This window comes from Gobius niger, assembly GCF_951799975.1.
Source record: "Gobius niger genome assembly, chromosome: 19".
Taxonomy (NCBI): domain Eukaryota; kingdom Metazoa; phylum Chordata; class Actinopteri; order Gobiiformes; family Gobiidae; genus Gobius; species Gobius niger.
In genome coordinates, this window is record NC_136870.1 from 17,327,972 (window position 1) to 17,468,723 (window position 140,752).

Below are 140,752 nucleotides of genomic sequence, written 5' to 3' on the forward strand. Positions count from 1 at the left end.
AAAAAAAATGTAATGACCTTTTTGTTCTTCTGTCCACTATGCACACAGGTGGAGTCACAATATTTGCTTTTGCTGCAATAAACCTCCACTCCGCGCAGCTATTACAACAGGATATTTCCCTATGACAATATGTGGTCAACCATTAGCCAAGAGATGGGAGGAGACGGGCTGGAGGACGAGTGCTGGAAGAAACTATAGGCTGGAAGAAAGCAAAACCCTGCACATTGAAACATAAACATGACTCTGTAGAAAAGTGAGGCTTGACAAGTTGATTAGGACTGGTTACCTTGAGAGAAGATAATGTATGCATCGTCAATATATAACCCAAGATTTCTCTTATATACTATAGCCCAAGGTTTCTGAAAAGTGTTAAAAATGCAGATTTTACTAATGTAATCACACAGCACATTTCTGAACATTTATGTATAGATTCTTCCAATCTTTAAAGGAACAGGCCACCATTTTTTCATACTGAGATATGTTCTTGCCTGAGCTTAGACGAGTTGATGCGTACCAGTCTGGTCTTTGTGCATGCCCTCAGTCACGCAAAACAACCAAAGATGTTGTTAGCATTTGGCCTCTCCCAATGTATTCCAATAGCTCCAAACGGGGGTGAAGTTTGAAGCGACCACGCTCTTCCACGGGCACAAAGACCAGACAGGTACGCATCAACTCGTCTAAGCTCAGGTAAGAACACATCTCAGTATGGAAAAACGGTCCTTTAAAGGTTAGTAACCCATTTATGTACGACATAGAGCAGTGGATCTCGAACGTCTCACACAAAATGACACCTCATTTGGTGTTTGACCTCCCAAGTGCCACTAGACCTAGATAAATATCAAATCAGGACTACACCGGATCCAAAATAGACCTAAAACTGGACTAAAATATCAAATTATAAAACTGTTTTTGAATGCATAACTAACTCGTACATTAAATGAGCCTCTTATTGAAATAAAGTTTAAAATTGCAGGTGATCCTGGGAGTATCTGCCTGTAACACAATGATGTCACCAGTCCAGTCCGGGCAAATGTATGAACAGGATGATTATTGCTGCATTGGGAGTTTTATTTCCTTTATGCCAAAATCTCCCCCAGTATCCATTATGAGTACATGTGGATTAGGTAGCCTTTAACAAATGACTGTCACTGCAGCATTACATTGATTTATAAGTCATGGTTAGCTTGCAAAGTTAGCAAACAGCTACAGGTAGATCAGTCACTTCTGATAACTGTCACGAGCGCATGCAAAAGGTTATGTGCAAACTCAGCTGTCCCTCCACTCCAATGCACAGCCGTACAGTGGGAGAAAAAGCGTGACAGTATTAACCATTCATGTATGGACAAAAATCTAATAAAAGTACAGCAATTTAAGAGACAAACCATGTACAGTTATCAAGCGTGACAAAAATACTTCGTTACTTTCTAGCGCCGAGTTGCCTAAACAGGAATTTAGTCTCTCAAAACTATGCGCCATGCCCGTGGGCTCAATTGTAATGACTTCTCGTACGACACGCCATTGCTATACGTCTCAAGATACCGCAGCCGTGTCGTTTACCGAAAGATAACAGAGCTTAAAGTCCGCTTACCTGCTCTTCGTGGTCACCTGTGGCGGAAGAAGCCATGTTGGTGGAGTGTGCAGCTGCTCCCGTTCACAGGTACAGAGTTGTGGAGCGAGGGACCAAACTTTACGCACGGAGGAGAGCCGACGTTCAAAGTCACGCGCCGCTGGCATTGGTTTGTTAGTCCCAAAGCGGATTGATTGTAAGATTTTTGGCTGAGAGAAAAAAAAAGCAGCAGAAAAAAGGGACTCACGGTGCGCCGAGCCGCAGGGAAACTCCAGGTGAAAGTAAAGTGAAGTATCCCGCTGCTGCTCCGGGACAGAGCGGGTGAAACCAAAGATCCCGGCGCAAGAGGGCAGTGTTCCCACGGGAAAAAACATACCCCCAGTTCAAAGCCAAGAGCCTCGATTATTAAAACACGGATGCATAGAGGAGACTTAAATGTAGTGCATACTCCAAATCTGAGAGAAGATTGTAAAGGATTTTGTTTTATGATCCTAGTATAGAGCCAAGCATGTCGCCATAATGAATGAAAAGTTGAGGAAACCACTGGCCGATTTAACAATGTAATTACAAATATGAGTTACCTTCATTGAAAAAAGTCAAGGTGTTATGTTCTGCAATCAATAGGAACTTTCACCTTTTCACATAAAGAAACCTACATGCCTGATAATGAGTAATAATGACAACGGGTAATACACAATTCATGTTTTATTATGAAACATATTATAACAGGAGTGGAGTTATTGCATGCTGGAGTACAGCTGATCGATCTGAGGCTGGAACAGTGCTTTGAGCTCGGCCCGTTTGGCCTTCAGCGTCGGGGTCAGGAGTCCGTTCTCAATCGTGAACATCTCCGGGTGAAGGTGCAAGTCTTTCACCTGCAGATAACAGATACACAAGAGATAAGCGCGACCGGGGAGATTCACAGCAAGGTTAAGTCACGGTAATGTTGATGTATTTAACATTTTACAGATGTACTTTTGAATGTAAAGCACATTCATTGGTTGAGAAAGGTTATTGCAATGCTGGAGGCGAAACAATTACAATGTCTTGATTAATGCAATAATATTAGTACAATACTAAACTAAACCGTATCAACTCAACTAAAAAGTAAGTAAAAATGAGTAAATTGCACATTGAAAGAAGGCTGTGCCTGCAAATAAATAGTTGTCACTAAATGGATACTGCGTCACCTAAAATTACAATAATAATTTCAAGAAACTCTAGGCTAGCATTGTGCTGCCCTAATTTATAGTTGCTATTTTTTTCCCCGTTTACACTGTTATGTTCTCATTGTCATTGTTCATGTGGGGTATGAATATGATCCCATTAATTTAGGATGTAAATTTCCCCCCCAAAAAAGACACACACAAAAAAAAAAACATTTAAATAATACATTTAAATACATTTAAATAAAAAATAATAAAATAAAAAATAAATAAATAAATTAAAATAAATTAAAAATAAAATAAAATAAAACAATAATAATAAAAAAACAAAAACAAATAATGAATAAAAAAAAAAAGTACAATTAAAAAAATAATAATAAAACATGAACTGACCTGCTCAAATGACTTGAGTCCAGCTTCTTTTCCTAGTTTTGTCATATCTGAAATAATGGCCTTCTTGATTTCCTGCAAAGGAAAAAAACAAAATCAATAATCATAGTACTGTGAGCCGTTGAGCTGTGAGTGTTTTGGCATTACCTTGTTTTTACACAGATTCTCTAAACTGCCTTCAATTCCCAGATCTTTGGCAAAACCAGGCAAAACCTCTGCATCTGGGACCACGATGGCGACCAGGCAGGACTAAGGCAGAATCATAGTTGCGTTTTAGTAAAAACTTTCGTCGTGTGTCACTTTCATATTGGCGTAATGCGGCGCTACCTGAAGACTGTCTCCGTGCACAAACACCTGAGCGACTGGTCCACTGCGCACGTACACGTTTTCAATCTTCTCCGGTGCAATGTACTCTCCTTGAGCGAGCTTGAATATGTTCTTTTTGCGGTCGATGATTTTCAAAACTCCGCTCTAGATTAAGAAAATGAGGTTATTATGCGAAACTGAGACATGATGACAAAAAAGCAGATCTGATTCTTTCATTCCCACCGGTAGCCACTTCCCAACGTCTCCAGTGTGCAGCCAACCGTCTTCATCCAGCGCCTCTGCCGTCTTCTCCGGGTCCTTCAAGTATCCCGTAAACACATTTCTGCCCTTGATGCAAACCTGGTGCACAAACAAACATCTTTTTAATGTGTCCCAAGAGCTACAAAGTGATTAAATTGGTTTAATGAGTAAGTGTACAAAATGATTTAAAGTATGACAGTAAATACTACAATTACTACAGCTACTGGTTCACCATCACTCCCGTCTCAGCCACAATACCTACAAAGTACACATTTGAGATTTGAGAATATTGAAGTATCAAGACATAAATCACTTACTTCTCCTTCACCATTGGAGGCAAAATAATTCATCTCCTCAACATCCACCAGCTTAATAAAGTTACAGGGCAGAGGCATCCCCACATGTCCTGGATAGAGTTATTAGCTTAATTATATTGCATCACATGCTCTTTGTTTTACTGGTAGTTTAATGTGAGGGCTACACACCTGCAGTGACGTCCCCTGGCACGGTGAAGGTGCAGGCCGCGGCGCACTCCGTTTGACCGTAACCCTCAAAGATCTGCGGGTAAAAATCAGTGTAACTTTACTATCAAAACATGGTGCAACATAACTTAGGCAATAATGCAAGGAGGCGGATCATTTGAAAGAAACCTGCAGGGGAAAGTATCAATCTTTTTAACTCCCCATGTAAAACATACAAGACTGGGCAATGTCAATTACACTTGCATGTGGTGAAAAAGCATGTAACTGTTGGAGTATAACATTAAATCGCTATTTACCATACCGGGTCAAGCTGTAAAGTCGTACAATCTCTGTCATAGCCTTGACTGTGGTGCTCAAGCGCCTACTCGCCTGCGTATCAGTATGACACTCGAGAGGGAATTTATCCTTCTGTGGGAGCATAGACAGACTTGAATGGTAGGACTAGCGCAATGTCTCGAGTTCATGTCTCCAGGTCCCGCACTGATGGTAAATAAACTTCCAGACTGCTGCCTATTCTTCATCTATCGTCTCAAACACCATTGTTAATTCTCTAACAGTAACTTGTTCAGCCTCACATCTCAACCACAATCTTGTCTTATACTAGAGAACCATATTTTCCGGACTATAAGTTGCTCTGGAGTCACACAAGCCAAAATGCATAAAGACGAAGAAAAAAAGTTGCTCCGGAGTACAAGTCGCACCAGCCACCCTGGTGCACCGTTGACCAGCCTCACTGCAGCAGGTTGTTCACCCTCTAGCTGTAGCCATCGAGCTTTTTTTGTTTTCTTCATTGCAGTAAGAGTAACCTCCACTTATCCCCAGTTTCTCACTCACTCCACACTTTCTTTCTGCTGCTCGATTACTGTTTTCAGCTGCATATTTCACTACTGGAGTATGATTTTGTTTTCTTTGATTTGTGTTCAGACTGAATAGCAGATACTGGTTCACTGGTTCACGTCTATCTGGCTGTCAGTGTGAAAATAACGTGTGAAATTATATATTATATATATATAAATCGCACATGAGTATAAGTTGCACCACCCAGCCAAAGTATGAAAAAAGTGCGACTTAAAATCCGGAAAATACGGTAAGTGTTACCTGGCAGCCCAGTGCAGCCCTGAGGAAGTTGAGGACCGTGGGAGAGATCGGAGCTGCTCCTGTGATCATCATCCGCACTCGACCACCAAAAGACTCCTAAACATTGAAGCATACGTCAAAACAATTTTGCGTTCGTCACCCCTTTTGTAATTTGTACTTAGTATAGATTAATCTTTACCTGAACTTTATTGAAAATGAGCTTGTCCCAAATGCTGTTTTTCCTGACGATGCCATCCTTCACTTCAGCGTACTTCATCTCCACAGCAAAGTTCAGCAGCCATTTCTTAAAAGGACTCTTTGCGCCACTTTGAACCTGTTCAAAGAAAATCATTGAGATTATAGCAGTATTTGTGTGTGTTTTAAGAGAGGTCGTCAAATAATCACAATCTCAAGTTTACAGATGTGTTCAGGCATCACTCACTTTGTCATAGACCCTGTTGAGGAGCCGTGGAACCACTGGGAAAACTGTGGGCTGTAGTGTCTTCATGTCATCGGGTAAAAGTCTGATGTCGCCCTGGAAGAACCCCACCCTCGCTCCAATTCCATATGTTACCACCTGGGAACAAATTACAAAATGCTCTCTCCAATTCTGGGCCAAACTAAATTCTTTTGCAACATTTTGAGCCATGTGAAGTTAAAATGGTTTAACTGCAATGACAACTTTTGAGAAAGTGGTTTTATGAAGGGGCTAAGGTTATTTACTAAGTATTTATTTTCTTTAAATGCAATACAAAAAGCAAGCGGCTCAAAAAAGACTAATCAGAAGGCGGCTCTGCTGAAACGTTATCTCAAACATAGCTATGCAATACTGCTATTTGTGTTCATGAAGAGGCTAAGCACAGACTACATACCATTGAACACACAGTATAATCAAAACTACTCAGCAATTTCAAAGTAATGAAGTTTATTATGAATTACAGTACATGGTATTGGTAAATATAAGTAGTGTAAAGGTTATGCTGTATAAAAAGGTCACATACCTGCACAACTCTTTCAAACATATGTGCCAGAGGCAGGAAGGAGATGGTGACATCTTTAGGGGTCAGAACCACTGTTGACTGGAAATAAAATAATCATCTTATACCACAAGCAATACCACAAGAGGAAGCAAAGAACATTGTTAATACCTCAAATGTCTTAAAGGCTCCAGCTGCATCCGACACCACGTTTTCATGGGTCAGCATCGCTCCCTTTGGATTTCCTACGACGTTTCAAAAAGCAAATGAAAACCGATCATTTGGACGCTGTTTTCACCTTTTTGATATTTCACTCTACCTGTTGTGCCACTGGTGAAACACACAATACTGAGATCCTCTGGCTTTGGCGGCTGTTGAAGAAGAGCAGCGTTTATGTGACTCAACAAAAAAAAAAAAAATTTAGATATCAATAGTATTATTTTCTAACTTCAGAGCATCCTGCATATTAATGAATAGGAAAAAACTCACTATGGGCTTTTGAAGATTGTCTTTACCCAGAGTCTAAAAGAAAAAAGAAAAATAATCAAAGTTTGACATTATATTAAGATCTCAGGCTTTCACTAAATCGCTACATTACCTCGACGTCCTGCATAGAAACGACCTCCACTCCGCACTTGCTCCCGCGCTCCACCAGCTCCGCGTCGAAACTGTCCATGACCACAACGGTTTTAAGGACTGGGGTCTGGCCTTTCTCCATGTTCTGCAGCAACGTTTGAGCTTTGCTTTGGCTGTCACACAGGACCGTGGAAATCTCAGCTGAAACATTAGGAAAAATGCATTACGGTAATATACAGGGGAGGGGGTAAAACCAACTCAGGACTGACAACTCAACTAATCTTTTCTATAAGTGCATTATGACGAAGAGAAACCACATGCAAATTGTATTCATTCTGACAAAATAAGAAAAAAGGACCATACACATCAAACACTTGGGGCTGGTGCATGTGAAAAGCATAATAAAGCATAATAAAATTAAGCCAACTAATAATCGGTGTCTATTTTATTACAATAAAAAAGAAAAGCGTGTGCTCAAACCTCGGTCGATGATAAAAACAAGCGCTTCAGGTCCCAGTGTGTCGTAGAGCGGGACAACCACCATAGAGTAAGCATAGCAGGCCATTTCACCAATGATCCACTGCAGACGAGAGAGAGGGGTTAATTTTGAACCACTACCTTTCATACAATACATTTATAATGCAGCCTCATCTCAGACTGTTCTTACCTCTGGTCGGTTTTGAGCAAAGATCCCGATGAAAGTGTTTGTTCCGGGCTTTAGGCCTTTGTGAAGGAGCCCAGACCCCAGATGTTCTGCCCTGTCAGACACCTAAACACAAACATATAAATTACTACAAACTAATGGGTATTAATTTGAATATTATGTTACATTTGGGAGCTATACCTGCTGATACTTCAACCACTGATAGGGCCGTCCAGGTTTTCTGTAGCCCAAACAAGGTCCATTGCCTACAACAACAACAACAATATGTCACAGGGGATCATCAGCAAAGTATTTCCATTTTAATGAGCTAAGAGGCAAATGAACCAAAGAAGTGTGAAGTGTATGTAAAGGATAGCAAATAGACACCGTTTCTCACTGCAAAATTATGATTATTCAATTCAGAAACTTTCAACTATAGACCAGCCATCACGGGCAAAACCACTACTCACCAGAGACTCTCAAACCCCTTTGAAAAACCTCATATATGGTCTTTGCGTCGTCGTAGAAAAAGGACAGCAGGTTGTTGTTATCATCCACCATTGTGCTCTTACGGGCTCCATCCTAAAAGACATCAACACAGTGGCAATTTGAGGATAGAAAACAAGGGTACATTACTGTGTGTAATGTGGAGAGGTGCGCAGTACAGCAGAAAATGAATGACAGATACCACACATACATCTAGAATAAAAACAGTTTAGTGACAATTGTGTGACACGTCAGAATGTATTAACTTTTCTTTGAGCTGAAGATATAGTTATCGGAGATTATTTTATCGCAGGTTATTGCTTGTGATTGTCGTAAGAGAGACAGGACAACAGTAAAATACAAATACAGATACTATCAGACTATTGCACTGCAACAAGTAATTTACTAGATTAGTTTAGATGTCTCAATTTGAGCATAATAATCAAAATTTGTGTTGTTTTGACTTAAGATGTAGTTGGTCATTTGACCTAGATTATTTCACTTGTTCTGAGATGTTTGACTTGTTTCAATACATTTCACCTTTATTTCAAGCAAGTGTCTCTGCCAATCGGGTAAGAAAAATTGTCTTGTCCCATTAGCAGTTTTACTTTCTTATTTCAAGCGAGATTTACCATCGCACCAGTCTGAAATGTCCTCAAACTAGCAAAATAATCTTGGTCAGATCAGGAAAAAGCTCTAAATGAGTGAAAACCCCTCAAAACAAGATATATTTCCTCAGTTCAAGTCATTTAAGCCAATGCTTGATATTTGCTTTTTGTAGAGTGGGCTTCTGAAAACAATTTAGTCCCATGAGTCACAGAAAGAACAAAAGGCTTGTTTAGAGTCATTTAAATTAATATGTTAAACAATTATTTACTTTAAAATGATTTTTTTCACAGAGAATTCAATAAACCAATCCTCCTCCTCCAAATCCACAAATCTCTTCTAGGGTTCTCCTCTAGGCCTCCATGGAAGCTCTAATCTCAACATTTTAATATCTCTCACAATCTCTCCTCTGTTCAAGTCCAAACCATCTTCACTGGACAACTTCATCTCATTCTATTCATCGTCGACATCCTCAAAGCTAGACTCAGCCTTTGTCAGGTAATTTCCCTCCTGCCCCTTTGCGCACGGCTTCTTCCCGTTACCAAGGATCACAATCTCATCTGCAAACATTAAACACGGTCTCTTTGCGGCGTATACTTTTCTGGGTTACCTTGATGCCGACGGTCTGACACTGGAGGTCCACTGGGGGGCGCAGAGGGCTGGGTCTGGAGTTGAGGTAATACAGAGTAGCAGCTGCCACAGCGAACAGCGAGATGATGGCTGAAGTCGGCAGAGGCGAGAACAGGAACTGGAACAGGCACTCCATGGTGCTGCCAAGGACAGAATGTCAAAATCACATTTAAAGCCCCATTTAAATGCAAGGTCAGAGGGATAATGTTCAGCAACTTGAGGAAAACAGTCTGTTTAGAGGAGGAAGCTTCAAAATCTAAAACACATTCATCTCAGAGCTTGTGTGTGCCATATTCTTTTGGACCACTAGGAGGCAGTCAGCACATGATCTGCCTTTTAATTTGCAAGGACATTTCTAGACCAAGCCAAATTATAAACCCACGGCCAGATTTACATTGATATTATGTTTTAATGTGTTTTTTTTAATTATTCCATTCAAAAGTTAAATAAATATTACATCACATCAGGATTTCAGACTTAATTTAGTGCATACAGTATAGTATGGACATGTTTTTGAACAGTAGAAATAAAATATTTGCATCTTATATTGCTTTGACAGAAAAAGTTGATTTTCAATTTAGAGAAACCAAACTGTACCACGTTCATATAAGAATGTAAGTGAAGACCCTGGACTAAGAGCCAACATAGTGTGCATTAGAGGACGTGGGAATTAAACAATAGATCACATCAGCAGCAACCAAAAAATGTAATCTATGTTGTTGTTAATTTATAATCTTTAAAAGTCTGAATTAGTCCTTGTAATATATTTTACTAAATGACTTACAGCATTAAATATTCCGTTTACATGAAACACTTGTACAGTGTGGCATTAGGAAGAGTCCCCTCTTACCTGTTGTTGACCCACGACCGTCTAGGCCGGTCCTGCTGGTGCACTGCTGCAGTGACACTGAAGGAGAGATCCTCCTCAGCTCTGAACAAGAAACCCATAAAAACATCTGAGACAAACCTTTGCACCTTGGCCTCAGTCTACTCCACAACAACAGATAAAACAAGTGCAGATTTCACTGCTGTCACAATGTCTTCCATTAACATATTTGTTATATATATTTCAAACGGTATAGATTTGTTGATTACACATGCAAAGTTAATAAACAAAGGACATTTTATTCCACATAATTATTTGCATGTGTCAAGATGCAACCATACAGGTGTCACACCAGTTGAAAGGTTAAAAGGTCACAATTTATCTCGTCAAGATCAGGCTCAAAGTGCAACTAAAAGTCGCCCAAGCCTGTACTTAAGCAGTGTATTGTGCAAACAAGTGAAAATAAGATAGATAGTGAAAAACCTCTTGTACAAATTCTTCTATCTTAAATAAACACATTTCCAGACTTTCACTTGCACAACACAGCTTTAGAACTCAATAAACACAACTTATAGAAGAAAGTTGTAGGAATTAGGAATGATCAGTGAAATAAACCATTTTAGAGCGAAACATAATACACACAGTATCTCATCATTGACACAAACTTGATTCATCAGTGGATTAGCCGGATAGTCTGTAATCTAATCCTTGGTGGGGTTTAAAGAAACCGTGTCAGAGAAAATTTAATTTTGCACAGGTTGCAGTGTAGTTTAGGAAGTCATGATCACCCGGCCTTCACCTTCTGATGGATAGTAGATAGTAGACCATGGCCCATATGTTATGATTGCACAGTGGCAATTATGTAAGGAAGGAAGTGATGTTAGCAGGAAACCGATAAGGAAATTAAAAAATAAACACAGAAAATGTGAGCAAAATTAAAACATAATAATACAATTGGTGATATATCTAACCCATCACACAATGAATTTAGTGAATTTTCTGAATCCCCATTGTCTTCCTTTATTATCCACTGTGGAGGCCTTTTATTTTTTATTTTTTTAATCAACCTGTAATGATGAGATGTTCATTTTGCCTGTTGGTCTCGTGTTTACCTGATGGAGGAAGTAACAGGGGCGCAGGAGGAGTAAACCCCAGCGGAGCAAACCCAGCTGAAACGTGCCACGGACCTGAAGTGCCATCCACGTGCGGTCACTCATTAGCACAACCGCGCGCAGGTGTGAGCGTGACACGGCCCGACCTGCCCCTGCCGCCCTCTGCCGCTCTCTGCCGCCTCTGCACGGCTTTTTCACGGCCCTGATCAAGCACAATCCGCATCCTGGAGGAATACGAGACACTTTTCACCTTCACCGTAAACCACACGTTTATAATAGTCCGCAGTTTACATCACTGACCTGATGCTAATTGTATTGTTTGCATTACGCATAAGAGGTGAAGAGGTGGGGCCGATGAAAGTAGCGAGTGGCCTATTGAACTTTTGACACGTTTTATGGTTAGGAAAGATAAGGTTGATTTCCGTTATGTAATTTGGTGGAGATAGCCATATGTATTTTTTTTATCTTTATTTTTATCTAAAACAATAAAAACTTTCTGAATTGACCTGTAGCACACTTAAGACACTTTGCTTTGTTGATAAAAAAAAAAAAAAAAAGTTTTACCAGCAAGGGCGCCATCTAGTGAAACAATTCTTAGTAGTTACATGTAAAAGACAAAGTGTCGCATTTATTGCAGTATTCAGACGTTTTACATTTTTGATTTCTATTTAAGCCATAGTGTAGGCAATTCATTCATTCATTCATTCATTCATTCATTCATTCATTCATTCATTAAGGAGACACAGGAAACACTTTCTACATGTGTATGGGTCTTGGGCAGTGCTGGGCGAGTTACTTAGAAACTGCTATATATTCTGTGTAAGTAGTTACAGCTTTAAAAATGTAACATATTTGTATTACACATTACTGTTTCAAAAATGTAGCTGAGTTACAGTACTTTGAGTCACTTTTGGCAAAATATAAACTGAAAATAATCTTTTCTTTCTCATTCCCCCATTCTTTCTGTTTTGTTTTGACGTTAATTATACATATACTTATGCATCAGTGTCCATTATTTGGGGGGAGTTTGGCTTTTTTTCCTTCATACATTTAAATGCACTTATAACTCGAGTTACTTGAATTGTAATGACTAATATATTCCGGTATTTTGTTTAAGTAATATGTTATACTCCTTAGTTAATGAAAAAAGTAATACATTTTTGTAATCGTAACTCGTTACTTTTGTAATACGTTACCCCCAACACTGGTCTTTGGTGAATTACTTTTTTTTAATCATTATTACACATTACAGGTACATGAACCATTGCATTAACACCTACACTACCCACACACCTGTACTCCTCCCTCTCCATTCTCTCCCCTCTTTTCCCATGGGGGGTTTGCCTGTGGGTATTTAAACCTGGTTTCCTGGGTGAACATTTAAGCCCCTCATTTGCACACCTGAAGGATTAGCATTACCTGTGACCGCGATGACCCTCGCCCAGCTCGTCTTCATCACGTTTGTCGCAACCACCGCTGCCTCCGCCGGCCTTAACGGCACAAACGACTCCAATAACAAAATCCTTATTGGTTTTCAGGCCCCTTGGAACATGTCTTACCCGTTCAGCGCACTAAGGCTCGGGGCGGCCATCCAGATCGCAGTGGAGAAGGTCAACAAGAATCCGTCCATGTTGGGGAACTACACGCTGGATTTCGTCTTCACGGATACAGACTGCAACCCTAAGGCGTCCCTGGGAGGGTTCATTCATCAGGTGTGGAGGGAGAACGTGTCTGCGCTGTTCGGACCAGCCTGTCCTGAAGAGGCAGAGGTTTGTCTCTTTAAAATGTTTGATGAATAGCAGAGACATGGATTTGTTCAACTTTAAAAAAAAATTTCAAAAGGTCAATTTAGTGTGTCTAACATAGTTGGAAAAGCGCTATATAAGTTGAGACCATTTACCAAAAAAATTAAAGCCACCATGTGACATTTCAATAAAAAAAAAAATAGAATGAAACACAGACATCTTTTTTTATTGCAGTTATTTGTTACAAAATGAACAAACTATGAGCGGCTCACATCTCCTAGATCTGACTTGTAACTTTACTGGGGGCGGGACGTCTCCAGCTCGTCACCATGGAGATGTTAACCAAAGGGAGCCAAATGAGATTTTAATAGGTGAAGTCCTCATCCAAAACCATTCTTTGATTACCCACTGCAAAAATATTTTTTCTGCATCTCGCTGGTCATTAGGAGCATGTTTTGTATTGCTTGGCAACAGTGTAGCCCAATCTTAAATGTTGCGCAGTGTGCCTTTAAGTTATATTTACTTTCACTTGTAAATATAACTTAATGTTATTCTGGCACAATAAATAACATAAAAAGGCTATCCCTTTACTCAAATTCTTTCAGAAAAGTTGAGACCTATTTGTTTGAATCTCTGGAAGCCACTGTGTCACAGACAATATATAGACAATACAGTGTTTTCCTTTATAAAGCATCATCATTTTAACCCCTTAAACATGCTGTATATGTTCATATCAAAGACCTTGTGTTTTTTCTTCACAGGTGACTGGTCTCATTGCGTCAACATGGAACATCCCCATGTTCGGCTTCGTGGGCCAGTCCTCCAAAATGGACAACAGTATTATCTACGACTCTTATGTGAAAATCGTGCCTCCCCTGAAGAGGAGCGCAGAGGTGCTGGTGAAGACGCTGGAGTTTTTCGGGTGGAGGCACGTGGCGATGATCGGAGGAGGCCTGGACTCAAACACGTGGGACAAAGTGGACGCGCTGTGGAAGACCGTGGAGGAGCCGCTCAGACAGAAGTTCAAACTGACCGGAACTGCCAAGTTCGACACCAGCAACCCTCAGCTCCTCTACAATAATGTCAAGTTTATAGCAACAGTGGCACGAGGTGAATCCTATCTGTGAAATGCACTATTTAATGTACTATTTTTTTAATAGTTTTTGATAGGCAGACCAGTAATCAATGCTTTATCTACAGATTCCGTGTGCAGAATTACTGTATTAATTGACATATATATATCATAACATGATCCAGCTGCAAAACGTCTTTTTTATTATAAGTAGGAGTTAATTATTTTTTTTGGGTTAACTCTTTCATGATCATGTTGTTGATGGTGGATCCCAAAGCAACGGTCGAGAATCATTATAACTGTATCATTTATATGTGATACAGTTATAATGATATATATAACTCTATATATCATTATAACTGTATCAGTTATAATGATAACTGATACAGTTAGAATATTCTATAATATTCAAACCAAAATTAGAATATAATTTTTCTAAGGATTATATACTATTATATACACAATCCGATACGCATTAAGATACTCAGGGGCCGATCCGATATGTATTGCGATAGAAAACGTAATTATGACTTGTAATATGTTTACCTAGCGTTGTCGTGTGTCCAAAGTTTATAAGCCCAATGCCATTTCACATTTACTGAAGTGTTTAGATCAGAAAGTGCATTAACACAAAATGTAACGGTAAAACAAAGGAGCAGCACAAAGTATTGCGATCCAAATCCGATCCGATATTTTGTCCCAGACCTATTGATTCTATTTCTATACTAACTGATGCTCAAATATAAATCACATTACCCGCTAACTCTTTTCTTTTATGTGTCTGCAAAGATGCTTGTACTGTTGCAACTGTACTTTACATAATATCTAAAACATCCAAACAGAAAATAATGTTTTTCTTCCAACAGTATATTATAAAGATATAACATTTTGCTATTTTGAAGTTATTGTGGTGATAACAAACAGTGAGGACTCTATGGCTCTCCTGATGGAGGCTGAGCGCCAGGGCCTAATGAACGGGGACTATGTTTTCTTCTTGGTCCAACATTTTGAGGTCAGTGGCAAAGTGGTGAGTAATTCTCTAAAAAAAAACACAAATATCACTGAAAGCCCTAATCCTCGACTAATGTTTAGATAATGATTACAAATTACAAAGCGTCTCACTTGTGCTGCTGTCCCTGAGCAGGACAACATGTGGAAATATGCGCTGAACAACCGCGTCAACCAGGCGGCCATAAGAGCGTTTGATATGGCTTTTGTGATCGGTCAGAAATCCTACGAGGGGTACGAGTATTACGACTTCTTTGAGCAAGTTTACGAGAAGCTGAAAAGGCCCCCGTTCAAAAGTAACCTCACGTCAGAGAGAGAGGTAAGCACGCAATGAAATATAATGGTGTAGATTGTTGACTATAGAAAGCTACATGAATGCAAGTCAACGTTTTTTTCTCCAGGTTAGTCCCTACGCCGCTTACCTCCATGATGCTGTGCTTCTGTATACGATGGGAATAAAAGAAGTCCTCAAAGATGGCAAAGATCCTCATGACGGACAGGAGCTTCTTTTGAGACTGAAAAACAAGCACAACATTAGATTTTACGGTAAATTATTTTATTATTACAATGCATTAATTTCATGGATTGTAGCTGTGTAATGGGTAATGGAGACTGGCATTAGAAACAATGTATGCCAAAAGTAATTCAGAATAAGCTTGGACTTCCAGTTTCTAGTTTAGGGGTAAAGGACATATGTTACTTGCCTCTAGTGAGTGGCAGAGGTGGTCTGTAACAAAGTAAATTTACTTACGGTACTTGAGGTGTTGTGAATCTGTTCTTTACTTGAGTAGTATTATTGCTGAGAACTTATTACTTTTACTCCATTACATTTGAAACACTGTCTACTCTGCTACAGTTCTAGTAAGGCTTAAAGGTTTTGTCATGGACACTCTATGAAGTGTGGCGCTGTGCATATACACTGTCAAAGTAACAGACTCACAACCAAGAAGAAGGTTTGTCCTCACCATGTTGCCATACAGGAGGGGAATTCGGGCACAATTCAGTTATTTTTCATACCACTTTTTAAACTGTATTTTTATACGGAGTTTAAAAATGTTAAAATGAAGTATTTTCATCCCCCTACATGTTCCAGCCATGTCCTAATGTGTAGAATGAGCTCAGACCTGTTCACCACAACTGCCTCTAAAATCACGAACTGTCACTCAAAAAGATGTTAATTCGGGTCCGAAGTGCCGTCATGCACGAGCTTAATATAGAAGGTGCAGTTACACATATGACCAGAAATGGCAGTAGTGAGTATAAAATGGCAAACTTGCATCTAGCCCCTTTAAGTACTTTCCAAAGAAAACACTTCTATGCATTTATTTGAGTAAAACATTGACTGAGCAACTTGTATTGGGAGTTATATGTGACAAGTACCTACGTTGTACTTTTTTCATAGTTTTTACTGAGGGTGCTACTTATACTCAGGTGCGACTTATATATTGAAAAATATATTTTCACACTGACAGCCACTAGAGGGCACACTAGGCTGTATCAGTATCTGCTTCTCCTGTACAGTTGCATAATGACAAATAAGACACTTACTTACTGCACCACTGAAAAAAACAAAAAAGGCAGGTCGTCGCCAAGGCTGGTGCGACTTATACTCCGGGGCGACTTATAGTCCAGAAGCTACGGTAGTATCTGTACTTTTACTCAAGTAATGAAGTACGTTGACCACCTCTGGCTCGGTCCAGTACTTTGTCACTTGGTAGATACTTTTATACAATTGTAGATTAGATGCTCTTATATTTTTTTGTTTAGGGCATTGCCAAAGAACATCCAGATAACCCTTGCATGTAAACGCACTCATTTATTCAGGCCTATTTTACATGTTTTTAGTGGTAGGGGAAACCTGCATAGGCGTAGGGAGAACATGCAAACTCCACACAGAAAGCCCTGGTCCTTCCTGGTTAGATAAAGGTCAAATAAATAAGTCACTGTGGGTGTCACTTGTAATGACGTACTTTACTGACTCCTTGTGGCTGGAAGTGGAATCACTTCTTGCAGTGTGATGAAGATTATGATTTAAAAAATTAGCATTACCATTTTTAGGTGCTTCTGGTTTGGTCCATTTCGATGAATACGGCGAGAGAAACTTGGACTATTCCATTTACGACCTGCAACACATCGGAGATGCTACAAAGTTTGTGCCCATTCTCAATTTCGAAAGCCAAACCAAAACAGTAAGGTATGAATAAAACTGTCATTTCAATCTTTGCTTGTATTTTTGGTTAAAGATAAGGTCAAATGCACGCTTACTGATTTAACATGGCACTACCGACACAAAGGGTTGTCATATATTTAGGTTTAAAAGGTTTTAGCCATCTGATCTGGCAACCCAAAGCATGCAGGGTTTCTGATTGGACAATAGGCTGTGTGTGTGACTTGAACACTTGACTCACTTTAACCTGATATTTTCTCAGACCCACTGCAATGTTCCCTTCACTGATTTGGCCAAAGGGGAAACCGCCCTCGGACAACCCAGAATGTGGCTTCAACAATGAGCTGTGTGAATGGTTAACCAATGGCACGCCCTTCTTTCCTATTACAAACAACTATATTTATATATTTTGGAGTCCATTTGAGCGATAACATCTTATTTTTGCTGTGTTTTGGTCCCAGATATTGCTCTGCTGGCCTTGTTAGTGTCTTTCCCCTGTATTGGAGTGCTGGCCGTCCTGTGCGTCGGGGTCCTTGTTGTGCAAAAGCTCCGTCTCCAAAACAAACTGGACGACTCCTGTTGGTGGCTTATAAACTACAGTGACATCTTAATCGTCAGGGAGCCAAATGTATGAAAAACGCCACACATTAATGATACTTTTGGATATATTCATGAGTTTTTTTATGGCTTACAGACAAACCGAGTGTTATCTTTTAGCACCACAAACAGTCACAGCTACAGTGGCAGCGGAGGGTCCCAGTCCAACTTCTCCAATAACAGCTTCGGCCTGAGGGATAAAATGGGGAAAGAGAACGTCTTCGCCAGCTTAGGCGTTTACCAGGTGGGCCCACTGTATGATAAACCAGTAAAAAGGAAATACTGAGTTTCATTTGCATGTGGGTCGAGAAGTATGGAAGTATGCATAGATATTTAGTTGTAACACTGTTTGCAGGGAAACCAAGTGGCTATCAAATACCTGAAGGACCACATGGGGATAAACATTCAGAGGCCCTCCATTATCGCAGAGTTCAATGTGGTAATTTGTTGTTTTATGTTTAATGATTTCTCTTTCACGGTTTTTATATTTTATGTGAACTGAAATGGTGGCTTCATGCACACCAAAAATCATCTACAGGTTAGCATGGAGTAGCACGGAAACAAGCACATGAAATGTCTGTGTAAGCTCTCAGTCGTACAGGAGTTGTTCCAAGACGGAGATTCTAGAGTCATCATCTGTACTCTGCAGTTGAAGTGTTGGACATTTGCCTCTCATCCAAGAAGCTTTGTCGGTGACACTAAAGATCTCCGGCCAACATGCGCATTTTGATCAGGTGAGAGTACGGTCGTTAAACAACAAAGGGGAGGGACTGAGACCGGTTAAACCCTACCAGTGGTCTTCATGAAGTCCGCCTTTTGGCCGGAGATCTTTTGCATGACTGACGAAGCTTCAATGTAAAAGATAAGTCCGACACTTTAATTGCAGAGTACAGATGACGACTTAAGAGCCTCCTTCTAAAATAATGTGCCTTTCTTTACATGGAACACACTACAATAAAAAAGGCAAACTGAACCAAACTGAAAAGATGTAAAACATGATTTTGGAAATGTTTTTGGCCGATCCACAAAAGCGTTACTTTACAGATCCACTCATGAACTGACACATTATTCCTGGAGTTTAGAATAAGATTTCTGAAGTCACCTTACCTAACTCATTTATATTATTAGTTATCAATCTAAAAAGACTCAAATTTGACTTGTCCTAATTGTATCTCTCATGTTCAATGTGCACCAGTGTGGATTTAGTGAAACCTTTGATGATAAGACTAGCTTATTATTAAAGAAGTCATTGTTTATCTTTGTGCCTGGCCATCTGTCTGAACTCAGATGAAAGAAATGAGACATGAAAACTTGGTGCAGTTTTTCGGGGTGTGCATTGAGCCACCGAACGTCTGCTTAGTGATGCAGTACTGCAAGAAAGGAAGCCTCAAGGTGATTAACCCGATGTCTCTTGACTTTATTCGGACGACAGTTGATCTCTAAGCTGATCTCGCTTTACGTTTAGGATATCCTGGCTTCGGACGCAGAGCTCGACTGCATGTTCAAGATCTCCTTTGCATATGATGTCGTCAATGTAAGTCATCGAAAAGTCGCGCATGCATCAAACGCTCATCAAGTTTTGCCAGACCTCTGTATTAATTGGGTGTTTCTCTTCATGTGTGAGGGAATGGAGTTCATCCACAAAAGTTGCATGAAGTTTCACGGTAACCTGAAGCCAAGCACGTGTCTCGTGGACAGCAGGCTCCAGATTAAACTGTCTGGCTTTGGTCTTTGGGAATTTAAAAATGGCCCGAAGCAAAAGATTGCCTCAATGGAAAACCCCAATTATCAAGGTCAGCGTGTACAAGAGAGGATTACGTTGGCTCTTAATGCAGCGTGAACTAATGATTTATTTACATTAAGATTGCCGTGAGCTACACCAAAGAAATACATCTAATACGCTGTTGGTAATTCAAACCATATTCTCCCCTTAGTTACGGCTTTGTTTGGCTAATTCTGTTGTAGAGATGTACTGGACAGCGCCAGAGCTGCTAAGACAAGTTGGTCACCACTGCTGCGGGACGCCAAAGGGGGACGTCTACAGCTTCGCCATGATCATGTGGGAGCTCATGTACAGCTCCAAATCTGGCCCGTTCTGTGACATCAACTTAGAGCCAAAAGGTCGGTGCCATGACATTTAAGGATTAACTCAGACATTATGTAGAAATAATGTTTTGCTTTCAAACAGTGGGGAAAGCCACGGCATTAGGATAGACTGTACAAAAGGGCAAGAATCTGAATTGAATGAGAAAAACTGACTTGTGACGTCACCAACCAAACAACTCCATCTGATGCCGGGGTTTCCTATTGGTGATGTGGAAGGTTTAATCTATTTTGATGGCTATGGTTGTTTAAAATGACATTTGCTGTTGTAGAGGCACCAATACGTGCATGTGTATAGGGTTTAAAGTGGGAAGAAAAAGTAAGTAAGTAAATCTTTATCAAAATCATAAGAATGAGTAAACAGTGTCTGCTTAAACTAACACTACACACACATTCACATTTGGCAACAAAACACCATGATTCTCCCTGCGCCAGACTTCACAGTGGGGACAGGGTTTTGATGTTGGTTGCTGTTTTTCCTCCACACATGACACACAACGTCACGTGTGGAGGAAATATTGAATAATAAATATTACTATTAAATAGCTGGCTGACCCTTCTTTTGCAGCAGCAACTGCTTTCTAGATTAGACACTCACTCACTCATCAGGATGAATCTTGGACCATTGCGCTTTACAAAACTGCTTCTGTTCAGTGAGATTCAGGCGGTGTACTTACTTATTCCATGCTGTCCTGTGAATACAAATATGATAAAATGTAAATGTGTGGGTGGCCTTAGTTTAAGCACTGTTTACTCATTGTTATGATTTTAATAAAGATCAGACCACATTTAAGATCAGACCACTGTATATAGTCAAATTGAATGCTTTGTAATGTGCAAATACTATATTCTTAGCGTATTTAATTTCTTAACAATTACAAACATTCACTTAATGTGAATTAAGAATAGACACAATGCTCAACTTTTGAGCAAAATTCTGAACACAACCTAAGCCAAAACTGCAATTAAATGTGTTTTGGATCATATTTTTTGTGTTTCTGACTAACTTAAGCAGTAAAAATAGTTTAGCAATGTCATAATGCCAGTTGGAATCCAATTTAATGCTTTTTAATGACATTTAAGACCTTAATTTTGACGCAGTTCATTTAATGACACACACTCCCCTCACGGAAACCCTGGATTGTAATCCTCCACATTACCTTAAAAGCCCTGTGTGCTATTTTTTGCAAGAAAAAGCCGTTTAAGTTGTTTTCCAAGGTCATTAATAACTTTCCTAATGCATTTTTAACATCCAATTAAGCACATTTCACAACTTTCAGGGAACAGTTTGAGCTTAAATCACGCTACTCCATGATCGATAAAAATAGGCTACTCAAATAATTAGCAGCGCACTGGTAAGAGCTTTCAGAAAGTGGTCGTCTGTATTGGGTCATTTTGAATTGGAAAGACTTGGAAAACCTCTTTAAGAGCTTATTATTTCAAAGTATATACTATTTTGTCTGTACTCATGCGAGAATAAACCAACACAATGAAACATGAGCAGTGTTTTGACAGCGCCGAAAGCTTTTGGATAGAAATGACGCTGCAAATCAAGCGCACATGTCATCGTGTCCTGTAATGTTTCTGTCAGAGATTATTATGCAGCTGAGGACCCCGTTCCAAGGGGAGCCGCTTCGTCCAACTCTGTCCGCGGAGCTGTGCGAGGAAAACATCAACTCCCTGCTCCGAGCCTGCTGGAGCGAGAACCCGGACCACAGACCGCCATTCGGGTCCATTCGGAGGCAGCTGAGGGAGACCAGTCCTGACAGGTTTCAATTTGAGACTTACTAAATACGCTAACTCGAAAAGACACAAGGGGCGCGCTCAAGAAAGTGGCCGTTTGCGATGTTTCTTCTCGAATGGGGTGTTGCGAGCCAAAAAGGATTGGAGATGAATTGTTTAGTCAAATCTGTGAGGAAGTGTTTTTTTTTGTATTATTATTATTAGGCCATTATGTTACATAAACTGCAAAAGTTGAAATTCATATTTTCATTTGGTGATGACGTGTGTGTCCTGAAGCTACACTTCGCTGCAAAGTGTAAACAAGAAACCAAACCAAACGTATCACGATTTCAGGTTTTTTGATTCTTTTTCTGTTTGCTTTGGGACATAACTTTCAGCACAAGAAATGATTAATGGTCATAGTTTGATTCACATGATTTTGGAATAACTTTCTTATTATTCAGTAACTTAATCTCCCCAGCTTTCAGCGAATTTGGTCTCAACTCGGGACAGCAACAGACTTCTTCTTCCTCTTCCTCCTCTTCCTGACCCCCTCTTCTTCTTCTTCTTCTTGTTCTTCTTCCTCTTCTCCCTCTTCCTCCTTTTTCTCTTCTCCCTCTTCCTCCTCTTCTTCCTTGCTCTTCCCCCTCTTCCTTCTCTTTCTCTTCTCCCTCTTCCACCTCTTCTTGCTCTTCCCCCTCTTTCTTTACTCCCTCTTCCTCCTCTTTCTCTTCTCCCTCTTTTTCCTCCTCTTCCTCTTCTCCCTCTTCCTCCTTTTTCTCTTCTCCTTCTTTCTCTTCTTCCTTTTCTCCCTCTTCCTCCTCTTTCTCTTTTCCCTCTTCCTCCTTCTTCCTCCTCTTTCTCTTTATCCTCTTCTCCTCTTCTTCTGCCTATTCCTCTTCTTCCTCTTTCTCTTCATCCTCTTCTCCCTCTTCCTCCTCTTCTTCCTCATCCTCCTCTTTCTCTTCTCCCTCTTAATCCTCTTCTACCTCTTCCTCCTCTTTCTCTTCATCCTCTTCTCCTTTTCATCTTCCTATTCCTTTTCTTCCTCTTCCTCCTCTTTCTCTTCCTCCTCTTCTCCCTCTTCCTCTTCTTCCTCCTATTCCTCTTCCTCCTCCTCCTCCTTTGCTTTGTGCTTTGATTGCGCTTTTATTCCCATGATTTTTGTTCACTACAGTCACGCAAACATACTGGACAACATGGTGGACAAATTAGAGAAATACGCGAATCATCTGGAGGAGGTGGTGGAAGACCGGACCAATCAGCTGACGGCAGAGAAGGCCCGGGCAGACAGGCTCCTCTCCAGTATGTTACCAAGGTATTTTCTCTCACGGTATGCTTTTGTAAAGATAACAATAAACACTGGAAAGTTAATGATCTCTCTCCACAGGTATATTGCGGATCAGCTGATGGCAGGGAGGTCAGTGGAGCCGCGCAGTTACGAGGTGGTCACCATTTTCTTCTCGGACATTGTCGGGTTCACCTCCATGTGCTCCGTGAGCTCAGCGATGGAAGTGGTGACATTTCTCAATGACCTCTACAGCCTGTTCGACGACATTATCAAGATGTACGACGTCTATAAGGTACATGTGTTTTCGCCTCAGTGCTTAAGTCAGTAGGGTCGATGTCTGGTTTTGAAGAAAGAATCCAGACAAAGAATGTGACAATGTACAAAAATACATACAGCAAGAGCCATTCTGATCTCGAGCTCAAGAATTCCTTCAAATACTACATTACTGCACATTACTATATCAAACATTTGTACGGTAAATGTATGTTTTTTGCAGGTGGAGACGATAGGTGACGCATACATGGTGGCGAGTGGTCTGCCCATCAGCAACGGCCACAAACACGCTATCGAGATCTGCACTATGGCTCTGCATTTTATGAGCGGGATCAAAGGCTTCAGAATCCGTCACATGCAGAATGAGAGTCTGGCCATTCGCGTCGGGGTGCATTCAGGTAAGACAAAAAACGACTGTCATGTAATTCTTGATAATTTATGGATATTTGTCGTGAAATGGGCAGGTCCGGTGGTTGCAGGAGTGGTAGGAACAACGATGCCTCGCTACTGTCTGTTTGGTGACACGGTCAACATGGCGTCCAGGATGGAAAGTAACAGCTTACGTGAGTGACGACTGCAAGGATTTATTTATGTGTATCAGTCTTTATAATATATTACTTCAACGATAGAAAACATTTCAATTTCAAATCCTATTTTTATCAGCTCTAAAGATCCACATAACACAGTGCACTGCAGACATCCTTCTACAAACTGGATCCTTTGAGATGGAAGAAAGAGGAGAGATAGAAATGAAGGTAAATCTATAACCTAGAACATCTGTATTTTTTTTTACAAAGTTAAAAGGAAGTGGGGCTAGGCTAGGGACAACAATTTCAAACAGAAAAAAGTCCATGATGCCACTAAAAATAGCTAATAGCTGTGTGAAAACTGTAGGTGCTCTTTCAGCCGCACATGAGAAGCCGCTCTTTGAGAAAAATCCTTTCTGGGCCCAGGGGGGTATTCTGCTGCAGGTACCACAGAGCGGCCTCTGAGTGAACAGGAGCATGGTCTGAAGGAGCGGTACCCTATCCTGTTGATATAATACACTCATGATTGAATCTGGCAACTCTGATGTGCCGCCTGAGGGAATAATCAGGTTGAAAATCCAAACAAAAAATATACCTCTTGAACAACTTTTAAATGAAAGGTTTTTGTAATTGAAAAAATGTTTTGTCCTATATATACTGTAAATGCAGCCTGTTATGCACTAGGCATCAAAGTATAAAGCCAATCACAAACCAGCCAGCTAGTTGTTTACAGTAGAGTGACAGTATGCTCCCTGAAATGTGCTTTTAAACTCATCTCTGTGAAGAATATAGAAATGCACTGAGTAGGAATGGTTCAGACCTCAAAGAACAATTTAAAATGTACACGCTCAATCAGGTTTAACATGTTTGATTTTGTGCCGGACAGGGTAAAGGGAGTCATAAAACGTACTGGTTACTGAGCAAACAGGGGTTTAATCCTCCTCCTATTGTGCACAACTCTCCTCCTGCGAGCTGCCTCAAAGCAACTACAGAGGTACCACAAACTTATCATTCATCATTGTTTGTTATTGTCATGCCATCTTTACAATGCATTGACTACATTATAACTTTGCTGTAGAACCCAGGACCGGCTCGAGCTGCAGAAAAAGGGACACAGAAATCTCTGATCAGGCCTCAGATGACCGAGACCCAGATGCCGTCAGTGAATATTTAAAACGACTTGAAGGTATTTTTGGACTTTCTGTGTCACTGCCTTCTAATATTTATATTACGGGGCTTCACGCCAGGTCAAACTCATAGCATGCATAAGACCACTGAAAACGTGATTAGTGATTAGTGGTATAACACTTTAATCCTCGAGATAGAGTTTGACATATGAACATATATCTCTTTACCAATCACTGACAAAACATACTGAATATTTTGTCATAGAAAGGTTTAATAGTAACAAAGATATTCATATTCATTATACACTTTATTATTCATGATTTATAATAGTTTGATTTGAACCGGTTGAGAGTAGTTTTTAGAACAAAGACGGGTAGTACCAATTATACGCCTCCCACTGGTCTTTTTTTAATCTGCCATCAGCCAGACTACGATCATTAGTGTTGCTGACGAAGCTCCTTGGACTAGAGGTGAAAACGTCCAACGCTTAAACTACAGAGGACAGATGATGGCTCAAGAACCTTCGTCTATGATGGAACCCCCTGTACGACGGAGAGCTTCACAAACGTTTATAATTAGATTTAAAGTTTTCTCAAAGCACCATTTAGCAGATCTTTATTATTGGAAATGACATGTCTTATAAATATTGGTATTTTAATGTCTTGCAGATTTGAATGAATATGAATGTATGTGTATTTATTTTGTACAGGTGCTTTAATGGTCACTGAAGTCATGGGAAAATTGTGAGTTTTTGTATCCCTCGGTTGGTTGTGCGCTTAATAAAAACATGCTGTGTTTGTTATTGTCAAATCATGATGCATTTATTAATTCACAAAAGGTGTTCATGAGGACCACCACCAGAGAGAACAGCGAGAGGCCTGTGGGAGAGAAACACCAAATCAGAACAACATGAATAAACAGACTGAGAAGAATATTCACAAGCGTTCATGGGTTTACCTGCTATGTGTCCGTTATTGGCAGATGCTTTACCTATAAAACATCAATGCAACACAAACGTTAAGAATAAGAACAAAGCCCCGTTTAAAAATTAATACCAATAAATGAATACAAAGGCAAACCTCTAATGAGAAACTCTGTTGTGAGAACTCCTCCATTCGGGTCTGCCGTCTGTGTGAGACTCCTGGGTGAACAGGGGCTCTGAGGCGCAGAAAGTAAATAAGGTAAAGCACAGGAAGGACAGAGCTGTTGTGTGCAGTGTTAATTTTGACAACATATTTCAATTTAGTTTTAGTCTTAGTCTTTTGACGAAAATGTAATTCAGTTTTAGTCGAGATTTAGTCAAAAAAATATCTTCAATTTTAGTCTAGTTTTAGTCGACTAAAATTGCAAGTAAGACTAAATTTAAGACAATTTTTGTCGACTTTGCATTTTTAATATTTATTATAATCATATTTAATCTTGTTCCTCTGCTTCATGGAGCTGCTCCCACATGAACAAAGCTCAGAGCTGATCCTTTGGCATTGAATTTACATAATATGAGGCTCTTTCATACTGTCAATAGAAGATTTTAGTCTCTCCTTTTCATTTTTATTTAGTCTTATTTTAGTTGACAAAATTTCTGGACATTTTAGTCATAGTTTTAGTCTCAAGAATTTTTTTTAATTTAGTTTTAGTCCAATTTTAGTCGTCAATAATATCACTTTGACTAAAATTAAGACTAAATATTTTAGTCGACGAAATTAACACTGGTTGTGTGTAAGTCTATAATGTCACAAATCTTCAGCACCAGATCTAGCTGTAATTGACCCCTCCTTTCCATATGAAGTGGGCTTTTGAAGCTGTTACTTGTCCATTCGTCCATTTGAATTCAGCTCAGAGCAAAATGAGTACACTGTTTACATGCAGCCGTACGCCAAACCGAGTTATCGAGTTGTTGGACTTCAGTTTACATTCCTAAAAGTGTAATAATATATACTCATGGTTCCATCCATCCATTTTCTTCCACTTTATCTGGGACCGGGTTGCAGAGGCAGCAGTCTGAACCCAGCCACCCTGCGAGGTAAACTGATAATGACCACTTGTAACCGTGATCTTGTCTTTTATGTCATGACCCAAATCTCATAATAATAATGGCTTACACTTGTATTGCGCTTTACAAGTCGGTGTTACCGAGTTTCTCAAAGCGCTTCACTGTAGTCATTATTCATTCACGCCAAACCTGGTGGTGGTAAGCTACTGTTGTAGCCAAAGCTTCCCTGGGGTAGACCGACGGAAGCGAGTCTGTGCCATCGGCCCCTCCGACCACCACCAACCACTCACTCACTGCATTCATTCTGGCCTATTGTACATTTTTTTAATGATAGAGAAACCTACGTAGACACAGGGAGAACATGCAAACTCCACACAGAAAGGCTCCCTCCAGCTAGGGATCGAACCTGGGACTTTGTAGCTGTGAAGGACAAGTGCTAACTGCTGCAGAGCGACCCTCAATTCAGTTATTCCATGTTAATACGACACACACATCACTTGTTTGTCGACCTAGCAAACTGCATCATCCTTTTGCGTCCAAAGTTACCCATGCTACATCCATTCTATTACCAAGAAGTAAAGGTGTTGAATGACTCACAGGGATACAGTTGAGCCTCTCGCTGTCACAGATGTGGACTTCACAGTGAAGCCACACGGTCGAGACCTTCTCCAGACGCTGGAATCGGAAAGAGTTGAACTTGAACATGGAGCGGCTGTCTTTGGCGTTCTCGAATATGGTCACTGTGTGGTCCGACGCACAGCTTTAGAAAAAGTGGGGGGGGGGGAGTGGACAGACATAAAAGCATATTATAATAGACCGGACCTGATCCTGGCACAGAACCAAGCATATGTGCTGCAATCAAACCATTTTTATTTCATTCTATACCTGTTGATGATAAGACTCCATCTCTTCCTGTCGGTTGAGTACGGAGTTGGAGTAGCCCAGCAGTTGTTAATGACCACTCTGAACCTTTGAAACAAATAACAAAGTTTCGTTTATGTGCCTAATAAACATCTTGAGGACACACTTTACTGAAGCGCACCTCGCACTGAGTCCTTTAGCCTCGATGCCGATAAACACTTCAGACCCGATCTCAGACGTGTCAATGATGTACGGTGAATCCTTAGCATACAGGAATTTAGAATTCTGTGAAATAAAGGTAAAGTAATTGACTTGCATGAGTTTTTATTCACTATTTTGCAATTCTTATAATTTTGTTTGTTTTTTTAAGTGAAATTGTAAGTTGTTCATATAAGGGCTTATTCATTTTTTCACTAGGTGTCCTGTGTAATTAGTAGTTTGTCAAAAAAGTTTTACTTTTGTTGTTGTTTCAGTGGATTGTCAAAATGTGATATGTGTACAGCTGGTGCGCAGTGGTACTCAGGGTCAGCTGCTTAATTAAAGCAGAACTAAGTAACTCATGCCCCTAGAGGTCATAAGCGCCAGTGCAGGTGTCGTAGCATGTTAGGTTATTTTTACTCATTAATTGTCCGTGAGAGTAAATACTACGCTGACAGAAAAGACAAAGGGAGAGAGGGATATTGTGACTTGTGCCACAATTTAATGACACAATGGAGATATTTTTTTTCACTCAAACTTGGCTGTAAACACTGCCAAAGTGGTGCTAGCCCACAGTTAGCTTTACCCTTTAGCCTGTTAGCTTCTTCTTTGTGATTCTACCAGTGTGTATTGGGTTTCCGGGTCAGAGCAGGGAAAGTTGCAAGAGTGGTTTTCTGGCCAGAGACACCAGGGGGAGATGAAAGACCCCCCAATCATCCCATCAACACTTGTATTACTCCCAGAGGGACTACGGAAAGGATTTATTCAAGTAAACAAGTTACTTAGTTCTGCTTTAAAAATAGAAATCATTTTAAAGCAGACAAAATAATTTTCTGCTTTGTTATGAGTTTAATTGTTTTGGTTTAGACAGTGTAGTATATATTTCACATGGTTCACTTTTAATTCTGTTTGCCGCTCATAAGAACGTGCATGACGTTTGCATTGTGCATTGGCCGTCTAAAAACTAAAAATAAAGTGCGGCATTTAAACCGGCTCAGGGCATCCGTCCTCTGGAGAACCTAAATCAACCAACAATTACTCACCGTGAACACGTTCATAGACAACTGCGACCTAAAAGTGCCTATACTGCCGTTGTTGACATAAACTGTAGCCACTCTGGAAAAAGCAGAGGGTTTAGTAAAAACACTAAAAGCCATTGGGTTTAGATGGGACATGTTTCTGACAGAAAAGGTAGCGCCCCCCTGTCCCGGGACGATGCTTACCTCTGGCTGAAGACGGCGTTATTCACCAGGTAGGCCGCGCGGTACATGCAGCTGAAGGTGTAGTTGACGGGCTGGTTTCTCACGGTCAGAGTGGAATCGTTGGACACAATGGAGTTATAAAAGATGTACTTGGGGTCTTTGCCAGGAATGTACTGTAAGAAAAATTAAAAAAAACATTAATGCAACAGCCCCCTATTCTGATGCCTCTTTCTGATTTATATGTGGTACAATTATTTAAAAGAACTACTCTCTGACCTCTGACTGGGTGGCGCAGTACGAGTGGTTCCTTGGCGTCAGGTCTGGGATGATGAAGCGGTAATATCCCGGACTGTGCACCCCGGAGTAACACACTCCGCCCAAAGACAACTGCTCGATCTCCCAGCCGTACGGACACTCGGGCACGTTGGCGATGATGGTGTTGGGGAAACAGGACACCATCACGTAGTCTGCAGAGAGAGAAAACATTGACAAAGTTAGACCTCTGTTTAGGCAGGGCACTATTTATCCACTAATGTGCTTCACAATAAAAGGTCTGATTTGGTACCTGCTTTTTGAGGCGGACATGTCAGTGCAACAGGCAACAGCATCAACGTTACAATGACAAATGCCATTGTGTTGGCCTGCAAAAAATTAAAATCCTCTTGACAACCAAAATCCAAATGACAATGTTTGCATTATCTTAAAATAATGGTACAAATACTCACCTGTTGAAAAGTTTGGACTTGCTTGGTTTGCTGTCAGAGCTTCTTCATGACTGTGCAGTGATAGTCTATAAGTCCAGTGGCTCACACCTAAAAGGACTTGACGGAGCGTTTTTATACCTTCGCAATTGACTTGTCCCCCATTCTCCTTTCAGCACTTCTCTCTTTGGGAGGATTGGTTCGAGCGGTCCATTGTGGAGCCGCTCACAAAAGCTTTCTGTGCCGACCAGACATTGACTTTCAAATTAGCAGCACCACACGGGATTACAGGGCTCAGCAGGTTTGAGTCACCTTTAGAACAATTGTGCGCTTAAAAAATGAGAATACAAGGGCTTGCTGCAACATACGCCTGCTCGTGATGAGAAGAAAATGTTGAATTTGATAACTCTCTTGAATATCGCGATATTGTGAAACATAAACAAGCAGCAACCTCCCTCTAATATGGTACAGCTGTGTTTTATTTCCTTTTTCTGCGAACTGCATTGTGGTTTCTGTGTTCCACATTGTTTTAATGGATGCTTTTGTACGTGTTTGTGAGTTTTTTTGGCAGACATTTCAGCACAGCATGTTCCCTTAAAATATCTCATAAGCAGCTTTTGTCATCAAAATGTCAAAACAGGACTGACAATATCAGGACCAAAACAAGGCAAATGGGAGCCAAATTGTGACAAATTTGTGCAGTTTTAAGTTCATTTTAGGATGTGTTCGCCAAAGATGTGTAAAGCTTGGTGATCTTGCAATATATTGTGGCTTTTGCATCACTCATATTTGTGATCGTTTAGCAAACATACACAATATTTCAGTGTGGCGCAAACTAGCAAAACTTAAACAGGCATGAACTTGTTTCACCTGGTGCTTCGCGTTGTTCCTAAAACTAGAAGAAAGTCACACTTGTGAAGTTCAATTGTCCCATTCACGAACTTGACACCATTAAAGAGGCTAAGTAGCACAAACAGGCATGTATGGCTTCATCGTGCGATGCTTGGCTGATAAGAGTGAGCCCACACTAGCTACTACTGTTCTTCATAGGTCTCTGTGCTCCAAATTCCAGCTATAAAGTTACTCCAAGTCCACTGCACCTATTGTACTTTCTCCTATACCTGCTGAGAAAATACCCAGCAGCACATTTGTTGCTTATGTGGAATTAAAGAAAGAATGCTTTAAACATTTCAATGATAATGAGGATAATAAAGTTGTGGCAAATGTCAAGCGTGTTGGAAATCTTTTTTTTCTTCTTCTTTTTGTGTGTGTTTTGCTGTTTTCCCAGAGTCCAGTCCCGGCTAATGATAAGGGACAGCTGAAAGGCAATACCAGAGGAGTTACTCACTAATGCGCTTGAGCCAGCGTGCTCAGGAGCAGACTGCAGACAATTAGCATGACAACGGAGCAACGAGGGGATTTGTGAAGGGGGAGCCCTCGGAAGATATGGATCTAAGGATGGGTCAGGGGAGAGCTAGAGTTTCTGCCGCTATTATGGCAAGCCCCAATAAGAGCTGGAGTGGGTTATGTAATTTTAACAACCGAGTCCAAAAATGCGGAGAGGGTGCAAGGAACGGATTTGCATATTCATAAAGCGTCACAATAAAGTTCTCTATTGTGTCAACACACAAAAGAAAAAAAAAACATTGCCAATTTCTCTTTGGAGGCGTTTATTTGTTCAAACCAACAGATTGATCCAAAGAACCTGAACTGCATTAAGGGATAGCAAAATATTACACTGCAATAATCTATCAAAAAGTAGTGCTATTGTGAAAAAAAAAAATAGAAAATACATTTGTTTATATACAATAATTACATGCTATTTACACATAAATAATTTCACGGAAAATGTATCAGGGTCTGGGAATTTGGCAGGTCCAAGTTGGCCGTTCCACCTGGTAGACAAACTCCCTCCTAAAAACACAGACAAGATGTTTAATACCAAATGAACGATTCCATTAAGATGTTATTGTTTGTTGTTGTACTCACGCTCTCCAGTGTGGTGCGCTGTTATCGCGGCAGAGCAGACCCTCGTCACAGGGGCAGATCTGGTTGATGCTAAAGGCTAGACCTCCATCGGGGACGTAGCAGCTTTCTCCGCGGATCAGGCGCCTCTTGCACACGAGCTCCCCGTGGTGCCGGGCGCAGCACATGGACGCGCCGCAGTCTCTGTCCACTTTGCACCTGGCACCTAAGAACACAAAACCATAAAGTTAGGAAATGCATTGATACGATTAATAGAGCAGTGGTTAAAAAAGTTGTGGCATGGGCTCTGATTTAGTTAGAAATATTTCAGATCTAGTTCTTGGTAAACCCTATTATATACCCAGTTTTTTTAAGTTTACCTTCAGTCCCAAGTTAGTTCAAGCTCAGTTCTGTATTTAACTAACTTTCTTCTAGTATAGTCCTGTCACACAAATGTTTTATGCAATTTCTCCATCTGTGAGATCAATAAAGTACCATCTTATCTTATCTTCATACTTATTTAAGGTTTTGTCAATTGCCTCATACTTGGTAATATATATTTTGAATGAACCTATCCCAGTTTAATCCTGTTTGAAAATCATCATGATCTGGTACAATAATGGTTCAATGGTTTAAGTCTATTGGTAACCCTTGTGCTTGGTACAAAAAGTCCTAATGGCCCTGTTTTAGTACTTATTTAGTGCTGTCTTATTCTGGTTTTTAGTCCTAGCTTAGGTCTTGTTTACTATTTCAGTGTTGTTAGTCCAGGTTTATCCACAGTTTAGTCTCATGGTATTCAGTAAGTCTGATATTATAATAAGTAAGGATCAAGAATCATCATCTTAGTGACTATACATTGATATGTGATTCTGGGTGTTTGGATGTAAGTTATGCTAAACCAAGATGTATTCTCCTTACCCTCCTGTCCGTTGGGGACACTGCGGTGGCACTTCCCGAACATGCAGCTCAGGCCTCGGACACACTGGGCGTCTCTCCTGCAGTACTGCCCCTCTCCTCTCAACGGGACACACAAACCAAAGTGTCGATCGCATGTGAAGCCACGACCGCAGGCCCTGTCATGCTCACAGATTGCCTTCAACAGAATAAAAAACAAACCAATTCAGTCAGATTTCAATGTAAATGTTGCATTGAAAGTGTCGCATGAATGCATTGCTGCTTACCGTGGTGGGTTTGGGCGCTGGGTCCACAAGTGCTTTAGCGCCTTCCTTTGTCGGGCTGTGCGGCATGTTGAGCATCCAAGCCCAAATATGAGCTTCGGCGTAGGTGACACAAAGCCACAAAAAGATGATATTTCCAAACATTTTGGCAAAGCAACACAATGAAGAGATTTAAAATGAGAGTAAAATAAGTTGCAACAAGCTAATAAATTACGTACATCCAAGAGCTTAAGTTGAAAAGAGGGTGCTGCCTGCTCTATCAGCTGTGTTGAAGTGATGGCCACCTCTCCCACTTTTATAGGTCACCGAAACTTGCTTCCCCCCAACGCTTTGTTTGTCTAAGAAACGTGGTAGGTGGGGACAATTAGGAGTTAATAATAGATTACCTAAATTGCTTAAGTCACCCCCTGCAGCCAGAAAATACTGGCAAGAAATGACCATTCGCGGGACGAGTGGGGAGATGGGGAGGGACCCGACGTGATGGCCCTGACACAATGGAGCCACCTCCGTGTGGTTATCTCCTGCAGACAAACAACACGGCCGAACAATGGGGGACAAATGTATGACACGACTCAGTGCGTTCGGAGTGACAGCTTAGCCACCGTGAGCCCTGACCCCTAAAATGGAAGCAAACAGGTCCCGGGTTAGGCCCTTTCTCCCCTGGCCTATTCCAATACGGACCTCACGCTGGGAGCAATTTGCAGAGCAGCACCCCACAGACGACCCCATGATCTCATTAAATGTAATTAACATCAGTATTCACTTATTTGGAGGCAGGCGGGACTGGAGAGGGAGAGGGACAAAAACAAGATGTGCTGTAGCTTTTTGTAGGGCTGCACAAAATAACAAAACAAAGCGATTTTTGATAATGGTCTGGATTATGGAAAAGGGACGAAACGCAATAAAAAGCCACAAAAGAACAATAAAGAAGTGAAACATGCGCAACAGGAAAGAGACAAAACAAAGCGATGACAAAGAGGCTAAAAAGCAATGAAAAAGAAGCAAAAAAAATGTATGAAAAAGGGGCAAAAAAGTTATAAAAAAGAGGCAAAAAATTATGAAAGAGGCAAAAAAGTGATGAGAAAGAGGCAAAAAAAATTATGAAAAAGAGGCAAAAAAAGTAATGAAAAAGGGCCAAAAATAGTTATGAAAAACAGGCAAAAAAAAGCAATGAAAAAGAGGCAAAAAATAATCATGAAAAAGGGGCAAAAAAGTGATAAAAAAGACGCATAAAAAACAATGAAAAGGGGCAAAAAAAGCTATGAAAAAGAGGCAAAAAAAGGCAATGAAAAACAGGCAAAAAAAAGCTATGAAAATGAGGCAAAATAACGCTGAAAAAACGGCAAAAAAACCTAATAAAAAATAGGCACAAAAAAAGCAATGAAAAAGCAATGAAAAGGAGGTGAAAAAATTGTGAAAAACGGCAAAAAAGTGATAAAAAGGGGGGGAAAACCAATGAAAAATAGGCTAAAAAAAAGCATGAAAAAGGGGCAAAAAAGTGATGAAAAAGGCATAAAAAACAATGAGAAGGGGCAAAAAAAAAGCTATGAAAACAGGGGTGACGACTACATGACAACAACACAAGGGAAAAGATCGAATTAGATCAGTTTTGTAGGCCTTAGCTTTCAAATGAGGCATTACACTGGCCTGTAGGCTGCAAACTCCGGTCAAGAAGCTTTTAGATTTGGGTAAAACTGGAGAAAACGCACTCGGTTAAGGCGGGGGATAAGAGGTTCAACACAAGAGACGTCCACAACTAGACTAACTGGTCTTGCACGGCTGTGATAACAAAAACACTTAAATACTTAAATCCTGCATAAAGCATAATATAGTGGCTTTCAAAATGTCATGGTTCAAGTGGGCTTTGGTGTTCTGGGAATTGACTCTCCACAGCTAACAGCTAAGGCAAACACAATTTTCTAAAGCTGGAAATGAGCAAAAAGGTCCACGGGGAAGGCACTTTTTTTTTTTTTCTTTTTTTTTTAAACAGCCGCACGCAACTGGTTTTGGCAGCGGACTGTGGGTGATGTAAAGCCGTGGATGTACCCAGAGAATGGCAAAGCGAAACTACAACAAGCTGTGTTTTTACAGTTGTGTTGTTTGTAATTGCAAACAGGGATCGCGCTGTTGCTACCAAGAGCTAATACAGAGACAATTCAAGTACATAAGCCTGAAAGGAGCTATCTATGTGTCTGTCATTGATTGTAAATGTCAACAGATCGGCTGCCAATTCAACGGTAGTTACAGCTCATTGTTCGGGGGGGAAGAGTTTGGACTTTGAGGGATAAAAAAAGTCATGGAAAAATGTTTTGTACTAAAATGGTACTGGAGCAGAAAGTATTCATTAGTTGATTAAGCTGAGGTTTATTTTGAAACGTCTAAAGCTCCTGAACCATATTAGTAAAAGCCGCAATTATGTGTGCTGATTATTTAAAACATGAAGCGCATTAGATGGATGAATAAGAAGGACAAAATTATACATTGGTTATTTACTATTTTCCCTTACGCCCAAAGTAGTGGTTGCTCTGCCTCCTTAAAACATAAAACTAAAAATTGGGTGAAGCGCTAATGTCAAATTAAGTGAATACAGACTAAATCAATTGAAAATCTGGAAAGATAGAACAACAGAAGGTAGTCAGCTGGAGTACCAAAGACATTATTTTGAGGTTTCACCCTACAGTGCTCTGTCAATGAAAAATGGGCTTATTTATTTTAATGGCAGGGGTAAAAAAAAAAGGAAAAAAAAGTCAAATGCACTTTGTCGTAGCACTGATTTATAGTTGCCTTACAAAACAGTTATAATGATTGATAGCTGATGAGACTCGATAAACTGAACATGAGAGAGAGAATCAGCGAGTATTGAGTATTTATCAAAACCAGCTGCTTATGAAAATGAACACACATTGACTTGAAGCACATCCTATCTATAAAACCCAGGAGTCCCCTTTGTACTTAACAGTCTCCAATATAAATAATAGTAGCTATGGGAGCTCATATAATTTATTACAAGCTTCTGGTTTGCTGCTAGACCTAGGGCAAGCCTCAAAAATGAGACCGTATGTAAGAGGTTCTGCGGTGTAGCTTGGAAAGTGGTTCGCCTGTTGATTTGGCAGAAGATGGCGCTGTTTCTCAATCGTTTGTGGGTTTTTATTTGTTATTTTGTGTGTCTTTGTACTCGGGTAATCCGTCATATTTGTTTTGGTACAAGGATCCTGTGTTTCTCTCAATAGTACCCATCGAAACTTGGGGATGACGCCGGGTCCTAGATGTCTTTGTAAAGAATATTTCTGTCCAAACCAACAAATCACACATAGATTGATATATTCTCCTCCATCTGAAATTTAAGACATCAAATTTGTGAGTGAAAGTCGTGAACACAACCTATAGTGATTAGATTTGGGATTTATGGTTTCAAATAAAGATTCAGGGTGCATGTGGTAAACACCTCCAAGAGCACTTGAGTTTATGTATTTCAAAACATATTGGACTAGAGGTCTTAACCACATAAATGTGAGGTTTCCCAAATCATAGGACTCAAGAAGTATTTTTATACAATGAGAACCAGATGTTTACATACACTTTATGAAAACACACACACACAACTTTTACTTTTTTAGGATCAATTAGAATTTTCTAAATTTTTTCTATTTGCTAAATGCCAGAAGTTTACATACACTAACATTACTATACCTTTAAACAATTTGGGAAAGCCCAGATGACGATGTCCTTGGAAGCACAAGTCTGGTTCATTGTTGGGTGCAATTTCAAGACACTTGAAGGTGCCACGTTCATTGGTTAAAACAATGATGGAAATGACCAGTCATCATACAGATCAGAAAGAAGGCGGGTTCTGTGTCCCAGAGATGAACGTGCTGAGGTCTGAAATGTGAATATCAACCCAAGAACAACCTGGTGAAGATGCTGAGCCTGGTAAGAGTTTGTCATCATCCAGAGTGTCCTGTACCGACATGGGGTGAGAGGGTGCTCTGCCAGGAAGAAGCCCTTACTCCAAAAGAAACATCAAAAAGACAGTTTGATGTTTGCAAATAAAAAAGGATGAAGACTCATTTTTTGAGACATATTCTGTGGTCTGACAAAAAAAAAAAAAAAAAAAGAATGTTTTGGCCATAATGACCATTGTCACTTTTGGAGGATAAAGGGGGAATCTTGCAAGCCTGAGAACACCATCCCAAATACGGGGGTGGCAGCATCATGCTGTGGGGTTGTTTTGCTGCGGGAGGGACTGGTGCACTTCACAAAATAGACGACATCATGAAGAAAGAAACACTATGTGGAAATATTGGAGCGACATCTCAAGACATCAGCCAGGAAGCTAAAGCTTGGGCGCAGATGGGTCCTCGAAATGGACAATGATCCAAAAAATATAGCCAATACTTAAAGGTAGAACAGGAAAAAATTCTAGCACACTGTCTACTTGCAACACCAGTGTTCCTTTATTTATCCGAGAATTTTTTCCAGTTCTACGTTTGGCCTTTATGCCTTCTCTTACGCACCTGTTTCAAACAAGAGATTTGCGAAGTAAAGACACTTAAAGGTTCCAGGTTCATTGCATCAAACAATGATGGAAATGTCCAGTCATCATACAGATCAAAAAGAAGGCGGGTTCTGTGTCCCAGAGATGAACGTGCTGAGGTCTGAAATGCTAAAGACCTGGTGATTAATGAAAGGTATGTAAACTTTTGGTTTTGTAAAAAGTAATATAAAAACGTGTAGAAAATGCTATCCTTCATTCTTCTGGCATCTAGCAAATAGAAATAATTGTGAAGGTTCTAATTGAACACACACAAAAAAAAGTAATTCTGGTTTCATGTCAGACAATGAGAAAAAAAATGCAAATGTGTCTTTTTAGAAAGTGTGTGTAAACATATGGTTCCCACTGTTTATATTATATTATTTTATATCGTCTATTACCTAAATAAATGCTTTTTTCTAATTGCAGCTATTCAGTACAATTGCACTTATTTTGCAGGAATACCGTATGCAGATGGTAAAAATTGTCTAGCCCTCACTGCAGGCCCTGCTTACCATTCACACAGGGGCAGATGCCGGGCTAATTGAGGGTCATTTGCATACGTATGGGGGGCAGACAGCACGGATCAGATCGGCACATGCAGTATCAGTGGTCTCCATCTACAGCAGATAGAGCCTTATCAAAACACACTAACGCAGACTAATGACGTAATTGGTTGTCAGTTAGCGGCTACAATAGGAGATGCCGGATCAATTAGCAAAACATAAATATCAATGCAGGCTCTTAAGCCACGTTACCAGCAAGAACAATTCAGCCAGTTACAGCACTCTGACCGCTGTAATAGCATATTTAGAAAAAGCATCTGTTTTTTTTTTATCATTGTCTGCCTGACTGGGAACATGATCTTAGATTTAAAAGATATTATAAACATTATATCTTCATTGCAATACACAAAGGCAAAGTTGTGCCGAATTACGAGACTTTCAAACTTTGAACACAGAGGTGAGAAACATAGTGCAAAATTCATACCATTAAAGAAGAAAGAAGAAGTGTGGTGAGGCTCCTTCTATCACTGTCCCATGTGTATCAGCGTTCCTGCCATTATGAATTAACACAAATAGAAACAAAGTTATCATTTGAGCTGGACCTTGACTGAACAAAGTGGACAATAACAGATTTGCTTGATGTTTTGAATTAGCGGAGACAGCACTGTATAATTATTGAAAGACTATACGCTGCTATCGGATAAACAAAAAGCACGCGTCTAATATTTCTCTCTCTGAAGCCTTAGATCCCCATCTGAAAATGTCAGAACACACCGTTCCCGTGATGATACCAAGTCTTAAAAAATGAAGTAAAATCTAAGCAAAAAAAGCTGTATTTAAAAGTAGGTGCTAAATGCCTCAAAGCTGTTTCACTGTGTTCTCAGAGAAGACGTTTATGACCCTGTGGACGAGACACAGCAGAGGAAGGGGCCTCTTTAAATTAGGTGATGGGTGTAACAAGGCAGCTAATTGTTAACAGAAATTTGTAGTAGTAGCAGTAGTAGAGGTAAAGGTAAAGGTAGTAGTAGATAAAGGTAGTCGTAGATGAAGGATTGCCTTCGTCAGGGTTGGTTTGTTCAACTGGTTTGTTCTACATTTCTATGGATTCAGTGCTATTGCTGGACCGCACTGAATCAAAAGTCAGCGGTCTATGGGACTAAACTGTAAAAAATATGGGGAAATTGCACAAATATATGTATGCAAGTTTACCAGAAGCAGTAAAGCCTTTTAAGGAGCAGGCCACCGTACATACTGAGATATGTTCTTACCTGAACTTAGACTAGTTGATGCGTACTTCTGGTCTTTGTGCGTGCCCTCAGTCACGCAAAAAGACCAAAGATGTTGATAGCATTTGGCCTCTCCCAATGTATTCCTTTAGCTCGAAACGGGGGTGAAGTTAGAAGCTACCACGCTCTTTCATTGTCACGCACAAAGACCAGACAGGTACGTATCAACTCGTCTAAGCTCAGGAAAGAACATATCACAGTATGGTAAAAGTGTGTGCCCTCAGTCACGCAAAAAGACCGAAGATGTTGATAGCATTTGGCCTCTCCCTATGTATTCCTATAGCTCCAAATGGGGGTGAAGTTGGAAGTTACCATGCTCTTCCACGGGCCAGACAGGTATGTATCAACTCGTCTAAGATCCGGTATAAGAACATATCTCAGTATGGAAAAACGGTGGCCTGTTCCTTTAAGAACTAATCTAGAGAGAGAAGCAGAGCACCAATGGTTTTACGGCCTGTTTTTACAATCGTGTTGCGCTGTTTCCTCTCATGTAACGACAGCCTCCAAACTCAACTGTCCCCTGTAGAAGGCGGTGAGGTGGAGTGCAAGGAAGGCCAACTTTCCTCAGCCTGCGGATTGGGTGGAGACGCTGCCGAGTCTTCTTTGTGACTGCTGCGGTGTTGGTGGAGGCCGATGGGTCTTCAGTAACGTGTGTGAACTCCAAGGAATTTAGACCCTAGACAGCAGCCCTACCTATCCCACAACACCTATCTCATCCCTGTAAAGCTTAGAACAAGGCCTGCTCCCTCTGTTGACCTCAGCAGTTTGACTTGTGTTTCTGGTAAGGTTTAAAATAATCTTCTCTACAACCTGTTCCCAATTGCACAGAGACAGAAGACTCCCAGGGTAATGAGAAACAGCCCCCTGTCTTCTCTGCGCCAAGTTTTAAAAAGCAACTCCAGGGAAAAAACATTCAAATAGGACGGTGAAGCAAAGAGGTCACTATTAGACTTTTATAAATACGTTCAAATTACCACAAATATTATGCAACAGACAGACATACAATAGCCTTTAACAGGCTGTAAAAGAGGGATTTGTAGTCCTTATCAAATTGGCAACTGAAACCATGTGTGCACAAGTCCCATTCCAGGAAACCATATGGATCACCTCTAATGTGGAACAAGACAACTGGGCTTCCAAACATCTGAACAAGTCCCAATCATCTCAAAGCTTTTCTCTGCCATAAACAGAGGCTTAACAGTTCATTTTAATCGTATGTTTCTGGCTAATTGTATCAGTGGCTGGTCAGAAAAAATCTTCTTCATCATCCATCTGGTCGACTCTGAGCCCTGGTGACCAAATGGACTAAGCATCTCTGTCTCTTGCCATTACAAGAGTCAGAGTCATTCCCAGATTTCCAGCACATTGTCTGTCCATCTTGTTTAAGATCTTCCTCTGCTTCTCTTTCTTGCATGATGACTTTCTAAACTGTTGTCTGCTCTGATCACATGTCCAAAGAAAGACTGTTCCTCTTCATTCATTAAAGATGTTTCTGCTTGTATTTCTTTCAAGATCTTAATTTGTTTTCTTTGCTGTCCATGGAACACGTACAAGCCTCTGTCATGCCCATAATTCAAAAGCATGTATTTTCTTTCTGTCTGCCTTTTTTATAGTCTCGCTCTCACTTCCATAGGTCATTGTTTGGACTGATTCTGACACGTTTTTATTTTGAAATATGTCCGTCCCACTCTTCTATGTAATTCTTCATCACTGTTTTCACTCTGATAGATCAGGATGCCGGAAAATAAAATTCTCAACAATTTCCAGAGTCTCTTGTCATGATCTCTGTTTTCTTTACATTGAGCTTCAAACCCACTTGTATGAGTATTTCTTATCCAATTCAGTAAATCCCCACATGGGGGAGACATGCTCCTCCAGCCTGTGCAGATAAAATCCAAAAATATTTCTTCCTGAAGTGGGAAAGAGAGAAAATAACAAATCTTAAAACAGTGGAGTGAACACTTTTCCTGTGCCCACTCAGCTTGTTCAAAGGCTGAATAATACGTCCACTTCAGTATTTTCTGAAGTCATTTAGAGAACAAGGGAGGAAGAGGGGGGGGGAGAAAGAGAGACAGAAGGGAAGAGAAAAGCAGCAGTGAGTGGGAGAGCTCAGGCACAGACAGCTCTGTGAGGCGGGGGGAGCGGAGGAGTGAGCGCCCCGCAAAGTCCAACAGCAGCAGAAGAAGCCGAACGGGGCGAGAAGAAGACAAAAACACCAATAAAAAGTTGGGAGATCAGGCTGACGGGGAAATGGGGCTCTGTGCGGTCCTCCTCATCTGTCTCTCCCAGGCCGAACTGGGAAGAGTCTGGGCACAGGAGCATGGAGGTAAGCTTCTGTTTTATCCACAGGTATGCACAATCGGTAATATTGACACCTTTTGATATCCTCTTATAATATTTGAGTATCCAGGATTGTAAAGTTGACACTGTGAAATGCGCAAATTATCAGCATCTTAAAGTCTTGGCCGCTCCACTTGCCAGGCTTTTTTATGAAAAAAAGCGTTTTGTCTGTGAAATTCTTCATGCATTTTTGTTTAAAAAGAGGTCCCGAGACATTTCCTTGACCTCAGCCAGGAAAGCACATAAAAGTTTGCATGTGTTTTTGAGAAGAATGCCACAGTAATAACTCCCTCGAGGCTACATATACTCGCTTTTGCAGTCAGATATTTGGCTGTCCTGTTTGAAGAGTTTTAAGAGGCATGGTGCAAATGCAATTTAAAGCATCAGTGCGGAGGGCAGCTCAAAACTGGCAGCTCTGATCAGTAAATCACCTTCACCTGTCACAATATCGCCGTGTTTTTTCCCCCACATCTTTGCTGTATACGTCTTCACCTCTCCGTATGTCGCCGCGTATTTTAGTTCTCCTTGGAGATGCAGTATTTTTAGCCAGCCTCGTTCTTACGCTGCCGCTCCTCCTCCCAACAATCAGAGATGCTCTAGTTTCTCTGGCCTCTCCTGTGGTCCCACTTCCACTGATCGGGGGCCTGGCTCTGCAGAGGACAGCCAGGAACACTGTCACGGGCTCCAGAGAGAGGGGGGACAGGGCAACTGACGGAACAAATGTCTAGCAAAAAAAGTTAAGGTCTGGATGAGAAGAGTTGCTGAAGAGAACAAGGATGGACAGTTCTGAAAAAGTATCTTTTCGGTTCTGGTTTTATATGAGAACCAGAGCAGAGGACATTATACTAACTAAACAATTGCAGCCTTTCCAGCGACCCAACGAGTGGTGATTTTAATATGACTGTAATTCCCTGTTAAGTCCTACCAGAGATTTAAAACTTGTTGGATGAATTTTAGTTTTTACAACAAAGTGGATGCATTACTTTACATTTTAATGAGTAAAACATCCATCAAGTGTAGGGCTGTTACTTCCTCAGTGCCTAAAGCAAGCAAAGCAAATTTGAAATGAGTCATAAATGCTGAGTACAGGGACCGATCATCTAGTTCCTCTTGGATAAGCAATAAAATAGATATTACCCAGTTTAGTGGTGGACATAAAACAGATGCACATTGAAATCCGGTAACGTCTATTAGGAAACAAGTATCTATAAAATTAGCCATTATTAACCACTTAAACGTCAGCTCCCACACTGACTGCCATTAGCCGAAAAGCTGCATATTTTAACCCACTAATTGACTGCAGTTTGCACTACTTTACACAAAAGACACTACTCTGCAATTTCTTTCTTGCATTAAGCTATTAGTACCAGTGCTAAAGGCTGAAAAGCACCACCGGCTCAAAGCCACACAGGTGTTCTTAGTTATTATGGCTCATTAGGACAGAGTTATGCCACAAATTGCGTGAGCTCATCCAAATGCCGAATGAAGAAAAGTTACATCTTCTTAAACGTAGCAGGTGTCGTATTTTAACTAACATGTCTTACAGACTCTTGTAAAAACAGTGTGTAGCCAAGTGTGCGTGGGTCTTCGTTGTAACTGTCCGATTACGGGGTTTGGAACAGTATCGTTTTTTGTCCAAATAGGGAAAGTCAGTCGATCAGTTGTAGCCTTTGAGAAGAGTCGTCTGAAGCAAGACATGTCCAGTTGTATTGTTTGATTAAATGCACTATTTTCTGATGAAATGCCCGTCATATCAAACTTAAAGCTTTTTTAAGTCACTGATGGAAAGGGCAGTGGCTTCCAGATTTTAGTGACTAGATAACTGGTTCCAAATGGTCTTGACTCTTTATACAGTGCATCACTGTTTCTCAAACAGCTGTACATGCCCCAGAGGTTGTACGCTGGGCTGTGCAGGTGCTCAGGCTCCTCTGTGGGTCTAGTCTGACTCATATCTGTATATTCTTGTATTGTCCTCCCTTTGGGTGACCCATGTTTCACCCTTCTACTACCCACTACAAGGGGTGTGTATTGCCTAATCTCTGGCGATACGATTCGTATCCTCTACATAGGTCACGATATGATATGATACAATACGACATATCCTGATATTGAGGTATTAGACGATTATTGCGATTTAATACACCTTAATTCATTCATCTATCTATCTATCTATCTATCTATCTATCTATCTATCTATCTATCTATCTATCTATCTATCTATCTATCTATCTATCTATCTATCTATCTATCTATCTATCTATCTATCTATCTATCTATCTATCTATCTATCTATCTGCAGTATCTATCTATCTGCAGTATCTATCTATCTGCAGTATCTATCTATAATATATGATATAAATGCTTTTCACTTATGTGCATGTGAATGTGGTGTTTCCCCCCAAAGTAGAATCAATATTTTTCAACGCCCCTACTTATTAAGGAAAAAAAAAAAATCAAAATAAACCTCAAGTCTAGCAGACTAAATTCAACATCTTCACAAATCTTTTCCAATATTTTCTTATCGCCACAGTTTATGTGTCATGGTTACTGCATTTCCTGGGACAGTGAAGGGCCAAATGGCTTCCTCCCACGCCACAGCAGCCACGGGGCAGGTTTTAGAGCAATAAAAACCACTGGACTGAACTATAGTAACACACACAACAGCCCCGACCTGGCCTTTGCTGTTGCACTAACGATGCTGCTGCCAGAAGTCTGCAGGTGGCTCGCTTCCTGTTTCTAGGCCTCTTCACGACACCGGGATAGACTTTATATTAGGAAACTTCCACACAGTCCTCATCGGTTATATGAAGTGATATAAAGGATGTAACACTGAGCACAGTTTTTAAAAAGGAGCCACAACATTTTGGATTATGAACGGGTAAAGGGCCTATCTCACCGGAGGAGAGTCGCGGAGTCTCCACAACTCGGATTTATTGCGGCATACAAAGGACCTATCCATAGCCTGGAGACAAGTTGGAGACAAGTTGGAGACTAGTTGGTCACAAATATGTCTCCGAGACGTCTCCTGGAGATAAGGCGAGTCTCCAGGTAGTCTCCGATTTCAGCTGAGGGTCTGCATGATCGCCATGGTCTCAAGCAATATTTGTTGTCCTAAACCTGTGAGACTTTTCTGTGACATCCTTGCAGTGTGTTCGAGACATGTCGGATGGAGGAATTGTATTCTTGAGAAAAGGTCTCCATGCAGACTCCACTGAAATCGAACTACCTGGAGACTCGCCTAATTGCCTGGGGCCGTCTGGGAGACATCTCTCTGACAGGTGGAAACTCGAGTCGCCAACTAGTCTCCAGGCCGGTGAGCTCGGCCCTCATGGATCCATTCAGAATGCATTCAATATTCGTTTTTGTGTTCCCACTTTGAGTGTCCAAAAAAACGCTTTACAAGTTTGATGTAAGTTTTTTGCTTTTCAAAAACTTTTAAAGAGACTGGATGCAAGTTGGTCATTTTTATACTCACTACTGCCACCTCAGGTCTTAAGCGTAACTGCAGGTTCTATATTAAGCTCCTTTTGAGTGACAGTGCAGGATTTTAGAGGCAGTTGTGGTGAACAGGTCTAAGCTCATTCTACACATTAGGACATAGGTGGAACGGGAGGGAGGAAAATACTTAATTTAACATCTTCAAACTCTGTATAATCCCTTTAAGACAGGACTATGGCAATTAAATGAAATTTTCAAAAAGAGGACATACCAAAAAACGATTACATTAGCATAAACCTCTCATGATAATGCTTTACTCCATACCGAAAATAAATTATATAGACATCTTAAAAGTACTGAAATTTAGATGCCAACATTTTTAGATGGAGGTGCTTTTAGTGTCATTGGCCTCTTCACAATTTTACTCACATTATTTCATTACACAAGAGGTCATTTCAGACAAAGGTCCCATTGGTCCAAAAGAACTGAAACTGTAAGGGGATATTTCACAAGAAGGGACTTCTAAATTCCCAGACCTTGAGCTGTATAAACCTGAACAGACTGAATGTCCATCAGGCATAATTCTCAATCCAGGATCGCTGCATTGTCTGGATTTTAAGAGTTTGCATAAAATATCACCTTCTCTACTGTAAAAGAAGTGACGGAAACTCAATATCTGATAGAAGGAGGTGTGTTTTTGCAATGGGAATATTAGGGAATGGGGAAAAACCGTGGAGTGAATGAACTGTACACACGACAGCTTACTATAAATGGATGAATTTACTGTGTCCTAGTTAAGCATCATATTCCCTGTGTTCCCAATTCATTGAGATCTGGTTGGTGCAATGCAGGCAAGTCACATGAGACACATCTAACGCATACAAGTGCCCTGCAAGTGGGATCAATTACATTTTCTGTTTACAAAGTCTGTTTTTGTGGATTCTTCTGGCTTGGTATTGCGTATTTTACAACCTAAATGTACATCATTTCTGAGCACATAAACAGTTACTGGCAGCTAAATCAACACATGCGTAAAAAAAAATCATAAATGGAACAACAAATGGAACTCTAGGCCAGTTTAATATGAAAGAGCAACATTATCCAAACTTCAAAACACACAATAATCATCGTTTAGCACAATTTAAGCCCTTTAAATATCCAGTATCCACGGCTTGTGTTAGGTCAGCTCTCCTGGCAACGCACAACGTAATAGATTACTGCGTAAGGATGAAAGGATGTCAATTGGCACACTATCTGACAGTTTTATACAGGTTTTTATATTTAGAAATCCGCCAAAATCCTTTCCGTGTGTTTGTGTATTCCCCGCAAAAGAGGCTTCGTGCTGAGATTTGAGCGACCTGCGAATTTGTCACACGTGTCACTCTTTGTAATAATAAATTCGGGCCTCGTTTCAAAAATCAACAGGATGTTTGCACATTCCCCCGGCACATGTTTCGAAGCACACGAAAAGAAACTACCGCGGCTCGCAGCAAGTCCAGCTTCAATTATGGCGGCATTGGGGACGTCGTCTCCTCTCAACTGCTGCTAATTTAATCCAATTACTTTTAAGTTCTGTACGGCGCAGGGCCTCTTAACAAAACTAATCCAATTTGGTTTTGGTATTACATAACACTACAATGTATTCCTGTTGAGACGAATCATAATATATATTGAAAGCCACACTGTGGAAATGCAACTAAACTATTGCAAAACCCAGATTTGTGATCTTATAATCTGGACCCCAGGAAGGCTAGCCATTGTCAAGGCAAGTGGGGATCTTAATTAACAAAAAAAACAAACAGATAGGGACTGCATTTAAACATGCTACTCATGATCACAGACAATGGTGTTTTTGCAAAGAGTTATCGAAGAATACTGTATATGAAAGAGCTCTGACCTGATATAGTTAACTTTATGTTTGTAACTGTAGTCTGCATGGAGACAAGCTGGTGAAGTCCCGCTTTTGAGGCATGTTTCACCATCAAAACGCCAGCATTCATCATTTAATAAAATTAATGCTTGCATTTTATTCTATCTATTGGGTGAAACATTATGGCTTTAATTAACAAAACTATCAGAAGGACAGTACAGTTTCTGCAAGTTCCAAGCCTGAATAAATGGACTCTCTTGTCTTAGGGTATCTAACATAAAGCTATGTCTGTGAAGGCTGTCAGTCATATACAGGAGTTTTCCATCTTAAATGCAGATTCTTGAGTCATCTTTTGTACTCTGAAGTTGAACGTTTCACCTCTCATCCAAAAGGCTTCGTCAGCGCACTCAAGTTCCAGCTCCAGCTCAGCTTGGCTCAGTCCTTCCCCTCGATTAACAGCTCCTCGCACCTGTGGGTGAACATCTTTGTAGTAATGAGACTTTGTAGTTCTAAGTCCTAACGACCTAAAGCCTTTTGGATGAGAGGCAAAACGTGCAACACTTCAACTACAGAGTACAGAAGATGACTCAAGAACCTTCACTGAAGATAAAGCAGCTGTGTAAAATTTATGAAAAGCAACTTATAAATAAAGTTTGATCAATTGATTGAATCAACACAAGAATTAGGGCAGTAGAGGCTTCTATTACGTGAACAGAGAGGAAAAGCCAAAAGCAATGTACTTTTATTGTACTAGATGATGTACTTCTAACATATAACCTGGCCATTTTAATAGGTTGGGCTTATGTTGTACAATTTTATATCAAAATTCTAGGTTCCAAAGCATGAAGCTATATTTGAAAAACAGAAAGCACTCAGTTGTTTTAATTAGATCTACCAACTCAACATCTTAGTCTTATGGATGTGAGTTCTTTCAACTCACAACAAATACTCTTGTGACTGAATAATTCTACCATTGATGCTAAATAATCTTGCCTTAGCTGACCAGCGCTGACAGAGAAGACATATCAAATCATATTTCAGATCAAAGCGTCTGTAGAAGTAACTTGAGGCACGGGACAACAAAGATTTTGGGCGCCTTCCAAGCTTGAGGAAAGTGACCAAAGGAGACGCTATTTTGATTCTTGTATGACATAACATTTCATCAGATTCCCGCTAATACAAACCTTGGAGTGAGAATTTCACAATCAAAGTTCTTGACGCTCAATAAACAGATGACATCAATCTGCACCACTGTAATTTACACTGGACATTTTCGCTGAGTGTTTTGGACGGCGGCTGATCTCGCAACTTGTTCAAACAAAAGTGTGGCGGCGCAGTGAGTCACGGGTGACTTTACGCGTACAATGGGCTGTTATCGCAGACGGATCTGTCGGGCAGATGACATAAACCGCAGTCAAACCAAATGGATATGTGGTGATTGTGTTGCGCAGACCAGCGGCGATATATTGTCAACAACAGTGGTTTTCAACTCGTGACAACATTGGAGCTCGCCATGAACTTAGGATGACAACAAGCGACAGACCAAACAAAAATAAATAAAAACCCTACAATTTCCAATAGCAGTGGTTCTCAACTACAGAAAACACTCTTCCAAACTGGGTCAGGGTCGATCAGGGTACTCCGGGTCATCTGCAATTCTAGCCTTTATTCATCTTAATTAGACATTATTTTATTCATGCTTTCGTAGTACATTTACAGTCAGTTAGGCGTTTTCTGGTTTAGACATAATTTAGTGATTTGACCTTGATCTATGCCTTGTTGCCTTATTTGATTCCATCAGGTGGTACTTGGTGTGAAACATATGAAAATCACTGATCTAAACAATTGACATAAATGCCCACAAAAGAGAACACACATTTTTTTTTACAGTTTTTACATATCTCAATATGTAAAAACGGTGGCCTTTTACTTTAAACCAATGCTCTGAATAATATTGAATGAGTTGTTTGGAAGATGTGTAAAAATGCAACATTTATTGCAGTATATGGAAATGAATCAAAATTGTGGAGAATAACACTTTCTGTGTAATCCTTCAACAGAGGCGTAGAGTAACATTTCTGGAAAGTCGCTTCTCTGTCACATTGACTTAAACTAAAACATTAACATGTTTTTGAGCACATTTCTGGTGGCTTGCTTGATTTTTGCTATTGAGAAAGTCCAAAACAATTTAGAAACTCATTTTAGTCAAACTTGCCCACCCCGAGCTGTCGACGTGGCCCCAAATGCACCAGCGCAGGCTAATTACTTGGCTTATCAACAAAGCTCAGGGCTTAATGAAAGGCAGTACAGTGAGATCAATCTTTGGCCAAAAAACTATATATTGCTTCTATCATCACAATGTGTGTTTCCCATAAAACACATTTTTCTTAATCATGTCTATTTATTAGTATCTTGTAGTCCCTCTAATTGAAAGTTGGAAAGGCCCAAATGCGTGTTTGATTTACGGCAAAAATGCCTTGACTCTTAATGATCCAAATTACAGCGAGTAATAAAGTACAGATGTGCGTATAACTTCGCTTGTTTCGAATCAGACTGAGAGCCTTACGCAGCAGTTAATTTAATCGTCTTTCACACATTTGGTAATCCATGTGGATTCGCGGAGCATTTATCAAAACACAAAACGAAGCCAAGTATGAGTCTTCCATTCATGTGTCTCACTGGGGTGAACTATTAACCTCCCCGTGAATTGTGTTGACAGGATTCTCTCATCAAAGCGACGCTTGTTTTGTTACAGACGCCGTGATGAGCCGGACGACGTGGCGGAGAGAGGACGAGGTGAAATGTTTGCGCACGGAGGAGACGAAAACGCTGCACAAGCACAGAGAGCCGCGCAACGTCGTGGACATAGGTTCTCTGCCGGACAACATTACCAAAATACTGGTGAGAACGCGACGATTTCCTTGTATCAAAGCGGGTGCAACGGAAAAGGTGAAAGAGGATACAAGCTGGGGTTCTGTTTGTGCCAGAACCAAGCCTGGATAAATGGAGGGAGGATGTTGTGTCACAATCAGATGACAATGGGCAGAAATTAAATTTGATTAAAAAAAAGATTGCCTACTTCTAACCAAACCAATCATTTCTATCATTAACCGTATTTTCCAAACTATAAGTCACACTTTTTTTTCAGTTTGGGTGGGTGTGCAACTTATACTCACCAATGGGCAAGGAACATGCCTCTCTATGGTCCTCATGGCGGGGAGTTGACATTGCTGTAATACCACCCCCTTGTGGCCGGGGCGACTCCAAGAGACACTTGGGAGCATTGATTGTAATGAAACTTCCAACCTCCCTAGAACGCTGGTTTTTGTTTATCAGCCCGAAATTTGGAAGCATTTTCAGTACATTGACTGGCTCCAGAGGCTGTCAATCAAGCTCTGGAGCTCTGTGGAGGCTCCGCCCGCCCCACGAGTGCAGGGATTCCCGCCTTTTTTCCCTTTTAAGGACAGGCTGCGTAGGAGGAGTCTGAGCGGCCATTAAGGTTCACACAGGACTCTGGACCTTTTCTATGAATGGGGCTGGATAGGCGATCATCTATCTCTAATAATTATATCTATGGGTGCAACTAATACATCAAAATCTATAATTTCACATGTTATTTTCACACTGACAGCCGCTAGAGGGAGCTCTAGGCTTGTGTACCAGTATCTCTTACTCCTGTGCCACTGAAATTTTAAAACAGTAATCAAGCAACAGGGACTGGCTGAAAAGCGGAGGTTGCTCAAAAACAAAAAAGCAAATTGAGGGCTAAAAGCTGGAGCCACAGGTAGAGGAATGAGTTCGCAAATGGGTGCTTGAACAACGTGATGCCGAGAGAGGCTTGTTAATGGTGCATTTACGCCTCCATGCCCAGGTTGTTCCCAAGGCTGGTGAGACTTACTCTCCGGAGTGACTTAAATATATTTTTTTCTTCTTCATTATGCATTTTTTTGGCTGATACAACTTTAAACTCTGGAGTGAATCATAATCCGGAAAATACGGTACTTTCTTTGCAATCTTCAACTTTTGAAAGTTGTCAACATCTTGAGGGGGTTAGTAGTTCTGACACTTCGTGAAATCCTGAGGCCAAACCAATAAAACCAGTCACAGAGCACACAATCAGACAAACAGTTTAACAAACAAAAACGCAATGAGGCCACTGAAGAATGTCATTTTCTCTCATGGGAAAAAAAGGACTGCTGTAGCTCCTTCTACTGCTTTAAAGTTGATGTATCATGACAAGCCGCAGCGTAAATAATTTGATCTTAAGGTACAAACAAATGAGCAGTTTGGCGCTGTATAATATCCAGTTCATACAGTATTTCCTCACAAAATTCTGTCGATTCAAGCATTGTTTATAAAGCGTCAAGACCATTTATCAACAGTGATTTGAGGCAAAGTTCCGCAACACTGAAAATGGTTCCGCCGTAATCCCAACCCATCAGCTGACATTGACAACCACTGCTTTACATCAGCTTTCTTCTTGTTTGCGGTAATTTTCATATCAGTTTGACACACAAAGCCTTATGCATGACTCAGTGCTGTCCATGAACTACAAATAAGTAACTAAACTAAAGTGCTTGTGTGTATTTTTGTCTCATGTAGCTCTTTTACTGGAATCAGTCAAAAGAATTCCACCCAAATAAAGCATGTTGTATGTTTCTTTCCTCTTTTTATTGAAAATTGAAAACAGACTTTCGCTCTGTCCTGCCAACTTACAGTGTTTGTTTTAGCGTGGCTGTGTAGTGCGCGCAGAGCAAGTGTCTACGCCGCGAATGACTCACTTGGACAGGACCACCGGAGGAACTTGCAGCCTGTGTCAATGCCTTTTCTCCTCAAACATGTCCGATCGCAGTTTGTAAAGGCCCCTCCGTTTCTCGCCCAAAAGGGAATCTCTTCAAATAAAACAGTGTGTCATCTGTGAAGGAATACGGTTTGGTTATCACGTCCCCGTCACCTCAAAGTCCCACGCCTCCCTTGGAAAACACAGGCTCTGGAGATAGCAGGGGGAAAAAAATTGGGTCATGCTGTGTATATGGAGCAGCCGAGGAGGCAGAGAGAGCGCTGCATTTAACTGGCCCACTTTCCCAAAGCCCACAACCATTGCTCTCTGTCACCTTGAGCCAAGGCATTCATTAATAACAGCATCAGCATGAAGGATATGTATCAAAGACTGTTTCAAACCCTGTTGTCAACGCTGACTTAAGTGTAAACAGCTCCCCCAGGTGGCAAAGCTTGGCGGAAAAACGAGAAATAAAACTGCCTGGAGCATTTGATGGGACACAGAACTAGGGCTGCTAGACGTTGGAGAAAGTTTGTTTGTGTTTCATCTTTTGAAATCAAGGTTCAATACACAGTGCACATTTGAGAGGAGAGAGGCAACATATGTACTCCTACACTAATTCACTGTTTGTAGCGGTTTAAACTATAGGGATAGCAGGGTTCAAACACTGAAAGATCTAACGGAGGCAGTGCTTATTGTTTTCAAAAGATGCTGTGCTCTGAAACTAGCTAATTAACTATTGTTAAAGGTGCATTATGCAACTTATTATGCAAAAATATAGTTGAAGTTTTTGCAGATATGACCTTGTAGTGACCCAGCGGCTGTATGAGTGATCAGCATGGGGTCTTTACTTTCCATCACTGTGGCTGTTACATTGCTCCAGGATCAATTGTTTTGTAGGTTTTCTGGTCAGCATTGGAGACCTTCCAAACAATTGATCCTGGAGCGTCCTAGAGACCACTGTGATGGAAAGAAAAGGCGCCACGCTGACCACTCATACAGCCACTGAGCCACTACAAGGTCAAATATGCAAAAAAATTAACTTTTTTTTCCCCACATAAAAAGTCGCTTAAAGGGGCTAGGTGCAAGTTAGCCATTTTACACTCACTACTGCCATCTCAGGTCATACGTGTAACTGCACCTTCTATATTAAGGGGGGGTATTATGCAAAATCGACTTTTTCAAGCTTTACATCATGTTATTATGTCATTCCCTCATTAAAAACATGCCTGAAGTGTTGCCTTGGCACATTCACATATTTTTGAGTAATCTGTAAAAACTCTAATGGCGGCCATTTTAGGGATAGGTTTGCCTGAGTCCTCCTAGGAACGCCTCCACCTCCCGGAGACGCCTCCGAGCTTTCGTCACCAGCCGAGTAACCAACCACTGCTCCTCAGCAGAACCCCCTCCCCACTGATGCCACAGACAGCGTGTGGAGGGGGCGTGTCGGAAAGGGTCAGAGGTTCTTAAAGAGACAGGGGCCTATTTCAAGACATTCGCTACAGCCATTTTGATATTTTGTTATTTTAATTTACTGCATTTACAGACCAACAGAAGGTTTCGTCATCATTGTAGTGTGCTATAGACTGGTGCTATGTGATTGAAAAAAGCAAAATACCCCCTCTTTAAGCTCGTGCATGACGGCACTTCGGACCCGAATTAACACCTTTTTGAGTGACAGTGCAGAATTTTAGTTGTGGTGAACAGGTCTGGGCTCATTCTACACCTTAGGACATTATTGAAACATGCAGGGGGAGGAAAATTAAACTCTGTATAGTCCTTTTAATGCACCTTTAAATACAATGCTGTTATCAAATATTATCTCACTTTCTTTGCTATATTTATCTTGTAGCTACATGTCTACAAAGTCATCATCTGAAATGGCGTTTTTAGAAGCGAGGACCTCACATTTCATCCAAAAAACTGGGGTGCCTTTTTGCCTGAGAGGCAAAACATCTCCATTTCTAACATTTCAAAACAACCCAGTCAGTGTTGCTACTTTTTGAAAACTATTGCTATATGGACATGGCTTTACCTGATAATTGTCAAGCATTTGTTTCTTGATCTCACAGCAAAACTAAATTCAATTGTTTTATTTCACTTGCTCTTAGGAGGACACCCAGAAGTACTACAGATGGCAGAGTTATGCGCCGACAGACAACCGAACTGAGGAATTGTGGGTAGATTTGAGCGCCAACCAGGTCAGAATCCATGGCATCCTGTCCAACGCGCATCGGCAAGCAGCGGTAAGACAAACGCAGATGTATGAAAGTCGAACGATCTACGCAAAAGAATAATGATTGTTTACTATTTTCCAGCGAGTAGCTCTGTCCTTTGATTTCCCCTTTTATGGACACAACTTGAGACAGATTATTATAGCCACAGGAGGTAAGTCGACGCTGATATTTGTAGCATGATGACGAGACAAAAACATGTAATCACAGAGGAAATATTAATATAAATACAGGCTTTATCTTCATGGGAGAGATGACGCACCGAATGCTGACGGCCACGCAATACGTCGCTCCTCTAATGGCTAATTTTGACCCCAGCTTTTCGACAAACTCCACAGTGAGATACACCGACAACGGTAAGAATAACCATATGATAGGCAATGATTTTTTTACTATATATTTTAATATGGCTGTGTCCTGTTTAGGGAATCTCTTTGTGGTACAGTGGGACAAAGTCAGACTAAAAGACAGAGAAAGCGAAGGAGCGTTCACTTTTCAGACTGTGCTTCACAAAAATGGGACCATCGTGTTTAACTACAGAGAGGTGCGAGGCAAGTTTTCACTCTTTTTCTTTGGGAAATTAAAAAATGTATATATTTTATAGATCCCCGTTCCAGTAGAGAAGATGAATTCCACTGAGCATCCAGTAAAAGTGGGTCTATCTGACGCTTTCATGGCATTTGTACCCTCCTCGCAAGCCTCAGGTATGGGCGAGGTCAGAGGTTTTCAAACTGTGGTAAGGGGATACTGTGATACTGTGATACTGTTCAGGCTTATTAATGTTTTAGCCAAATTTTGTGTCAGTTTTCTTCAGCTCTACTTCATCATGGTTAAGTCCTATTTCAGACCTGATTTAGCCCTAGTTTATACCGGATTTGGCCCAAACATTGACCTAGTTTAGATCTGGGGGCTTAATATGATCTTGCGTGGTTACTGGCTTCGAACAATAACCACAATCTTTATTGCTCATACTAATTTGTGGATGCTGTTCTTTATTTTAAGGTCCAAAGCAGCGTACAATCTATGAGTATCATCGTGTGGAAATTGACAGCACAAAAATAGTCAATCGATCTGCCTTCGAGTTCATACCTTTGCCAAGTGAGTATTCTGGTCGGGTTCAGCCACAAATGATAATGATATCTCTATCTTCAAAATGTTTATATTCGTTTAGCTTGCTCTCAGCACACGACCTGTGAACTGTGCATGACTTCTAACTTGACGGCTGGGTGCGGATGGTGCAACACAGTTCAAAGGTAATAGAAGGAATATGTTGTCATAAAGGGGACATATCATGCAAACCTGGAGTAGTATTTAAAGCAGAACTAAGTAACTCATGCCCCTAGAGGCCATAAGCGCTACTGCAGGTGTCGCAGCATGTTGGTTTTTTTTTTTTACTCATTTATTGTCCGTGAGAGTAAATACTACGCTGACAGAAAAGACAAAGTGAGAGAGGGATATTGTACATTGTGCCACAACCCAATTACATGATGGAGATAATTTTTTTCACTCAAACTTGGCTGCAAATACTGTTTAAGTGGCGCTAGCCCGCAGTTAGCTTTGCCCTTTAGCCTGATAGCTTCTTCTTTGTGCTTCCACCAGTGTGTATTGCGCCTTCGAACTGGTGCAGGGAAAGTTGCAAGTGTGGTTTTCTGGTCAGAGACACCAGGGGGGGATGAAAGACCCCCCAATCATCCCATCAACTCTTGTATTACCCCATTACTAAGTTCTTCTTTAACTTCATAACTCAGTTCTGTGCTCAAAAAATGTGTTCATCACGGTGCCATTGATTTGTCAGCATGCAGTTAGCTCAAAGTGAAAGCATATATTCACTGTTTGATTATTTTTTCATCCATGGCAACACATAAACAAGCAGCAACCTCCCTGTCTATTGATACAGCAGCGTGTTTTGCCTTTTTCTGCGAGCTGCATTTGTAGTTTCTGTGTTCCACATTCTTTTACTGGATACTTTTGTACATCTTTGTTGTGTTTTTGTGAGATTCAGTGTTTTTTTTTGCTGCAGAGAGTCTGTACTAGCCAGCTTTTTTTTAAAAATAGAGCTAATACAAATTTCTTCTTCTGAAACACTGAAGATGCACCAAGTTCAACCACACACCTAGAGCAAAGTGGAGGCATCACAGGAGGCGCTACAGGAAGGAACAAATGAGGAGAAGATGGTGAAAGACTGTTGTGTCATTCCAACTGCTGCCAGTAGGGGGCCAATTCAAAATCCTCTCCAGTCCAGTCTGTCACTCCTTACTGTCTTTTCCACACATAAAGGTTATTCCTAAGTATAAAATGTCAAGAATTAGCGCTGAGGTATCCAAAATAATGTATTTAGATCCCAGTCATGCATGATATGTCCACTCCGATACATCAGCAACAACATATTGAAGGTTTGGCATCTTCTAACTGTCTTATTTTCACTTCATTCCAGATGCTCAGATGGCATTGACAGGCATAGGCAAGAGTGGCTTGATTTTAACTGTCCAGAGGAGGTAAGCAGCAAATCAAAAGCAGCTGATTGCATGCTTGGCTTGTAGCAGTCAGTCATCGCCTCTGCCCCAAGGACTGTTTTTGATGGATACTGACCACGCACTGCAGCAAGTATCATCCCCCAAGAGCTCTGACCTAGTTGTCTAGCCATCCCAATCTGGTACTTGTCAACCTCGAAATCACGAAAAAAAACACTGCCTGTTTATATATGGAGAGAAGTAATAGTAACAATATTAGGGCCGGAAAATATATCGCCAAATTGTTATCGCAAAAAGCAACAATATATCGCAAAAAGGTCTTTCATCTGACTGATCTACTGAATCATATTGTCGTGCCTGACCAGTGTACGTATATCTCACTCAGTCCAAAGGCAGGTGTGAAGATTATAACCCGGTGTTACCTGATGGCACGACGGACTCCCATCTCCAGTTGTCTCCAGCTCCAACAGCTTCAGCAGCCGAGCTCGAGGACCATCCCTCCACCGCAGGCAAGAATCACAGCTTCCCAACAACCTTTTTTATCCTGGATAGAAATCAATAAAACACTCTCATGAAGGCCAAAAATGGGCAGGTGGATGCTAGTATTGGTGCGGACACTTAATGAGGTTAAAATGTGTTACTTGGGACTTGATTTGAGTTTTTGTCATGGTATTACTAAATGTCTAAGCTAAACAATAACATGCGTCTCAAATCCCTAAAATCACAAAGCAAGCAGCGCAATAAAACGATGCTATTCAAACTGAGACTGAATTGTTTTCATTACAACAAATGACCCTTTTCATTGCAATATAATATGGCAATGTCAGTGTTGGACGAAATATACCCAGCTGGTCAAGTAATTTACAATCACGAAGAGACAGGAAACGTTTAGCACTGCTTGTACCAGGAGTTTGGCAACAAAAAGAAATGGAAAGTGCTTAGACGCCTCTTAAGATCAAGTGACATAGAACAACAGCGCCGTGTTTTCAATACTCTTTTCTCCTTCAGATGAAGACACGGGCTCTCCAAACCACTCGGGAATAACAGAGAACACGGCCATCATCGCAGGGGTCGTCGCCGCATTGGTTGTGCTCGTGGCGCTGACCCTCCTGGCTGTTTACTACATCAACACTCACCCCACAGCGGCCCCGCCTTTCTACCTCATGCAGGTGCAAATAAATAACCTCTACAAGTGGAATCATGCTTTCCATCCAGGTCATGACGAGGACATCCTTGTACTTAGCAACCATAAAGTGTCTAGTTGTGACTTGAGGCCGACAGATGTATCGGCCAGCCAATATATCGGGCCGATATTTGGAGATTTTACCATATCGGCTATCAGCCAATCTAGCGCCGATAGCTGTTAAAATGATGTTTTATCCCCCCTACATGTTCCAGCAATGTCCTAAGGTGTAGAATGAGCCCAGACCTATTCACCACAACTGCACAAGCTTAATATAGAAGGTGCAGGTACACGTATGACCTGAGGTGGCAGTAGTGAGTATAAAATGGCTAACTTGCATCTAGCCCCTTTAAAGAAAAGTTTCACTAAACTCCCGTCAATATGGACATGCTGTATGTCGTTTTGAAGTGCAGAATCTGGAGAATTCAATCGCTGAGTTAGTTTTAACCTCCACTATTTTTTTTTTGATTGCCACGCAAAATGCTGCGGCTAGTAACTATATGCTAATGCTAATGACAACTAATCAAAGATGGGACAGAAACTATGATTGAATCACCTAAAGGCCAGGTATTTCTTTTTACAGGATTATATAGACCAGACATTTGGATAAATCGGCCCAAAATATCGGTTAGAAATATCGGCCAATTAACATCCCAAATATCAGCATCGGCCATAGAAAAACCCATATCGGTCGGCCTCAAGTTGTGGCTAAACATTCTTCATTCATAAACATCCAATGGTTCAATCATAAGCTAATAAAGCCAGCAAATGGCAATCCTACTTGGAAAATTTTAAATTAAAACATAGAAAAATGTTACTTACTATTTCCATTTTTTTTTTTTTTTAAGAAATGACAAAAAGGAACTTTATAATCTGGTCAAAATGTGGTGGAAAAAGTCAAATTTACTCCATACCCCGACCCCTGCAAATATAGAAAAGATGCTTGTCTAAATACGGTTGTGGTTTTTACTTGCAGCGACGCACAAACAACTACTGGCCCGCCATGAAGTTTCGAAACCAGGGCTGCCATTCCAGTTACGCTGAGGTCGAACTTGGTGGTCACGAAAAGGAAGGTTTCATCGAAGCTGAACAGTGTTTTTAATAGCTCAAGAGAAACTGACGCAAAAAGGACACATTTTGAGGAAACTGTGTGGAGGACGACTGTGGGAGACCAGGGCCACCCACTGACAAAGGCTCCCTCCGACCTTTGCTGCTGGACAGTGTTTAAAGAAGCCGTCCTCAGTTTTCTCTGTGTCTTTTGCACTTTGATTACACAGAGGAACATCCACATAATCCAATGGTTGAACGTGGAAAAAAAAGGAGACATTTATATCGTTGAGTTTTGAATGTGTGTGTGTGTGTGTGTAATGTTCATCAGGGAACGGATCAAACAAGCCTTCATACTGCAAAATCCTGTTTATTACATTTTCTTTGTGGTCATTTGTGTGAGAATATGTTGGTTTACATCAAATGTGGGTTTCACAAATATTTACTAAAATGAAATATACTTCTCTTTTGGATTCTGGTTTTGTTTGAATAGAAACAGCTAGTGAGTTTTCTTTGATCAATTCTGATTTGTCTTTTAATAAAAGCAAAGATATGTGTTGAGAGACTTTTTATTCTGAACATATTACTTCAAGCCAGCACAATTTATTAGACTAGTGCCTTAAAGAGATAGTTTGTAAGTTTGCAAAGTGAGGAGAGAGTCAAAATTGAAAGTAAACAATCAAATTCCTCCCCTCTTTAATCAGAAAGCTCTCCAGTTTGCAAAATGAGGAGAGCGGGAACAGAATTTTTCAAAAGTAAAAAATCAAGCTCCTCCCCCTCCCATATTGGACCTGACAGGATGGCTCACAGGAAAAGCTCGTCTTATTGGTCAATGCAGGAGGATCCTGGACTCTGATTAGTTGCTGTGATCCGGGAAGGAGCAACTTTGCAAGAAATAATACATATATTATTATTAACTTTACATCAAAATGAAAGACCAGGTGGTGGATTTTGCACATTTAATAAAATTTGTAATACATTTATACTTCCATAATATCACTTTAACTACTAGACCAAGACCAAATCTGTTTTAAGGTCTAAAATTGGGGTAAGAGCAAGTCAAATATATATTAATGAATTTAGTGTATATTTTTTACAGTTTTTTGTTCATGTACATGATAATAAAAGAACAAAAACCTAAATACTAAAGGACAAAATTCTATATTTGGTTTTGCTGCAGGATAAAGTGAAAACAAAAGCTTGACAAATATCAGGTGAATATTTTTTCCTAGGTGTAATTAACATCTTACCACCCGCCTTAACCGAGCAAATTTGCACCAGTTATTATCCAGGTGTCCAGGCATTACCCAAATCAAAAAGCTTCGCGACAGGAGACTTGAAAGCTAAGACCTACAAAACTGATCTTAAAGGATCTTTTTCGTTGTTGCCATGTTGTCATCACTTCTTTCACTTTCTTTATCAGCTCATTTTTGCCATTATTTAACTGAGTTTTTGACACTTTTTTTGCTACACTTTAATCGCTCTTTTGACCAATTTTTGCCACTTTTTTTGTTGTTCTTTTGTGGCTTTTTATGGTCATTTTTTAATACTTTTTTGTTGCTCTTTTGCGGCCATTTTTTAGTACTTTATTGTTGCTCCTTTGTGGCTTTATATGGTCATTTTGTAATACTTTTTTGTTGCTCTTTTGCGGCCATTTTTTAGTACTTTTTTGTTGCTCCTTTGTGGCTTTATATGGTCATTTTGTAATACTTTTTTGTTGCATTTTCATCCTTGTTTTTGTTGCTATTTTGGTGCTTTTTTCCAAGAAGCTTTTAGATTTGGGTAAAGCCAAACTTTGCTCGGTTCAGGTGGGGGTTAAGAAGTTAACTCTATATAATGTACTTAACATCTAATAATATTGTATGAGCCTATAAAGCATTCAGAAAGTACCCCAGTATAAAGGTGTTCATCGTCAAAGATATAAGACACTATACGCCCATACAAGTTTATTATTATGACATCTCACAATAAGTGACACTCAAGCAAAACGTAGTGAGAAAAGAGGGGGCACCCGGATTTGAACCGGGGACCTCTTGATCTGCAGTCAAATGCTCTACCACTGAGCTATACCCCCTTACGCTTCATTTAGGGGAAAACATTGAGTTTTAAAACCTCGTGTACGGGTCACTCAGCTGTTATGATATGGTATTAAACATCTGACATTTCCTTGCACCCACCTATGGATAAAAAGTACGTCTCGTCAGCTCGTTGCCATGGTTGTTGCTTTAGCTAGCGGTCTTTAGGTTAGCATGACACGTGACAGAAGATTAGCATTAGCAAAGTGCCTTGGGCTACATAAATAAACGAGGAGGTGGGCCGCGTACCTGTGAACCCATCGCCATCGTACACTATAAACAGTGAACCTAGGAGAACATAAGTCGTTTTCCTAATCGTGGTTAAATGGATAATAAAGTTCGCGATATGGAAAAGCTCACCTGCAATAGAGTGTCATCACCGGCAGATGGCGCCAAAGTGTCATACAGAACTTGCTAGGCTCTTTTCCCACTAAATGTTTTTTGTTGTTGTGTTGTCTTTGTTTTTGTCTCACTTCAATTCAGCTTCACCCACCGCCATATGGTGCGAAAACTGTCTTCTGTAGAGCTTTATCCGATCGTGGTTACTTCGAGATATTGTTACGTAAACAAATGAAATGCACGAGCAGAAGTTGTAAGCAGCATCATACGCGTGCCTGGCCCCTCCTCCTCTGAACTTGCATCTATCCTGGAGAAGGTCTTTTCCCAGCTGCTTATCACTTCCCCAGCTCAATCTAATCTATTCCACTTTTTTCCCCCTGTACATAGCCTACTGTCTTCACTGTTCTCTGGGGGCTGTTAAGGTGGTCTGGTGCAGTTTTCACCATGAATCCTCCTTGTGGAAGATGCAAGAAGCCAGTTTATCCAACAGAGAAAATAAACTGCCTTGATAAGGTAAGTTTCTTCAGAAATGCTTCCAGGAGATACATTTTTCGTCCAAAATAGTATGCTTACGTTATTTTCAAGTGTTACATAGTGTAAAGGACAGAATGGACTGGACAACTATTATATTATGTTTGACATAAGTTTTCTAATTTATTTATTTATTTGATAGGGACAATGCACATTATTGAACATCTGCATTGAAACAACAAAAACAGATGTAAACATGCCGGATTATAGCCACAATTTATATCCATAGTTCCTAGGCAGATGACAGAAATACAGAATAGAAATACAGAATAGAAAGTTTCACAATTGATGGAAATATGTTGTGGAATAGTTGCACATCACAAAGTTGGATTTATTTACTTGGCTTAGTTTCCCCAGATCTTTCCCTGAAGTTTTCTGATAGACTATGCTGATAAACTTCACAAAACCTGTGTGAATTTATGTTTTGAAAATAGTATAGAAACGTTTCTTGGCAGTTATTCAAAGACCTACCAAATCTTTACTTTAAAATGTTTTAAAAGTCTTTGGCAATCTGTATTATTACTTATCGCTCTTGTAGCTATGTTCAGAATTTGTTTTTTGTTTTTTTTCTAGTTTTGGCACAAGGGCTGTTTCAGCTGTGAAGTTTGCAAGATGGCCCTGAGCATGGGCAACTACAAGGGCTTTGAAAAGAAGCCCTACTGCACTATGTGAGTGTCCAATTATCATCATGCCACTACTATACACTTCTTTTTTTCCAATAATGACATTCGCCAAATGATGTGTGAGGGTTGTAGTCATTTTTGTTTCCGTTTTTATTGATAATAGGTATTGTTTGAGTATAATTATGCAGTACTAGTAGCTAAAGCATTTGATGAACAGCAGTTACTAATAGAAACCATTACTTTTATCACTAGCTGAGATTACCTCGCAGTTATAGTACTTCAAAGTAAAATCCTAACGTTCCATTTGCTTTTTTAGGCATTACCCCAAATCTTCCTTCACCATCGTGACCGACACACCTGAAAACAAGCGGCTGAAACAACAGACCATGCTCAACAGCCAGGTCAGAAACGCGCTCATACATGGTTTACTGCTCTCTGTCCGCTCTGTTTCCTCTCATTCAGAGACACTGTCCTAATCTCGTCACGTCTTGTGTCTATCGCTGCTATCTGTCTCAACCGTCTCTATGATTGATAGAGCTAATCACGTCAACAATATTGCCAAAGCTGGAGATACAATAATCATTTGTATGGTAATAAGTTGAAGCTTTGAATCTTTTACTATCTACAGCAATAAATCTTCCCTAAGTCTTCTAGACCTATTCTAGTGAAATCCAGATTATATTAACTATTGTTTCTAAACAGTATGAAACAGTATATCTTATATCACGCCATGTATCCGAGACACCAATGCCACAATTATAAGATCAAGTCCCACAAATATCTACATTGAAGGAAAAAAGTCTCATGAAGAAACTGTAGGTCATAAATAAACATAGTCTCATTGTCCTATGCAATATCATGTAGCACTCGGATTATATTCAAGTTCGAGCTGCTTCCCTTTCTCCCCTGGACTGTCGGAGGCTGACTCTGTTCAGTGTTTATAACCATAAAAGTCCTTGCACTTGAGCTTCCTCGCAGACGGCATATTCCTCATAGCAGCTCCGTGACTTAGCTCGGTTAGTGTGTGAGTGTTGTGGGGGGTTTGGGTCACCCAGGACATTCTGTTGAGTAAATAATTAGATAAGACAAGGTACGCACACTCGTACACTTACATATTGGACAACAAATGCAGCTAAAAAGAAAACATTTAATAATAGCAATACGAAGATGCTTTACAGGTTTTACAATAAGAGTTCATTGGCAAAAACAGAGCCATTGAGAAAACTCGAACTTGAAAATCTCCGTAGCATAGTCTTTGGACCAACCTGCAACCAGCCCTAGTTCTTGTACATGATGGCGCTAAATTACTTTTGTAGCCACACAACCCACTCCTTGGGTTAGACTAATGGCTGCTAATCTGGGCATATATCTCCTCTAACCACCACATTCATGCACAGACAAATTAGGTGAAGTGTCTTAAAGGGATATTTCAGGATTTTTGACATAGGGCCTCATGTCCTAGTTATCCAGAGTGTTGCTGATTTCTGGAGATATTTTTTTGTGTGATTCATATAGTTCTTATAATTGAAGAGTCGAGTGGCGCTAGTGCAAGGCTAGCGCATTTCTATGGTATCAGCTAGCCTGCATTAAAAACAGTCGGACCCAGTGCATCTGAGGCAAATCACTTATAACCCCAGACTAACAATATAAATGTCTGTGTCCATAGAATGATTTTGACCATTTTGCATTTAAAATAACTTATATTTGAGCAGCATCTTCTTTGTGGTTCTAAGTTACGCAGTGGCGGAGTGATCTGCTAGAAAATAGTCCCTCAAAATGCGATCATTCATGTGATGCAAGGTCAGTTATATTCCAAAAATTACTCTATGGACACAGACATTTAGTTAGTCTGGCGTTATAAGTGATTTGCCTCAGGTGCTCTGTGGAGTGCGTCAGACTGTTTTTAATGCAGGCTAGCTGATACCATAGGAATGGGCTAGCCTTGCACTAGCCTAGCGCCACTCGACTCTTCAAATATAAGGACTGCATGAATTACATAAAAAAATATCTCCAGAAATTGACACTCTGGATAACTAGGAAATGAGGCCCTATGTCAAAAATCCAGAAACATCCCTTTAAGGACTACGCACTGGTCAGAGGGTTTCTGAATGAAAGCTCTGCCAACGAGCCACTGCCATAACTAGCCCAGTACTCCTGGTCTACACTGTAAGAAAACCCATTTGTAAGATTGTTAACCGACTGAATATTCCCAGGCGATCTATAAAGAGGATTTTGAAAAGAACAAGGGAAAAGGCTTCAGCGTTGTGGCCGACACTCCAGAGATGCAGAGAGTGAAGAAAACGCAAGATCAGATCAGTCACGTAGGTCAACGTTCAAACCTAAAACAACCTTATTTTTGCTCAAATGATTTCATCTGGACATGTGCCATTGTTTACCCATATTGCACAATTCTAACACTGAGCTTTCAGTTGATTGTCTCACGCATTTGTCTTACACATTTACTGCTTTTATAAATGTATTTACATGTTATTATCTGTTCTTGTTTACCCAATCTTCCTTTAGCCACACATTTCAGTGATAACATTTAATGCATTCTAAGTTTTCACAGTATATAGAAAACATGTCAAGGAAGATCTATTTAGTAATAAGTAATGATAATATATAATAATGTGATTTCTTTGGCTTGGAAGTAAACACAGAACCCTCCTGTTTGTGTTACTTTGCTGAAACGTTGCAGGCGCTTTACAAAGAGGAGTTTGAAAAGAACAAGGGCAAAGGCTTCAGCATTGTGACCGACACCCCGGAGATGCAGAGAGTGAAGAAGACGCAAGACCAAATCAGCGACGTAAGAACAGACAATACATTACATTTTGACCTGCAGCTAAACCAAAACAGACATTACGCTTTATTTACCCAGATCCAAATCAAGGTCAAGCCAATTCTTAATGTGTAATTCATGAGAAAACATAGACAAACCCAGTATGTAAAGAGGATGGGTTTATATTAGGCAAATAAGTATCTCTATGCAACACGTTTCTGAGATTAAAGTCTGAAAAGAGCGATTGAACGTCCTCAACTCTCTACCTAGTCCAATTGATGACTTTGCAAACCTTTACTTCCATCTCAATGCAACATCATAGGCTCCGTACCCGGTTTATTACATTTGTTACAACCATGAAAGAGGGAGTGAAGGCTTTAACAAACAGTTGTGGTTCAAACTCATTCCCATCATTCCCATCATTGCTAACGCATTTCTAACAATCTTTCCCAGGGAGTTTAAAAGTATGTTTCACAACGTCAGGGTCACTGTCAGAGTTTTGCTTTATAATAATAGGCTTTGGTACTTTTTAGAATTGTATGGACTGTCTGATGTCATTTCACAACTACAAAACAAAAAAGACATCAGGTACAGGGTCTTGATCACATGGCTCTTGAAGTTTAAAACTCCATCAAAAAAGGCTGCATACCAAGGATATCCATATTTTACTTTTTTTTAGATCAGGAGAGAGATCAGATAAGCCTCTGTTCTGTGAGGGGCCCGTCTGAATGAAAGCCTGAAGACACACACACACATTTCTGGCCTGTCTCCCTGTTCACAGAGCGACGGCCCTATATGGTCAAAGTCTCTCAGCTGTGGGCACTGAGGGAAAGTCCGCTCTATTCCCCTCACTCACACACTTCTTTCTTTTTTTCTTACTTTGGGAGCAGTAGTTGCAAAAAGGAGTTATGGGTAATAATGTCAGAGGTCAAACACAGCTGTCGCTCATGTTGTTAGTTTCTGCTCTGGTTTTTGTTCTGAAGAAACTACTAACTACCAGAGCGTGGGACTGGGTATAGTTCAATGATATTTTGTAATAAATGTTGGAATTTGAGAGTGTTTTAGCTTTAATCGTCCTGTTTCAAATAAACTATAAAGGATTAGAGATACTTGGAGTATTTATGAATGAACTGTCATTCATAAATGGGAACGTGAGACAAAAAAGGTTTGGAATCACTGATGGGTGTCAGGAATTTCACACTAGGAACAAATGGTTTCTTTTTAATGGCTCCTGTAATAGATGATCATCTCATGGCAACATTTGGATGCATTGAGCCGTACCTCAATGGATGCATTAGAGGTAGGGCTGAGTATCGTTAAATTGTTTTCGGTACCGGTACTTTAACAATACTTTAACAATACTTTTTCCGGTACATATATGGAATTATTTGTCATGTAGAACCATGAAGCAGATGAATTTTTTTTTTTTTTTTGCATTTGCATTATTTGTTTGACGTGAAACAACCAAGAAACTTCCTTTAACAACAAAAGGGCAGAAAAAACACTTTCCAAATGTTTCTATATTCCCCCCAATTTGAACAAATGTTTACACGTTTTTTCCCCAAAAAAGTTTTCACCTATTTTTCTACATGTTTTTTCCCATTTTTTCAAATTTTGTCTCAATTATTTCCTCTTTTTTCCCCCAAATTTTTCATTTTTTCCCCTCAAATTTACCCCAATTTTTCCACTTGTTTTTCCCTTTTTTTTCCATTTTCAAAATCATTTTTCAACCTGTGTTTCACTTTTTTTTTTTCTTTTAAATGACCAACAGCATCAAATATGTAAGTTGAAATGGTTTTATATTTGTTTTCGGTACCTGCTTTCAATGCTTTTATTTTTTCAATACCAGTTGTACCTTACCCTTTTTTCGATACCAGACTAGTATCTTCTGTTTGTAGTAAAGGGTGCCCAGTTTCATCATTTCTGAGCCAGAAGCTCTAAAGAAGCTCATCTGATGATAGAGGTGCAACATCCTCAACTCAAACAACCCAGTCCAGTTGATGATTTTGAAACCCTTTACTTTGGTAGAAGCAAGGGGGGGGAACACAAAAATGGCCTGAGCATGTTTGACTAGTGTCTTATTGTGATGGCGGCGCGCTGGGTCAGAGCATCTCCAAACTGTGGCTCTTGTGGGCTGTTCTGAACCGGTCCCATGAGGCTCAGTGAGGTCAGCGAGACACATGGGGCTGCTGTTTGGTCCAATCGTCAAGAATGTCCAAAACAGAACTATTTTGAATTCCTTAAGTTCTTGGCTTAGTGTCAGGGAACAGGAAGTGGCTCGAATGCATTCTTTAAGTCAACAGCAAACCATACATACATAACATACTGTACAAAATGCTTCAAATACATAATCATTATATTACTATTTTACAGATTAAGTACCATGAGGAGTTTGAGAAGAGCAAGATTCGTAGTGACGCCCCTCCCCCAGAGAACAGGAGAGGTAAACAGAAAATCAAATTGATTTCACATATCAAGACAGAAACAGGACAAAACAATGTGTAAAACGTGTTGACTTTTTAAAACGTATTTTTCCTGCGCAGATGAGGAAGAACCAGGAAACCCAAGATTGATCCAACCAGCTGTGCAGCCCCGTCCTGTGGCACCACCTACTGGAGGGGTAAGGCAATTACATAAACAAAGTGGTTTCCCAGAATGTATGTGATTTACTTACAGAGGTGGGCAGAAGAAGAACTTTATTCATAGCCAGAAGTTTCACTTTTAATGTTACCCAAGAATAGGTGAAAAGTAGTCATCCAAATAATCCAGGCGTGTGGTGGAAATACTGCTTGAGTACTACTCAAACAGTAAAAGTCTGATGTATGTTTTATGTGATTTGATCCCACTGACATAAAATGATGTGGAACTTTAGATATTTCTTATCTTTCTCTCAATTTTCACAGGCCACATGACGCATTTGTCACGAATGATCTAGATTTACTCACTGTGGGAAGAGTTGCCTATTGCTACACTCACATAAGAGTGTTTATTCTTCAAAATAATATTGCTCAAGTAGAAAATAAAAAGTAATGTGTCATAAAATAAACAATAAAATGCTAAATATCTTCAAAAGTGAGTAAATTAACTGATTACTACCCACCTCTGTTTACCTTGGTAATGATGTTAGTAATGAGCTTACAATGGTGTTATTTCATTTCATTCTTTCATTTATTTATTCATTTGAGCAGAAAAGTATTTCAAACATTTTTACAGAAGAAAGAAAACAAAACCAGACTATTGTGCTCAAAAGGAGTAGGAAGATGTTTAAAGAACTTATAATAAACCTAACCCTTATCTCTCATTCAAGCAGCATCACATACAAGAAACCGATGAGTCGCTGCTTTTGCATTAATATAAATAGTTTATGATTGTACAAAAATGTCATAAAGGATTCATCATTTACAGTCGATGCTCTGTATAATCATATAGAAACAGAAACTATCTGCCTTTAGTCATACACTTAATATTGACCGTGAAAAATGTCATACATTTGTAAAATATACATTTGTATGTAGTCCGCTGACATGAACCTATGCGTTTTTGTCCTCAGCCTCGTTACCAGGCCTTGTACAGCTACACAGCAGCCGAGGCCGACGAAGTGTCACTGCAGGAGGGCGACTTAATCCTAAATGTGGAGACCATAGACGCGGGATGGGCGTTTGGATTCAACCAGCGCACGGGACAAAGAGGCATGCTCCCTGCTAACTACATCCGGCCCATTTGAAGAAATTCAGTCATTACGTTAACTTTCTCTTTTTCACAAACTTCTTGCTCATGAGTCTCAGTGAAATTTTTAACAGTCGTAATATAGAGAAAATGAGGAAGTGAAAGAGCAAAGATGCAAAGTACAGTTTTAGTAGGTGGCAATCTATGTAAATGCACACGTAGAATAATACTCAATAGTAGCTTGTACTGTTCACTTGCATCCTTCAGCAACACAGTCATGTAGGAATAAAAGACAATAATATGGTTTGTTTGTGCTGTGCTTTTATATTGTATGTAAATAACAAAATCTAAACTATTTGACAAATAAACATCCTATACTGACTTTGTGCAGACACCTCATTTTCTAAATATGACTGGAATTACTGACAACTGATACTTTATGCAAACACCCTATGCTCCCAGTCCCAATTAAAACTAAGCTGCGGTTTGTTAACATTGGAGGTTATTAGTGTCAAAGGTCATCAGACTGAAGGGGCAAAAGTGTGGAGAGAATCCAGCTCCAAAAACCTTTAGAGCTGCAGGGCAAGTCGGCGTCAAACAGATGTTCATAAAACCCTGAGAGTGACAAACATACCAATGATATGTACGCTGAAATGTTTAGTAAGAAAGCAAGAAAATAATATGAGGGCGTGTTTAGAAAGAATAAAAGCTGCCTCATCAGGGGGTTGCATTCAGGCGGACTTTGAGTTAAAGAAATGACATTAGATTTTAGTTAAAGAATAAGACTTCCTATAGCAGTGGTTCTGGTGGTACATGAGTCTGCTGCAACTGTATACGTATTTTACTTCAAGTTTAATTTTTGTCTTAATAAAGCACTTGAGAACTTGATTAACCAGTTAAGAGAAGCTTCTGGTTCATTTTAGTTTTATGATTGTGTTACTGCTTCTCGGCTTGGTCACTCTTGAGTTTTTTTGGCCCGGTTGAATAAAATAATACAAAACACCAGTTCAATCCTTGACTAGTTCTGGTGGTACTTGGGAAGACATATATTTCACGAGGTGGTACAATGTGTGCGGAGTTTGTGAATCACTGCCCTTTAGCAAAAGTATCTCATTCCTTCAGACCTCGCAACCGAATAACCAGAAGACTCCTTTAACCTCAAGTACAGAGCCAGTATTAGTTGGATAAGAGGAAAAAAAAGTATCATCTTGATGAATAAAAAACAGACAGTTTAAATCAATACCTTTATTTAAACATACATCAAATCATCAGTAAAACCTACATAAAACAAGGCAAATACTTTAAACAAATTATCCTTTACAAAGTTTTAAGTTAAAAACACAATACTATAACGACACAAACAATAAACCCACTGAGAAATGGTTAAAGAACTGGCACCAAGGCTTTTTGCGTTTAAAAAAAAAAAATCAGTCCGTCAAATCCGGTTGAAGGGGCTTCATGGCTGAGAAAAAGGCACATCTCTTTTCGAGTCTGTTTTCTATTTTGGAAGGCAGACAGTGCAGATACTTGTTGAACATTGCGTGATTTCGTCCTATAAAGTCCTCACATAACCTGCAGAGAAGAGGAAGACCGGTAAAGCCACTGTTCGAAACCTGTTGCATTATTAGCATGAGACACAATGTATCAAAACAGACTGCTGAAGTTGTGCCATTCTACTGCTTTTCTTTTTCAGTCGCTTAATCTAGTTTAATGGGATAAATCCTGTGATCTGTGTTAGCCAAAAAAAGTTGAGATGATTTTGGTCTTTATCTAGATAGAACTGGGACTTGTCGGATAGAACTGGGACTTGTTCATGGCCTTTATGTACAGTATGGTGTCATAGACAAAGACATTTAAATTAATGACTCTCAAACCCTTGGTGCAAATCGGGGGGAGGGTGTGTGTTAAGTTTGTGAATGTCGGTGGAAGCAGAGGCAGGGAAGGTGAGAGTTCAGCTTCCTGATTTCATCCTGTGCCCGTTTCCAATATGGAAGTGAAACAATTACTCAAAACACTGCCAAACCAGCCCAACTGTTTTTAGCTCAATCTTACCTATAATTAGCAGGCTAACCTTACATCATACAAAACACATCGGTACATCCTTAGACCAATGTGCATGTGTAATAAGTCTAAATAGCAATGGGTGGATTTAGTTCAGAGCTTAATGATGTGTGAATCTACAGTAAACATGCACCAACAGGTCGGGCTCCCCTTGTTCACGATTTACATAATACCGTATAGAGGAGGTATAGGCTTTGGGTCATGTGACCTGAACCAGGGAGTATCAGTGTGTGTGCATTACGTCATACCTGGAGAGAGAGTACGGCTGGGTCTGGAAGATCAACACATCACTGCAGTGCTCTTGCCAGGGAGACCTCAAAATGGCCACCTGAGGATGAAGCATAGATTAATTTGGTAACGGATCCAAGTCCCATAGTTAATCAGTGTCATCAAAGCAGAGAAAACCCCAGCTCTATTCAAACAATTACCAGTCTTGTAGAACTTTCTTATAAGTTTTGCAGAGCCTTAATTTGCCAAGCTTTTACATGTGCAACATAACATTACCACATCAGATCCCAGACCGCGCTGATCCCTTAAACCACTTAAAGGTTTCTTTAGGTACAGATTTACATGTCTCTGGGTTATTATTAGCCGACTGTATACAGTGTAACATAAGGATGTAGACTGGATGTGCTGTAAAGGGGAACTTAAACATACAGAGTCCATTTGGATAGTCAAGTTGCTGCTTCCTCCAAACACAACAATGTCACTGTCGCTTCCGAGGCACGAGGTATGGCCCACCCTGAGGGAAAATACAGTATAGGAGTTATTTACATTATGAATGACTGGTTTCCTTTAGGATTAGAAAGTGAAGAAACCTTGAGCTAGAGCTGACCATTTCTCAACACATTCATATTTGACAGGACACTAAAATGATCCATACAACCCTGAGAACACACAATCGCAGAACACAATCTCAGGTTGAGGGTGTGTTAGATGGAATGAGAGAATACCAGGTTGCTTGGTAGAACGGTGTGATAGAGTTTAGAGAGAGGGCCTGATGGTGCAGCAAACAGGTAGCCTAACACCACCACGTATGGAATGAATTAATAATAACTGTCCCTTGTGAGTGGCTTGTGTTGGTGAAAAGCAACAATCCTCTTACCTCCTTCCCTGCTAAACTGCAACAAGGAAAAACGTGTCTCTCAGAAAGCAGAGGTCTGACGGGTCAACATGACCCCATGGGATATTTCAATATTTCCTGCCAGAACTTTACCTAAAATACCTCTAGCCTTTGAAATGGTCTTATTGTGACCAGTTAAGTTGTGCTTTCAATTCAATTATGATGAATCATTCACTTCACAGCCTGTGATACAATAGATGAATCACATCTAAGAATAGAAGTTCCATCCTTGTTCCTGACTGATTTGAGATTCAAGATTAGCTTTTCGAACACACACATAGGTTTTCAACAAATATTAGTGAAACAATACCTGGGTTTGTCTTTATGTTGATGATTTAATTTGGTCCACCTTTTTTGATGCAAGTTGTACTGCCAGGCGTCATCTGCGACGTTTAAGGTTCAACATTTTAGTGCCACTTGATTATAGTTAAAGTTAAAGTAACATAAAATCAGAAACATACTTAAAGTTGGTCCACAAGTCCCGAAACCTCCATAAACAAATAGTGTCCCATCAGGTGTGGCTGTCATTGCGTGCAACGTGCGACCGATTGGCGCCACAGATCCTGAAGTGTCTCTGAAAATTAAGCCAAGTCATTACTGCACAGTCTATTAATAGATTTGAGCTGTTTCTTTAATGTGTAAAGCAGAAAGACTTACAGACAACTCCACGTCCAACTATCCAGGTCCAAGCAGTAAAGGTCTAATGTAGCTCCTTCCTGAAAGAAAAGTCACATTTTCTCTTTTAAATGCATCAATAATTAAATGCACTTCCTAGGAAAAACAATGTGCCAACTGTGAATGTTTTTTCATGCCTTATCAATGATGGTGTAAAATGTCACAAGAAGTGAACTTCAAATGGCCTTTTATTTCTATGTACTCGTAGAGTTCGGAAGCGAAGTCAAAACTGGGGAATGCAGTGAAAATACCCTTTTTCAGAAACCTGCTAACCCGGTAGCTTAACAAACGTCTGAAAAGCATGTGATAATTTGTTCGGCTCTCTCAGCTCACTCTTCAACATGCACAGGTAAAACGATTGCACAATGGCGTGAGTGTTTTTGATGTAAACAAGTGCGTATATGGATCTGGTTAAGCACAACTCACCACGCCGCCAGAGACGTAGCCTTTGTTTCCTAAAATAGCAGCAGCGTGGCAGCCTCTGGGGACAGGCGCAGCGCCCTGGACAGAGACAGGACAGATGTAAATATTGGGACATAAAACATCCTAGTATCAGACATAATGCACCGGTTTTGTAAAGTTGAGTTTATTCACCCTCGTCTCTGGCTTGCTCCACGTTCGGGTTAGCGTGTCGAAAACATTTACTTCATTGTTCCAGCCCCAGCACCTGAATAACGTGCCTCCAATTGTAGTCTATAAAAAAGGGAAAACATTTTTTGTTATGGCCCTCTATACACTGCAAAAGTAATGAATGCATTTGCACAGTTATTTGCTTTACCCAGGACATCTCCTCAACGATGAAGCTCGACGACGAACCATTTTGGACCTCGCCGACAGTTTTGCACCCATAGCCGCCAAAGTATATCAATCTAAATGAAAATGGCAATTGTAAACTTTTAGGATTTATTTGCAATTGTGTCATAGTGTTGCAGGAACCTGGTTTACACTCACTTCAGCATCATTAAGGATGTGTTTAAGTACATTTTAGTCTTGCTTTAACCACTTAACCGCCTTAACAAAGTGCATTTACCCAAATCTAAAAGCTTACAGCTGATAGGCCAGAATAACCGCTCATTTGAAAGCTACAAAATTGATCAAAACTGATCTTTTTCCTCACATTGTCACATCATTTATTGTCATTTTGACAATTTTGTCACCATTTCATTGCTTTTTTTTTATTGCGTTTTCGTCGCATTTTTAATCGCTGTTTTGACACTTTTTTCATGAAGTGTATTTGAGTGGTATTTGAGGTTAAACCTGAGTGATTTCAGATTCAGCCTAGTGCTGTGGGAGTCATTGGCAACCACTAGCTCAACAGCCACGTGCAGCTCATTTGAGCTTTAATGGAAAAACATTTGATGTTTTTGAGTTGCTTTAAACATTGGGCAGTAACAATATAATATAAACTGTATTTCATTACATTTGTTCTGTTTTTTGTTTTTCATTTATTTATCATCATTTTATCAATAAAGAATGTGCATGCTTTGCCGTTTGTTAAATTATAATAAATAAATAAATAAATAAATACTTGATTGCTTAGTTGGGTCCCTACTAGCTTTTACAAGTGTTCTTTCCAGTTAAAATGGCAATTAAAAAGCGTACATGATCAGTCATACAGAAAAAATGCAAAGACAATACAACAGCAATAAATAACAATTGCCATTGCCAATACTTTACATAGAAACATAGATAGATAGATTACACATATAAACAGCTCTTTATCAGTGCATGTTATTGAACTCTACCTGTCCCTGTGCACCCAGCAGGAGTGTTTGCTTCGAGGAGAGGGCGTCTTTCCATTGGGGTTCATTAGCCTTTTCCATATGTAACACTCGCTCCTAAGGTCCACAGTAAACATCTGCAGAAGACGGAAGGAGCGATTAGATCAGCCTCATTAAGTCCACAAACCAACAGAGCACAGATGGCGTTGACGGCGAGGGCACATGAAAGAAGACTTAGAAAACTTTCCTTAAATGACTAGATTGGCAGATATTCTTTTAATCTATAGACAAATTCAATATGGTTCAAGCCAGAAATCTTCCCGCACGCTAATCAATATTTATGCTGGCAGAGTAAATACAGGCTGTTTAATGTAGATATATAAGGGTCATGCTTTTCTTATAAATAGAAATAATCCAGTCGTGGCCCAGAGTTATAAAATCCAAAGCAGTTTATAAAAAAGTGGCATACAGTAAAAATGCTCTGGTGTCTAGACAACAACGATGTTCGGACAAGTTCCTGCATCGAAAAACAATTCCTCGAGGCAAAAACTTGACTTCACCTTTCACATTCCTGCTTTCGTTTTTATACCATACTCCTTTACACAGACACATACACACACGCACAAAGAAACACACTGTATCTAAAAGCACATGACTCAAGTTACAGCAAGTCCTGCCAGTGACAGTGTGTCATATCAGTGATAGCACGAAAGGACATGCTTTTCAGCGATGGCCCACTTTATAAGAGTACTCGGTGTCAAATAGAGTAAAAACACAACCCAAGCCCATCATTCATGACTAGAAAACACAGATTATTTAGCTATAAAGTGGGGTAAACTCCAGTAGTTTCAACTTCTGGGCAATTATTGTGCCTTCAGACATGTACAATAGGCCAAAACATCCAGTTATATGAATAAGAACCTGGCTTGACTCCCTTGTCTGCATCTTTTGGATAAACTCAAATCCTATCTTATCTAAAAAGTTTGAAATACAAACATGTATCTGGCCTGTCATTGATTTCATTTCATCCTCCATTGCGGATTAAAGAAGGGACTCACATCGTTTGTGTAGCCCTCGCTGTCGCAACCGGCAAAAATGTAAAGCGTCCCATTCAGGTACGAGCCGCAGAAATCCGTCAGATCCGGCGGGACGTCCCCTGTGAGCCCCCTCTGCTCCCTGTCACAGATTACGCAAGAACTCAAGTCAATCAGATGCTGGAATTAAATGTCACAACTAAGTTTTTAATCAAGAAAAGAAGACGGAATTGACGTTTTTTACCATATGCCACTGTACAAATTAAACAGCCACATCTCGTCACTGGGCAACACCACATCTTCTCCATCTGCCACCTGTGAAGAAACAACAAAGCACAAAGTCAAAATATTATTTGACAGACCTGACATTTTAAGTTCATGAAAGACAAACAATTCATCAAGAAACATCTCTGAATCTAACAATAGTGAGACTTAAAGTGAAGCCACGTGACATGTTAAAGCAAAGCCGCATTTTGGGACCAATCTAAAAAAAAATACTCTGGTGTTAGGCCCAGCATCCTCTCTCTATAAAAGATATTAAATCATTTGAGCTTTACTGAGAGGGATACTTCAACAGTGGGTTTGATCTGACTCTGTGCATAACTTCAAATCAAAACAACGCCACCCAAGAAGTGACTTCCTGTTTCGATCCAGCGCGCCAAAATAAAAGCACACAGCTCGTCTCATTGATTAGTTCAGCAGGTACTTGCAACATTACGCGAATGTAATTAAATACACACATTTTAAGTGCTTTGTCTGTTAATAGTTGAAAGTTGAACTAATGAACTGCTGAACTAATGAATAAGATGGTGCTTTTATTTTGGCGTGCTGGATCAAAACAGGAAGTCACTTCTTGGGCGGCGTTGTTATGATCTGAAGTTATGCACAGAGTCAATTACATTTACTTTCTCCCTCCACAAACCCTCTAAAAATAATCTAATAAATATAATCTTTAAATATTTTCCAGTAACTAATCAAACACACTTGTTACAGGGTCTGACTGGTGATAAAGCCTCATATGCCCACTTTTTAGAGCTGTCTGGTAAAAACATTTTTAATAAATGGGAAAAATCCTTTAGCAAACCCATGAATTTATAACATTTCCTCCAATCCTTCATTAATCATTGGTTTAGAGATCATAGACATGGATGCACATGGGTAGAAACTTCCTGCTTTCTCTCCAAGTGTTAGGTGTCCTATAATTAGAGCTTATAGGAATTCCCTTGAAGACGAAAAAAACTCAAGATTTTCCCCCAAAACTCAACTTTACGCACACCAACAGGACAACTTAAGTGAGATCCATTACGCACAATATGGAATTTTAATTAAAGCATTTGTATGACCTTGATCTATTAAATTTACTTTACCTGATAGCCTCCCCAAACATAGAGTACACCGTCATCTATGAAGGCGGTGTGGCTGCTCCTCTCAAGCCGACTCCTGGAGCTCAGCGGTGCGTCGTAGACTCCATCCATCCCCGAGACACGCCAACTTCCAGTGCCTTCCTTCCTTCCTGCCTGTCGTGCTCCCTTCGCCCCTCTTAATGACCGAAAGCAAATAAAATCTTCAGCTAGGGAGTGGTGAAGGCATGAATAGTGGCGCTCCGGGGCAGACTGACTGGATTCTCTGCTCAAACACAATCCTTTCGTGTTTTTTTTTTTTTTTTTTGCTGAACGTGTTATACAGGCTTCACTCCTCCCATTTGCTTATCCCGTGTTGTTATGCATACCTCCAAAGGTAAACAACTCTGCGCCACAACATATTTGGCACGCCTCCTCAATGCTTTAAACCTATAATATAGCGTTAAAACAATTTATAGAAAGCATACTTTATATAGGGGCATGCGTAAAAGAGGTTCTTATCAGGGGAACAGTGGGTTTTTACAAGTGTTTGCGATGCTAACAGCAGGTAGCACCGTCATTTTGGCGCTTGCATCATCATTAATCTGATCAGTGACACCTGTGGATCCCATCCAATCAGGTCAGCACGCGCCCCCAGGAAGCGCTGCTTTCCACTCCACGCTCTTTTCCTCAGCAAATATACTCCTGATTTGTAATTTAGAACTCCTTTTGGCATACAGGGAAGTAGGAGGAGTTATAGTTGCAGTAGCCAATCAGGTAATATTGAAACTAAGAGTAATTAGACAGGATCTCGTGCCAGACGTTTTAATGCGTCTCCGTCAGTCTCTCATCATGGAGTAGAGATGTTTTCTGAGAGAGATCACCATGGTAATATAACACACAATTGTAATAATTGCAGAGAATCACAATCATCAGTGTGGAGTCTTAAAGGAACGGGCCATCGTTTTTCCACACTGAGATATGTTCTTACCTGAGCTTAGACGAGTTGATGCGTACTTGTCTCACGCAAAACGACCAAAGATGTTGTTAGCATTTGGTCTCTCCCAATGTATTCCTGTAGCTCCAAACGGAAAGACCAGACAGGTACGTATCAACTCGTCTAAGCTCAGGTAAGAACATATCTCAGTGTGGAAAAACGATGGCCCGTTCCTTGAAGTCTTTTGCCACATGCCCCTCCCACACAAAACAAATGCACCAACCACGGGAAGAGAATCATAATCCTGCTTAGTATTTATTTTATATTACACATAAAAATACATTAAAAACACCTTGAATCTCAACAGAACTGCTTCGTTAGGACCTTGCCACTAGTCACCAAAAAGTAATCTTCGAGTGGCACGTCACCAAAATCAAAAAAAGTCAAATCAATGCTACATTATGAAGAGATTAGAAACCGCATATGTACAGTAAGTGTGCTAAAATGTGTAACAAATCTATTTTATTGAGATTCATAACCTTTTAACAGTCAGCGCTATGTGCAAATTTGCAAATTATTATTTTTTCCTTAGCATGCTCTGATTTTTATTTTGGGTTAATAATAATTCAAATCAATAAACAGCAATGCAGCATAAAGTGTAGTGGAGACACTGACAACATGTGTCAGTCAAAATCAGTTTCCTCGTATTCTCAATGATTTCACACAGTATTGACCAAAATTAATGCTCACAATCATGATCATGTCAATTTTTCATGATAGCAATAGCTACAGTGAGTTAAGTAAAGCTGAAAACAAAGAAGGCACAGTCGAGAGTCATCCTTTAGTCCAAAGCAGAACCTCTGAATCATATAAACATTCAAATAATGTATTGAAGACGCACCTCTTAAGCATAACATTATAACTGCATGATAAAGGCTGTGTATTTTAGCTACATTATATACAAAACAAGCATTAACTTTGGCAATTGAGCTACAGAAATGTTCATCTTAATTTTCAGATTTATGTTGTGGTATAGTTTTAGTGATTCTCAACTGGTGGGTCGCGAATCTTTTCCAGTGAACTTTTATAAACATTTCCAAGCTTTACGACTGGGTTTTTTTTCATCATAATGCAAGTCTTAAAGGCATATCTACGTGTGTGGATAATCCAATATTTTGTACGATATATGAGAAATTCAATTTTTATTTGGGTCGCGGCTTGGTTTAGTGGTTCTCAACTGGTGGGTCGGAACTCAAGAGTGGGTCGCAGAACCATTTTCACATTTGAGTCAATATGAATTTAGTGCAAAAACAGTACCGGAGTCTGATAAAATGACAGCTGATGAGGACTTTCAGCTTTCTAGGCTTATTATACCACAAAAAGTAATGCTGCAGTTTATTTTCTTGAACCACTTTTGGCATAGCTACTTCCTTACTTGCTTGTTTTGTACATTTTCTGTTCCTCATGTCTACTTTGAGGGCCTTACATGACCTACAAACAGGCACCATAATAACAGATCATTTGTATAATTCGCTTAATAGCCAGCAATCATAGTGTTATGCTTGATTAATGTGTCTCAACCTGAAACAAAAATGCAGCTTCATAATAACAGGTTGAGCTCTTTGCTACAAACTTGTCGTGTATGTGATCCTTCATTTGATGCTGTGGCAAAGTTGAATGTAGAGGTATCAGTAACATTTGGCTGTGTTTTGCTGCCAGCACAGCGTTTTACAAGGCTTTGGATATAACTCTCCGTCAGTGCACATTTCCAACATTACAGGAGTTGTTCTCATAATTGCACTTAAGTTTGCATCATGTGATAACTAATATTTGCTGATAAAGTGTTTTTTTTTGTCTGTCACATCTCCCTCTAGTGGTAAAGGTGCGGTACTGCAGGCAGTGCTTAGTCTCGCATGTCTCTCTCTTGGTATTTCCTGATTCGCAAACAGCGTGGACATGGATCACTGGAAGATTTACAATGAAGATGGAACACGGCCTTGCAGTCCTTACACCTGTTTGGGAGGGATACAAAAATGTGTTTACTATCAACACCGGAAACAACTGAATTACTTCTAGTCAATGCTGCAAACATACCGGGTGGTGCTGTCGAACTGAAAGGGGAAGATGATTTCATTGGAGTGGCACGTTTGGCAAATGAAACCTCGCTGAGTGCAAAGGTCGCATTGGAAAACGTGATTCGATGCGTGTTGCACCAGGGTGATCAAGTACACGTGGTAATTTCCCTCTGCAATCTGGAAAAGATTACATAAAAATTGCGTTACGACAAGTGACAACAACGACGACACAATTTGAATGAGCTGTAATACCTGTTTTAGATCCATTATACTGTACAGCTGACTGGACTCCAAAAGGTAAGGCCTCGATCCCATCCTGAAGAGAAAGCATCATAATTCATGCATCAAATATGGCGGATTTTGTCCGATTTTGAAGTAAAGTGTAAAAACAAATGCCATGTCAGACCTGGCTTGTAGTTTCTTCCATGCGTTGCTGCGGCAGGTGAGCAGGTATTCTCCTAAGAATCGCAGCTTCTGTCGGAGTTTGTGAACTTGCACCATTGACTCGGAGTGATCCACCAGGTCTGGGTTCAACTGCTCCAGGTTCAGCAGAGGCTCGTGCTGCACCTCAGTCAGCAGCCCCAGTGCCTTCTTTGACACCTAAACAAACGAAACACCACATGTGATAATCTCTCAGATGGTGGATAACACTGTGTTCTACGAGAAAATATCCGAAAGAAAACTCCAAAAATGTTCAACCACACAACCAGAACCAATATGTCGAGAAGAGTGAACGTATCTGTGCCCCTCATGAAGCATTTCAGCTCAATTGAATAGAAAGCTGTGTGTGTTGAGCTCACCTCTCGCTCCTCCAGGTCCCAGTTATGCACCATTCGAGAGGGGATGATGGTGGTGTCCCCGACGTGGCAGGAGTCGCAGTAGTACTGTCCCGTGAACTCACACAGCCTGGCTCTGCTGCGGGATGGGCCGATCTGCCGCGGACATCCTGAAGATGGCAGAGACAAATGTTAAACGTGACTGTCAGAGAAATTATTATGGATAAATCTTGTATAAAATTAAAATGTCTGTCTGTTTAATAGTAATAACAGAGGAATATGCACTTCCCACTGTACCTGCACATTTGAAGCTCTGACAGTCCAGTCCTTTCTCTACCGGGACAGTGCAGAGGTGAGTCAAAAGCGTCCCGTCTTCTTTGAGCCTGTGCTGCACCAGTCTGTGTAGATTCCCGTTGATCCCCGGCGATGTAACTATGGGCTCCTCTGTCCCGCCCTCCTCCCCGCTCTCCAGATACGAGTCCAGCGCTCGGCGGATGAGGTCCCGCCAGCAGCTCGCCTCTTTGGGATTCTCCGCTCTGAAGCGCAGCGTCTCCTTCACCGTCAGGACCTTGAAGAACTCTGCTCCGCCCTGAGACACGTCGGGCACCACATCCCTAATGTCCTGGATGGGGTGATTTAGACTCACCACCTTCCTCCTGTCCTGCACCTTGAAGCCTTTCAGCGCCTCCAGGGACAGGGAGAAGATCAGCGGGGACCAGTGTCGCGCCTCAGCGTCAGTGGAATAATACAAAACTGACTCTTTGATGGCGTCGCTCTCCAAATCGCAGCAGCGCGTCCAGTCAAACACTTTCTGGGGAGGTGGTTCCTGCCCCTCGCTGATCCCAGAGTCAGACGAGGACCCGCCCAGGTCTGGACTGGAGGGCACAGAGGCCTCGGTGGGGAACTGCAGCACCTCCCACTGCTCGTCAACAGGGGGCGCCGGTCTGCACTTGTACACCGCCTCCTGGATGCGCTCCAGCCAGTCCTCCGCCTCGTCCCAGTTGGCCGCCCTCAGGTACAGCCTCTTCCCGGAGAACGCCACCTCGAAGCGCCCGTCCGAAGAGGAGTTGCGCCCGTCCGAGGTGGAGTGGCGGGCGTCCTCGCAGCGCATCAGCGAGCAGTTTTCGGTGCACGTCCGCTCCTCCGCGTTCTGGTAAAGCCGGAACTCGAACGGGGAAAGCTCGCAGTAGTTGTCGCGCCACCTTCCCATGGCGATACGGCGCTCCAGGTGCCCGAGCTTCAGCAGTCCGCGGAAAGGATTGGAAAGTCCTGACAGATGAAAGATGAGTCAGCATACTTTCGACTTTCTAAACACTAAGCTACGGATTTGAAATGACATTATTAACAATGGTAAACGAAAGAGCCACGGACTGGAATGTGCATTGGCTCACTGTCAAAACAACCAGCCGGTCGAGTGGAGTTGCCCAATACCATCATCCAAGATTTCAGTTCTTGAGCTCAGTTTGTTTTCTTTTTAAAACAGCTTATCAAAGTTGTTTCACTTGCTTAGTGAAAAATACCAATTTCATAGTTGGTAAGTTTTTAATAAAGGCTTCAATCAACATATGGCGCTACATTGTGTCTTCTACCTCAAACTACGGAAATGACCATTTTCTCTTGGTGTTTAAAAATACTGAGGGAACATCATCTCTTAGACATTTGCCTGTTAAATTAGGCTTCCTAGTCTATAATTAAGTTTATGAGGTAGCGGCAGATAAATACACTTAAAACAGGTCAGCTGCTAGTTGAAACATAGGCTTTAAAACTAGGAATATTAACATTATGAAGCGAGAGCGATTCATTTTAAATCTAATTTTTACATATTTTTAGCTAGGGCTGGGACGATCCACTTTTGTCACGATCCGATACGTATCACGATACTCAGTGGCCGATCCAATACGTAATTGTGCTTTGTAATATGTTTACCTTAAAATGTATAAAAAGAAAACAGTCATGTGTCCAAAGTTTATAAACCCAATGCCATTTGACATTTATTGAAGTGTTAAGTTCGAAAAGTGTATTAACACAAAATGTAACAAAGTGCTGTTGCTGGAAAATAAAGGAGAGCAGGATCAAAATGCCTCCAAACACAACTATTGCGATACTTGGTATTGCAGCACAAAGTATTGCAATCCAGATCCTATCCAATATTTTGTACCAGTCCTATTTTTAGATATGTTCTTAAGTTTAAAATGATCAAGCATGTAAAAATTATGTAAAAACAAAGTTTAAACATAGGTTGGTTGCTCTGTTCTATATGAAACTTTGAATGCAGATAATTTTCACACAAGAAATGTCCTTAGAATTTTAAAGATTTAATTAGCTCTTTCAGCTCTTAGCGATGAATCAGCTCGGCTTGATCTAACCAGGAAATCATTGAGACAGTCTCGCTCCCAAGTAATTCAACAATTTGCGTATGGACTTTTTCTATGTCTATAAGCATCATTAAAAACGGACATGACGACATTGTTTTATGACAAAGTTTTTCAAGAAACTTTCCTAAAGCTATAACACCGGTGTAAAGTAACCCTGATTTACACTGAAATAGCGTGCAGGATATCCAGTTCAGAGATTAACTATCTTATTATTGACACAACGTACCGCAAATGTCAAAAAACAGATAGACTTGGAAAGAAGATAAACCTGATAATGATTCAAATGAACAAAAAATAATGTACCCTATATTTCTGAGGCTATAGTAAATTACGCAGCTCTTTAGTTATTTGCAGTAATTATTCGCTCCCAATTTACAGGCAGCAGAAGTTATTTTTTAATGGGAATGCAACAGGCAAATGTTCTATATAGTGTTAAAGTACTGTATCTTGGTTACCAGTCTTACGACGGTGTATGACGCTGTGGGCGGGAGGAGACCGAGGGGCGCTGGGTTCTGGGTTCTGAGGACTCGGGACTGAAGCGTCGTCCTGGTTTGGCTCTGGGACTTCCTCCAGCTGTGGTTTGTAGATATCCTCATCTGAGATCCACGAGCGAGAATGCTGCAAGGTGTGAACCAGAAACTTCCTCATTTGGTCAAAGTGTCAGGTCAAATATAACCTATTTACATACTCTGATGAGCATGACCAGAAAAATAATTCAATAACTTCCTTCTTTTTCAGCCTGTGGTTTAAACACTGCACAAGTATACGTTACTTTGGGCTACAGTCATGTCACAAGATTCAGCTCATGAATGAAAGTCGCCACATAAGTCACTGGGAAGTGAAATTTCAACAAGTATGACTTTTCAAAATGCATCCAGGATTGAAAATAAAGATGATTTTGTTGTTGTTTTTGTGAGCTAACTTGTTTGTTAACTTTCACAAAGCTTTAATTCGGTGATTTTTCTTTTCTTTTTTTTTTTGGTGGTGACTTTTTCTTTGTGTTACTTACACAGAGTATTACTTACATTACAAATACAACATTCAAGCCTCTAAGCCAAATAGAGAAGTATCACATAGGTCATATCACTACAGTATCAAATGTATTGCTCAATAGGGAAGTACTTACCGCGAAGGACTCGGAGGGCTGTCTGCTGATGGGCACATCCAAGCTCTCCTGTGTCGAAGTCTTATCTTCATGTCCTGGCTCTAAATGATCTTCTGTTAGGATGGGCTCTGGTCTCTCCTCTTCCTCACTGCATTGAAATTCTACCACAGGCGTGGGATGAGCGGCATGGTCCAAACTGGGTTCAACAATTGGTTCAGTTTCCGAGGACGGGCGTGGCTCTTGGTTTTTGTCGCATGATGGCGGCTCGGGGGTTGGAGAAGCAGGCTCTATGAGGGAGGTCTCAATGTTGGCCTGGTTTTCGATTGGGGCTTCATGTGTCTCGCTGTCGGAGTTAACGCTGGAGACAAAGGAGACATCCTGCATCGAGTCCTGGCTGGAGCGGTCCAGGTTTTCACGACTTTTAGACAAACTACTGCAACAAAACATAGACAGAAGACAGAATTGGAAAAGTGTTCACATATTGAAAATACCAGTGAGAGCGTCATAACTGGAGATAAATTACATAATCTTTAGGAGCTTTGTGTAGGACTTTGTTGGAATGTGGATTCATTGCGCAAAAATAAAATATAGACAAAGGTTCTTAAGCCGTCATCTGTACTTGTTTAAGTGTTGGATGTTTTGCCCCTCATCCTGATCATTAATCGCTGAAAAAGCTTCTTGTCTGAGAGGCAAAATGATAAAAAATAAAAAAATTACCAAGTACAGATGACTTCGTCTACAATGGAAAAGCTCCTGTACACAAGCTTACACATATGAATAAAGTACAGTACTACATATCCTTAAGCTTTAAAATACTAAATGCACTTACTCTTTGGATGATCTCTTGGTGCAGATATTCACAGCGATGTCCAGGTCACTTGCAGAGGACTGTTCTGCTGGAGGGCTCCTCAGGTCCTGTCCCTGAAGGAGACTGTCCGAGCCCAGACTGGACGACAGGTGAGACGAGCCGGTGGTGTCTAAACTCAGGTTTGAGGAGCTGAGAGCCGTCCTGCTGCTGTCGCTCTCTCCCTGCCCCATCGCCGGACACTCCTTCTGCAAATCCAGCGCATCTGAAGAACTGGATGTTTGCGACACGGTGTCCCAGCTCTGGCTCCCGTTAGTTTTAGCAGCGGCGTCTCCGTTAACAGTGACTTCAAGCGTGTCTAGATGAGCCATGGGGCAGAGTCCGGCTAAGGCTAAGGGGGTTGTGGTCCACTCTTTGAGGACAGCGGATTTGTAGGACAGGTCAAACGTGAGCGACGAGAGGCCCTGGAGGTAGCTGAGAAGCACCTCTCTCTCCTCTGGGTCGAGGAGGAGGGCGTTGGGCTGGTAGTGGGCCTGGAGCTTGGACTCCTCTCTAAACAGGGACACCAGGTAGCACTCCAGCAAGCCATGGTTCAGGGCCAAACGTAGCCACGCACGACAACGGCCCACCTCAGTCGCCACAAAGCTGAGCTTCTCCAGTTCTGTTATCACGTCACTGAGGATACAAGAGATACGATTAGATCAGGATTACAAAAATTAAGGTCTGAAGCTTTCATTCAAGGTTTATTCACACTGACATATTTCTTCGTGAGTTACACTGTTATTGGGTCGTATAATATTGATAAATGTAGCATTTTTCACTAGTTTCTTATACACACCGATGCGTGACTGCCTTCAAGAGGCTCCAAAAAGCAGGCTGTGGGAGTCCCTTTTCTTTTCTCTTCCCTCTGATCCCATTCTCCGCACGGATGAACTTGCCCCTGATGCCGTGGATGAAAACGGCCTCCAGCGCGCAGCAGAGCAGGTTGGCGTCGGCATCTTCGCTGGTGACCACCGCCTCCGACGTCACGTAGCGCTTCTGCAGGGCCTTGAGCGACTGGACCAGCTTGTCTTTGATCTAGAGCAGAAGATGAAGTGACAGAAAGGATTAACTTAAACGGCGGTGAAGAAATACTGCACGCGAGCACAGGTAACTTTGCATTATCTCATTACAGTCAATGGGTTCAATTACACTATAAAGAAAAAATAACTTTGGATCAACAAAAGGCTAAACCAGGACTGAATGTGGAAGACATGACTGAAGCAGAAAAGTAAATTGAGGGAAAGACTTTGAAAGGATTTGTGGCCATAAATTCTCAATCAGATAATTTTATTTTATTTTTATTAAATTTGGTTGGAGAGTCTTTCAAGTCATATACAGCGTTATCATTAGTTTTGTTGATATTGCCACCCTAACAGTCAGACTGATTACTGGTTAAAGATAAAGCTCTTGTTATTCAGGCATTATCAAAGCAAGCAGAAGTAATTAAATCAATACATCAATAGCTGCATCGTCTGGCCGGGAGGATGAGATTAGCAAAAGATTTAAAAAGGTCAAATCAATACATTTTAGCCAAAATCAAAAACATTTACAAAATATCCACGAGGAGCTGACTCTGCAAAGCTTTATGCAATCTGACCCGTCTCCACTGTTACAAAACATGTACCAAACAGATCCTATGGAAGATTAGCTAATGGGGCAGTGCACCTGGTGTCATCTGACTTGGGCAAGAAAAAAAAAAGATTGTGCAAATAGTTCCCTCAGCTTCACTGACTAAGCAGTCTCTGTCAAGCACACTTGTGAATTTCCTGACTTGTGAAGGAAAAAGGTTGGTTTACGAGCCAAAACACGGTGGGACACTTGTGAACACCAGTGAAGAGATGAGCGTAAAAGGATATCAAACTACCCAATTTAATAGCTAACGCAATATTGTAATGTTTTAAACCGGTATTGTAAACTTCAGCCCTTAATCATATTCCAACTAAGTCTATAAACACAATAGACCTTGTATCACCTGTTTCTAAAAGGGAAAATGTGTCATGCTAGTTTGTGAATGTCAGGAATACAAAAATAAAATCTCAATGCCAGTAAATGCTGTCTTACCTGTTTAACATCTTTACCGTCAGGCAGCGTCTCTGGCATCTGCGTCGCTAACATGGCAAGTCATTCAGTCCCGCATGGCACACCTACAGATGGGTAAACGATCAAATCATATAGACAAGAAATAAAAGCAAGGGACACAAACTAGAACCTCCTGCCTAGCAAGAGAGATAGGCATGTGATCTGTGCGTCCTCTTTTCCCCCCCCTACTCCCTGCAGACAACTACAAAGCTTTTGCATTTTCCCACATCATAAGACAAGCTGTTGTAGTCTGTGAAATATCCACAGTGTCACGGTTGTAATGAATAAGAGCATTCAACAGAGTCATGTGAGCCCTATATTTACGCGGTTGTGAAGGGAAGTAGCACACAACTTCCCCATTGGATGGTCAATTATGTCACGTGTATCCACAAAACACGAATTTAAACCTTATTATTTTGAAAGCATTAACTCACGGTTTAAAATGATGGCGTTTACGTGACACAAGTTACAAAGGGAAAGTGAAAGACGTCAACTCGTAGGTGTTGTTTAGGGTCATATTATGCTAGATACAAAACAAAACACAGAACTATAGGCTTAATATTACGATAAGGCGTTAAACTATAACATAACGAACAAACCCATAGTTAAGAAAGAAACAGCGTTACACAACATGACTAAAAGTGACAACAAATGCCTTACTGTAACCAATTAGCTTCAGAGTTAGCTAGCCGTCTCACCGAAACAGGGTTGGCTATCTTGTCATGGACGCGGCAAAACAGCTCGATTAATGTCCAAATAACAATTCCACCAAACTGTCATAGTCGCAGACACGTTTCCTCCATCGTTTCGGGTGTTAAAAAATGCTAAATAGACCCCAAAAATGTGTTAAAAGTGTCTTTATTTACGCTGCAGCCCGTGACTGAGCGCTCTCCTGCTGCCACTGGTCAACTGAGGCGAGTGCATTGTGGGTACAAAGACTATGACGCCTTCACTGTTCAGTAAAATTGTAGGAAAATAATATTACAATAAAAGTAAAGTATGTTTTAGCAATTAATGTGGTGTGTTTACGCGATGTATCCCCCTTTTTGTGAAAATAAACAATTATAATGCGCACATGTCCGTGAATATTAAAACAAATTACATTTTACACACCATTTTGCGCCGTGAGCAAGACGTTTTACGCCGTAGCGCCCTAAATGTTTTACGTTTGTAGGCCCTAGCGACTTTGTAATGAGAATTAACGCGTTATTAATACTTATATGTTATTGATAGCCTAAGAAATAACAATATAACAAAGTTGTTGTCTTGTTAATCTTTGGTTTATATACGAATTTTAAATGATGTCTTACGCTAGAGTTTTCACTTTTACCATTTCTCATGAAGGCATCGGTGTTTCAGTCGCGTGTTGATGTTGTTGCTCCACCACTTGCCATGTGAGTGGGACATCATGTACTTTGCTGTCCTAGACTTCCTTGTGGCCTACGAAAAACTTTTAATAGCCTTCATATACTGCATTAAACCAAGAAAGACGTATTCTAGAAGCGTGAAAATGCTTCAAACTTACCTACCTCGTTTGCTAGAACAGCTCAACCATTTCAGATTGTTTCCATTCTATGTCCATACATTTCTAGGGATGAGAATGAGATTGGCACAATATTATCCATACTCTTCCCATGAATTGAAGGCACATTTTCTGGGTTTTCATACTTTGTAAGTGTGCGTGTTGAGGCAAAATAAAAAAGAATGTTTGTCAAAATGTTTTTCTTCCTCAATTCCATCACTTCCCATCAGATCTCACATGTCCCACTTACACTATTTATTTTTTAGGTTGTCACCTTCCTTAAAGGTCCTATAGGAGTCTAGGGCAGAGGTGGATAGTACTCAGTTACATTTACTTAAGCAGCCTAGCCTACTTGAGTAACATTTTGAAGTAACTGTAGTAGTTTTTTCATATGTACAATTAATTAAGATAAGATAAGATAAGATGGTACTTTATTGATCTCACAGATGGAGAAATTGCATTCGATGAGAGAGCATCCGGCAGCAGCACCCATTCAGTGCGCACCACTCTTTTTTTTATTTTATTTTTTATTTTTTTTAATCTACTCTTACTTGAGCAATAAGTACTTGCCACAGTGAGTAAACAAATCTTCATTTAGACGCTCAAAATAGATGTATTTAGAGGGTTTTTTTTCATAATGATTTCATTGTATATGTTTGTTATGGTATTTTCTTTGAGATATTACAATTTTCACATTATTCCATGTTTTGTTTCTCATCATTTATGGCACTGCTGAAACATGAATCAGACTTTTACACTCAAACCATTACTCACAATACTCAAGCACTAAACTCTTTTACTCTGACATTAGTAAATATTTGGGGGCACTACTTTTTACTTCTACACGAGTAAAATGATTTTAAATTTAGGTTGCTTTACTTGGGGAAATATTTTGGCTACTCTACCCACCTCTTGTATGAGGAACCAACCAATGTTGATTGATTTGTTGCAGTACCGCTTTTTAACGCCAGACGTCATAGAAGCGACCAAAAATACTGTATGGGCTAAAATAAAACCGTCAAATCGATAGTCTCCAATTCTTTCAGTGTTTTAAGCGTTTTGAGTGTAATCAGTAGGCTACATTATGCTACATGTCAATCATGAAATATACGGGCATAGCTACATCTCAGGTGACGCGCTACGTTGTAGGCTACGCCGTTGCGTCATCACACTTTCACTTTCATCTTACAGGTAAGGGATGTTCCGTTCGAAATAATGAGAAAGTGATATGGATGATGACGCAAGGATAATCATAAATAATTTTAGACTAGCCATATTTAAATAGGCACATAAAAAATAAACATAGGCAATGTTTTGATATGACATTTCATTATTTTCTATTATATTAATCACTCAAAACAATAAGCTAGAATCGACGAATTTGCATTGAATGGCAAAATAATAAAAAATTTAAAAAAAAAGGGAGGGGGAAAGGGAAAAATATATTATGAACTTATTATTTGGCTGTAAAGTGGCCAAACTTTACGCACAAACAATGTTAATATATTGTATTAATTGAAGTGTAATGTATGAGCTGCTAATTAAGAAGATTTTGGTCGGCATGTTTGCTACATTAGCACAGGCCTATTAGTTTTATATTTCGAGTCTATTCTGTTCTATTCTTTTGTTTTCTTCTATTCTTTTCGTTGTTATTGTTAAGTCTAATTATGTACCATTGGTGTAAAAAATGATGCCACATGCTTCATTATTGTGTGGAGCAATAAACACAGGTGTGAAAGTACAATTGGAACCGTTCCCACGATGTACAACCCCTAGGTTTGTTATGAAAACGAAAAGGGCAAGTCAAACGCCTTTAAACACTGGACTCGTGCACAAATGGCCATCAACCGAAGAAGACGACAGAAGAGAATCAGTTCGGATCGCAATAGAGGCTACATCGCAAGAAAGCGCATTTTAAATCAAACAGCTGAAGACACTGGGGATACCGCACAGAACAAGATGATGATCAGGATTCTATTGGTGTGCCTCCTTTTCGCAGGCTCCTCCCTGACCTGCAAATGGATGGATACAGACTTTGAAACATACACCAAAGAGGCACTGGCTCTGCTGAACACAATGGTAAGTTATATCCAATTTTTACGCACAGGCATACTGGCTATATAATACAGTCTGGCCCTAATTCGTTTAACTATGCAGCCTGTTGAATTAATATGGATGTGTTTTAATTTAGAAAATGAACTCGACAAACTCCACTGATGGTGCTGAGTTGCCTGATGCTGCGGCCTTCCCAAACGAGCTGTACAGGCACGCGTCCAAAGCGCCGGTAAGTGAAAAATGTTCCATCGATTTGGCTACTGACACAACATTAGCTCATCTGTACAACAACTAAAATGTAACTGTTTATTTTTAGCGTTCAGAGCGACGCAGTTTTGCGGCGCACGTCTTGGATGAGATTGCCGTCCTTTTCGGAGAGGACCAGACCCATGCGTCCTGGAGCGCGACAGCAGGAGAGAACTTTTTGCACGTCATTACGCGGCAGGCGGATGGAGTGCTCTCTTGTGTAAGCATTACCTCCGTGGATTTAAGCTTGATGCGGACAACGCACAAATGCACGATGATAATGTATGTCTTTGTATTATCCAGGTTGCGAACCACCAGCACCAGCACAAGAAGAATCACAGAAAGATGAGCCTGTATTTTCAGAGGCTTGCGCTGCACGTGCTGGGGGAAATGGTAAGGCTTCAAAACATAAAATTAATCGTTTGTTGTCTTGAATCAATGTTTTATTTCAGTGCTAATGTTGTAAAAATGCTTGTGTTGTAGGAACACAGCGCAGATGCCTGGGAGCTGATCCGTGAACAAGTCACACTGCACATCTACAAGACGCATGCCATGAATCAGAACGCATGAACAGTCATCAGTATCATGGACCGAGTTATTATTTAGGCCTATTTCAATGTTTTACCTCATATGTTTCATCATTATGGTATTGATATGTATCTAGCCTATTTATTTATTTATGATTATTTATCATTTATATATATTTATTTATTATGTGTTTGTTTGTTTATTTATTTATTTATTGTTTATTTAATATTTATTTATGAACAATATTTATTGAAGGAATCTATTTTTGTACTGTATTTTTGCACCGTTGATGAATAAAATGTAATATTTTCATGAATAAGAAGGTTTTGGAGTTTTGCTGTGAACAAATATCGGTACATGATGTCATGATGTCAACATGAAGCTTTTCTTATGATACTACACATGGAGAGAGCAAACAGTTTTGTTTTTTTAACTCAAAGTATCACTAAAGTAGAAGTAGACTACAAGGCCTACGTTACTTCAAGTTCCATTCATAAGCTATTCTAGATCTCCACCTCTTCTGGAGGTATAGGTCTATTTCATTAAGGCCGGTGTTAATCAGGTCTTTCTTCTAACAAAAGAGCATTAACACAAAAAAGAAGCCATAGTGTGAATGAATGAATAAATGAATGAATGAATGAAGCTTGTGGACAACATATTTTACATACAAGGATCATTTAAACAAGGCCACTTAGTTTGTTGTAGTGGCTGATGGAGGGTTATTGCCTTTGAACTTGACAATACATCATAAAAAACAAAACAAAAAAAACAAAGAAAAGAAAAGGCTACCCAGCATGATGCAAAAAAAAAAAAGAATCTCTTTAAAAATGTTGGCTTAAAAGACTTATTGTTTACTATCTATTGTTTGAAATTCAACTGATATTTTGCTCTGTCTGTTTGTCGACTGATAAGGCCATGATAAGATGAGATAAAATAAAACAAGACTTTATTGATGCCATGATGGACAAATTCATGTAACCTCACTTACGGAATAAAAAGTATGTTTGTGGCAAGTTCAATAAAACAAAATATGTGTTCTCCTATTAGTTCCTTCATATCCCTCCAAAACTTGTTGCTGTAAATGTGCATCTTTTAGAAAAAAAAAAAAAAAGAAAGAAAGAAAAGAGTTGGTGAGCTATTGTAAAATGTAAAATCATCTGATGAAAAGGTTGTATATCTGACTTTTTTGTCAAAATTGTGTTATTCACATTCTTGATCCCGGGCCCTTATTCTGCACACACTTTATCAAAGTTTTATTTAATTTCTTCTTATTTATTTTTTATTTTTGAGGTTTTCATGAGCAAACACAAACTACCCATTTCTATTTTGTTCTAGGCCTATGTTCAAAACTTTTTATACCTAATTATCTCACAACTCCTTATAAAACCTTTAAGGGACGAAATATGTTTAACGTTATGGTGTACTGTAAAATAGGTCCTATGTAATAAAGTTTTAGAATATTCTATATAAACACTTTGCTTGTAGTTCTCACGGTCACAGTTGTTCTGACCGCGCGTTGTGGACAATAAATGAAATGTCAGTCTGGCTTTTTCTACTTCACAGGAACGAGGCCGCACTGCGTACTGCGTCAGCGCGTGCGTAACAGCACTTTCATTTTCATCTGTGTAGGAACTGTCATTCCATAGCTTAGGTTTATTTCTCACCAGAGTTTTCTTGATTAGATAAGAATTAGAGAATATCTTTAATGTCGCTATAGCAGCTAATAGGCTACAAGTTGAATTTAATTTGTTTTATTGAATTTGAATTGAATTGAACATTTTAGTTAACGCGTTCAAATAAAACAGGTCAAATGAATGAGTCAAAGTGTAGCCTATTCCCAGGAGTCCCTTGCAGAGCTTTTTAACGTGCGTGCGTAAAACACCGATTTAGTGACATAGCCTAATTAAAAGCTTCAATTATTATCAATTATAATAATTCAATTATAAAAAATGAAGGTCAGTTGTCTTAAAATAATAGCCTAATCGCTGGCAATAAAAGACTATAAAACTAAACACTGAAACACAGGCCTACCTCACGCTGCGTGGCTGGTTTGGTGACATTTTTCTCCCGAAGTCCAATGTGAAATGCTGAGGTTTTGGACGCATGAGAAAAGTGGCTTCGGGTCATTCACTTCGGACCCGCAGAAGATCGGAAAGTGAAAAAGATCCCCCTCCATAAATTGGACAATGGCTCGCTCAGTGTCAGTCACAGACAGCTTCGAGTCTAATAACCAAGAGCTTGCTTTACAAACTGTATCGAGCACAATGGAGATGTTCAGGATTTTGCTCATCTGCGCTTTGGTCGGGGCCGGCTCCGCGCTGAGCTGCAGTTGGATGGAGCGCAAGTACCAGGAGCACAGAGACAGCTTGCTGAATCAGCTCAACGTGATGGTGGGTATTTTAAACCGCTTTTTTGTGTATGTGCAAAGCTTCTAGTGTTGCAGATGATTTTAATTGATGTGTGATACAGGCGAACAGCTCCATCTCCAGCAACTCCACGGAAGACAATCTTGAAGACGCTGTAGCCTTCCCGAATGAGCTCTACACCCAGGCATCCAAAGCAGTGGTAAGTGATGGTCAAAAACTTGAATACATTTTAAACAAATTGTCTAATACACAATAACCTAAACACACATGTCATTGCATTTCTATAGGCAGAGGAGAGGGCACGTTTCGTCGTGCTGCTGCTAGAGGAGATTTTTGCGCTGTTTGATGAGGACCAGACCTTTGCGTCCTGGCAGGCGACGGAAGTGGACGACTTTCTCAATGTCCTTGTGCAGCAGACGGACGGGCTGCTTTCTTGTGTAAGTGGACCTTGGCAATTACAATTTATCTATTGCGGGAACGTTTTGAAGACAACAGTAACAGCAATTGGGCCCTTAGACTTATTTTCCGATTTAGTGGGGCAAATTACCAGGGTGCTAAAAAAAAAAAAAAACAAGCAAAGATAGAAGAAGCACATTTTCAAGCTTTTCTATGCACTTATAATTATCGATTGACTCAAAACAGTCCAAGAAGTGACTTCCTGTTTCGATCCAGCACACCAAAATAAAATAAAAGCACACAGCTCGTCTCACTGATTAGTTCAGCAGGTAATTAAAGCAATACTAAGTAACTTGTTTACCTTAATAAATCCTTTCCTAGTCCCTCTGGGGGTAATACAAGTGTTAATGGGACGATTGGAGGGTCTTTCAGCTCCCCCTGGTGTCTCTGTCCAGAAAACCACAATTGCAACTTGACTGCCACCGGACCGGCGCCACCAATACACACTAATGGAATCACGAAGAAGAAGCTAAGAGGCGAACGGGCAAAGCTAACTGCGGGCTAACGTCACTTTAAACAGTGTCCCTCTCTCCCTTGGCCTTTTCCGTCAGCGTAGTTTTTAGCCTAATCTCACGGACAATTAATACGTTGAAAAAACGCAACTTGCTACTACACCTGCAGTTGCGCATATGGCCTCCAGGGGCAAGAGTTACTTAGTTCTGCTTTAACATTACAGGAATATAATTAACTACACACATTTAAAGTGTCTGTTAATAGTTAATAGAGTTGAACAATGGAACAGCTGAACAAATGAATAAGATGATGCTTTTATTTTGGTGTGCTGGATTGAAACAGGAAGTCACTTCCTGGGCGGTATTGTTATGATTTGAAGTTATGCACAGAGTTAATTGTGTGAAGACTTTGTTCGTGTGTGTGTGTGTGTGTGTGTGTGTGTGTGCGTGCGTGCGTGCGTGCGTGCGTGTGTGTGTGTGTGAGTGAAATGACATTTGTAAACCTCCTTTGTTCAGATTGCAAGTCAAAGCAACAAGAAAAAGAACAAGAAGATGAACTTGTATTTCATGAAACTGAAGGCCCATGTGGAGCTTAAGGTATGAGACACCGATCTACTAGATTTTGCTATTTTTAGATATTTATTCTTTTTCAGATTTTTAACTTGGGATTTTGTTTCCTTTATTGTCATACAGGGCCGTAGCGCTGAGGCCTGGGAATGGATCCGAGGAGAAGTCAAGCAGCATCTCCAGCAATCAGACAGTCTGGTCCTCACTAAAACCAACTAACGCATACCTTATTTATATATATCTAATATTTATTTATTTATCTATCTATCTATTTATTACTTACTGAGCATTATCTATTTAATCATGTCATTGTGGTGCTGTTGGTCTTTAATTCATGACAAATAAATTATGTGGATGGCAGAAACGATGATACGTTTGTGATTTATTGGTACACTGGAAAAAAGTAAACATGGTCAATATACACTGTTTAAGTGCGTCACCATTAGCATTCGCTGTCATGAGCAGGACAACAGTGCTACTTCTTTTCTTATCATATCAATTTTAATCCCTGCTGTGCTATTGCTTAAAGCTGAAGTTTAACGGCTCAAAGATAAAAATCATGAAAACAATTAGAAAGCGAACAAACATTAAGCAAAAGAAATGTAGTTCTCTTGTAAAAGACATTAGTAAAAGGTAAAGATAGTGGTTTAAATGGACAATGCACTAAAAGTCTCTCTACACGAGCTGCACCAACTTATCAACAGGGCATTAGTGAAGTGTAAAACTGCTGGTGTTTTGATGCTTCAGCCTCACTCCCACGGGGCCTCGGCTCCTTCCGGCTGGGCGTAAGCAGAAATCTCCTCATACAGGTCTCCGTCCTCGCACGTCTCAATCGCCAAACCCTGTGAGGAATATATGAGTTTGAAATCGGCCATGTATTACTGCTAATGTAGAGTCTTCTTATCCAGCATTTAATATAAGACTAGCCTGAACCTTAAGGGTGCAGCAACAACTTACAAAAACATTTGAAGTGATTTGGATATTACTCAACTCAGTTATCGGAAACGAACCCCAAGAGACAAGATATGGTTATCTTAAACAAGGTGGTTTCAGATGATTAGTAACTTTCTGAAGTAATTATGCTTCTTTTTTTTTACTTTGACTAGCATATATCCTTTTAGTACTTTCCCAACTGTGAGCAAATATGTACATGATAAAAGGTCAAGTTGATTTCCTCATTCGTCATATCAAACTACTCATTTAGTCAGCGTGATCCTGAATTGTACCATTTGAAGTTCCATGTTATGACATACGCTACATGTGGATGACAAAGAATCACAATATAACTAATAATAAAAGTGAAAGAAAGCACCTCGTAAATATGGTCATCTTCTGGCTCTTCATAGATGGACTCTTCTTTCTCTGACTATTCGAGGGAGAGACACAAGAGGTTAACACGATGTCGACAATATGGAGAAAGGAAGTGCTTAAGCCAACTTTTTGAATCTACACATAAAGTGCCGTTTACCAGAGTCTTTTTCCGAAACCCAAAGGCAGCGATAATCAGAGCCAACAGCATGCCCTGCAGAATTATGAGCGCGTCCTTCATCTGACTCCGATACAAGACCTTGGTCTCGTCCACAGGTCCTGGATGAACAGTCATAAAAAGGCTTTCAGTAATGATACATCTGTCCATTTGTATACTGTATTACTGTACTTTTCCAGTGTAAGAAAATCTGTAAGTGACAAAATCTTCATCTTCATTTTGTAGTTCTATCTGCTTTCCTTCCTTCCATTCATTTTTACTTTTATGACGTTTTATTTGGTAATATTTGAATTGATCAACGCAAAAACATAAATCATGAGTTACTCCCATAGATCTAATATAATAAAGATGAGTGGGTCCCATCCATCCATCCATCCATCCATCCATCCATCCATCCATTTTCTTCCGCTTTATCCGGGGCCGGGATCTCAGCAGAGATGCCCAGACTTCCCAATCCACACACACCTCCTCCAGCTCTTCTGGGGGGACCCCGAGGCGACACCAGGCCAGCTCGGAGACATAGTCCCACCAGCGTGCCCTGGGTCTTCCACGAGCCCTCTTCTCACTAGGACATGCCTGGAACACCTCGGCGACCAGGAAGCATCCGGAACAGATGCCCAAGCCACCTCAGCTGGCTCCTTTCAACATGAAGGAGCAGCGACTCTACTCCCAGCTCCTCCCAGGTAACTGAGCTCCTCACCCGATCTCGAAGGGAAACTCATTTCGGCCGCTTGTATCCGCGATCTTGTCCTTTCGGTCATTACCCAAATCTCATGACGGGAACGGTGTGGGAACGTAGATCGATCGGTAAATCGAGAGCTTTCCCCCCGACTCAGCTCCCTCTTCACCACAACAGTCCTATACAGCGACGCCGCACCGATCCGTCTGTTGATCTCACGCTCCATCCGTCCCTCACTCGCCATTCAGCCCCATGAAAAAGGTTCCCGAATCCTGTGTTACTCCATACACAAGTGGTATGTCCTGATTACTTTTACTTTTACAGTTGTCTCACTGCTTGTTACTTCTTGTAGTCAGTAATATCGGACAATCAACCTATTGTGCATGTTTTGGGCTTACATGTTGCAAGCCCATTCCTATTTACAGCGCTCCACCCAATGTATTGATTTCGATCTGTGGTTCAGTGTGCTGTGATACTCACTCGTCACTCGCACGTCGGTCCCTGGCCCGAAGACATCGTCGATCTTACAGAAGTAGACTCCCTGGTCCTCGATCCACAGATCATTCAAGATGAGGATGGCGTTTTCCGTGATCTGTTTTTTTCGGACCACGAACCTGCCTCCAGGGTGGATGAGGGATTTTTCGGAGTTGAATTTGGGGGCTTTGTACCAGGTGACATTGGACGGAAGATGCTGCTTGGACGACATGCAGTAAATTCCCACTTTCCTGTTGGTCATCACTCCATAAAACCGGGGCTTCTGGGTAATCTGCAAGACTTGGGCTGCAGAGGCTGACAAGACAAAGGCATGAAGGAGAAAACATTTAATACATGTCATAAACAGGGATTTCAGACCTTAATTTCTCCCATCTTAAATTGCAGCCAGATACATTTCATATCTTTGTAAAAACTCTACACTACATTACAAAACATAATAGAAAGGGAGTAAAAGAAAAATGAAATGAAATGTCTATTTCATAGTGACTTAAATGTAGGTCTGTCATAAATTCCTTTCTGACAACACAGACAGATAAAAGTAGGTAAAAAAAATAGTTATACTGTTAACTATATCGGTGTCAGCAAACAGGAGTGCAATGTATAAAAATATTTTCAGTATCATTTCAACCTACAGTATATATATATATATATCTATTAATAATCAACATGGAAAAAATGCAATGTTAAGTTAAAATAATAACATGTTATTATAAAAAGCAACTTCCTCTCCAGATGCACAGGAAATGTAGTAGTATGAGGCAAAAATAGCATGCAAAACAGTGGCAAGGTGACAGACTTGCCATATGCATTTCCTAAAAGAGTAAAGAAAAAAGTCATATATTATACAATATATATGAACTTGAACTACTTTCAAACGCTGCTAGAAGTGTTGCAATAGGAAAAGGAAAAAAATGACTAGATGAAGGCTGTGTAGAGCAAGTGCAGGAGGTGGAGTAATCAAAAGGTCAAAAAAAGCTGCTCTAAGTGCATTGCAAGAACCAAATACAATCTAAGTCGCATATATTACCTGTGAGGTCAAGCAAAGCACAGTATCCCACCAGCAGCCAACACAGAGAAACCGTCACAAGAGACATTTTCCAAAAAGGGTTTCCTCCAAAAGTATGTCTGGATGCAACAGAGCAAAAACTTACAGCGCTGACTAAGTGAAGTACAATAGAGTGTACTTCTAACAGACTGCACACACTGAGCTTGTGCGAGAGGCATAAAGAGGCGGGGGTTGTTCCCGGAACTGAGAACCTTCCTCTTGAAAGCAGCTAAACTTAGAAAACTTCACATAAACTGATCGAGCTTAGGTTGTTTGTGAGTTATTTTCTATTCTCATCTATTTATATATTTCTAACATACTGTACATTTAACTACAGCTGTATGACTGTGTGCACTGAAGCAATACATACAATGATTAAAAGTAACTTCAGTTGGTTAAATTCAACAAAGATCAAGATTGTGTCTTTGGTTAAACATTTGGAGCTAAACGTGGGGATAGTTGGACTTGCTAACTGCCTATATTTTAGTAAAGAAAGACAAAGAAATCATTATTAAATTCACTCTGGCATCTTATTTTTTGGGGACACTGTTACTTCCCATGGCAGTCACTAGAGGGCAGTCAACAACAACATCAAATTTGTCCTCGTGTCTGCCTTTTATTTTCATTATTCTACCAGACAATCGTGATCAATAACAAAATATATACATTTACAATACAGATAAACAGGGTGACGTAGAGGGGTGTGGCGTTTTCCTGATCTGAAATAAAACCTGGGAATCTGTCGTACATGTTACAGTTTTCAGTTTTCTGTAGAAGGTAAAGTGTGACCCACAGTTCTATAAGAAACTCTAGATATGGAATAACAACCAGTGCGGCCATCTTGCAATTGCCTGGTTAGTCAAATTCTATAGTGTGAAAAGAGGTACAAACATGCAGGGGCGGATCTAGAGAAAAATCACAGGGTGGCAAGAGCAGGGTCAGGGATCATTTCAGGGGTGGCACCAACACATTTAACAAAGTTGAAAGTTTTGCATAATCGCAAGCCAATTTTTCCTTTTAGATGCAGGCTGAGCCTCCCAAAATTATATACAAATAGGAGCATTGTCCATAATATAAGCAGGGGGTTTCTAACTTTTGTAAAAATAAATAAATAAATCATCTTGGAGCCACAGGAGTTGGCACTTAGAGAGTGAGCCTCTGTAAGCACCCAAGTAGCTTCTACAGCAGATGTGAGACTTCACATTGGTTATATAGACCAAAAAATATTAAATGAATCAGGCTTTGAAGATCTGGATTGCAACTAGTCCTTAAAACAATGCATTTATAAGATAAGATAAGATAAGATAAGATAAGATAAGATAAGATAAGATGATACTTTATTGATCTCACAGATGGAGAAATTGCATTCGATGAGAGAGCATCCGGCAGCAGCACCCATTCAGTACGCACCACTCTTTTTCCACTCTTTTTTTCTTTGGTGAAAGATCGTTGTGTCGCGGCCGCCATCTTATAAGCGCCAGGTTGACGACTACAGTAGAATTTAGACAGTTCCAGACAAGAACAAAACCTGGCTGACATCAATGGGGTGGCAAAACCTTTGTGCCACCCCTGTAGATCCGCCCCTGCATTAAAAAAAAAAAGCTGTTGTCATTTTTGAGCCCTAATAACACAGGGAATCTGTCTTTGTCAGGACATAATGTCATTAAAATATGAACATTAATTTCAACACCATCACCACTGTGCATGTGTCACACTGAATGTACACCCATCATTACTGAATACAATATACACTAAGTAGTAAAAATGCTGACTTTTATTAGCAAAATTCAAAATGTCAAAGATATTTTCACATTGGTGCGGTAGATAATACACGGCGAAATTAAATTAAAAATAAGTAACCAATCATATGTGTTCTGGAGTAGAGTGGACAATCACAACATGGCCGACGGAGCTGGACATTACTTTGCATCACATCCGAACTAGAGTTTTATTACAGACCTGTGGCGTGACCTTCCACATACAAACCTGATCGTTGATGAAGATGGGGAAATTGTATAAAAACGAGAAAACTGTAAAAGTGCTTGAAAATGCAAAATAAGACATTTCAGTTAAGACGGCAAGTGAAGCAACTTCTTTTACATACAGTACATCCCTGGGTCTAAAGCATGTTAAATGGAGGACATTGTATTTGCATCCATTCATTCATTGTTTGTTTGTTGTACTGATAGACAATGCTCTCAATGGGAAAAAGGAGAGAGCAGTGTCAGAGGCTATCAGAGGAGCTTGTTTGAGCTGGACTTGAAAGCGTAGGTAGGTAAAAATAGTGCAATATAAACTGGGGTTGGCTCACTGTGTTAGCCCTGACACTCTGCTTGTTACTCAATTTGTCAGCGGGCGCTTCAATTACTGCATTAGTTTACCAGGGCTACTAATGACTCAACACTTTTACACTCCTTACATTTTCTCTGCTGCTAAATTAATCAATTACAAGTGTACATATATACAAAGTCCTTATTGGGATTGACTATTCAGTTGCAACAATAAACCAGTCTTTTGGCAACTTAATTCTTTAAGTAAAGCAAAAAAAATTGGATTTGTAATTAAAGGGGCATCGTCTCTACAGCCCGACAGAACACGATTTACCTCTGAGTCTGTAATTGTCCTTTTTCTGATGTGTGAAACAAGAATACTAAATAAAAACAAACTTCTTTGTTAAACAATAGACTCTCTTAAGTCTTTAGGGTTGATATAGAGGTAAGCGTTTGGGGCTGAATGTAACAAAACCTCATTTGTGATCTCCACAGGCACAACTATGAGGTGTGGCTGATCTGGCTCAGGGCTTTCTGAGTCTCTCTGAGCCTGAGGGCTGGGGAGCTGCTCTGCTAAAGTCTGTAAAGCTTCCTGCTCCATCTCATCTGCGAGGTCCTCGTTGCTGCCATAGAGCACGCCCATCCTCCGAGCCAAAAGACCCTCTTTTTCTGGAGGCTCGTCGTCTTCTTCTCTCCTGCCTATCCTCTGAGAGCGGTGCATGAAGGCGCCATGGCGTATGCAGCGTTTCAGTAAGTGAGCGCGGTAAGCTTTCTGTATCATTATAGCAGATTCTAGCTCTTCTTTGTGACGCACAGTTGTGACGATCGGAGCGAATGTGTCTTTCTTGGGGTTACTGAGTTCAAACTTTGCCACGATGCTCACTCGCATTGCTGCCATTTCCACGGTGTCTCCTAATACCATTTGTGTAACAGCGAGCAACACATCAAGACAGTGAATCCTGTCTCCTGTGACCAGAGGCAAGTCCATTTCGATCAGGCGGAAACGATTAGGCTTGGCCACCTTTAGCGGTTCCTGTAAGGTGTCACAAAAATCTGAAAGTCTGCTGTAGTTAATGTACCCACATCCTTCAAGGTCAAACTTTTCCCACGTCTCATTGAACATCTCAAAGTCGTCCTCACAAAGTGCGTCACCACTCTCCTCCTGAGCTACGTTAAAGTTCTCCAAAATTATGGCGATGTACATGTTGACCACAACCAGAAATGAGATGATGATGTAGCTACAGAAAAACATCATGCCCATCCCTGGGTTGCCACAGTCCCCTCGGACGTCTGTACCGGGGTGCTCAAAGTTTGGATCACAGTCTGGAGGCTCCCTGTTCAACATTGGCAGTAAAAGTCCATCCCAACCTCCAGACGTGGTAATCTGAAACAAACAGATGATGCTCCCACCAAAGGTCTCAAAGTTGAAAATGTCATCAATCCCAGCTTCCTTTTTGACGTAGGCAAAGTTGGACATTCCAAAAATAGAAAAGATGAACATGATGAGGAAGAGGAGGAGGCCGATGTTGAATAAAGCAGGAAGTGACATCATCAGAGCGAAGAGAAGTGTCCTGATGCCCTTAGCTCCTTTGATGAGGCGCAGGATTCGGCCAATTCGAGCCAAGCGGATCACTCTGAACAGAGTGGGAGACACAAAGTACTGCTCTATGATGTCTGACAGCATTGTACCTGAAAGAAGAGAATAAGTGTTTTATTCACAAGCAATAGAACTGTTGTTGATAAACAAAAACATTGGCAAGGCAAGTTTATTTATACCGCACATTTCGTACACAAGGCAACTCAATGCGCCTATTGAGATCTTTGTTCTTAAAATCAAATGTAGTCCCCGAAAACAGTGGTTCCCAAAGTGGGAGTTGGGTGAAGGTCCCCAGACGATTTGAAGATTAAATAAAAAGGAAAATGCTACTGTAAAACAGAGTGTAAATCAGTACATCATTTGTGAAATCCTCTCAAATATCCGAATAAGCAGTTTAAATATTTAACTTGATTTTAAAATGTTTTTCTCTACCCTAAAGAAGCATAAGAGGGAATAACTTTATTAAATGGGGGTCCCAACTTGTTTACCTATCAATTTTTGGGGTCCTAGCCGAAACAATTGAGGGGAGACCCTGACCTCAAACATTAGTTGACGTTGTAAAGAAAGAATATTTTGATGTTACATAATGTTTCTCTGTATTGCATTCAGTACACACCTGCGATAGACAAAATAACTACAACAAAGTCAAAGACGTTCCAGCCGTTGGTGAAGAAGTATTGTCTCAGGGCGATAAGCTTCAGCACACACTCTCCAGTGAAGACCACGATGAAAGCCACGTTGACCTTGAACAGAAAGTCCTCCTTCTCCGGGCTCTGGTTGTCTGTCTCCACCATCATGGTGACCATATTAAGGCAGATGAGCACCATGATGAAGATGTCAAACGGCTGCTGACTGATGAAGTCAAACACCATGCCCTGAATGGGGTTCTGGGATCAGAGGTCGTGAAAGAGGACAGGGGGGAGGTTTGGACAGAAACACAAGTCCGAGAGAGTCAGTGATCTGTTCACAGCAACCTGTTCACACCTGCGCTGAGCACAAAGTTCAATCTACAGGTCAAGCACGCAAAACCAGTCAATGGTTCAAAAATAGCTTAATTCAGCATTTACTTTAAATATACATATCCATATTACTTACTGTTGGACGTGGGATTGGCTTCTGTGGTTTCTTTGAACCTAACTTTTTCATTGCTTCATAGTATTTCTTCTGCTCTTCAGTCATAAAGATGTCCTTATCTCCAAAGTGCAGACACAGTAACAAGTTATTATACTGAAGGTCACTTTACAAGTTCAAATACAATTTGAAAATAATTGGAATAATATCATTATACTTATCTTTTTCTTTTGCTGATTGAAGTTATCGATAATGACACCAATGAATAGGTTGAGTGTAAAAAATGAACCAAAGATGATGAAGATGACAAAGTACAAGTACATGTACAGGTTGATTTCATAGGACGGCTGCTCTTCTACCTGAGAAAATAAATAAATAACAACAAACCTCAATGTGTATCAACACTATATCAGCAATGTTTTTTAGATGCACTCTCACTTGACATAATACAGAGATAATACAGTAAATACCTCTCTTGAGTCAACAGCCGCATACATTATATCCATCCATCCTTTAAATGTTGCCTGCAGATAATAATAAATCAGTAACCTCTTCATTTGCATTAGAGGAGGTTATCATTAATTCAGCATGTCTCACCACTTGAAGGAGGGAGAGGTATCCACTTGCGACATTGTCATAGTTGACTTTGACGTTGACCCAGCGGGCGTCCTGAGTGGCTTCTTGAAGGGCAATACAGTCACTCCTGTTGTTAACCTCTGCCATTGGTATGAGCTCAGCAGTCGTGGCGTTGACACAGCGGTAAAACTTTCCCGCAAAAAGATTGACTCCCATGATGCTGAAGATGAGCCAGAAGATGAGGCAGACCAGCAGCACATTGAAGATGGAAGGAATGGCTCCAACGAGGGCATTAACCACGACCTGAGAAGCAAGAAAAAGAGATGATAGTTATGTTTGCATATTTTTATACAGAAAGGTAATACCATGCATAGTCTCTTACCATCGGCTGTTCTTAAAGTCCACCGAGTGAGCATGCAATGATCAAACTCACAAACAAAAGCAGTCAAATTAGTAGCACACATATCCAAACCATACCGTTAATAAAATAAAATATAAAAGAGAAACTTACTCTCATTCCTTCAAATCTTGACAGAGCTCGAAGAGGCCTGAGTGCCCTGAGGGTTCGGAGGGATTTGATTGGTCCGAGTTCAGAAAAGCCCATCCAGTTGGCAACTAAACTGATCAGGGAAATCTGTGGCAGAATAAAACATTTATTCTTTTCAAGTAATCAAATGTTTACCAATGTAATTTATTCAGAAAAGGCTTATAGTCAAGTTTTGTTTAGTGTAAAATCAGACTAGAACCTCATCCACACTAAAACAAACATGTCTGCTTACGCAAGAGCGAACAAATCAAATTGGAAATTAGTAAAGCTCCTTTCTTTTGTGAAGAAAAAGTGTCTCACTACAGACTATTAAAATTTAATAAAGATTTGACAACTTACATCTACGATGAAAAAGTCCAGCCAACACCATGCATTTGTGAAGTATGTCTTGAAACCATAGGCCACCCATTTAAGAAGCATTTCCACAACAAAGATGTAGGTGAAGACTTTGTCAGCATACTCCAGTATAATTTTAATTGTGCGTCGCCGATCAATGTTTATGTCTTCAAAGGCCTGTAGAGTAGACAGTCATTAAAACGAGTTAAAATTGGGCCTAAGTTTATACAGATGACAGCAGCCACGTACCAGCGCCCCACTGCTGAGCAGGATCATGAAGATGATAAAGGTCTCAAACCAGTCATGCTCAACAATGGTGAAGCAGGTTCTCCGGATGTTCCACCAGGTTTTACCCCGACCTTGGGTGATGTCCACAGTGAGACATGGCCAGCGCTGAACACATGCTTTTGAGAAAGAAATATGAAATTGATCAGTTACTTTCTTCATAGTATAATGTGGTTTGACATTTATCACAATAGGTTGAATTCAAGGTGACCTCACAACACATTAAACAGCCTATAGTATAATGTGGTGGATGTCCGGCCCAATCACACCTTTAAAAAAGTTACGTTAATATCTCTCTGTAATTACTGGGCCTACCATCTTAAAACAAAACCTGCCATGGACCCACAGCCTTTTTTGTTTTGTTGACAGTAGAATTAATAAGTGGTAGCATTATTCAGTCACAAAGACAAGATTTTTGTCAATTTTATGGACACCAGAAGCCATGTTTGCACCTAATTCTTGACAAACAGACACATACAGCTGGATATGCAATTCATGCTTTAGTATGTCCCACCTTCAGTGAAGCAGGCCTCTGGTTCCACAGGATCTGGTTCCTCCTCCTCCACTTCCTCTGGTTCAGACTCTGAGGGCTGATAATCCGCTGTGCTGCACACTGAAGAATCCCCATCTCCCCTTGATGTACCTTGTAGCTATAAGTATAAACATTAAAATGAGTTTGCATTTTACAGCATTCAGTGTGACAGAGAATAATTGTGTTACTTACTTTGACACCTCTATACAAAAAAACTTCGCTCCTTGTTGTTTCCTATAAAAACACATGAATCGTAAAACCACTTTAAATTATGATAGATGTAAGTATGTAAGTGAGGTTCAATAAAGTTATACCATTTCCAACAATCCCTTTTCACTGGTCTCGGGACTTGAGGTAGTGTCATCTTCCTCATCTTCGTCACCCATGTTTTCAAAGTCGGATTCTACCTCTGCAATTGGCACACTAAACCCAAGCTCCCCATCCAGAACTGATCCAGAGGGCCGGCTCTCCACCAAACAGTTTGAGATCCCATCAGCCAGTTTCAAAGCTGGAGGCAAGTCCAAATGGTTCATTTCAATTTCCTCCATTTTACACTCTGGATCATTTGTCTGTCTATCCTCAGACTCTGCAGGTTTCCTCCCAAGTGTCTGCAAAGCCTTTTGAAGAATGTACGATTTCAGCCAAGCAATGCCGCGTTGGATCCTGCCGATGGCAATCTGAAGGTTGTTTAACTCTCCATCCTCTTCCCCAGGAGCGAGGTTGTCCCCACTAAACGAGTTGAGCAGTAAGGCCAAAAACAAGTTCAAGACCTACGTGGGAAAGAGCATATATAATTTACATTGTATAATAGTACCGTATTTTCCGGAGTATAAGTTGCTCCGGAGTATAAGTCGCACCAGCCTAAAAATGCATAATGAAGAAGAAAAAAAACATAGAAGTCGCACCAGCCTTGGCAACTACCTGGGCATGGAGGCGTTACTGTACTGTTGACAAGCCTCTCCCGGCATCACGATGTTCAAGCTATTATTTGCAAACTCGTTGCTCTGGCTGTGGCCACCTAGCTTTTAGCTCAAAAGTTTCTCGCTCATTCCAAACTTTTAATCTGCTGCTTGATTACCGTTTTTTTAATCTTCAGTGGTACAGGAGTAGTAGATACTGGTACACAAGTCTAGAGCGCTCTCTAGCGGCTGTCAGTGTGAAAATAACAAACATGTGAAATTATATGCTTTGATAAGTCGCACCTGAGTAAAAGTCGCATCGCCCCAGACAAACTATGAATAAAATTGCGATTTATAGTTCGGAAAATACAGTAATTCAGATTTTTATTTTTACTCAGAAACATACTTACAGCCTCATAAACCAGAGGCAGGTCAATTGCCCACAGTGCAACTCAAAGTTAAAACATTGTTGCGTACACAATCAAAAATACATTCGATTATTATGGTCACCAAAAAAGCTAACATAGCACATGCTGGATAAAGAGATAATCTGAGTTTTGCATCAAATTACTGTGGTCAAAACAATTTGTTTAAAAGTGTCTTAATAAGGCACACGATATGTTCCAAAAGTGGACATGGAGTCAAAAGGTCAGGAATATCTCACAGACACAGGAAACATCAAGTCCATGCTGCAGGAGCAACAGTAAATATTATGTTATCTGGCTCCTGATGCACGCACAGCTATCTTTAGTTTATAAAGCCTGTTAGTAACATTTGCAGTTCCTATTCCCCAGGTTTAGCAGGAGATCACGGTTACACAGAGCCGACACGGGCTGATCCTCTGCATTCCTATGTCCAAGCTGTGAGGCAGGAAGAGGAGGCTAACAGACACTGATGAGCCGCACAAACTCTCTCAGCAATAAATAAGTGGAAACAAGATATGAAAAGATTTCTTTAGACAGGGATATAAATTAATGAGCTTGTAAAAAGCTGAATCTGTCTGCACTCAGTAAGCATAGTGGTCAGAAGGCTAGACACTAGCTCACACATCAATGACTACAGCAGAATTTGCTGAGCTGATCTTGAAATCTGTTTGCTTATTCTATACTTGAGCCACTCATCTATTTAATTAAAAAGTTGTGCTTGTATTAAATGAACAGGGACAATGGTAATAACAGGGCTGATACAGAGAAACACTGATAGTTGATTATTCACACATTGATTCATTATAAATGCAAACGAATCAAATTAACAATTTATTTGACCAAAGGCAGAAGCCCTAACCTCTCATGTTCTCATGTAGGGCTGGGTACTTTGTCACTAATTAATGAAGGACAAAAAAAGGCCTTTATTATGGACAAATCTAATGTTTTATTGCATTAGATATGTTCACTTAATTACAGCTCCAAATAACAAACTGTACATCCTCACAGGCACGTGGGCCACCTGTGCGCAGCCGCCTCAGCTGTGTCAGTTTGTTACCGCAGCGGCCGCAAGCTCACTTGAGCCAGGTCTTAGCACGTATTCAAGGTCATAACCACGGTTTGAGCACTCCAGTCATTTGCTTTAAATAGAAACTCCCTCTCATGAAGTACGCAATAGTATTATTTGGCTTTATGTCACTACAAATAGTGTTCATGTTTCTGTATGTGCGCACATGCACTGAATGCTTTGAGTTGAAGTGTGAACCATAAGAAAGCTTTGGTCATTTCAGGCATGGCACACTGAATTACTTTTGTCAACACTTTACGATGAGCTGTTTCCTTTTCTGTAGCTACAAATAAACAAGAAGGGAATTATTTTGGCTTTTAAAAAAAAAAAAAAAAGAATACAAGAGTGTGTAGTGTTTGCTATTTGACTCTGTGGCGTCAACAAGCCCAAAATGTCACACACAAGTCTTAAGACTCATGGATACGATTACAACACGTGATACCGACTGTTCGGCCCTGGCATCTTGGTCTAAAAGGTTTAACAACAGACCACACAATCTCCGAGTGTTATAATAAGACAACTGTAATCCAAATGGTTTGTCAGCTTTGCAGATCCACAGGGGTGACACTGCGGAGGTGTCGTCGTATTCAAACTCAACAAGCGACACATTAAAAAACTGTTAAGGTACTTACGACTAGATTTCCGATGACCATAACCATCATGAAGACAATCAAGCACATGGCAGGTCCAGCCACTTCCATACAGTGCCACATGGTTTCAATCCACTCCCCACACAGAATCCGAAACACGATGAGGAACGAATGGAAGAAGTCGTTCATATGCCATCGCGGCAGCTCACAGTCGTCCGCTATTTTACACACACAGTCCTTGTAGCTTTTTCCAAATAGCTGCATGCCCACAACAGCGAAAATGAAGACGATGATGGCCAGCACCAAAGTCAGGTTTCCCAACGCTCCCACTGAGTTTCCGATGATCTTGATCAGCATGTTCAGTGTGGGCCAGGATTTGGCCAGTTTAAAGACACGTAGCTGTCTCAAAATGAACAGAGTGGCAATGTAATTAATTGCACACAAAAAAATGACAAAGAAAAGAAAAATTACAATTATTCTTACCAGGCGAAATGATCTAAGGACGGATAAGCCTTGGACATTAGCCAGTCCGAGTTCAACCAGACTCAGAGTGACAATTATGCTGTCAAAAATGTTCCATCCCACTTGAAAATAGTAGTATGGGTCCATGGCAATAAGCTTGAAGAACATTTCAGCTGTGAAGATACCAGTAAAAACCTATGGATAGAAGGTTATGGTTTTATTCTACTGTATTTATATGAATACAAATATTTGACAGTAATGAGTACATACCAGATTGCCCACTGACAGCATGTGGTCGAACTCTGAGGTCATGGGGTAATGCTCCATTGCCATAAAAAGGGTGTTCAGGACAATACAGATTGTAATGCCCAAGTCCACAAAGGGGTCCATCACTACAAAATACATCCACTTCTTACACGTCACCCATTGCTCGCAGCAGTCCCATTTCAGGAACAGATCGGCAAACTTATACCAGCCAGGTGGGCATGGCCTCTGGGCCTCCTCCAACTCTAGACAAAACAGACAAACAGCACTCAAAGCATTTGTATACAAAGTGTTTATATGCAAATGTGTCTTCATAGACGTCAGTTACGATACGTGTGCATTCACTGATGCAATGCTGAGTGACTTAATGAATGGCCTGTGAGTGCCAGGTCTAAGTTAGACAGAAATAACCCAAGCTTAACACCACATGGCTGCAGCACTAAATGTTGACAGAGGGTTGATGCAAGCATAAAAAGAGATTAGCCTTTGTTCGGCAGGAGAATGTAATTAAGGAAACAATGCTACTGTGCTGAGCCTGTTAATACTGCGCCATGATACGCTGTGATTAGGCTTGATCTGTGACAGCAGTGTTTATGGCCTCAACGCAAAGGTGCTAGTCTGGTTGTTTCAAGTTGTGTTTGTAATAATCTTCAATGTAAATTCAACATACCTTCCATGGCTGCCACAGAAGCTACTGTGAGAGCACTTGCTGTTCTGCTTCTCAGGCCTGGTTGTTCAACATGAAGCATGCTGTGAACAGAACCAAGTGACTTTGTTGCCTCTGCCTCTTCTTCAGCTGAAGGAGCCTGTATGACAGTAATGTGAGAAAAATTAATGCATTTATTTATTTTTACAAACACATCTAAAAAATAGTGATTTGTCAGAACACTATCAATGTTTTGACAGACATACATCCAGCATAGTGGGTGCTCTGATGAGAAGTCTAGGTACAACTCTCCCGTTGCAGTCCTTTGTAATGTCCTCAGGCTCCGGTCTTTGTTCACTCTCTAAATCAATGGTGTGCAGACTCTGCTGACTGAGAGACTTTTTGCTAGTTAGAGTTGCATGGCTCCCAAGAAGATGAGCCTAGAAAGTAATTTATTTGTCAAGGCGTTATTAGCGTTCTGGAAAAAGCAGACAATCAAAGCACTCTCCCTACATCAAAAATTCTGGACGTCTTCTAAAAATCATTTTAGTCAAAAATCGTTTTATTCAAAGCATTACTGGTTTCTTTGCACACGTATCAGATACTACAAGCCTTTCTCAAGAAGTGTTCTTAGCGTCGACCATCAGTTCAGTGCAATACATATATGCCAGAACATGCACTGGTCCAGGTTAAGATAAAACAAGACATATTTTTAGAACCTGTTCTTGATTCTTGAGCTGCTCCAGGAGTCTCTGAAACTCCTCCTCCTTCTCTATAGCCTCTCGCATTGTGGCTTGGTTCTGCTCGTCGTAGGCCATGGCCACCACGGCCAGGATCAGGTTAATGAGGTAGAACGAGCCCAGGAAGATGATCACCACAAAGAACAACATGTAGGTTTTTCCAGCCGCACGCAGGACCTGAGTGGCAGATGTGGAAAAAACTGCAAGAACTTAGGACAAAGCTTAAGATATATGTTCAGATGCCTAAATCAATATTGTTCGTTACAGTATGAAATTAAAGAGGTGCCAACCAGCTGAAAGAGGTTTTCCCAGAAATCCTGTGTCATCAGTCTGAAGAGAGCAAGAAAGGCCCAACCAAAGGAGTCAAAGCTGGTGTAGCCATAGTTAGGGTTCCTCCCAGCTTTCATGCAGGTGTATCCTTCAGGGCACTTTCTATCAACACGGAAAATAAGTTAAAGTCTGTTTGGCCTGTATCTGAATAGGTATACATGCTGGAAATATCACGAATGTTAGAGAAATATAATAGGGCAGTGGTTTTCAAACTTTTCAAGATCAAGATCAAATCAGAACTAAACCGGGTCTAATTAGGATGTAAACTAGACCTAAAACAATAATCATCTCTAAAGTGGGTTTAAACCACGTCAAGCCAGAAAATTATCCTAAGTATACATTTTATTATCTCCAATTAAAATGAATCAAGTCTAAAATTGCAGATGACCCTGAGTACAATCCGAAGAAGCTCAAGTACCACCTGCGGTACACGTACCACAGTTTGAGAACCACTGCAATAGTGCATACCCAGCATCAGAGCTGTTTCCACAGATGAGAGCATCTAGGCTGCCTTCAATGAAATATTGATTTTCTACAAAAGAATGAACATTTAAGAACAGCAAAAATCTATTTTGTTAGTGTCAAATATAATTCTCCCCCCAAAAAAGCGTTTACCTGGATTTTCAATATATTCCGTAAAATCAAAAGTACTGTTGAAATAGGATGTGCTGTCAGTGGACGAGTCATTGAATACAGAGGAAGTGTTAAAGAAGTCGTAAGCCGTCTCATTGGAGATGGGCCAGCGCACACATTTCTGACGCAGGTTTCCCATAAAGAGTTGGAGACCAACAAGGGCAAACACAGCGAGGGCAAAGACAGTCAGGATCATCACGTCCACCATTTTCTTCACAGACTGGATCAGTGCAGCTACAATGGTTTTTAAACCTGAACAAAAACAAACCATGATTTATTTAATTACTTGTCCATTGTGTAGTCTGCCTCTCCAATGTCCCTTCAATATATATGCCAATAATGAAAAATCAGAACATCATTGATTTACCAGGAATCACAGTAATTGTTTTGAGGGCTCGGAGCACACGAAAGGTCCTGAGAGCTGACACATTGCCAAGGTCAACAAACTCAGTAATGTATCTGGAAACGAACAAAAGTGTTACATTTCTCGCATTTAAAATGAGTCTCACACAGAACAGTGTATACAGCAGGATACATACGCCATACTGATAACCATGAAATCTAGCCAGTTCCATGGGTCTCGGAGGAATGTAAAAGGTCTCAAACAGAAACCTCGAGACAACACCTTGATTGTTGCCTCAAATGTATAAATGCCAGTAAAAACATATCTAGGAAAAGTATAAATAGTAAGAGAAAATTGATACATGGTATTGTTAGAATACAGGGTGTACTTACTCAACAGTTTTACTCCATGCTGGTGGGTTGCTCATTGCCATGAAAACACAGTTGGATAGAATGGTAATCATGATGAACATGCTAAATAATTTAACGCAGGATTAAGGAAAACACCTTTGAATGCTTTGTAATCTATTACACACATTTATGAATGAATGAAACCGTTAAAAGGATATGAATGTATGAGAACTTTAATGGCTCCTCTTCTGACAACACTAAAGGGGCTCAGAATGTAGCAGGCCGGTTCAGCACAGAACCTGTAGATGGTGTTTCCTTTGGTAATCACGATGAATGTCTAAGAAGAATATAGACGTAAACACTTATTTGAACAACGTGATGATGAAGTTAAACAAATATTTTGCGGACAGGCTAATGATGAAGTTACTGATACTGGATCTACAGAGGCCATGAGGAAAAAGGCATAGGCTCAGTAAACTGAAGTTGTGTGATCAGTGACTGACTTTCTGTGCTTTGTAGAAGGGGTCGATGTCCTCCAGAGGAGTGTTGAGCAGCTCAGATGGAGGGTCTCCAAAGATCAGGGGCAGGGGTTTGCCTGCCTCTAGGTCTGCGTTGGGTCCCAGCTCCTCCTCTGCTTCATGGCCCTCTACTTCAGCTGCCTTCTTCCTTTCCTCCTCGAGCCTCTTGATCTCCTCCAGAGACTCCTGGGTGAATGGCCGGAACACTTTGGTGCCTGGGGGAGGGAGCAGGATGGCCATCTTCGCATTGCGAAGCACAACTGCCACACCAGGTCGCTCCTAAAAGAAACTGGAGAAAGGAATGGTCTGCCTTTTAATTGCTGTTAATTACAACTGTCATAACATATATCTTTGATGTTTAGCTATCTAAAACTGCTATATGTTTGTAACCTGATAAGTACATGTGTATCTTTGGCATTGGTGCCGATCATCAGCGCTTTGATCTGTGTTTCACCTCCACACCCTGCATTCCTCCATCCATCCACAGCCCTCTTCCCCTGACTGAGCCACGAGCTCTTAAAAGTGTCTTCATAGTAAGAAAACGGCCAGACGCTTCGGGTGAACTCTCGGATACTATCCCACCGCTAAAGACATCATGACATTAGCTGTGTACATCCGATTACTTAGTTTAGAAGACGCTTACATCTTTCTCCTAAAGGCATTTGCTCACACCCTTTGATGTATTCAGCAACCAGGCTTCCCCTGCAGAAGCAATACAGCAATTTTGGAATAAAGAAAAGTCTTAGAGTCCATTGTACCACAACGTCACATGTGCAAAATATTTTGTGAATAGAAGGTATTTATATAAATATGTACATTAACAGCACAGTATTTCACCACTAATGATAAGTCAGATGAATGCACATGCATGAGAAACATAAAGAAAAAACCCTGAGATACAATGAATAAGCAAACCAATACCTGTTGCCCACAGATAAAAATGATGCATTAAAAGTTGAGCGCAGCCACACGCTCACACAGATAATGTGGCTCCACAGCTGCTCAAGGCAGTCAGGAGTCAGTGTCATCTTTCAGAAGCCCGATGACTCTGCTCATTCCTGCGTCGCTGAGCCCTCGCAGTGAGCCTCACATCCCTCCGATAAACAGGAGCTAGGGCCAACTGATCTTACCCAGGTCTACCCACTATCTTCTACAACTCTCACCAACTCTACCTTCTATCTCCTGCCACATTTATCCCCCTCTGTCTACCACCTCACACACACGGGGCTTAATCCTCTATAAGCTGCCCAGCTGAAAACCTTTCTCATTTAACATAATGTTCACTTTCTAAGTTGTCAAAGCACTTGTTATCAAGCCCTAATCTCATGTAATTGTAGTTTTGTAGATACATTTTTTGCATGTTGGATTATTGTATTCTTGAAAGGAGAGATATTTGTTAAAATGGTTAAAAAGTACAGCGTCCGTGATCTAAACTTTTGAAAGGCACTTTCTCGGACAGTGTTACACATATCCGTTTGCGTGTCAGAGAAGGCCATGTGACAATGGCATTCTGGTTGAGGATATGGAGGTGGTGCGGACACTGCTTACTTAGATCAGCTAGCTGTGGTGCAATATTTACCAAAAACAATGCTTTTGTTAAAACTCTCTGTTGATTAATTTGATAATGATAATCTGTTGATTTTTTACAGGCCAAACCAGTTCATAAGATGAGTAAGAAGACAGTTATTAAACAAAATCAAAATTGCATCAAATAGAACTCAACATTGATCCTTAATTATTCTAATTTGCACATATACATAGACAAAAAATTTGGATTGTATAGCAGAATAAAGAGTTTATGGACCATGACGAACATCTCAATCTCTCACTGGACACTGACCATGTTGAGAATTTAGTAAAGCTGTAAACAACAAATCGACTGAGCAAACAAGAGCTTTTATCACACGTCCTTTGACATTTGCCATGGCCCCATTCCCCTCCTTTTCTCACGGGGTCAAATCACAGCCATTGCTCGCAGAAGTTCACTCTCTCTGGCCTGCTTCAACACCCTGTCACCTATCCATTAACCTTGTATTTCAAACCCTATAGGGGGCACATTAAAACAGGCTATCCACCTGTTACAACTTCCCACAAGCCACATTAAGTAACACATCCTTTTTCACAATGAAGAGCAGTCATTACAGTTTATGATCTATGTAATCACCCTGCGTTCAGTCGGGATGTGTATTTAGAGACATATTCCTGAACACATTATGCTCACGCTAAGACGACAGCTGCTGTCATTCATGGTATGTCTCGGCCACTTCATACCAGGAAGCCGTGAAGACCCAAGGTAATCGCCTGGGCCAGCTGGTCTGATGTCTAATAGACATACAGTATAGAACTGTTGATTTATAACACCACATTTTTATATCGGAATTGTCGCATCAACTGTGAATCATGCACTTTCATTATGATCTTAAGGCTAAGACCTCACTCACCTGCCAGGGCAATATGCAGACCTAGACCTAGCATTATTACTATCTGTAGGCTAGATATTGGATCGGAAACTAAAAAGACACAATTGTTTCCTTCGGCCAAAGGAATACTGCTTTTTGCCCGAATAAACAGAAAGAATTCTGTCTTATTATTTTGGATTTGTAATAGTTTGTAAGATTTCTCTATATTTGTAAATTTGGGTATGTGGCAGGTTTAATAGATTCTGTTTTCTTCCCAGTTGGTAAAAAGTGCATATTTAACACATTTGGGGGTAAATTCTAATTACTGTATCTTTAACCTTATTTCACCTTTTGAAGACATTGGAAAATACAGATGCAAAGCCAAGAGGTCACATGAGCTCACTTGGTGAAAGAAACTCAAAACCATCACCTTCAGCGTCCAAGAACATGTGATGCAAGACACAGATCTGCGTCTCCCACTTAATACATTGTAGTGATGATGTGCAATTACCGAATCTGATTTTTCACGACATGTATCTACGTGACGTCACTCACAAGTGGACACAAAGCTATAACAAATGAAATCAAAACAACTTACTCCGGATGACTGCGCCTGACCACTCCCATCCACAGTGATGCATCCTGCCTCAGCCTACAGTTAACATGCATCCCTTACAGAACAGGTGGACTGCTGGCAAGAGGATTGAAAAGAGGTCAATAAGGCTTCTGAGCAAAGTCTCGTCTGATCGAGTTGATTGTCTCCTTGAATGTGGCCAGACCAGTGCAGAACAGCCTGTCAGCAAAGCACAACACCTCTGATTCGGCCAATAAGAATTCATATCAGATAAACTTTGAGATTTGAGCATCCACAGCATCATAGCTTGACCATCTGCCATGAAGACAACGACTAAAAATAAAAACGCTCAGAGGGAGAAAGCAAAGTGTGGGATGAGTGTGTCCACAAAGGCATTAGATACTGAGAGGCTTCACCTGCCAGGTGAGGACAGAGCCTGTTACTGTGTGGACAACACCAACTCATAATGCCATAACGCTATACAAACACATACATGCACAAACACTGCTGAGAGGCCATAAATCTACCAATTCCAAATTTGACCTAAGCTCAAGCCTCAATTACAGACTTGTGTATTATTAGAACAAACCTGTCCTAGAACTTTCTCATTTTAGCATTGAAACACGATTTTACAACTATAGATTCTGTAATGTCACAATTTTAGTGAGGAATTGCAATAGCCCATAGAAAATGGGGCTTAGAGGATAGTGACGAATTAATCCATGACAAATTATTAAGATTTTATTATTCTTTACCACAGTCTGGTCAGGATAAGTAGTTTGGCTTAAAATATAGATTAACATGCACCAAGCATGCAAACTAACAGTTCAATCTGCGCACAGTGCATGCTAAAAACAGCAATAGGCTGACGACACGAGAACGTGCACTGTAAATTAATCATTATTATAAGACACGTGAACGTTACCTTGCACGTTTTTAACAAGTATTTTCACAAAAAGGAAAGAATCCGTGTGTTTCGTGGAGCTTTCACTGAGGACGTATTCCTCCCCCTGTGGTAGCGCTGGGCAGGACCAGGACAGCTGGAGCACGAGCTGGGGCTGACGCACACTGTCCCGCAGTGAAACCGGAGCGCTCCAGGTAGGACCATCAGACCTTTGACTCTGCTCAGAGCGGCACCCACACAGCTGGCGACTTCTGCACACGCCAGTCCCAAAGGCTTCTGAGGAGCTAAGACTGAAAAAATAACAGATCAATAATTATTACAATAATCATGATTATTTTATGAAGATCTGCTAACAAATGTGTTACCACGAGATGGCAGCAGATTTGTTAACGTCGATAAAATCTCACTGAAAAAACTTTGTGCGTGTAGGCTACCTCTTCTTCTTGGAATTTACTTTTTTTCTTCTATTAATCCATTAGTTTAATTCAAAAAGTCAAATTTTAAAAAGCTCAACAACAACAACAAAAAGCGACAATATGTTTTTAAGATTTGTTGTATTTCCCCCCACATGCTCGAGGGGACCGGTAATGAGGTGACGCGGTTGCTATGGTGACAATAGTACACATCCGGCGTGTTGGGTCGTTTTTGGCATACCCTTCATTCATTACTTTTTCTGTCTTTTTTTTAACTTGTACTGTCTTCTTACTTTATTTGCGTTTTATATTTACAACAAGTCGTTCAAGTGTCGTGTCCTGTTAAATTTGTAAAAATTATCAGCTTTTGTCCACAGTAGGTAACGTTAGCCTATGAACATTTTGACAACTCCGGCTAAACTAACTTGTTTTGACCTGCTACAATTATTTATCACGTTTCACAGGACAAAACATGGACTCGGAATACTTGAAGACTCACTTGGGAATGTTGCCGGAGGCTCTTGCCGAAATAGCTGAGAGGCGTCCCGCAGATCCCATTTATTACTTGGCTCACTGGCTCTACATATATGCAGCCAATAAAGAATATGTGGCACAGGTGGGTTACACTTTATCACAACCATACTCTGTATGTATATTTTCTAAAAGTAGAGCTACGATAACATATTTGTTTTCTTTAATTGATCAGTGTTGTGGGATGAATACAGTAAATTAACATAACGTTTTAGTTTTTCAACATTCAGGGTGGCAAAAAATAGTTCCCACATTTCTGTTATAGGCTAGCTTAGCACATTTTACGGGTGTATATTTGACAATTCCTTTAACAAAAAGCTAGAATATTGACACTGTATTCATGTAGTAACATCATCATCATCTTTAATTTCAGAAAAAGGTGTATGTAGCTCAGATGGAGAGGGAGTTGGCAGAAGCCAGAGAAGAAGCATCACGGCAGGAGAAGGATGAGGAGAGAAAGATCAAAGAGGAATTTCAAAAGTCTGAACAGGTATCTATTATGTTTGGCTTGTGTGATGCCATATTGTGGCAAATGCACAGACATCTAAATCTTAAAATATATATTTACAGTTAGAAGAGACAACTGCAGTGTTCAATGTACCTGTTCCAGATGCTCAAGTGGTAAAGACAGAAGAAAAAATGCTTGAGGAAGAGGGCAATCCGGTTAATCCAAAAGACCAACCTGACCACATGATACAATCTGAGGCTGAAAAAGATGCTGAAGAGGTGATCTAAAAATCTTGATATTTTGCTTTTCTCCATAGTTTTCCTCTCCTTTCTTTGCTTCTCTCCCTCCCAGTCATGTCTTGATTCAATCCTCTATTCTTGTTATACAATCGAGTGGCTATTTGTTTTCTTCATGACACTTTCTTGCATGGATGAAAGCCCTGGTGACAAACTTATGCGTCTTTGTTGCAAATTCAACTCAACCTCTACATTTCAATCATCATCCAATACTTCTGCGTGATCTACTTTCCATAAAACTGTGCTGCACTGGAGTTTAAACTTCAAAAGGCTTAAAAAGTTTCTCTACCAGTTGGTTGCCACAGAAAATGACAACAGACCACAATCAGCTCCAGAAGGGGGCAGCATCTCCCCAGATCTGACTGCCACAGAAACTTCTGCTCCTGAGGACCAGCCAGATGTGGAGAACCAAGAAAGTGAAAGAGTTGAGCTTGAACAGCCGGACAAAGCCGACAATACTCAGGAGGTGCAAAGCGTCTCACTAGAGGAGGATCATGTTGAAGAGGGGCAAAGCTCTGCTCAAGATCAAGTACAAGAAGATGAGAAGGTGCAAATGTGTAGCAACAATAACTAGACCTACTACAACCTCCATTAAATCTGGGCCTTGTATTAAAACATGCAACGTAATGCAAGGAATGCCTCCCCATAGGTAAAAACAACTGATCATGAACATGATGAAAGTTTACATTCAAATACTGACTCCAACCAACCAGACCAACAAGAAGAAACTCACAAAGAGTCCAATCCTGCGGATGAAGACAAGACAGAAAAGGTGATGTAAATAAATTAGTATTTCCATTCTACTAGCACACAGTACCAAGGCAAGGAAATCAGTTGTCTCTGTTCGATAGATGAAGGATGAAGGATGAGGGAGTGAAGAAGAGCACAAAGTTAGAAATATAATGAAATAGATAAAGTTGAGAAGATTATGTGAAGGCAGTGGGAAGTTTGGAACAAGGCATCAGGAGACTGAGGCAAGAGACAGACAGCTACAGCTAAAACATCTTCACCCAACAGACATCAAGGGAAATGGAGTGAAGTGAGAGTACAGGCAAGAGGGCAGGAGTATTCTGTTTTAGACATGCTTTCACAATACGTCATTTTACCCAAAGGACAATATCAACAGTGATCATTCAGGAGTCCAAGAAAATGAGAAACCGGAAGAGACCGTTTCAGCTGAAAATCATGAAGTATCACATCCTCCAATCCAACAAGATCAGGAAAAGGTTTTGTTAAGCACTTCGGATTTTTTAGAATTAGTATACTAAACATAATATAATGTAGCAACTTTATTACAGCAGTTATCAGGGCATGTCACTATGGTAACTGTTGTATTGTAGGTTCAAGAAGCAGAGAATGAAGAGGGTGCTGATCCAGATGATGATGATGGAGACACAGCAGATAATAAGGTAGAAAGAAAATGTGAAATATACAGGCGAAAGAAGTGACTATTGCCCATGTAAGATTCATAGCACTCACAATTTTTTGTTTTGTTTTTTACAGGAGGAAACAGAAGATGAATGAATAATTTAGTCTCAACAAAAAAAAGTGTTTGTTTTGCATTTAATAAAGTAGTTTATATTTTACGACATCTATCCTTTGTGCGAATAGTTCAACTTGTTCTTTGTCTTTTGATTATTAGGCTATAAAATGTAAACTAGTACTTAAAGGTGCATTATGCAACTTTTTATGCAGAAAAAAATATGTTTACATTTGTGCGTATTTGACCTTGTAGTGATAAATAGTTAGGCTTTCTGTTCTGAAGGTCCGTCAGCTGTGAAAACCTTCCAAACAATTGACTCTGTGCATAACTTCAAATCATAAACGCTGCCCAAGAAGACACTTCCTGTTTCGATCCAGCACGCCAAAATAAAAGCACACATCTCGTCTCATTGATTAGTTCAGCAGGTACTTGCAACATTACAAGAATATAATTAAATACACACATTTTAAGTGTCTGTTAATAGTTAGGCAAAAATAAAGTTGAACTAGTGAATAAGATGGTGCTTTTATTTTGGCGTGCTGGATCAAAACAGGAAGTCACTTCTTGGGCTGTTGTTATGATTTGAAGTTATGCACAGAGTAATTTGATCCTGGAGCATACTAGAGACCACTGTGATGGAAAGTAAAGGCGCCACTCATACAACCGGTGCATCACTACAAGGTCAAATAACCTAGATACAAATATCAACTTTTTTCCCCCACATAAAAAGTTGCATAATGCACCTTTAAGTCCTTTTGGAAACTATTTTGCAACATTTATTGTGCAACGACCAACAGCAACATTATTAAGCTTAATTTTGTTTCTTGATGTAAAAAAAAAAAAGTGCCGCTTCTGCCACATGTGATTGACCGCAGCTGCGTCTATTCGCTGCATTGATCCAGCGTCAGACCTGATTGCGCAAAAGTGCTCTTTAAACTCCGGAAGCAGGGTCACATGTAGTGTTTGGATTACAGAGATTTTACACAGACGCGTTCAGTGGTGGGCGAGAGGGAAATGTGGGAGATGTGTTGTTGAGTTTCAGAGTAGAGCGCGCTAAACGAGCCACAATGGGGCTCATAGCCAGCGCCATGGCCGCAGCGGCTGGCTTTCTAACTAGTGTCATTAATTTGTTGACCGATCCTTTCCTGACACCACCGCTGAAAGCTACCCTGGCGCATTTAGAGGAGACTGAACTCACAATGCTGCAAGGAGGTAAGTGTTTTCATGTGTGTTTACATTTGTGTCATAAGTTACTTTATGTGGCATTCATCTGACCTGTTGAAATGTCTAATAAAGCATTCCTTCTGCTCATAACATGACATGACATGTTTCCTCAGGGAAAAGATCTTTCAAAGCCAAATCCCTGTGGGAAAGCACTGGGGCTGTGGTCATGGCTGTTCGAAGGCCTGGATGATTTTTGTGCAGAGAGGTATGGCACTAATAGCAAAGCTCATTTCAATTTTGTATTGCATCTATTTTATTTAGTCTGGAAGGTTGTGCAATTAGTCCAACGAGCAGTTTCATGTTTATTTTGAATATTTACCGGCCAAATATGGATCTATACTGTCTAATTTTGGCAATGATTCATTATCTTATCAACTATTTGGGATTTGGGTTCTATTTAAAGGAGGCTGCAGAGCTGTCCTCTCTTAAACCTGAGCTGGATACGCTTGGGGTCCCTTTGTATGCAGTGGTGAAGGAGGATGTCGGCACCGAGGTCCAAAACTTCAAATCATTCTTCAAAGGGGAGATCTTCTTGGATGAAAAGGTAGCCTACTATTTATTTGAAATGCTAAAAAAAAATTGTGCTTGTCAACATTACAAAACGACTCCCTCATGGTTTATCCCAATGAGTGAATTGTCTGTCTGTTCATTTGTTTTTGTTTTTTACCATGAAACGTGATTAGTTGTGCATGATGCATTACAAGACTGTTTTTTTGTCCTCTCACAGAGGGGGTTTTATGGACCACGAGAGCGGAAGATGGGTCTCCTTGGGTTTCTCAGAATCGGAGTCTGGATCAGCGGCTTCAGGGCTTTCCAAAAAGGCTTCTTGGGAAATGTTTTTGGAGAAGGCTTTGTCCTGGGTGGTGTCTTTGTTATTGGAAGAGGGCAACAGGTAAAGCGGGCTACAAAGTTGTTAGTCATTATAAATTGTAATGTTTATGTTGTTTCAATACATGTATGTTTCTTACAGGGGATACTGCTGGAACATAGAGAAATTGAGTTTGGAGATAAAGTCAACATTAAGGATGTTATTGAAGCTGTAAGAAGTATGCCACGTGAACTTCAGCCAATGGCGAATAAATAGACCTCTTTATGTCTAAGCACTTTTTCTAAGGAGACTGGATGAGTACAGAAGAGTAGAAAGTCTTGGGTGTCTTTATGATGGTCTGTTTTTAAACTGTAGTGAAAACAGGCTTGATCTCGTGACATGCAGTTCACTCTACAATTGTGTAAGCTCCAAGAAACTTTGAGACTGTGATCTTTCGAAAATAAAATGTGTGTCTGACTATGCTAAATGGTGTCTTTTTTTTCTTTCTTCATGGCCTAACTGCTTGTAAGGGCAGGATATGGGGCTGAGAGGCAGTGATTATTCTCGTATAAACGCTGGGCTATTGTCTTTTGAGAGGAATTTTACTTTTTATTAGGCTATGTAAAAAAAATAAAAAAATAAACTTATCTTCTGTTTAGTGTTTGTATACTGCATTTGTAGAATAGGCTACACCTCTGTCCTGTAGGGGGTGCTGTTTACTTGTTTACACAGTTAACATCGCCTACAGCACTTAATTGCATGACTATCATATCTTTATAATATATATCTTAATGATAAATAATGACAATCCCATAAGAAAATGGCTGCATTGGAACTTCAAAATGTTTTATCCAATGTTTTGGTGTAATCGGTTTTGAAGAAGTGATTGGCGTAAAGATGTGGCCAATTAAAAAGCCTAATCTGTCTATTGTTTCAGCCAATCCAATGACTCAAAGGCGGAGCTTTGGGCGTCAGAGAAATGTGTCAGGTGGTCTAGTTACTGCACACAACATGGATGGATACACATTGCTGAACAACACCTTTTGTCACAATTTAAAGAATGGGCTAAAAGAGGCATTTTTTAATAGGGAGAACTTTGAATAACTTTTGATGCCTACTTTTAACTTTGGCTCGTGGATGAATGAAATGCCACACGTGTTTTGTTTCGGGACGTAAAATGTTCGGTAAGTAGTCTACTCCATATTTTATTACCATAGAAATTCCTTATCGCAAAATATTATGGCATTAAATTCGAATACATTGTTGTGGCGCAATTTACTGCCGCTGTCCGTGGTGCTGAATGATGGGGGGTGTGGGGCTACCCCGCCGTTAACACAGAGCCCAGGGGTTAAGACTAGTGGCTTGTTGCAATGGAAAGGGAAACAAACATGTGACTAAAGTGGGTCAAATGTGAGACGTCTGAGCCAAATAAACTCATTAAACCTATTTTTAACTCCGGTCCCTGGACTTAAAGAAACAGGACTAAGAGCCACAGGTTTTTTGAGCTTTGTATTCCTCATATGTTGTGTTTTTGAAGTTTATTCTGCCGAGAGAGATGCAACATGGACAAGAGTGTCTTCCCGAAGAGTCAGTTGTCATGCCATCAAGCACCCAGCTAAAGTGAGTCTGTTCAGCTGCTTTGTAAACTTCATCCATTTCCCCCATATTTACTCAATCTATTTTATTGCTGCTGTCGATCCTGTTCTCCACAGCCTGCTCCACCAGGAGCTGAGCACCCACTGCAGAGTAAGTGAAAGTGGACTCTGCTGCCTCCATGGCTCACTCATCAGAGCCGTCCCGCAGGGAGAAGACCCCTGGGACTCAAGGGTCGCACACAGCTACACGCAACCTCCTCCGGAAGAAGGAGCAGCGCCGTCGGGGAATCCGATCCTCCTCACCTATGGGCAGGGTCATCCTCATCAACTCTCCTGTGGATGGTAGGAGCTCCTCGAAAGACCCGTGCTGTCTGTGCATCATGTGTTTGATGTATTTTTCTGGTTTTGCATTTTTAATCATAAACCAAAGAGAAAATCCCTGCCACACAATCTCACTAGTATAAATGTGTATACAATGACAATATTTGCTAATTCAGAAGAGCTTAAAATAAACTGATACTTGTGCTGTTACAGGTGGAGATGACAGTGAAGACCTCCACACAATCACGGTGGACAAGAGTCTGGATGGGAGGCTTGGCTTCAGTGTCCGCGGAGGCTCTGAACATGGGCTCAGCATCTTTGTTAGTAAAGTGGAAGATGACAGTACAGCAGGTATAATGCCAAATACTTCCACTGACGATAAGAAACGTAAAAGATTTCATCTGTGTTGCATCTTCTGACAGAGGAGGCAGGTTTGCGTGTCGGTGATAAACTGGTGGAGGTCAATGGGATCAGTTTGGAGAGCATCACGATGAGCAGTGCTGTTAAAGTCTTGACCGGAAGCAACAGGCTGAGGATGGTGGTGAGGCGAGTTGGCAAAGTCCCCGGCATCCGTTACTCCAAGGAAAAGACCACATGGTAAAATAAACCAGAATTTTGTTTTATAGTATTTCTTTGTTATGCAGTATTACGTCAAAGTAATAATGAATGAACAGAAGGGTATAGCTACTTCCTGAACCCACTATAATCTACTATAATGGTGTGTGTTTTTAAGGGTGGATTTAGTCCACAAACGGATGGTCGTGGAGGAGAGTGGGAAAACCCCTTCAGAGGCCAGTTCTGGAAGTGGTCTCCAAAGGATAGTTCACCTGTACACAACGTCCGACGATTACTGCCTGGGTTTTAACATCCGAGGTGGCAAGGAGTTTGGGCTCGGCATCTATGTCTCCAAGTATGTCTTTCTATCATACAGTCTTACTGCTTCATGTGCTTGTAGTACATACATTTACCTTTTCCTTTCAATGGTTCAGACTGGATCCTGGTGGTCTTGCTGAACAAAACGGCATCAAAATGGGAGACCAGATTCTTGCCGCCAATGGAGTCAGCTTTGAGGACATCAGCCACAGCAATGCGGTGGAAGTGCTGAAAAGTCACACACATGTTATGCTTACCATTAAGGTAAGCTTAGGTTCAGCTAGTTTTTTAAATGTTTAAGTGCCGTTTTCAATTGTGTCAGATGTACAGCTCTTGGAGTTTTAGAGATGAAGTCTGAGAGGCCAGACTGAAGTAATGGAAACTATCTAGGTTGAAGGATGCTGAAGGAAGCTGAAAGGGCTGATATATAAATATTTTTACTTCCTTAACTAAAGATCCCACTGAGACTCTCTTTACAAGGGGAGCCTGGGTTCGAAAACCTGCAAACATATTGCTATAATGTAGGGGTATCTAGCACTACATCAAAATAAAGATATGAAGTTGTTTGGTGTGAGAAATGAGGATGCGAGATGCAAGATAAAGAATGGAAGTAGTTCTTATTTGGATGAGCTGACAAAAATGGAGCTGTTTGATGTGAAATCACAAAGCTCTGACTCAAAGGAAGCAGCAGTATCCTCTTTTGTGCTGTCTTCTCACATTAAGGAGATGCTTTGTCTGCTGGAAATGTACTTTATCTTTGCCTCATCTCTCATTCAGGTACAGAGCAGTCCATGGATATTCTGTAGTTGCACAGTGGTGGCTGTTTAACTAACATTATCCCACACACGCTCATTTGAGTGTTGATTGTTGCTTTAACGTCTCTTAGGGCGTATCATCTTTCACAATGACTCCTTGTTTGTGCGCACTTACTAGAAAGCATGTCAGCGTCTTTGTGTTACATTGATAATCATCTAACTCACTTGTAGCCTCTGCATTTTGACATTCGGCGCAGTTCTCGATTAATGAAAAAGCCACATGTAGGTGCAAGTAGGTGCTTGACTAATTACATAAGTAGTGGACAGACTATCATCCCGGTATCTAACAGACCCGGCAGATGGTATGCAGTTGTGATATTCCTCGCTCACTTTACTTGTCGGAGGTTGGGTTTCGCGCTGTGAAAAATAGCCAGGCGCTGTGCATTATTGACCAGGCAGCGGGGATCAGGTGCTGAGCCAAGCGTGGGGCAGCATTTGTTAGAGTTAAGTTTGAGGCTCTTTCACAATGGCCCTGTGGGAACTGAAACACCGACGAGGGTTAGAAAGCAACACAACTATCAAAGGTTACTAGAAAGTGAAGAGAGAAGTGAAGGGGAGATGAGAGTTTGGGCTGAAGAAATAAAGACAGTCTGGTGGTTCTAGGGTTTCTCTTTATCAAATACAGAGATCCCATAAAAGTTTAAAGGCTTCAACTGTACCTTATTTGCATATGTGTGATAATATCTTTGCAGGAAGCTGGACGGTATCCTGCCTATAAGGAAATGGTGGCCGAGTACAGATGGCTTAATAAATGTAAGTTATTTATTATCTTTCCACAGGACATGAGTTTCAATGTTGTTACTTTCAGATTTTGGCCCAGTATTTCTTCATTAATCAGACATATCCAAAGCTCACGTTTTACCAGAACTGAAATCCGTCACACAATATTTTACTCTACCCTTGATACATTGTACCTGACCTGTAACGTCCTATGTAACAACATGTAATAACATGTGCCAATTTAGTACAAACATAATGGAATAATGTACATAGGAGGAACATAATGTAATAAGACATAAGACCCTTAGGGTTAGGGCTTAAGGTTAGGATTAGAGGTAGAGTCTTATTGCATTGTGTAACATCATACTACTAATACACATTATTCCATTATGTATGTACTGCATTGGTACATGGTGTTACATGTTGTTACATAGCACATTACATTGTACTAAACTGGGTAAGTACAATGTAGGCAGAGTAAAATAATGTGTTACCCCAAAATCTGTATATCAACTAACTCTCCCCATTTCAACACCAACAACACGGTGTGTCTATATTTGACTAAATTATAATAAATATTGAGAAATGACTGTAAATAATGTAAGCAAAAAGTAAAACATCCAAGTTTATCAAAATGCAGAATTATAGGTGTTCAATTCTTGTGACATGGTAACCAGCTCCATCCCAGTGAAAAAAAAAGACACAGACACATCACTGAAACTGTAATATGGTTATGTATTAAACGCTGAAATGGCCTTTTGCGATGATGTCCTCCTTCAGTGGGCAATGGGACCCAGAACTCGTCGTCCCAGGGCTCGGATTCGACCTCCTCTGCCTCCTCTCTCTCCTCTGGGACTCCGGTCAGCTCCCTCAGTGGCCTGTCCCAGGTCATGTTCCCTCCCAGTCTCCCGTTTGGCTCTGACATGGTGGACGTCTGTATCTCCACTGAAGACCAGAGGTGGGACAGTTCGGTGTAAAGTTGTTGTATCCTCCAGTGCCATAATATGAACTTAGAAATCACCAGGGAAATAGTGCTGTAGGTCTTATAAAGCACATGTTTTATACTTGCTTTATGTTGTATAAAATCTAAGTAGCGCTTTCAAAATAGCATTAAATAATGGTGTATCAATTTGCCCAGATCTGAGCCCGAGCACTCTGAGATCCCGACAGACACAACTCGCAGCCTGGGACCGACCACTCTGCTCAAAGACACTGCCATCCGAGGAGACGACGACAAAAAGAAGAAAGAGTCGCATAAAACAGCCATGCTCCTGGCTCTCAGTAAACCCAGCCGCCCCATTACAAGGTCCCAAAGCCAAGGCACTATAGCAGGTAAGGATACGTTGAAGGGATTTAATACAAAGTTGCCACAGGATGACACTAATATGGCATATTTTTACTGCAGAGGTCACGCAGAAGAAAGACAAAAAGCAGAAAGGAAAGGACCCACAGGAGAAGAGCACCCTGCAGAGGTCTAAAACTTTTGTCAATCTGCTGTTCAAGGGCGGACGTAAGGGGCGCTCTAAGTCCAGTGACAGGGCAGGAAAAGGTAATTAAAATCAATACTGCACATTTAAAACAAAGATTACTAGTATATGGTTTATATGGTGCATGTGTTTCTTTAACCAGATGGGAAAAAGCCAAATTCAGAGATGCTGGGAGTGGTGGAAGACATGGCCCGGAGGTTGCTGGCGGAGGAAGAGGTGGCTGCAGTGATGAAGACTTGCCGCAGGGTGAGAGCTACAGAAATGTCACAATAGGTCACACTGCTTTCTTGTACCTATTTTTTACTCTTCTCTATAATATTTCCTTGCAGTACATAGCAGAACAGTCAGTGGAGACCTTCATAAGCCGCCTACTGGGCGTTCTGGACAGACCTGAGAAGTTGCTGCTGCTCAGAGAAGTGAGGTAAGAATACTGAAACTTTATAAATGAATGTAATGATGAGAAAACATGACTAACCGTGCCTAAATCCAACCAGCTGCGTATTTGATTTATAAACAGAGGCATTACATCAGAAGCCATAATGAGATTAGGGATTTCTCGAGATAATCACATTTAATCCAACGTTACACAGAGGGCTGCTAATTAAATTGTTTTGCACTGTAAACAATGAGTGAGCAATGTTTCCCTGTTATCTGTTTCCAGGATGCTGCTTCCTCCATCCGACCTTCGTTCATTCAACAATATGATAGCCCCCATTGAAGCAGAAGCCTATGACATCCTAAAGTATCGCTCAAGTCAGGATGATATTTTTTCATTCATGAACACAATACAATATGCCTTTCTAAGTTCATTCTATTTTCTAACATCTGTTTTTATATATTTGTGTTTTAGTTCAGACTCCTACACTTCGCTCCCCCGCAACAGGTCGAACCCCCAAACGGCGCCTCATCACACCCATCCCAGGCCAGTTTTCATACATTGTTGACATGCGGTTTTACATTATAGGATGATTTGTTGTGTAGTATCGGTACCAGTTTCTATTGCTGACTGAATTTACTGTGTGCTTAAAACAAAAGGTTCTCTTACAAATATGTTTCCTCCAGAACTCCATCAGGGTTTATCAGGAGCTCTACCCGCACAAGAAAATCCACTCTTAGGGTCAAAGTAATTCTCAGGACAAAATGTATTTTGCCTCTAACCCTCCACCTGAGCCAAGCACATTTTCGCCAGTTCAGCTTTAACAAAATTGAAAATTTACAGACAATAGGCCAGTGTAGCGGCTCATTTGAAAGACCTACAAAACTCACCCTAGCTTTTTGTTGTCATGTTTTTGTCACATTTTTTAAGCGTTTTTGTCTCTTTTTTTGTGTTGTATTTTTGTTGCTTTTTCATCGCTTTTTTCTGTGCTTTTTTATCACATTTTTGTCACCTTTTATGTCACTCTTTTGTGGCTTTTTTGTTGCCTTTTCATCACTCTTAAGTCGTGCATTTTTTATTGTGTTATTGATGCTTTTCCGGCGCGTTTTTCACGCTCTTCTCTCACATTTTTCCCCCCACTTTTTTTTGCGTTTTTATCCTCGTTTTTGACGCTATTTTGACGCTTTTTTCAACAAACTTTTTAGATTTGGGTATAGCCAAACTGGAGAAAATGTGCTCGGTTCAGGTGGAGGTTAAGAGTTGAAAAAGATCTGATCCCTCATAATGAATAATGAATAATGAATGAGGAGCTAGTGACTCCTAAAAAGCTGTAGTGTTAGAATAGATTTAGAATAAAGCAACAAATTTAGCAACTACTTGGGCAATATATAAAATCAGCTTCAAATATTTTCTCACAATCCTCTTTTCCTGCATGCAGACTACAGAGGAGGCTTCGAGCTGCACCACGCTGAGGAGGTAGAGAAAGAGAGCCACCTACTGGAGCAGCTGGAGAAGCTCAGCCTGACCGCTCCTCGAGGGCCTCGACCGCACACGTCCAGTCCCTTCACCCCCCTGCTGGACATACCTGTGGATGGGTATCACTCTGAATCCAGGGACCTGAAACCGCCTCCGAGCCCCATGATTCCCAACTGGCTCCTGGCCCGCAGCGAGGACTCCCGCTCCCCTCTCAGGACGGACATCGGGACAGTGCGCTCTGTTCACTTTGATGAGGTTTCACTGCATGCAGCTACAGATAAACGCGGTGCAACTTCAGAGAGAGGCAGGTCCCCTCACAGGAACGGACACTCCAAAGGGAAAAAGGAGAAAGAAGTTTTGTTTACGCTACAAAGTGCCTCAAGCAGGAGTCGGCCCCTGCTGTCCCAAGTGTTCAGTCCGAGTTTGGCTCAACAACAGAGGAGTGAAAACATGAACGGGCATTTATCTGAGAATGGACTCAATGGGACAGGGCCTGAAAAGAAGTACGAGCTCAAGACTGTCAGCATCTCTAAAACAAAGCAATCTTTAGGTAAATATTGTTTGTAGTTATAGTAGCAGTTTGACCACGATTTACTTTAGCACAGTAATACAAAGATGTAAATTTATTCAAAGGACTTGTAACTGATCCTCATTCCTGTGAATAAATGTGAAAATTAGGTTTGGATTACACCAATTTCACATGCTACCTCTTGAATTGTACTGTAGCTATTGAGAAGTGTTGGTGAGCTGTGTAATGTTGAATTTAAATCATACTTTATTCCTACAGGCATCAGTATATCCGGCGGAATAGAATCAAAGGTTCAGCCAATAATAAAGATTGAGAAGATCTTTCCTGGTGGAGCTGCTTCAACCAGCGAAGTGCTCAAGGTGATATTCCCTGCACAACACTAGCAAACCTACTCTGACGGCGGAAATCATACATAAATAATGCACAAAATGTTGTTTTATTAACTAATACTGCATCACATTTGCAGTACCTAAGACATGCACAACAGGCTAAAACCTAGGTAGTCTTATTGAACAAAGGTCGCCACCCCGAAAAAACCCTCCTCAACAAACAACTTGAGACCCCCTTCTGTAAAATGTAATTAACATTCATAATAATTTAAAGAAGAACTAAGTAACTTGTTTGCCTTAATAAATCGTTTTCGTAGTCCCTCTGGGGGTAATACAAGTGTTAATGGGATGTTTGGGAGCTCTTTCATGTCCCCCTGGTGTCTCTAGCCAGAAAACCATCCTTGCAAATTTCCCTGCCCCGACCCAGAGGCGCAATACACACTAGTGGAATCACGAAGAAGAATCTAACAGGCTAACGGGCAAAGCTAACCGCAGGCTAGCGCCACTTTAGCAGGATTTACAGCCAAGTTTGAGTGAAAAAAAATAGCTCCATTGTGTAATTGGATGTACAATATCCCTCTCTCCCTTTGTCTTTTCTGTCAGCGTAGTATTTACTCTCACGGACAATTAATGAGTAAAAAAACAGCGACATGCTACGACACCTGCAGTGGCGCTTATGGCCTCTAGGGGCATGAGTTACTTTGTTCTGCTTTAAGGTGCAACATATTTAAAATGTACTGTTTTCATACATTTCTGCGCCCCAGACCCGGAGAGCTCTGTCATGCTAATGAGGCTGAAACTCAGCCCAGGACTGATCAATAGGAAGGTAATTAGCAGTGATCAGCTGAGAGTAGCCTTTCAGACTGAAACTCAGGTGTGAGTTAGATCTTTAGGACTTAGTACTACAAATACTCATAACTACAGAGATGTTTACCTACAGGTGAGAGTAGCCATTAATAGAGGGGAGGGACTGAGCCCAGCTGAACTCCTCCCTGTGATTTATATCTGGTAGACGGCTTACATTGTCAAAAAATATTCTGATTTGTCTGATACAGTTTGGTGGAATATTGACCCACCATAAGCCGCATTTATTGTATATTCTATCAATCACATCACTTCCAAAACTCTTTTTGTGTCCCCAGGCTGGATTTGAGCTAGTATCAGTGGATGGAGTATCTTTACAGGGAGTCACTCATCAACACGCTGTGGATATCATCCGAAAAGCCTTCAGCAACAAGGCCAAAGACCCCATGGTTTTTGTGGTCAAAGTCCCACAAAATCCCTAAGAGGATCAGCCCTGGCTCGCGCTGCATTTGCCCTAAGCCACAGACTTCAAAGTTGACCTAAATGTAGTAACACAATGCTCAAAAGCGGAAGAGTCTTGTATATATTGTTTTCTAATAATAGAAAAATGGACAATGTTGACAGTGTTATATGAATGACAATATGGACCAAAATTTACTGAACAGAACCATCAAGCCAATGTTGTAATACATGTGGGTGTCCTCATTCTCTTGAATTATTAAACATGACTGCACGCCGATGAGCTGCAAATTGAAACCCGAGTGCTTGTAAATGTGCGTGGTTATAAACTTCTCTGACACCAGACGGAGAAAGTAACTTGTAGATAGAGTAGTTATCCTGAAGAGGGCAGACAAGGGCCTTTGATAAACTGGACTGGGTTTCAAATGTTTGTAGGTCACCAAAACAACATAACAGATTTAGGGCTTTAGAAATTATTATTAGCTGTAAACCAGGTGTAAATACATTTTCTATTAATGCTCTGTAAATGTAATATTTCTGTCATTGTAATCCAGACCCATTCTAAAGATTTCTTAGGATGTTCTACGGCAATGGTCAAAACCACAAAGGAGCACCGTTTAAAAGTACCAAAGATGCAAATCAATCCTAACTAGGTCTAAAATTGGACTAAACCAGAGTTCCAAATGAGCACTGACTCAAGAAGGACAAGACATGAATAAAAATGGTTCAAGTCTTAATTACTTGCATCTACAATTTCAGAGGAGTTAGTGTCACACAGCATGACATCCTCAGGCAATTACACCAACATTTATGCAAAATATAAGTATGTCATGCGGTAATATGATAAGCATAAAAATTAGTGATTTCTTTCTGTACCCATCGCTCACTTCCTCTTCCTTTTGGCCTTTCCATTATCCGTAACCGGGAAATGACCACAACAGAACAATGTGCAGTGTGTTTAGGTGTTTTTAATAAAACATAGATTTGTTCAGGAATGTACAGCATGAAAATATACATTTAATGTCCTCATACAAATAGTGTAAATTATAAAATTACACTGAAACTAAACTTCCACACAGACCTTATGATATACAAGCATTATTATCTATGAGTAAAATATATGGGACATTGCTTTGGTCATTCACAGTGGCTCTGTTTCCGAGACGCTCGGAGCATCTCGGGGAAACTTCTGAAAACTTCATTTATTAATTCTGTCCAGTCCTGGAAAATATGTACACAAAGTCAGATTCAGTCAGCAGCAACAGTGCAACAAGGCCCTTCTGTTGGCGTTGGGTGTGTCTCTGCCCTAAACGAGGAAGTCAATGATCACACTTTAGGTGCAAACTTTAACACAGGTTTGACTAATTTGGTTTTATATAGCACTGTATATCATTTCCTACTGGAGCAATACAAAGACTGTTTGATAAGGGTTACTGTGATGATCAGGACAGTAACAAGTGGTACACCAATAATGTTTCTTATCAAGTACTATATTTCTCCAAACGATACAAAGAAAACAGCCTTACACTTAAGGACTTATTGCTTTTCCAATATTTATCTAATGCACTTTTTTGCCAAAAGATTAGTTGTTCTAGTCATTGTTACTTTGTCTATTTTGACATCACATAACTACATAGACAAGTAGCCAACAACTTTCTTCAATATACATATCGATTATGCTTTTTCATCTTCACACCTGCCTTGAAATTGTGTTTACTTTGGTCTAGACCCTAACGCCGAAGCATAGGAAAACTTTAATCAAAACAACACAGATGGTAGAATGAACAAATCCTATGTTGATTGTGGTGGAAAATACAGACACACATTTGAATACTTGCTGAAAATACTGCATCGTCACATCCCCACATTTACTGCTGGCATCACACCTATAGGTCTGAATGACTAACAGCATGTTCACTCCCACGTTTGTAGCCGAGATGTTGGCTTCATGTGAATCAACGGCACTGATGAGACCTACTCCTCACACATACAGTAGTAGGAGGAGTACGGCGTTACCCAGCGGGACGACCAGTCATGCAAGCAATACAGTGGGTGGATGGCGAAAGGTCGAGCGTTACTCACATAAGAGGCACAAATGTGGAGAGTAGAAGTTAGTGCCAAAAATTAAAGAGGCTGAAATGAAGGCCTTGACGCGACCTACTAACGGCTAATAGAGGTCATGATCTACTGAGGAGGAGAGATCTCTTCTGTGACTATTGCTACTCTCTGTATATATTTATAATTTAATAGCAATTATGCTAATCTGGCATAGCATGAGTAGTATGGGTAATAATTTAAAATGCAATGACCACCTTCACTTTGTTTTCCAATAACCTTAAAACACATCTTTACGTACAACACAATGACATCCAATAGATTGTCTCTAAGGTAACAACACACTGGCCTGTAGGGCTGTGCAATTAATCTAACCTGAATCGTGATTTAATCCATCACTTCACCTTTACTTGACATGTTTACAGCCAATCCAGTGGCAGTGGATAGGGGCATGAACTTTAGAGGAATAAAATGGGAACTTTTTGTGTTATTGTCCCTTTTTTCAGGACATGAGAAGCATATCTATCTAATTGCATGTTAGTGGAGTGAATAACATAGTGTTGTGTAAACCATATTCATTATAGCCATGTTTTAATCTGAAAAATGATTTTGAAGAATTGAAAATCTAGACAGATAAAAATAAGGAAGTCATTTTATTCTTTGCCATTCACGCCCCCATCGTCCAGCCTCAACTCCCTCAAGCAACACCTATTACCTGGACACCACTGTTCCTTAGTTGGACATTTTGTTTTACACTGACCACAGCAGATTGGAAACAACCCACAAGAGCTGAAGTTTTGGACATTCTCTGACCCAAATGTCTAGGTCGAAAAAGTTAACTTTGCGGGCCAATACATGCAGTGCACACTGATAATCTGTTACTCACTTTACCTCGTCAAAATGTTATGGCTGCATGTTGTGTAGTATCTAACCTGTGGCATGAGTGGATCACAAATGACAGTGCAAATACGGACAGAATGATCGGGTCATATTTCCGTTGCTGCGATTTCGTCAAAGTTTATTTCGTTCCCGCTGCCCTCGTCGTCGTCTCTGCTCTCCAGCTCCTGGCTCAGCTCCTGCAGGTGCTGCTCGAGCTCCCTGTTCCGCCGATACATTTGCACATAATTCTGCTGCAGTTGTTTCTGGTAGCGGATTACTTTGTCTTTTTCCTCGTGCCACACTTTCCTCTCCTCCTCGAAACTCTCCAGCTGCTCCTCAGCTCTCTGGCGCTCGAACGTTAGCTCCGCCTTCATCCTGTCCATCTGTACTTTTATATTATGCATGGCCTCTGTGTGGGTCTGTCTCTGCGCCTTGGCTTCGTCGCTTTCATAGACCAAAAGATGCTCCTCCGCTTCCTGAAACACCTGACACTGCCGGTTTCCCGGGCCCTGACTGACTAAAGCGTCTCTAAGTTGGACCATCTCTCCCTCGAGACGTCCCACTTTCTCCCTGAGGAGTTCGGCTTCGCTCTTGCGCCGCTGCAGCTCGTTCTCGCAAACCTCCAGCTCCAAAGTCCTGGTTCGGTTCATGCCGTGGGCCTCTTGGAGAAGGACCTGGGTGTTGGTGAGCTCGCCGCGCGTCTCTCGGAGCTGGCTTCTTAAAGAAACAATCTCCCCCACGCGCTGCGCCAGCTCCCCTTGCACCTCCTTCAACTGCTGCTTCAGTAAAGAGATCTCCCCTGATTTCTGACACACCTACAAACACCAACACAAGTCATGAATATTCAGTAGGGGCATCCACAGACAGGGGAAGTCAGCACAGCAAACCACGTGCAATCAAGTGCGTACTGTACACGCAACTCTGTTAAAATGTCAGGTTCACAATAGTAATCATTATAACGGCTTGCACTTTAGAAGCTTCACATGCCTCAAAATTATATATTTAGTCCATACTTGAAGGCAAGCAATGTATGTGGACTGACAAAAGTGGCAATCTCTGCCACCACTAACCACCATCTTCTCACACACGGCATTCACACAGGCAAGGTGGGTAAGTGTCTTGCACACAACAGAAATCGGCACCAACTGGAGCTAAGTATCGAAGTGCTTTTACCAACAAAGCTCATGAATAACAGCCAAACCTAAAGCAGAACTAAGTAACTCATGCCCCTAGAGGCCATAAGCGCCACTGCAGGTGTCGTAGAAGGTTACGTTTTTTTACTCATTAATTGTCCGTGAGAGTAAATAATACGCTGTCAGAAAAGACAAAGGGAGAGAGGGATATTGTACATCCAATTTCACAATGGAGCTAATTTTTTTTCACTCAAATTTGGCTGTAAATACTGTTTAAGTGGCGCTAGCCCACAGTTAGCTTTGCCCGTTAGCCTGCTAGCTTCTCCTTCGTGATTCCATTAGTGTGTATTGCGCCTCCGATCCGGTGCAGGGAAAGCTGCAATTCTGTTTTTCTGGCCAGAGACACCAGGGGGAGATGAAAGACCCCCCCCATCATCCCACCAACACTTACGTACGAAAAGGATTTATTAAGGTAAACAAGTTACTTAGTTCTTCTTTAAGGATATACAGTGACGTTAGAGCCAATATCTATACGTAGTGCTCTATATCTGTATTATTTGGGAGCTGTATTCTTTATATGACTACAGCATGAGAGGGTGTGAAGCGTAGGGTTCAAGCATTGACGGTATATTTTGACCACTGTCAATGGGTTCAAGAGACACCAAGACAAACGTGCCTCTATTATGGTGCTGGTCAAGAGCCTTAATAATCAAAAGTTTAAAAAAAAAAAAACAGAAAGAAAGCTTGTTTTTATTCCTCGTCTTTATAACTTTATCTTAAACCTAAACAGCAGGTTCCCACAAACCTTGATCTTTTCGATACCGAACCTCCTAACGATTTGCATCATATTGTTGTTGTAGTGTTATCAGCTCACCTCCCACTTGGTCTCCTCCAGTCGTGGTCCCAGTTGTATTTTCTCGTGCTCATACGAAGTGCATCGCTCCTCCAGCTGCTCGCGTTCCTTCAGGAGCTGAGCAAAGTCCTCCTGCAGCTTCCTCTTCTCCTGCTGCAGCTGATAAACCTGGGGCCAGAGACAGAATAGGCACCTTTTATGAGAGGTGGTGTGCAATGTTAAGTTTACATAACAATAAGGGGTTTCAATTAAATGTTGAAACTGACCTGGAGTTGGAGAACTTGCTGAGCGCGTTGAGCTTTCTGGGAGGTGGTCTGCATCCGAGTCGCGCAGCTTTGCCTCAGCTCCTCGATCTCCAGCTCAAAACGCTTCTGCTTCTCTTCATAGACCTGCAGTCGAATAAGGAAGAAAATGTTATTGTATTTACTGTAATTATGTTTAATGTGATTAGATAAAAACTCTTTGAACCAACCTGACAAATGGCTGCTTCATTCTCGTCCAGATTGTCCCTTAGCAGCTGCAGCTCCATATCTCTCTCTCTCAGTTTGTCCTCCAGGTCCCTCACAACGCCCTCATATCCTTCAACGGGACCGGGGGAGCGCCCTGTCGAGCCACTGTCCGACAAAGGCTGTCCCCTCCCAGTCAACGACCCCGACCCCGTGCTCTTACTGGACGAGGATCTCCCGCTATCCGAATTTGAGTGTCCGTGTGCGCTTCCTTGTCCATGTCCATGTCCACTGGTGACCTCCCCAGGCGCCATGCCGTACCCCACTCCTCCATAAGGGGGCAGACTGGCGAGAGAGTTCCTCCCCGAGTCGGACAGGGAACAAGACTGTCCAGTGCCACCTGCGTTTCGGCCCCCGCTGAAGGAGCTCCGTTTGTCCGAGCAGGGCGGGGACACCTCTCTGTGCGTGGGGCTGAGCAGGTTCAGGTTGGTCTGGCTGTCCGGCGGGTTGGGGCAGTGGCGGGGGGACAGATACTGCATGGAGGCACGGCTTTTGGGAATGACAGGTTTGAAGGCAGTTGGGCGGAGCACGGTTTTTTCCATGTTCTAGAAAATAGAATGTAGAAAGTGATTCACAAACTTGGTAAGACTTTCAAGCAGGCATCTTCAGTGTTCTGGCGAAGGCTTCCAGACTGACTCAACCATACTGTCCTTAAGTAGATGAAATTGTGTTTTAGGAGGGAAGTTAAAGCATCACCAAAAACATGTCAAATACACCAACACCTGTGATGGCCCTCTGAGGGTCACAACCTCACAGTGAAGCTCCCTGCCTTAAATTAACTGGTTACAATGAGCAATATACAGTGTTGGTTAAAATTGTAATATATTCTATATTAGTAGTTACAGCTATAAAAATTTAATATGTTTGTATTACATATTACTGTTTCAAAAATGTAAGTGTAAACTGAAAATATTGATAATGCTACTGAACAAAAGTGCAGTCAAAGATTTCCCTTTCCTTCGCTTTTCCCCATTCTCTCTTGTTTTGTTTTAATGCTAGCTTCACCCAACTGCAGATCGTATGCACCAACTTCCATCTTGATTTGGTGCGGCATTTTATTTGTTTTGTTTTATTTTGTTTTGTCTTGTAACTCGAGCTACTTGAATTGTAATGACTAATATATTCTTGTATTTTGAGTAAGTAATAAGTTATATTCCTTAGTTACTGAAAAAAGCAACATATGTGTGTAACTCATTACTTTTCTAATACGTTACACCCAACACTGGCAGTAGATGCAAGTAAAATTAAAAAAATACAAGAAAAGTGCATGAATAAATATGCAACATCTCTAGGTATAGCATTAATCTCACACTTCCCACCTTAACCAAGCACATTTTCTCCAATTCGGCTTTGCCCAAATCTTAAAAGCTTCTCGACTGTAGCTGACAGCCTATAGGCCACAGTAATGTCTCATTTGAAAGCTAAGACCAAAATGATCTTTTTCCTTGTGTTGTTGCCGTGTTGTCAATTTTTTTCACATTCTTTTTAATCTAACTTTTGCCACTTTTAGCTGCGTTTTAATCACATTTTTGTAACTCTTTGGTCGCTCTAATGTGGCTTTTTTGGGTCAATTTTTGATGCTTTTTTGTTGTGTTTTTATCCTTGTTGTGTCGCTATTTTGACACTTTTTCAAGAAGCGTTTTAGATTTGGTAAAAGCCAAACTGGAGAAAATGTGCTTGGTTCAGGTGGGGGTTAAGAGGCTAATTAACACCTACAGTAGTTATTACCAAGTAGTCTGAATGATTGTCAATAATAACGCTCTTATTTCAGAAGTGGGTATACATTTGATCCAGAAAGCGTTACCTTCTCCAGTTTTCCCGAAACTGGGATGAGTTTTGGAGGGGGTCCGCCCATGCTCCCATTGAGCCCCTCTTTTGTATCGTCCGTCTCTCCTCCAGAACTAATGACAGATTTTAAAAGGCTATCGTTCCAATCATCAACATATTCCTCATTCAGATACGTGTAGTGTCCCTTCTCTGTCTCCTGGACCTTACTGTACCCCGTTGCCCCATGTTTTTTCATTGGCGAGGCGTGACTTTGCACCATGGAGTCTTGTATTGCCTCAGATCCTACACAGGTGGTCCCGGGGGTAACTTTCCGCACCCTCGCCCCCGGCTCCTGGTACGGGACGATTCGGGAGGGCACCAGGCTGCTCACGGACCCCATCGGCTCCAGCGCAGAGGGGGCGGGGTTGGCCGGGGGGGAGGGGTTGGAGTGGTGCCGTCTCCGCGCCCCTCCGGAGAGAGCGGACGGGTGGGACTCAGCCGACATGGGCAGAGCCTGAACCAGCGCCATGGTGCCAGCTTAAAGGGGTCACCAGATCTGAAAGACAAAAGAGGACAGAAAATTAAGCTTTTATTTTAAAGTTAAGGCGCTGAGTAACACAGGATATAATGGTTTGCAAATCTCAAATCTGCACACAAGTTTGGGAGAACAATGGTGAAGGCTTTTACATCTTTCAACCTTTCAAACTTCCGCTGCACAGTGACAGTAGGAAAAACACAGATGACATGGTCTGGACTGTACAAGTAATCGACATGACTGGGAAGGCCCACACGTTGAGAACCGGGACAGGTCCATTCATTAGGCCCATTGAAGCAGCACAAAACAGACTCACAGCAAAGAAAAGGGTCTTGTTCTATTAAAGATGCAAAATACCTTAACATGCCGGAATGTCCCAGTGACAGACAAAGCCCACTGTCTAATGACCAATCAAGTCCATTACAACAAGTGGCTACAACCATGAGAAGAAATGAAAGAGCTCGCTAATGTCCGACTGTTGCATTGGTATGAGAATACAACTGCTACAGCTGCACAGGCTGTATCCCATTACAAGCAAGTTAAAATTGCTATAGATATATTGGTTGAGATCAAGTTCACAGCTGGTAGACATGATCAGGAATAATAATCCAGTGAGACCTTAAAAGGGGTGATTATAATTCCTTTGCAAATGTTGCATATGGCACTTTGGATTGGTGAAACTCAAAAAATTATAATATTGTGGAAAAATGTGAAACTAATATATGATATAGACTCATTGCATGCAAAATGAGACATCAGCCTTTGTTTGTTATAATTCTGATGATTTTGGTTTACAGCTTAGAAAAAACCCAAATTCCAAATCTCAGAAGATTAGAATAATATTACATGAAATCAAATTAAAAAGAGAAAAGTTGGTCCTCTGAAAACTATAATCATGCATATGTACTTAGTACTTGGGTTGGGCCCTTTTTGCTTGAATTACTGCCTCAGTGCGGTGTTGCATGGATGCTATCTTTTTCACAATATTCACATTTTTCGAGTTTCACCTGTAGTCACTACTGACGGCATAATGATTTTTCTCAGGATTTCTACTACTGCTACTACTACTGCTAGTGCTCCTTCTATTATTACAGTTACTTAAG

At 40.7% G+C, this 140,752-nt stretch overlaps 13 protein-coding genes and 1 pseudogene across 19 annotated transcripts in view; 6 read left to right on the forward strand and 8 right to left on the reverse strand.

Moving 5' to 3' along the window:
* Positions 1–2,303: 2,303 nt before the first annotated feature.
* acsl5 (acyl-CoA synthetase long chain family member 5) lies at positions 2,304–12,759 on the reverse strand. Its single transcript, XM_079577699.1, has 23 exons — positions 12,665–12,759; positions 12,525–12,595; positions 10,018–10,098; positions 9,148–9,307; positions 7,916–8,027; positions 7,647–7,711; positions 7,470–7,571; positions 7,283–7,382; positions 6,825–7,003; positions 6,716–6,748; positions 6,546–6,597; positions 6,398–6,471; positions 6,251–6,328; positions 5,692–5,826; positions 5,449–5,583; positions 5,271–5,366; positions 4,176–4,248; positions 4,008–4,096; positions 3,673–3,789; positions 3,451–3,594; positions 3,271–3,372; positions 3,127–3,198; positions 2,304–2,442 (listed from the first exon to the last, which is right to left on the reverse strand). The coding sequence occupies exons 4-23, from the start codon at positions 9,301–9,303 to the stop codon at positions 2,305–2,307; spliced, it is 2,052 nt and encodes a 683-aa protein (XP_079433825.1). The 5' UTR covers positions 9,304–9,307; positions 10,018–10,098; positions 12,525–12,595; positions 12,665–12,759; the 3' UTR covers position 2,304.
* Positions 12,536–24,784, forward strand: gucy2g (guanylate cyclase 2g; the record flags this gene model as incomplete). The annotated part of the gene is made up of 22 exons (XM_079576773.1): positions 12,536–12,874; positions 13,612–13,960; positions 14,825–14,934; positions 15,067–15,249; positions 15,332–15,476; positions 16,989–17,124; positions 17,360–17,463; positions 17,559–17,725; positions 17,792–17,938; positions 18,050–18,133; positions 18,982–19,086; positions 19,160–19,228; positions 19,319–19,487; positions 19,660–19,815; positions 21,389–21,566; positions 22,697–22,837; positions 22,910–23,102; positions 23,307–23,481; positions 23,548–23,646; positions 23,747–23,838; positions 24,497–24,604; positions 24,689–24,784. 22 exons carry the CDS (start codon positions 12,536–12,538, stop codon positions 24,782–24,784), a joined length of 3,345 nt encoding a protein of 1,114 aa, XP_079432899.1.
* A 713-nt stretch (positions 24,785–25,497) lies between these two features.
* Positions 25,498–29,647, reverse strand: tectb (tectorin beta). The gene is made up of 10 exons (XM_079577694.1): positions 29,555–29,647; positions 29,266–29,456; positions 29,011–29,162; positions 28,831–28,903; positions 27,771–27,874; positions 27,614–27,697; positions 27,326–27,488; positions 25,818–25,896; positions 25,696–25,728; positions 25,498–25,616 (listed from the first exon to the last, which is right to left on the reverse strand). The coding sequence occupies exons 1-10, from the start codon at positions 29,619–29,621 to the stop codon at positions 25,549–25,551; spliced, it is 1,014 nt and encodes a 337-aa protein (XP_079433820.1). The 5' UTR covers positions 29,622–29,647; the 3' UTR covers positions 25,498–25,548.
* Positions 29,648–31,436: 1,789 nt separating this feature from the next.
* On the reverse strand, positions 31,437–33,761 carry LOC306978990 (dickkopf-related protein 3-like). The gene is made up of 4 exons (XM_079577747.1): positions 32,837–33,761; positions 32,574–32,748; positions 31,680–31,881; positions 31,437–31,604 (listed from the first exon to the last, which is right to left on the reverse strand). The coding sequence occupies exons 1-4, from the start codon at positions 32,975–32,977 to the stop codon at positions 31,544–31,546; spliced, it is 579 nt and encodes a 192-aa protein (XP_079433873.1). The 5' UTR covers positions 32,978–33,761; the 3' UTR covers positions 31,437–31,543.
* Positions 33,762–41,250: 7,489 nt separating this feature from the next.
* Positions 41,251–59,009, forward strand: LOC306978938 (plexin domain-containing protein 1-like). The gene is made up of 13 exons (XM_079577686.1): positions 41,251–41,482; positions 49,560–49,705; positions 53,696–53,830; positions 53,903–53,972; positions 54,052–54,174; positions 54,244–54,362; positions 54,423–54,522; positions 54,821–54,916; positions 54,990–55,071; positions 56,253–56,313; positions 56,675–56,798; positions 57,298–57,458; positions 58,449–59,009. The coding sequence occupies exons 1-13, from the start codon at positions 41,407–41,409 to the stop codon at positions 58,572–58,574; spliced, it is 1,419 nt and encodes a 472-aa protein (XP_079433812.1). The 5' UTR covers positions 41,251–41,406; the 3' UTR covers positions 58,575–59,009.
* A 2,246-nt stretch (positions 59,010–61,255) lies between these two features.
* Positions 61,256–68,837, forward strand: LOC306978206 (LIM and SH3 domain protein 1-like). 2 transcript variants are annotated; one of them, XM_079576721.1, is made up of 8 exons: positions 61,256–61,446; positions 62,038–62,132; positions 62,404–62,488; positions 64,301–64,408; positions 64,786–64,893; positions 67,240–67,309; positions 67,410–67,486; positions 68,417–68,837. In XM_079576721.1, the coding sequence occupies exons 1-8, from the start codon at positions 61,378–61,380 to the stop codon at positions 68,588–68,590; spliced, it is 786 nt and encodes a 261-aa protein (XP_079432847.1). In that variant the 5' UTR covers positions 61,256–61,377; the 3' UTR covers positions 68,591–68,837. The 2 variants fall into 2 exon arrangements, with proteins under 2 accessions (XP_079432847.1, XP_079432848.1); XM_079576722.1 differs by lacking the exon at positions 64,301–64,408.
* A 1,014-nt stretch (positions 68,838–69,851) lies between these two features.
* Positions 69,852–76,787, reverse strand: LOC306978593 (kelch domain-containing protein 1-like). The gene is made up of 13 exons (XM_079577233.1): positions 76,514–76,787; positions 75,391–75,461; positions 75,171–75,288; positions 74,137–74,249; positions 73,170–73,260; positions 72,986–73,084; positions 72,818–72,892; positions 72,374–72,432; positions 72,178–72,290; positions 72,027–72,099; positions 71,251–71,335; positions 70,842–70,921; positions 69,852–70,104 (listed from the first exon to the last, which is right to left on the reverse strand). Exons 1-13 carry the CDS (start codon positions 76,619–76,621, stop codon positions 69,960–69,962), a joined length of 1,230 nt encoding a protein of 409 aa, XP_079433359.1. The 5' UTR covers positions 76,622–76,787; the 3' UTR covers positions 69,852–69,959.
* A 2,103-nt stretch (positions 76,788–78,890) lies between these two features.
* On the reverse strand, positions 78,891–87,590 carry plekhm1 (pleckstrin homology domain containing, family M (with RUN domain) member 1). 4 transcript variants are annotated; one of them, XM_079578147.1, is made up of 12 exons: positions 87,379–87,590; positions 86,663–86,745; positions 85,398–85,636; positions 84,584–85,234; positions 83,776–84,184; positions 83,105–83,267; positions 80,572–81,543; positions 80,299–80,444; positions 79,905–80,098; positions 79,751–79,814; positions 79,518–79,675; positions 78,891–79,435 (listed from the first exon to the last, which is right to left on the reverse strand). In XM_079578147.1, exons 2-12 carry the CDS (start codon positions 86,714–86,716, stop codon positions 79,327–79,329), a joined length of 3,159 nt encoding a protein of 1,052 aa, XP_079434273.1. In that variant the 5' UTR covers positions 86,717–86,745; positions 87,379–87,590; the 3' UTR covers positions 78,891–79,326. The 4 variants fall into 4 exon arrangements, with proteins under 4 accessions (XP_079434273.1, XP_079434274.1, XP_079434271.1 ...); XM_079578148.1 differs by having other exon boundaries at positions 83,114–83,267; positions 83,776–84,187; XM_079578145.1 differs by having other exon boundaries at positions 83,776–84,187.
* A 7,714-nt stretch (positions 87,591–95,304) lies between these two features.
* cd79b (CD79b molecule, immunoglobulin-associated beta) lies at positions 95,305–97,815 on the reverse strand. The gene is made up of 4 exons (XM_079577555.1): positions 97,518–97,815; positions 96,341–96,459; positions 96,185–96,238; positions 95,305–95,714 (listed from the first exon to the last, which is right to left on the reverse strand). The coding sequence occupies exons 1-4, from the start codon at positions 97,771–97,773 to the stop codon at positions 95,622–95,624; spliced, it is 522 nt and encodes a 173-aa protein (XP_079433681.1). The 5' UTR covers positions 97,774–97,815; the 3' UTR covers positions 95,305–95,621.
* Positions 97,816–101,058: 3,243 nt separating this feature from the next.
* On the reverse strand, positions 101,059–113,297 carry scn4aa (sodium channel, voltage-gated, type IV, alpha, a; the record flags this gene model as incomplete). Its single annotated transcript, XM_079577084.1, has 25 exons — positions 101,059–102,536; positions 103,061–103,331; positions 103,540–103,637; positions 103,733–103,874; positions 103,986–104,039; positions 104,113–104,394; positions 104,603–104,725; positions 104,978–105,151; positions 105,224–105,378; positions 105,774–105,909; positions 106,106–106,561; positions 108,814–109,170; positions 109,255–109,428; positions 109,504–109,742; positions 110,168–110,303; positions 110,410–110,583; positions 110,863–111,060; positions 111,174–111,315; positions 111,682–111,745; positions 111,829–112,098; positions 112,214–112,305; positions 112,386–112,514; positions 112,582–112,662; positions 112,758–112,876; positions 113,043–113,297. The coding sequence occupies 25 exons, from the start codon at positions 113,295–113,297 to the stop codon at positions 101,251–101,253; spliced, it is 5,607 nt and encodes a 1,868-aa protein (XP_079433210.1). The 3' UTR covers positions 101,059–101,250.
* Positions 113,298–117,812: 4,515 nt separating this feature from the next.
* dydc2 (DPY30 domain containing 2) lies at positions 117,813–120,070 on the forward strand (the record flags this gene model as incomplete). The annotated part of the gene is made up of 7 exons (XM_079576774.1): positions 117,813–117,963; positions 118,252–118,368; positions 118,449–118,604; positions 118,915–119,169; positions 119,272–119,394; positions 119,735–119,848; positions 119,963–120,070. Exons 1-7 carry the CDS (start codon positions 117,820–117,822, stop codon positions 120,068–120,070), a joined length of 1,017 nt encoding a protein of 338 aa, XP_079432900.1. The 5' UTR covers positions 117,813–117,819.
* A 1,044-nt stretch (positions 120,071–121,114) lies between these two features.
* On the forward strand, positions 121,115–122,569 carry LOC306979033 (peroxiredoxin-like 2A; annotated as a pseudogene). The gene is made up of 5 exons (XR_013794306.1): positions 121,115–121,317; positions 121,443–121,534; positions 121,733–121,873; positions 122,057–122,221; positions 122,300–122,569. The product of XR_013794306.1 is annotated as a peroxiredoxin-like 2A (transcript).
* A 714-nt stretch (positions 122,570–123,283) lies between these two features.
* Positions 123,284–132,027, forward strand: LOC306978538 (PDZ domain-containing protein 7-like). The gene is made up of 18 exons (XM_079577137.1): positions 123,284–123,321; positions 123,675–123,757; positions 123,850–124,074; positions 124,267–124,404; positions 124,476–124,650; positions 124,787–124,963; positions 125,043–125,190; positions 126,434–126,494; positions 127,242–127,419; positions 127,600–127,793; positions 127,867–128,010; positions 128,091–128,194; positions 128,278–128,369; positions 128,610–128,701; positions 128,799–128,870; positions 129,763–130,350; positions 130,588–130,688; positions 131,801–132,027. The coding sequence occupies exons 3-18, from the start codon at positions 123,912–123,914 to the stop codon at positions 131,942–131,944; spliced, it is 2,571 nt and encodes an 856-aa protein (XP_079433263.1). The 5' UTR covers positions 123,284–123,321; positions 123,675–123,757; positions 123,850–123,911; the 3' UTR covers positions 131,945–132,027.
* A 2,184-nt stretch (positions 132,028–134,211) lies between these two features.
* The window catches only part of LOC306978554 (leucine zipper putative tumor suppressor 2 homolog), a 32,674-nt gene continuing 26,133 nt past the window's right edge, over positions 134,212–140,752 (reverse strand). For both annotated transcript variants that reach the window (XM_079577165.1, XM_079577166.1), the window contains 5 exons: positions 139,152–139,670; positions 137,314–137,892; positions 137,108–137,230; positions 136,863–137,009; positions 134,212–135,670 (listed from right to left, as the gene is read on the reverse strand). In XM_079577165.1, the coding sequence (XP_079433291.1) occupies positions 134,963–135,670; positions 136,863–137,009; positions 137,108–137,230; positions 137,314–137,892; positions 139,152–139,643 (2,049 nt within the window). In that variant the 5' untranslated portion in view covers positions 139,644–139,670 and the 3' untranslated portion in view covers positions 134,212–134,962. The remainder of the gene's footprint in view (positions 135,671–136,862; positions 137,010–137,107; positions 137,231–137,313; positions 137,893–139,151; positions 139,671–140,752) is intronic.

Coding starts and splice junctions, on each gene's coding strand:
- acsl5 (XM_079577699.1), bottom strand. CDS start 9,303: ATGGAGTGCCTGTTCCAGTTCCTGTTCTCGCCTCTGCCGACTTCAGCC. Junction 6,472..6,545: donor TTTCACCAGTGGCACAACAG/GTAGAGTGAAAT, acceptor GAAACGTCGTAG/GAAATCCAAAGGGAGCGATG. Junction 6,329..6,397: donor GAGCCTTTAAGACATTTGAG/GTATTAACAATG, acceptor TTTTATTTCCAG/TCAACAGTGGTTCTGACCCC.
- tectb (XM_079577694.1), bottom strand. CDS start 29,621: ATGGCATTTGTCATTGTAACGTTGATGCTGTTGCCTGTTGCACTGACA. Junction 29,457..29,554: donor ATGTCCGCCTCAAAAAGCAG/GTACCAAATCAG, acceptor CTCTCTCTGCAG/ACTACGTGATGGTGTCCTGT. Junction 25,729..25,817: donor AACAGAGTTTCTCATTAGAG/GTTTGCCTTTGT, acceptor GATGTTTTATAG/GTAAAGCATCTGCCAATAAC.
- LOC306978990 (XM_079577747.1), bottom strand. CDS start 32,977: ATGTTTGGAAATATCATCTTTTTGTGGCTTTGTGTCACCTACGCCGAA. Junction 31,882..32,573: donor TGTCCCCAACGGACAGGAGG/GTAAGGAGAATA, acceptor TTGTGTTCTTAG/GTGCCAGGTGCAAAGTGGAC. Junction 31,605..31,679: donor AGCGCACCACACTGGAGAGC/GTGAGTACAACA, acceptor CTGTGTTTTTAG/GAGGGAGTTTGTCTACCAGG.
- LOC306978938 (XM_079577686.1), top strand. CDS start 41,407: ATGGGGCTCTGTGCGGTCCTCCTCATCTGTCTCTCCCAGGCCGAACTG. Junction 49,706..53,695: donor ACAACATTACCAAAATACTG/GTGAGAACGCGA, acceptor ACTTGCTCTTAG/GAGGACACCCAGAAGTACTA. Junction 57,459..58,448: donor CGCCTTTCTACCTCATGCAG/GTGCAAATAAAT, acceptor TTTTACTTGCAG/CGACGCACAAACAACTACTG.
- LOC306978206 (XM_079576721.1), top strand. CDS start 61,378: ATGAATCCTCCTTGTGGAAGATGCAAGAAGCCAGTTTATCCAACAGAG. Junction 61,447..62,037: donor AAATAAACTGCCTTGATAAG/GTAAGTTTCTTC, acceptor TTTTTTTTCTAG/TTTTGGCACAAGGGCTGTTT. Junction 67,487..68,416: donor TGGCACCACCTACTGGAGGG/GTAAGGCAATTA, acceptor TTTTGTCCTCAG/CCTCGTTACCAGGCCTTGTA.
- LOC306978593 (XM_079577233.1), bottom strand. CDS start 76,621: ATGGATGGAGTCTACGACGCACCGCTGAGCTCCAGGAGTCGGCTTGAG. Junction 73,085..73,169: donor TCGTTGAGGAGATGTCCTGG/GTAAAGCAAATA, acceptor CCTTTTTTATAG/ACTACAATTGGAGGCACGTT. Junction 72,100..72,177: donor GACTTGTGGACCAACTTTAA/GTATGTTTCTGA, acceptor TAAACGTCGCAG/ATGACGCCTGGCAGTACAAC.
- plekhm1 (XM_079578145.1), bottom strand. CDS start 86,716: ATGTTAGCGACGCAGATGCCAGAGACGCTGCCTGACGGTAAAGATGTT. Junction 85,235..85,397: donor TTGAAGGCAGTCACGCATCG/GTGTGTATAAGA, acceptor TTGTATCCTCAG/TGACGTGATAACAGAACTGG. Junction 81,544..83,104: donor CATACACCGTCGTAAGACTG/GTAACCAAGATA, acceptor TTCATCTGTCAG/GACTTTCCAATCCTTTCCGC.
- cd79b (XM_079577555.1), bottom strand. CDS start 97,773: ATGACCAACAGGAAAGTGGGAATTTACTGCATGTCGTCCAAGCAGCAT. Junction 96,239..96,340: donor GGTTTCGGAAAAAGACTCTG/GTAAACGGCACT, acceptor TCCCTCGAATAG/TCAGAGAAAGAAGAGTCCAT. Junction 95,715..96,184: donor AAGATGACCATATTTACGAG/GTGCTTTCTTTC, acceptor TATTCCTCACAG/GGTTTGGCGATTGAGACGTG.
- LOC306978538 (XM_079577137.1), top strand. CDS start 123,912: ATGGCTCACTCATCAGAGCCGTCCCGCAGGGAGAAGACCCCTGGGACT. Junction 124,075..124,266: donor CATCAACTCTCCTGTGGATG/GTAGGAGCTCCT, acceptor GTGCTGTTACAG/GTGGAGATGACAGTGAAGAC. Junction 128,011..128,090: donor CAGTGACAGGGCAGGAAAAG/GTAATTAAAATC, acceptor TTCTTTAACCAG/ATGGGAAAAAGCCAAATTCA.